This window comes from Halictus rubicundus, chromosome 14 (assembly GCF_050948215.1).
Source record: "Halictus rubicundus isolate RS-2024b chromosome 14, iyHalRubi1_principal, whole genome shotgun sequence".
Classification (NCBI taxonomy): Eukaryota; Metazoa; Arthropoda; class Insecta; order Hymenoptera; family Halictidae; genus Halictus; species Halictus rubicundus.
Genome location: NC_135162.1, coordinates 1,408,849 through 1,526,408, shown reverse-complemented (window position 1 = coordinate 1,526,408; position 117,560 = coordinate 1,408,849). Strand labels below are relative to the sequence as shown.

Genomic DNA, 117,560 nt, shown 5'->3' with positions numbered 1-117,560 from the left:
TCCCGCGGGCTTGCGCCCCTCGGGGGAGGGATTCCGGCCCGTTTGCACGGTGTCGGCTCGGACGATTTTCCCGTAGGCTTGCGCCCCTCGGGGGAGGGATTCCGGCCCGTTTGCACGGTGCCGGCTCGGACGATTTTCCCGTAGGCTTGCGCCCCTCGGGGGAGGGATTCCGGCCCGTTTGCACGGTGCCGGCTCGGATAGAGTTCCCGTAGGCTTGCGCCCCTCGGGGGAGGGATTCCTGCCCGTTTGCACGGTGCAGGCTCGGATACGGGAACGAGGGTGTTCGGCGGGAACGGTGGTTACGGCAGGAACGGGGTACGGTCGGGTTGGAGGTACAGCGGAGGGCTTACTTGGCGGTAACTCTCGGTCTCGCATGCCTGGCCTCAACTGCCCCGATTCCTACTTCTCGCGGCCTACTTATCCTTCCCACCGCTCACTTCCACTCGCGAGCAGCCGGCTCGTCGCGGCGGCCACCTCGCGGCCGCGACGGGAGGCTGTGCTCGGCCGCGGTCTCGGCGCTCTCGCTGGGAGTGGGGCGGTGGGAGGCGCGGTGTTAGGCGGGGAAGTCGCGGGCCTTCTGTATACCCGTTACATCCCCCTCCTACTTCGGGGCGCGAGACTTCCTCGCCGGTACTATTTACAGTTTTATTTCTCTTTTTTTTTTTTTTCCGGTTTCCAAGCTAACGGTTATTGGCTTATATACTAACGGCTTATATCCTAACGGTTGTCGGCTTACATACTAACGGCTTATATCCTAACGGTTGTCGGCTTACCTACTAACGGCTTATATCCTAACGGTTGTCGGCTTACCTACTAACGGCTTATATCCTACTGCTTATATTCTAATTGTACAACTTATCTCTACGGTTACGTACAACTTATACCTATCGCTATGTACAACCTATACTCTACAACTTATACCTATCGCTATGTACAACCTACGCTCTACGACTTATACCTATCGCTATGTACAACCTACGCTCTACGACTTATACCTATCGCTATGTACAACCTACGCTCTACGACTTATACCTACGGTTCCCGGTCTACGTGCGACCTATGGGGTGGGTCCGGGAGGCTGGTTGGCTGGCCATTTGAAGGTCATATTCAATATCCCTCCGCGGGATAGACGGAGGTAGACCCACCCTCCTGGGATCGGCAGGCGGTGACGCTCTCCCGGCGGTAGCTGGTCCAGGCGGATATTAAAACTATTTGGCCGGCCCGCGTCCTCCATGACCGAGGCTGGTAGTCGTCGGCCCTCTGGTCGGTCGCCTTCGGTTGGCCGCACTCCTTGTATTCCCTGCTGGGCCGTCGTTCCCCTCTGCTCGGTTGGTGGTCTGCCTGACTGCTCTCTTGCTGGCCCGGCCGGTGGGGCTGTTGTCCCCGTTGTCCCACCCGGTGGCGCTGCCGTCCCGGTCAGCGGTGGTAGTACGGTCGGAGGTTCTGGCGCGGTTACCGTGTATTGCGCCAGCAGTTCCTCCAACTCCCGGAGGGTGTCGTCTGTGTCGCTGGCCCCCGCCGGTCCTGCCACGTGGTGGCTGGCGGTACCCGTGGTGTTGGTGGCCGTTGGCGGTGCCCCTCCGGTCGCTGTCCAGGCTGCCTCCTTCGGCCCGGTTCGGCTGCTTCCTGGGGCGCCCTCGGCGGCGCTGGTGGCTTGGTGTCCTGGCCCCTTCCGCTTCTCTGTCATGGCCATCATCTCGCCCGGTGTTCTTGGCGGCGGCCTCATCCGCGGCGGTGGTCCTCGCCGTACCGGTGGCCCTGCGGCTGGTGTTCGTCGGTTTGACGGGTTCGGCCATCTTACTGTCCCGTCTCTCAGCCTTTGCCGGATTCGGGCTTCCGTTGGTCGGCTGCTCTCCTCTCTTCGCAGTTGGACTGCTCCTTCCCTGCACGCTGCTGTCGGCTTGTCCTTTTGCTTCGGCATCTCGTTGCAGACTGACTGCTCCGCTCGCTTCTCTGCGACTTAATATTTCCTCCCGGAAATCCCCCTCCAGGTCGCACGGCTTAAGATCCTGGATGTGGGCTCGGTGGCGTGTCCCTCTACCGGCTTGGACTACGACTACCGTTGGGCCGAGGATTGCGCGGACGCGATACGGGCCGGAGAATTTTGGCGCGAGTTTCGCGCAGAAGCCGTCTGCTGCTGCCGACAGAGGGTGCTCTCGTCGCATTACTGCGTCGCCGATTTGTGGCGCCCATTTCCGTCGGTGCCGGTTGTAATTTTTACGTTGTGTTTCGGTCGCCTGTGCCTGCGCAGTTCGTGCCATTTTTCGACCTTCATGTAATCGCTCTATGGTGTCGACTCGTGTTTGGAGGTCTGTGTTGGTGGTGTTTTCCCGGTACGTTTCGGTGGGAGGGCGGTCTGTTCCCTCGATCGGTAATTCCCGGCCGTACGTTAGGTACGCTGGTGTTAATCCGGTTGTTTCGTGTCGGGCCGTGTTGTATGCGAACACTGCGGTTGCTAGGCTGCGATCCCAGGCTCGGTGATTGCCGTCTGTGGTTTGGGCTATTATTGTTTTTACTACCCGGTTTGTCCGCTCTACCGGGTTACACTGTGGTGTATACGGCGGCGTTTTCTTATGTTCCACCCCATATTGTTGGAGGAGTTTACGGAACTCATGGCTTTCGAATTGCCGTCCGTTGTCCGTTATGACTACCCGGGGGCATCCATGTCTGAGGAATATGAGTTCCTCGAGTGCTCTGGTGACTGCTGGGGCGGTTGCCTGTCGGAGTGGCCTTGCTTCGGTCCACTTCGAGAATTTATCCTGTAGCATGATGATCGTGCTGTATCCCTGGCTGGTTCGGGGGAGCGGGCCTACCAGGTCAGCTGTTATAACATCCCCCGGGGCTATTGCCGGGGTGGAGAACATTTCCCCGGCTGGTGCCTGTTGCAGTGCCTTGTATTTTAGGCAGCTGAGGCAGCGACGGACGTATGCTGCTGCGTCGCGTCTCATCCCTGGCCAGAAGTATCGCTGGCCGAGTCTGGCCAGTGTTTTTGCCCTTCCGAGGTGTCCTGCCTTGGGATCGTCATGCATTTTCTTTAGTATTCCGTTCCTTTCGGTTGCCGGGATGCAGCGCTTCCACTCCCATTCGGTGCTTAGTCCCGCATTGTCCGGTATGTGGCGGTACAGGTTTTCCTGGTGTATCCTATATTCTGGGAGTTTCTTGGGATCTTCCCTTACGGTGGCTTTTACCCTTTCATACCACGGTAGTTTGGGTGGTTCGAGTGTGCTCGCCACTTCTGGTTGGCGGGAGAGGGCATCGGCCACCAAGTTCTGCTCTCCCTTGCGGTAACGGATGTCGAAATCGTATTGCTGCAGTTCAAGGCCCCAGCGGGCTAGTCTTCCTGATGGGTTATCCATCTGCTGCAGCCATTTGAGTGCCTGATGATCGGTGATGACCGTGAATTTGTACCCTTCCAGGTATGGTCTCATTTTTCGTATGCCCCATACTACGGCAAGACACTCCTGTTCGGTGACCGAGTAGTTTCTTTCGGCCTTATTTAGTGTCCTGCTTGCATACGCGATCACCCGTTCCTCTTCGTTTACCTCTTGGGTGAGGACTACTCCTAGGCCATTCTGGCTTGCGTCGGTTTGTAGGCAGAACGGTTGATTGAAGTCCGGACAAGCTAGGACCGGTGCGGTGGCTAGTTGCGTTCTCAAGGTTTCGAACGCCTGGTTCTCGGTTTCTCCCCAGTGCCATTTCTGACGCTTCTGTAGTAAACGGTGTAGTGGTTCGGCCGTGTCTGCGAAGCGTGGCACGAATCGTCGGTACCAGGAGACCATCCCCAGGAATCTCCGTAGTCCTTTGATGTTTGTTGGGGCTGGTACGCTTCGGATAGCTTCCACCTTGTCCGGATCGGTTCTGACCCCTTCTCGTGTGACCAGGTGTCCGAGGTAGCGGAGCTCAGTGCGGCAAAACCGGCATTTCTCTGCGTTTACTCGCAGGTTTGCTTGCTGTAGGCGTTGCAGTACCTCTCGTAGGTTTGCCAGGTGTTCCTCGAATGTAGCCCCGAGTACTATGATGTCATCGAGGTATGCAAACGCCCGAGGCTCGAGTTGTGGGCCGATTACTGTGTCCAGTAGCCGTTGAAATGTTGCTGGCGCTGAGTGTAGCCCGAATGGCATTACTTTAAATTGGAACAGCCCGCGCCCGGGAACGGTGAATGCGGTGACCGGTCTGCTCTGTTTTGCCAGTGGTACCTGCCAGTATCCGTTTGCTAAATCGATAGTTGACAGGTATTTTGCCCCCCTGAGTTTTTCTAGTGTCGCCTGGACTTGCGGTAGAGGGTATGCATCTTTCTCCGTTACGTTGTTTACCCGTCGGAAGTCGATGCAGAAGCGGGGTTTTCCGTTAGCTTTACGGACGATGACGATGGGTGAGCTCCAGGGGCTGGCCGATGGTTCGATAATCCCCTCTTGGAGCATTCGGTCTACTTCCTCGTTGATGATTGCCTGGGTCGCCGGGTTTCGTGGTGTGTATCGTTGTTTCACCGGTTCGGCGTTGCCTGTGCGTATGTGGTGTTCGATGAGGTGTGTTGTGCCCGTTATTCTCTCGAACCGTGGTAGCTCCTCGTCTAGGAGTTCTAGGAGTCGGTCCTCCTCCTCCTCTGTGCATTCTGTGAGGCCCTGCTTGTCCTCCAGCGTATCATTTTCCTCCCACGGTTCGAAGGTCCAGCGGTGTGGCCCGAGGGTGATTGTAACTCCTAGCGTGTGGAGTGCATCTACCCCCAGAATGACTGCCTGTGAGAGTGTCGGCAGGATCGCGCAGGCTAGTTGGATTTCTTTCTCGCAGATTATTGCCGGTATCTCCATTTCTCCTTCTAGCCTCGCGGATGAACCGTCGGCGACCCGGACTGACGGGTTCCCTTGTTTGACGTGGGCTCCTTGCTTTTGGCACCAGTCGGCTACATCCTGCCGAATGTAGGTGCGTGTGGCCCCTGTGTCTACTAGTGCCGGGAACCGCCGTCCGTAGGTTTCCAGCCTGATGAAGAGCCGGTTATCGGGGTGTGTCCCCTCGGAGGCGTTGGCCGGGTGTTCGATCGGTCGGTGCCTCTTCCGCCGATCCAGTTGGCGTTTCCCGCCACGGGATTGCATGTGCATTGGGCGGTGGTTCGTCCTTCGGTTCCGCAATATGAGCAGAAGAGCCGGGGCGAACGTTGGCATTCTTGCCGGTGGTGGCCTCGTTGCCCGCATCTCCAACAGCAGGTTTCCCTGTTGTAGGCGGCTAGGCTATTTATGCGTGGGCCCTGGTATACCTGGTTCTGGTTTTCTACCGGTGCCTTTCGGCGTTTCTCTCGTTCCAGGAGCTCTTCGTACTCGTCCGTATGGCTTAGGAGTTCTGCCATGTCCCGGACCTCGGTTTGCCTGAAGTACCGTTGGTACTCTACCCGGAGATTGACGTAGAGTCTCTCCAGTTTCTCTTCCGTCGAGAAGCCTCCATGGCGTCTCATCATCGTTTGCATCTCCGTTATGTAGTCTCTCGCCCGTTCTCCTGGTTTCTGCAGGCGATCGCGTATAGCCTCTTCGAGGTCTCTTCGACGGTTTCGCGGGAGGTATTGTGCCTCGAAGGCCTTCTGGAAGTCGTTCCATGTGCTCCAATCTTCCTGCTCGTTGTGGAGCCATTGTAGAGCAGGTCCCCGGAATATTTCCGAGAGGCACCCCAGGATTTGTTCCGGTGCGACCTTGTAGCTCCTTTCCAGGTCTCTCAGTCGGTCCAGGAAATCTTCTGCGTTTTTCCCGTCGAAGTGGGTGCCCCACCGGCGGATCTGTTCCATCGCGCTCGGTAGTTCCTCTTTGCTCGGTGGATCCTCCTTCATAGTTTTTATTTTTCCAGCTATACGTTTCCTTAATTCGTCCAACGTGCCTGTTGTTGGTAATCCTCGTTGGCTGGCTTCGTAAATCGCTTCGTTTTTTCTCAGCGCATATATCCACCCGGTCGGTTGGCTCATCTGCCTTTTCCTCTACTTGATCCTTCCTCGAGGTTCCTCCTTATTTCGACTGTTCGGGCGCCATTTGTGACGGGTATCCGTCGGTGTGGAGGGAGTGCCGACTCAGCCGGCTGCCAGGGGTCGGTAGCGCCTCGAGGAGGAATAACTTGTAGAGTTGTTTTCGGGTAAAATATTCGTTTATTGTCCGTATGTTCGTTATTTACAGTGGCTCGATGGCGGCGGTATCGCGGTGTTATCGCGGCGGAGCGGTAGCGTGGCGGATCGGTAGCGCGGCGGATCGGTAGCGCGGCGGCGCGGTATCGCGGCGGCGCGGTATCGCCTCGGCGCGGTATCGCCTCGGCGTCGGTATCGCCTCGGCGCGGTATCGCCTCGGCGTCGGGGAATCGGTCAGGGGTTTGCAGGACGGTCCCGCGGGCTTGCGCCCCTCGGGGGAGGGATTCCGGCCCGTTTGCACGGTGTCGGCTCGGACGATTTTCCCGTAGGCTTGCGCCCCTCGGGGGAGGGATTCCGGCCCGTTTGCACGGTGCCGGCTCGGACGATTTTCCCGTAGGCTTGCGCCCCTCGGGGGAGGGATTCCGGCCCGTTTGCACGGTGCCGGCTCGGATAGAGTTCCCGTAGGCTTGCGCCCCTCGGGGGAGGGATTCCTGCCCGTTTGCACGGTGCAGGCTCGGATACGGGAACGAGGGTGTTCGGTGGGAACGGTGGTTACGGCAGGAACGGGGTACGGTCGGGTTGGAGGTACAGCGGAGGGCTTACTTGGCGGTAACTCTCGGTCTCGCATGCCTGGCCTCAACTGCCCCGATTCCTACTTCTCGCGGCCTACTTATCCTTCCCACCGCTCACTTCCACTCGCGAGCAGCCGGCTCGTCGCGGCGGCCACCTCGCGGCCGCGACGGGAGGCTGTGCTCGGCCGCGGTCTCGGCGCTCTCGCTGGGAGTGGGGCGGTGGGAGGCGCGGTGTTAGGCGGGGAAGTCGCGGGCCTTCTGTATACCCGTTACAAGTATTTTCGCTTTTTCATCCCATTTCCACATCTTTCCTTCTGCCCACATCTTCATATATCCTATTTTAACCCTTCTCCCTTTTCCTCTCTCCATCTCCATTATCTGCTTTATCCTCCATTGTATATTTCTTTCTTCCCATGTGAGGTCATCCTCTATTCTTTCTCGTCTCCCTGCTAATTTCTTCTTTTCCATCATTACTCTTTTTTTCTGTTCCATTGTTGCCATCTTTACCACTACCCATTCTCCTTTTTCTTTTCCCTTTCTCCCCCTTCTCACTACTTCTTCAACCTCAAGTTTTTCTCCTATCTTTTCCAATATTTTTTGTACTTCTTCCTGCACATCGCCTCCTTCTTTTATCTCTAACCCTTTTATTATTATGTTTTTCCTCCTTATCTCTCTATCCTTTCTTTCCCACTTCCTCTCTATTTCCATCAGTCTTCTCTCCATCTCTCCTCTCTCTCTTCCTCCCTGTTCTCTTCCTCTCCTCTCTACTATTTCTTCCAGTCTTTTGTCTATTTTGTCTTCTATCTTCCCCTCCATCTCTATCTTCTTCACTCTCTCTTCTATCTCTCTTAACGCTTTCCTGTCCCTCTCCCTTTCCTTCTCCCACTCTTCTTTCATTTCCTTCATCTGCCTCATTATGCCCGTCAGCTCTTTCCACCCTTTTGCTATTTCACTCATCTGCTTTCTTGTTCCTTCTAAAGCTTCATTTATTTCATCTTTTAATATCTCCCTAATGTTCTGTAAATCTACTATTTTTCCTTGCCTGGCCTCTTCTTTCGTTTTCTCTGGCGATCTATCTGTCTTTTTGCTTTTTCTACAAGGGCTTTTTTCCTTTTCTTCTTTTTCCTCACTCTCTCTCTCCTTTCTCTTCTTATCTAGCCATTTCTCCAGTTTCTCCACTTCAGATAGGCTGTTAGACCTGACTCTTTCCTTATCTCCTGTTTTTATTAGCTTCCTTGTCTTCTCTCTTCCTTGCTCATTATCTTCCTTTCTACTCATTTCTTTTCTTCTCTTCTCGTCTACCTTCTTTACCTGCCTTCTTGTCACTGTCTCTGAGCTTCTTTCTTTTCCTGCACGATGGCGCTCGCCCCTTTTCCTCCTTTTTCTCTGTTCACCTTTTTCTTGTCTTCCTAACCTCACTTTCTTCTCCTACTCTCTTTTCTTCCACCTTTGCTCTCCTCACCTTCTTTTCTTCTTCCCACTTCTCCTCCGTTCTCCTCCACCTCCTGATCTCACTCCCTCCACTTTCCCCTTAACTTTCACTCTTTGCTATCTCCTCTTTCTCTGCTCTCACACTATTCTCACTTTCCTCTATCGAACCGGAAACGGAACTCTCCGGCCGGCAGCGAGAGGTTGTGGATGACGGTGGCCTCCTTCTCCGAAGTCGTTATGACGGAGAAGGAGGCCGCCGAGCGGGCCTGGGAAAGAGACCCGGGCTCGGCGAGGAGGGTGTGGGCGCGGGGACGTCCCCCGCGCCGACGTGTACCCTCCACGAGGGGGTTGGCGAGGGAAGGGAGGGCGCTTGGGTCTCCCCCGCGCCAACTGGTGCCCCCAGGAGAGGGGGCGGAGTGGAGTTGGCGCGGGGGGAATCCCCCGATTCGGGGGCTCGGGGTGCGAGCTGACCCGGTCCCTGTCTTAGGGGAGGGGGATCCGTGGGGTGGGGTGGGAAGGGTCGGGGCGTGCCGGATCGCTCCTCCGATGGCCCTACCTTCCGGTGGCGGCGTATTCGTGCCTCGGCCGGAGCTGGGTCCTCCGGGACGCCGGCCCCGAGCGGAGCACGAAGACTCCGGGAGCTGTGGGTGGACCGAGCCGGGGCTCGAGAAGCCCAATCCGAAGGCTCCAGGGATGGGGACACCGGGCGGGTCCCTCCGCCCGGGGTCTTGTAGCGTAGGCAATGGGGGAGGCTAACTCCCTCCCCCAGGGTATGATGTTAGCTGGGAGGTGTCCTGTTGAGTACGCGCGTGATCCAGGAACCTCCTCTTTAGCTTAAGTGGGCGTGAGGTTTTAGTGGGTAGTCTCTGGGGATCTTCCCCAGAGATAGTCCCACATAACCCCGGCTCTCCTCAGGGAGCCGGGGTATGCGAAAAGCATTGCCTCACGATAAAACAAAAGGTATATGATAAGTTCGGAGGAGATAGGGGAAGTGGGACGCTCTGTTGCCCCCCCCCCTCCTTTTTTAAAAAGTACTTTCCACATACCGACCAAAAAAAAATTAAAAAAAATAAATCTAAATAAATTTTCTTTGTAAATGTAGGATCGGGACCCCCAGATTAAAAGTATGTAGGAGATCGGGAAGAACGGGAGGGTTCCGTGGGTGAGCGCGTTGGTCGATCGGCTACCACCAGTGAGGTCGCGGGTTCGATTCCCGCGGCGGCGGTGCCCTCATTTTTCCCGAGATCCTACAATTGGTGTCAGAAGTGGGATTGGGGGAACACCGATCGCCGCACGATGGCGCTGTGAGTTTCTGAGTTGTTACGACGAGTTGTGTTGGGTGGCTTGGCCACAACACAAAATAGACGATGAGACGACGCTGTGACGGACATTCGAGGGCGAATGTCGTTGCAGGATGGCCGAGTGTGGGATCAGGACCTCCAGACCAAAAGTATGTAGGAGATCGGGAAGAACGGGAGGGTTCCGTGGGTGAGCGCGTTAGTCGATCGGCTACCACCAGTGAGGTCGCGGGTTCGATTCCCGCGGCGGCGGTGCCCTCATTTTTCCCGAGATCCTACATAAATTTTCTTACAAAGAAAAAAAAATCATTTCATTTTCTTTTTATTTTTCTAACCTGATAATACGCGAAGAAAATTTTCAGGAAATAAAGTGAAATTACTTGTTAATTATGAGGTTTGGGGCTAATGAAGGTCAACACTTTTTTACTCAGAATTCGACATTCTTCCATATTTTGGTATAAAAAATATAGTATTTCATTAAAAAAAACAAAGTCGACCTTCAAATATCCGAAACACTTCCACCTGTAAAAAACAAAATACACTAAATTGTGTACCCCTTCAGACCATGCAACTTCTGTATACAAAACTTTTTCGTGCAACGCATCCTATGGAAGTTATATAGGTGTGCAAGTTGCGTGGACCACCCTGTATAAATAGCCTCAAGTCAGTAGATATTTGAAATTTGAACACCAATTATTACTATATTTGTTAACAGTAAATAAAAGATTCGTCTTGACATCAGCTACAACAATATGTAATAAAAAATACTTAATGGCATTTAAAAAATCAAGGTGACCATAATTGTTATTAAAAAAAAATTTTTTTTTTATTTTTTCTATTGGGATTTATAGTTGACTATATCGTTACAAGTTGCGATATATCTGTTATTATCGATAATTATTATCGATAACCAATTGTTGCAAAACTGATAGCAATAATGGTGAAAGATCAACTAAATCTGAACTCCTGCATACTGTTACCATATAACGATAAGTCACATCAGCAATAAACAGAATTTTATGTAGATTTATTGTTCATAATTAATAAATTCTTGCACAACATCCAAATATTTGGAAAAAGAACTAATAATAGTATACATAATGTTAACATATAATAACAGACACGCGCAACTTATAACGAATTTTTGTTGACAATCTTTTGAATATTTTTCCGTCCTTTTGAAAATTGTGTTTGATAGTAGAAGGTTCAAAGAAGCCAACAACAGTTTATATGAATCAATTTCAAGATAAAAATAGGGCTAAACAGGTATTTCAATTTTCAACAACAATTATTATTTTGTTTACTATCAATAAATAAAAGTTAGTTACATAAATTGAAAAAGCATTTATTCAGCTTTAAAATGAGTATAGAAACAGAAAGCATTGTATTTAAACAAGGATGAAATATTCAGGTTGAATTAACCATGTAATGGCTCGCTTCGTTTACTTTTCCAGAATTCCGACTGTAACTTGGAAAGTAGCCGAGATACGCGCTGTGCATTACACGGCAGTAACAGTAAATTGGCAACTATGCGACGAATATTCTCCGATGTGGTTTGGCAACTACGCCTTCGATACCTGTGATTCAATATAATTCGTAAACTCACCACTCTAAATCGTAGAGGGCATACCAAAACCTCTGATTTTTTGAACGGTCGATATTTCAGAACATCGGACACGAAGTCCCATAAGACGATAGGTCTATCCTTATACCTCGTCTGTGTTAATACGCCTCCCTTGTAAATTCAATCTTTCAAACTTCGCGCTAGTTCCGTTAATACACCGGTGTCTAACTTGCGGCGCTTGCATGTAAAGCCAGTATCAATTCGTTTCAACCGCTGTACGGCTGGCTTATGGGAATCTCGTATCCATAGTATATACAGGGTGGCCCACATAACTCTGAACAGCTCAATATCTCGAAAACTATGCCATCGATTTTAAAGTTCTTAGTCGTAAATTGCATGGAACTGAAGGGCCTTTCTGACTACATAAACGTGAAGTGGCCTCCCTTCCCCTTTAACGGGGGAGGGGAGGTACCTTTGTAATTTTAAATGGAACCCCCTATAAAATGTTACATATTTAGATTCTACCGGAAAAACAAGTCAATTTTGTCTGAAACATTTTTTTGTCAGATACTTCCATGATGAGATATAACAGTTTGAAGTTTCGAGTTGTAGGTACTTGAAGAGCTCGGAAATAGCGTTATGGAATTATACGCGCTTCATAATTTAGAAACATTTCATAATTTAGAAAAGCGGCTTAGTAAAGCTGTCACTAATGAAAATAATAGTGCCAGTATTCTTGCTGCAATTACATTAAATCCTCATATTAGTCAACGTACACTTGCACAAACATCACATATTAGTCGTTCATCAATTCAACGAATTTTGAAACGGCAAAAGTATCATCCATATCACATGATTTTATCACAAGAGCTTTCGATAGCAGATTGCGATCACCGCGTAAGATTTTGTGAGTGGCTGCAGGGTGTTGTGGAAAACGACTTTTTGTGCAAAATACTTTTTTCCGATGAGGCCACTTTTATGAATTCAGGGCATGTAAATAGACATAATCTGCATTATTGGGCCGTGGAAAACCCAAATTGGATGCGATGTGTTCCCTTTCAACATCGATGGTCTTTAAATGTTTGGTGTGGCCTAATAGGAGATTTTGTGATTGGACCTTATTTTTTCAAGAAACTGTAACATCTGTAAGTTATTGTGATTTCTTAAAAAATCATTTGCCTGCGCTTTTGGAAGATGTGCCACTGCACGTGTTTGACGGTAGAAGACTGAGCCTCTGCTTCAATTGCCTCGGCAACCATCAAGCGCACGATTGCAAGTCTGCTAAACGCTGCCAGCGGTGCGAGGAGAAACACCACACGATGATCCACGATGCAGCTCCACCCGCTCAGGAGAATAGCTCAGCTGGAATTCACGTGCAGCAGGTGTCCACGGCCGTAAGTAGTTCCGCGGTTATTCTCGGTACCGCTCGGGTGTCAGTTCTAGGTCCGCTTGGTCACCGCAGTCTTGTCCGAGTACTCATAGACCCCGGAAGCGAAGTCTCACTAGTCTCCGAAGCACTGGCGCAGCGGCTTGGCCTCCGGAGAAATCAGGCCCGTATTCCTCTTCGCGGAGTCGGCCGCTCAAGGGCTCAGTTTACCCGGGGGAAGACGGAGCTGACCATCTCGACTCATCACGGGCAGGAGACACCGTTAAGGATTCAGGCCTACGTGATCTCCGAACTTTCGACGTATCAGCCTAGGCATCTACCATCGCCCGGCGGCTGGCCTCACATTCAGGGGCTGAAATTGGCTGACCCGGGCTTCCATCATTCCGATCCGGTCGACATTCTCCTGGGAGCCGAGTCCTACGACCTCATACTCCTCGAAGGTGTCAAGAAGGGGCCCCCACACACGCCAGTTGCTCAGGAAACCCTCTTCGGCTGGATCTTGACAGGAGGATCCCGGTCGGCGAGCTGCAGGGGTTCTGCGGATCGGGTCGAGGCCCCCGTTCACCACTGCCGAGTAGATCGAGAGCTGATGGCCTCCTTGTCTAGGTTCTGGGAGCAAGAAGAGATCGAGGTGTCGATTCCCGTCACGGAGGAGGACCGCAGAGCCGAGGACCACTTCGCCGCGTCCTACAATCGGCAGCCAGATGGACGGTTCATGGTGCGTTTGCCGTTCAAGACCCGACCGGAGTTGGGAGAATCCAGGCGCACCGCTGTGCGGACACTCGACGGCCTGAGCTCCAAGTTTCGCCGTTCCACGGAGTTCAGGGTAGCCTATCAGGACTTCCTGGCCACCTACGAGGCGCTTGGGCACATGTCCTCGACATCTCCCTCTCCTGTGAACACCTACTACCTTCTTCATCACGGGGTGCTGCGGGAGAGCAGCACTACGACCAAACTGAGGGTAGTTTTTAACGGCTCCATGCCCTCGTCGAACGGGAAGTCTATCAACGACTTCCTCCTCCGGGGCCCGAACCTGCTACCGAATCTGGCGGACGTGCTGCTGAAGTGGCGTCGGCACCGATTCGTCTTCTCTGCTGACATAGAGAAGATGTACCGGCAGATTCTCGTTCATCCCGAGGACCGACGGTGGCAGAGGACCGTGTGGAGACCTGCACAACGAGAAGGCATCGTAGATTATGAGCTGAGTACCGTAACCTACGGGCTCGCCTGTGCTCCTTACCTGGCTATTCGCTGCCTGCACCAACTCGCCCAACTGGAAGAGCATCGGTACCCTCGAGGCTCGCAGGCCGCCCAGAGGGACATCTACATGGACGACGTCCTCACCGGAGCTGACACCCTTCCCGAGGCTCGGAGCAAGCAGCAGGAAATTCGAGAGCTCCTCATGGCGGGCGGATTTCCTCTTCGGAAGTGGGCAGCCAACTCAAGGGAACTCCTGGAAGGCCTCTCCCCCGAGGAACGGAAGGGGATAGTCGAATGGGACTCTCCTACGTCTCACAGCGTCCTAGGTATCCGCTGGCTCCCTTCATTGGATTGCTTTCAGGTCTCCGCTGCCGCCTCGACCCGGAACTCAGGATACACAAAGCGATCTGTGCTCAGCGGTACTGCTCAGCTATTCGACCCGCTCGGCTGGTTAGCCCCGGTCACGATCGTCGCCAAGGTCCTGATGCAGTCCTTATGGCTCCTGAAGGTTGACTGGGACGCACCACTGCCCGACAAGGAGGAACTTCTCTGGCAGAAGTTCCAACAGCAGCTGCCGACACTCCAAACCGTCAGCGTCCCTCGATGGCTCGGAATCTGCGGGCCCAACCAGGCGCTCGAGATCCACGGGTTCGCCGACGCATCGGAGCGTGCCTACGCTGCCGTAGTATACTCCCGCACCGTCAACGAGGAGGGAGCAGCTACCGTCTCGTTGATCGTCGCCAAATCGAGGGTCGCGCCGCTCAAACGAGTCTCGCTGCCCCGACTAGAGCTCTGCGCCGCCTTCCTGCTAGCCCGACTCGTTCAGCACGTTAGCAAGGTGCTCGACCTGCAGGATGCCGACCTACACCTCTGGAGCGACTCTTCGGTGGCCCTCAGCTGGATTCAGGGTCATCCTTCCCGCTGGCCTACATACGTTGCGAACCGAGTCGCAGAAATTCAGCGGATGACGCCCTTCGCCAAGTGGCATCACGTCCGCAGCGCGGAGAACCCGGCTGACTGCGCTTCCCGAGGCCTGTATCCTTCGGAGCTTCCGAGCTTCGATCTGTGGTGGCGAGGACCCGGATGGCTCACATCACCCGGCCACCCTCCGGCCTCATCGGACCCGGAGGCTAGCGACGAGGGAGCTGAACTAGCAGTGCACCACGTGGTTTGCAGGTTGGAGAGCCCATCCGGTTCCATGATCGAGCGGTTCTCTAACCTGACTCGCCTGCTCCGAGTCCTGGCCTGGTGTCGTCGTTGGATTCCTGGAAGGAGAAACGGAGAGTCAACCCTCTCAGCCTCGGAAGTACACGCGTGCCAACTCACCCTTTTGCGGCAGGAGCAGGCTTCACATTTCGAGGAGGAGATTCGGGCGCTCAGGAAGGGCCAACCAGTCCCAGCCAAGAGCCGGTTAGCGAAACTCAGCCCGTTTATGGATGCAGACGGAGTGCTGCGTGTTGGGGGCCGCCTTCAGGTCGCCAACCTCGCCTATGACAGGACGCATCCCGCCATACTCCCCGATGACTCACCCTTGGCCAGGTTGTGGGTCGACGCTGCTCACAGGCGATGCCTCCATGGGGGGACTCGACTGACGCTCGCCACTCTGCGGCAGGAGTGCTGGATACTCAAGGGTCGGCCAATGGTCAAGTCCTGTATCAAGCGATGTATCACCTGCATACGCTGGAGAGGACAAACGACGTTAACAAAAATGGGAAACTTGCCGGTAACTCGAGTGACTCCATGTCGTCCCTTTTTCAGGTCTGGGATTGATTACGCGGGACCAATCCAGCTCCGAGCCGGTCGTGGACGTGGTCAGCGTACCTCGAAAGGATACATCGCTGTCTTCATGTGCCTCTCCACGAAGGCTGTGCATCTGGAAGCTGCGTCCGACGGGTCCACCGATGCATTCCTGGGCGCTCTACGGCGGTTCACGGCACGGCGAGGACGTTGCGCCGAATTGTACAGCGACTGCGGACGGAATTTCGTCGGTGCCAACCACGAACTCCGGGCACTTCTTCGAGAAGCAGAGAACCAGGGGCAAGGCCATTTCGCCGCAGCCTCTCGTGAGGGCATCCGCTGGAAATTCAATCCCCCATCGGCTCCACACTTCGGCGGAATCTGGGAGGCTGCCGTGAAGTCCGTGAAGCACCACCTCCGCAGGATCATCGGCGAGCAGCGACTGACCTTCGAGGAGCTGACCACGCTCCTGACTGGTATCGAGGCTTGCCTCAATTCCAGGCCCTTAATGCCCTTGTCCGACGACCCGGAGGACCCAGTGGCGCTTACACCTGGGCACTTCCTGATCGGAGAACCGCTTACGGCGATCCCGGAGCCCAGCCTCGCGGACCTTCCCGCATCTCGCTTAAACCGGTGGCAACTCGTGCAGCAGATGCAGCAGCATTTCTGGAAGCGCTGGTCTCGGGAATATCTAAACTCGCTGCAACCTCGAGTCAAATGGCTCCAGGATCAGGCTCGGATCAAGGCCGGAGCTCTTGTTTTAATTAAAAGCGAAATTCTTCCGCCTACGCAGTGGCCGCTTGCTCGCGTCGTAACCGTGCACCCAGGACCAGACGCTTCCATTCGAGTCGCGACAGTTCGCACCGGCACGTCCCAATTCCTCCGGCCGGTGCACAAACTAATTCCCTTGCTGCCACCGGACGATGGGGAAGGGGGTACGAGCGAGGCCTCCGAGACGGACCGGATGAGCGGTTCTCCCGATCCTCGCCTACAACAAAATTCACAGTAGGCACATTGTAGGTTAAGTTCACTCTAGGCTAATGGTTCACCTCATCCGCTCATTGTAATTAGAATTCACTCACCTCATTAATGCACTTCATCCTCACTGTACATTCACCTCATCTTCACTTGGTTCACTGTAAATTTCCATTTATTCACGCACTACACATTGTTCACTCTACTACGCCACTCGTTGCCGATCCATTCATGCTGCGCAGTTTCGTCAATGAATGACGAGGCGGGCGGAATGTTTGGGATTGGCTGCGCGTGGCGTCAGATCTCGAACGCGAGATCCACCGCGCCGCCCCGCTATTGGCAGGTGCTATTGTCGCCGCGAGATCGACGGTCGATCGACGACGAGTCGTGCCATAGGCTGTCACCGCCGGATCGATTATCGACGCCGCTATTAGAATTCTAATTGGCCCGGGTTCAAATTCCGCCAAATCATCATTCCGGCGGTGATAGAAAACCGCTCGCGACTCGTCGACGATCAGATCGTTCGTTCATCTCCCAACGTCAACATCGCGAAATAGTTCTCTCAAATCGTTAAATAGTAGCTCAGACGTCGCGCATCGTGGGACCGGTCTAGCTACCTCAATTCGGTTTCGGGATTCTCCTCAGCTCAGCTGAGAATAATCATAATTCTCTCGGTTTCATACATTTATTGTAACCTGAAGTCCAACCGGTGGGCTTCACATTGTACATATTCTTTGTAAAATTACTCAGTGTAAGTGACGGCCGTTCGACGGTAGAATAAAGTGCTCGTCCCGTACAGCATAATTTATTTTCCGTCCCAATCCGTAACAGCATGTTAGAAGAGAAATGTGGTTACAACAAGACGGCGCTCCTCCACATTTTGCAATCATCACCAGGCAATTTTTGAACGAAAAATTTGAGAACAAATGGATAAGTCGTGGGGGACCTCGTCAATGGTCTCCTCGATCCCTCGATCTAACACCATTAGATTTTTTCTTATGGGGATATGTAAAGGACAAAGTTATGTTTGAACCACCGACGACAAAAGAGGAAATGAAACAAAGAATACGTGACGCTTGCGCTTCAGTGACTCCCGAAATGTTAAAAAATGTTAGAACAACTTTGATGTTTCGAGTAAATAAATGTTTACAAGCCCGTGGTGGACATTTTGAACATTTAATTTAAAGTACATTTTATTTCTTGACGAATAAGCAAAGGACTCAAGCGCGTATAATTCCATAACGCTATCTCCGAGCGCTTCAAGTACCTACAACTCGAAACTTCAAACTGTTATATCTCATCATGGAAGTATCTGACAAAAAAATGTTTCAGACAAAATTGACTTGTTTTTTCCGGTAGAATCTAAGTATGTAACATTTTATAGGGGGTTCCATATAAAATTACAAAGGTACCACCCCTCCCCCGTTAAAGGGGAAGGGAGGCCACTTCACGTTTATGTAGTCAGAAAGGCCCTTCAGTTCCATGCAATTTGAGACTAAGAACTTTAAAATCGATGGCATAGTTTTCGAGATATTGAGCTGTTCAGAGTTATGTGGGCCACCCTGTATATACAGGGTGAGTCACCTAACGTTTGCACCTCAAATATCTTTGTTGTTTCTAAAGATACGTCAAAGATGGTAAGGACAAAGTTGAATGGTACAATGGGGCTGACACGATGCCATAAAAAAGTTTTGTTTTTATGTCATTTTTTAGAGATATCAAGGTCACCCTGACTTTTTTAAATGGAACCACCCTTTTTTAAACACCTACAATGATAGTCCCTTTCTTTAGGAATGCAGTGACTATATTATTCTAAGGTCATTCAAGGTCAAGGACAGAAAAAACGTATGAAACTAAAATATGGAAGCAGAATACCTGTATTTTATAAATGTATAATTGGGCCATGATTAGTGAATGTTGCTTCGTCCGTAAACAAGACATTAGAAAAAAAATAATGATTTTGAAGCAATCCCCATTGACAAAAGTTAATTCTATTTTGAAAATCATTCCCGTGCAATTCTTGGTAGAGCGATATGTGGAACGGATGAAATTTATGTCGGGCCAGAATTCGTATTACGCTACTTTGACTTATGCCTGCTCTCCGGGAAACTTTTCTCGTACTCACGTGAGGATCGACAGCTATAGCTGCTAAAATATTAATTTCATTGTCTTCATTAGTCGTGGGATTCTTCCGTTTGTGCTGTCTTGCATGTACACTTCCAGTACTTCGAAACAACCTGTACGTATTAATGAAAGTCTGTCTAGAAGGAGTGTTTCGCTCGGGGTACCCTTCTTCATAAAGTAATCGGGCCTGCACTGCATTTTGTCTACATTCACAGTAAATCGTGATCATATCACACTTTTCAGTCATTGAATAAGCGGAATCGCATTTGGAACATACTGATAGTAAATAAGAATGCTGAATAACAATAACATTGAAGGACCTTAGTATGTTTACTTTAACTACGATCATACTATGTTTACTATTTACTACAAGTCTCAACTGCGATAAACGTAATCTGCTTTCATATTCTAAATCTTATACGTTTTCTCTGTCTGTGACCTTGAGTGACATTGGAATAATTATGGTCACTGAATTCCTAATGAAAGGGACTATCATTGTAGGTGTTTAAAAAAGGGTGGTTCCATTTAAAAAAGTGAAGGTCACCTTGATATCTCTAAAAAATGACATAAAAACAAAATTTTTGGCATCGTGTCAGCCTTATTGTACCATTCATTTTTGTCCGTACCATATTTTACGTATCTTTAGAAACAACAAAGATATTTGAGGTGCAAAGGTTAGGTGACTCACCCTGTATATCAGTGCCAGCACCGCACCGCCGCCGACGTTTTGACTTTCTTCTATGTAATTTAAGGGGGCGGGCAGGTCGCCTCTGTGTAACCACACACATACATCAAATTCATATACGTATATGAACTTGCAAGGGTCAATATCTTGACAAATTGACGCTTCAATATTGCAATGAGCAGTTATAAGTGGTCACTTGTGTTTCCTAAAAGTCCAATCTAGTTCTGTTCAGAGCCCAAATTGCGAATTTCTACCTCATCGTCGAGTAATTTGTAATATTCGGCAGAAATCTCGCTTTCTGAAGCAAGGATGACGTCACAAGATGGCTGCCGCAGAGAGATTCTCTGAATTTCAATAGATTTAGTGTTCGTATCGAAAAAAGGCTCTGGACAGACATAGCAAAGACATGTACAAACACAGTGGTATGCATTTTTAATTGATTACTTACTTATTTAAGGCGTAAAATGTCTGGAAAAAAACGCACCATTTCGCGGTTCCGCTTACTAGCGCCACGGACTCCCCGCGGCAAACACTATACCTTGCGATAGAATACGGTCGATAATGCAGATCGATATTACAGGTTTACATATGTACGATATGTATGCTGCCGAATATTGCAAATTACTCGACGATGAGGTATAAATTCTCAATTTGGGCTCTGGACAGACGTAGATTGGACTTTTAGGAAACACAAGTGACCACTTTTAAACTGCTCATTGGAATATTGAAGCGTCAATTTGTCAAGATTTTCAAGATTGTCAAGACCTTCGGGTCACCGATTCTGTTGCAACTTTGCAGATCTCGTTGTCCTGTTCACGAATATACACCATTATAGGGGCAGATAATCATTTTTGAGATATTGAGGATTTTCATTACTTCCTATGTAATGCCGTATTTTTTCTACGGTACAACAAGATTCGGTTTGGTGGGACTGTAGCGTGTGAAATTTTTAGCCGGACGACCGGGGTTCAAATCCTGCCTATTAACGAATTTTTTTAATTTTATTGTTTGAAATAAAATATATATTGTGACGTTGCAAAAATTGCAACGCCCCTTTACCGCTCAGCGCAACCGAGCGAAGGGACCGGGCTGCCCTAAAACAACGCTACCGCGAAAAGAACAACGGCTCGATAGGTTAGGAAGCGCTCCCCGAGGAACTCCCGAATCGACGGGAAACTTGTATTCTTACACATTTCGCGCGCGCCGAGCCCGGCAAGTTCCAGGCAAGCTAACGGCACCCCCGTAACCAGCCGACCCGAGGAAAGGGTACAGAGCTTCGCGGGACCACCTACGTCAAACCATGGGCAACACGGAAATCCGGTGCACCGGTACTTTCGAGGGATGGGCGATGCCGCACACGGGCCAGACAACCCGGAGGTGGCGAAGCGGGACGAAGGCCCCTGTCGACCAGCCGACAACACATTTCGCGGTCCTGCCGCCACCTCACCTAGCCACTAGCAGAAGGGGCCTCGGCGAGGGCGGTGGAGGCGCCCCCCATACCAGGGGACATCGAAGATCTGCCCCTTGTTCCGATTGTGGAACGATTTTCGCGTAAGGTCTGGGGCTCAAGGACCCGACGTACACACGGTCCTGCCTGGTACGATTTTCGCGCGAGTCGCGCGCCCAATTAGAGGAAAGCCGGACTAGGGCACGGAGTGGGGATACGAGGACCCTGCCGTAACGCGAACGGGCCGGGAAGCGAGAATTTTCGAATACCGCGAGTCCGTATTAGATACCGCCGCACGACGACCTCGGTCGCACGTTTTTTTTTCGACCGACGACGATTCCGTGCCCTCGCGGCAACGCGAGCTCGCGAGTCGCACGTCGGGCGTATGATATCGCGTCTCGTTCCCCGAGTTGTCGCGTGCCGAGGCGCTTCTCGCCTCGTACAGCTTGCTCGTACCGAATCCGTCGGTACTGCGTGCCTCGACGCCGAGTTCCCGGAAAAAATATCGTACGGAAGTCTTCCTCGGAGGAGCCACCACCGGTCACGTTTACAATCGTCCGTCCGTTACGTTATTTCTCGCGTTATTCCTATCGAGCCGTCGCGTAGCGTATCGCGAAGTTTTCCGCCGAGCGTTCGCCTTCCGTCGGAACCGAAACCGCGCCGCGACAGTCATACCGTAATCGCGCCGATCACCAGCGCGCCGCGAAACTCTCGCTTCGGCGAGAGGCAATTCTCGTGCCGACCTACCGCACCCCCGCGGCTTATTTTACCGACCGACAACTGCGCGCTGCGAACCCTCCACCTTCTCGCAAATTCTGTACAAAGAGCGCGGGCTCTCGGGTGCGGCCACGTGGCCGCGGCATTGTAAAATCTGACGCCGAAATACAAGTCGTAGAGCCCAGCTCGATTGTCGTTCATTTAACCTGCGCGATCCGCCCTGCCGTGAGGGCTGTCCTCGCTCCCGTCCGTGTCCGAACCCCCGACCCTTTTCGCACCACTCGTCATTCTCGCGGTTCCCGAAGGTTCAACTCCCGCTCTCCGCTTCAGCTAAGGGCGGACTTCTTCCGCGTTTCGCGTGGCACCCTTCCGGTGCCTGGCGCCCGAGCAGCAGGCTCTTTTCGGTTTCCAAGAACCTTCGAGAATCCGTTAGTACCGGGAGGACCGCTTATCCACGGCCGTACGTGGCCCGGCCTCTGTGCCCATAAATTCCCGCCTTCCCACGCGGCGAGCAAAGATCCACGTTACAATATATATATAAAAAAAAATTAGTTATGATATAATTATAATTATAAAGGACAAAATAACGATAATAAATATACAATATACCTGAATTCTATTTTTTTATCAATATTTTACTTACAATATTTTAATTTTATTTCTGCAAACTTTTTTTTTGTTTTTATTTTTTGCACAATATTATATACAAATATTTACACAATACTTTACAGACAAAAATAAACAAACAAACAACACAAAGTAAACATCAACATGAACAAATAAGAACGAAAATAAAATATATAATAATAATAATAACACAATATAATATAAATATTATTTATAATAATAATAATTGTGGTGTATATTTATTCCTCCTCCGCCGCCTCCACGGTCGCCTCCTCGGCCCCCTCTTCCGCGGCCGCCGGGATCACCACCGCGACCTCCTGGAAATAAAATTATAAAAATAATTTATAATTTTTTTGTATATAATTATGTAATGAGAATTATATTTATTATTATTATTTATTTTTTTTTTTACCACCTCTGCTTGATGATAGCAGCCTCTTCTTATGCTTTTGGTCCCGCTTCCTTTGGCGGTATTCGAACCGCTTCATAAGCTTGACCAATTTGTTCTGAAACATAATATTATGTTTCATAATTTTCTGAATTATTAACCATTTATTTATTATTTTATTATTACTTCATTTATTCTATATTTACTTACGTAAGAATAATTGTCTAATTGATGCCTGGTGTTGGAGGTTGGCGGTGGGCCATGTTGCGATGGCCCCGGGACCGAGGGGATATGGGCTTAGTAGTGGTGACTCGGATCCACTACTAGGTATGCCACAGTGGTGGCGGTCATATCCCTAAAATCCTCTACGCTCCACCTCCTCGTGGTGGTCCCTGGGAACACACATAGTTGTGTGTTGCTAACGGAGCGAGTGATATTCCGCGGGAAGTAGTCCCAACGATGTGTGAGGCGATGCCGGCGGGATCTTCGGATCCAGGCAGGGCCTCCCTTGCCGGTAAGGCTCACACGGAGGGATGAAAACCGCGGACCAATGGGTCCTGCGATAACGACCGGGGAGGTCGCCGCAGGGCCCAATACCATAAACCGGTGGTCATGTTTTACCGGAACGGTGGTCTTGCCTTAATCGGCCGGGCCGCGAGGATGATAACCTCTATAAAAAATCCCCAACCCTAAGCTTAGGTGCGCGGTGAGAGGGTACGCCCTGGTTACAGGGCGTGGCTGGTGGGGTACACCAGTCGCGAGCGCACCAACCACCACTGGATACCTGGCGCCTCCAGTGAGTATATAGCCTTACCCGCGTAGTGGGGGCTCTGCCCGGGTGGACCTTATTTCCCGCCACACTCGTGGGATTAATTATGGAGTTTAATAAAAATAAAATTGTAGAGGGAAAGGAGGGGGTACCACACCTGAAAGTGGTAGTGGAGGGAGTTGGGGCGGTCTTGGACCTGTCCCAGGAGGAGAGGCACCGGACCCCAGCTGTTGGGGACCGGCCCTTTCTCCGGCTGGAGAGGGGAACGAGGGGACGAGGTTCGCGCGTCCGGTCGGAGGACCGACTGTCGGACGTCTCGACCCAGTCGCCCCCCCCCCAACCCCAGTGTTGCGGGCGCGAAACGCTCACTGCCGCCAACTCCGGGCAGGACATCGCCGACTCCGTCGGTCGGCAAACGGGAGCGGCTGGAGGACGCTGTTCGCCCGGAGATCAGGAGTATGCTTCCCGGGGAGCTGTCCGCATTTATTGCGGAACAGTCGGACGTTACCCGGGAGCTCGCGGAGGCCAGCCGGAACCTCAAGGGTACCCACCTTAAGGGGATCCGCGAGGCCTCCGCGGACATAAAGGCGGCAGTGAGGGAGTTGGAGCGCAGGGGCGTCCAGGTTGGACCCCCTGTCTCCCAAGCGGACGCTGCGGACGCCGCACTGCGGTTGGAAAATGCGGCGCTTAGGAGGGAGCTACTAGAGACCCGCGACACGCTTCGAGCCATCAGGGGAGAGCTGATGGCGATGAAGCGGTTGCGGGATGCTCCCCCCCTGCAGCTAATCTCCACCCCCGATGTAGGCAGGGTCACCGCGACCCCGGCGGCGCCACTGGACATGGTGGCCCAGATGCGGGCCCTGGAGGAGGGCCTCAGATCCCTCCGCGAAGAAATGCGGAGGGAACTGCGCCGGGTGACCGGGCATGGTGCCCGTGGGGACCCCGGCCGCCGCCGCCGACCCCATTGGCGCCGCCGCGGCCCGCCACTGCGCCTGCTCCGCCGACGCCTGCCCCTGCCCCTGCCCCGGCGACGGGGGCGGCAGGGAAGCAGAAAAAGAAGAAGAAGAAGGAGAAGAAGGCTGGGGGGGCTGCCCAGCCTTCGCTCGCCCGCCCGGCCCCGCCCCCTGCGCCTGCATCGGGTACCCCGGCTAAGCCGGGGACCTGGGCGGAGGTCGTCGGAAGGCGGGCCATATCCGCGGCCAAGGCCGCTGCTAAGGCGGCGGCCCAAGTAGCGGCAGCCGCCTCGGCCGGCGCGGCTAAGCCCAGGAAGGCCGCTGCCCCCGCCCCAAAGGGGGGTAAGACAGCGGCCAGAGTGAAGGCCCCGCCCCGCTCTCCGGCGGTCACACTGACCGTACCGGAGGGGAGTAGGGCCTCCTAGGAGGAGGCCATTAGGAGGGCCCGCCAGGGCATCGATTTGGATGCCCTTGGCATTGAGGCCCTCAAGTGGAAGCGGGCGGTCACTGGGGGCCTCGTAATAGAGGTCCCCGGAGCCGATGGGGGCCCCAAGGCCGACGCCCTGGCGGCGCGGATGACGGCTGTCCTCGGGGACATGGGGGTGAAGATCTCCAGGCCCGTAAAGAAGGCGGAATTCCGCCTCACGGGCCTGGAGGTGTCGGTCACCCCCCAGGAGGTAACCGAAGCGGTCGCTCGGGCCGGGGGCTGCACCGCCGAGTCCGTCCGTGTGGGGGAGATGAATGCTCCGCCCAACGGGCTCGGCACCATATGGGTGCAGTGCCCGGCTGCGGGGGCCCTAGCCGTCGAAAAGGCGGGCAAGGTACGCGTGGGGTGGTCCACCGCCCAGGTGGTGGTGTTGGCGCCGCGACCGCTGCAGTGCTTCCGCTGCCTTGCCCTGAGGCATGTTCGGCAGCGGTGCACTGCGGAGGTCGACCGCAGCGGTCACTGCTACCCCTGCGGTGACGCCACCCACCGGGCGGTGGAGTGTAAGGCGCCACCCCACTGCGTTGTGTGCGCGGCCTTGGGAAGGCCGGCGGGCCACAAGGCGGGGAGAGCAAGGCGTGCTCCCCGCCCCCAAAGGCCAAGAAGGGAAAGAAGGGGGCGGGCGGTGTGGCGCCCCCCCAGTTGCGCCCCCGGATACCCCGGTGGCGGAAGCGGCCGCTCCCCCAACCTCCAATGAGGGGGAAACTATGGAGGTGGAGGGGGCCCCCAGCGGGACGAGGGTTAACGACCCCCCGCCACCCGCACCGGCGGCTAAGGAGGGCACCAGCGCGAAGGCCAATTAATGGCCCATATTCCGCGCTGGTCCCCTCTCCCGGTACTCCAGGCCAACCTCAACCACTGCCGCCAGGCACAGGACCTAATGGTCCAGTGCCTGGAGGGGTGGGGGGTTGGCCTGGCCGTCGCCACGGAGCCGTACAGGGTCCCGGACCATCCACACTGGTCCGGGGACGTTGACGGCTCCGTGGCGATATGGTGGCGTCGCCACTCGGCGACTGTGCCCCCCTGCTCCGTGGTCGAACGGGGCAGGGGGAAGGTTATGGTTAAGTGGGGAAGATTTCTGGTCGTGTGGTGCTTCAGCTCACCCAGTTATGACTCCGCAGAATTAGGGATGTTCCTGGACCGGCTGGGGCTTATGATAGCCCCGTATATAGCCGGTCCAGTGTTGGTCCTGGGGGACCTAAATGCGAGGTCCACCACCTGGGGTAACCCCGGGACCAACGCCCGAGGCGGAGTCCTGGAAGACTGGGCGGAGGGGATGGAGCTCCGGTTTAGCTCCGTGCCTACGTGCGTGAGGTGGAATGGCTGGTCAATTGTGGGCGTGTCGTTCGCGACAGCCGCCGCCTCACGCCGTGTGTCCAATTGGCGGGTCTGGAGTGGAGAGACCTTGTCGGACCACAGCTACGTCCTGATGGACGTGGCTGTGGTCTCGGACTCGCCATTGGACACGCCCCTCCGACGTGGCACCCCGGCAGCGCCCGGATGGGCGCTGAAACGACTGGACGGGGACCTCCTGAGGGCCGTGATTATCGGCTCCGCCTGGCCTACGGCCAGGGAGCGCGAGGCAGACGAGGGGGCGGCTTGGATCCGGGGCACGTTGCAGATGATCTGTGATGTGGCGATGCCCCGGGTCCGAGCTCAGCCCCCGAGAAGGTCAGTTTACTGGTGGTCGGGGGAGCTGGCCGAACTCCGCAGTTCGGCCGGCCGAGCTCGCCGCCAGTATGCCCGCGCCCGTCGCCGCCATTTTCTGGGCGGCGACGCGGAGCTGAGGGTCGCCGAGCTGTACAGGGAGTACAGATCGGCGGCCGTGGCCCTCAAGCGTGCGATTGCCGCTGCTAAGGCCAAGGCCTGGGATGAGCTCCTGCTCACCCTCCGTGAGGATCCGTGGGGACGCCCGTATAAGGCGGTGCTTGGGAAGCTCCGCCCCTGGGCGTCCCTGGTCACGGAGCGGTTAGACCCGAAACTTCTGGGGCGTGTAGTGGATACCCTCTTCCCCCTGAGTGAGGGGGGGGAGGGAACGCGCCCCGGGTCCGACCATTGAATGGTCGGACGAATTCCGGGTCACCGAGTGGGAGCTTTACCGGGCCGTCCGGGAACTCCGGGCCAGGGGCAAGAAGGCCCCGGGCCCCGATGGGGTTCCCGGTGGTATAATGGCCTTAGCTATGGAGGTCCTCGCCCCGGCGTTCAGGAGCGTCATGGACGCGAGCCTGCGCCGGGGAGTCTTCCCCACGGTATGGAAAGAAGCGTGCCTGGTTCTCCTCCAAAAGGAGGGGAAACCCGCAGAGTCTCCCTCTGCATACCGGCCGGTTTGTTTACTCGACGAGGCGGGCAAGCTATTCAAAAGGATAATTGCCGCCCGCCTCGACGAGCATCTGTCGCGGGGTGGTCCCGACCTGAGCGACAGCCAGTATGGATTCCGGAGGGGGCGCACCACTATAGACGCCCTGGAGCGTCTGCGCCTCCTCCGTGAACAGGCTGTCGCTCGGGGCAGGGTGTTGAATGCGGTGTCGTTGGACATCTCGAACGCTTTCAACGCCCTGCACTGGTCGGGGATAATGGGGGCGCTGGAGTATTTCCAGGTGCCCCCTTATCTCCGGGAGGTGGTCGGCGACTATCTCCGCGACAGAGAGGTGGTATTTACCGGCCGGTATGGCATTGTGCACTCCAGGGAGAGGCACCGCGGCGTTCCACAGGGGTCGGTCCTCAGACCGCTCCTGTGGAACTTGGCATATGACGCGGTGCTGCGGGTTGTCCTCCCCCCGGATACGGGTGTCATCTGCATAGCAGATAAACCTCGGTTTATGCCGAGGGGGAGGACTGGAGGAGAACCAGGCACCTCTGTGAGGCTGCCCTGGACTGCGTGGTCGGGCGAATCCGGAGAATGGGGTTGACCGTGGCCGCCACAAAAACCGAGGCGATATGGTTATATTCGTCTCGGGTGTGGCGGCTACCCCGTGGTCAAGATCTCCGGATTCGCGTCGCTGAGACCTCCGTCGCGATCGGGCCCAGGATGAGGTTCCTGGGCCTGGTCATAGACGGCCGCTGGCGATACGATGGACACTTCGAGCTCCTCGCCCCCCGACTAGAGAGGACGGCAGCCGCATTGGCGCGGCTGCTGCCGAATGTCGGGGAGCCGGATTTGAAAGTACGCCGCCTCTATACGGAGGTGGTGCGGTCTATAGCCCTGTATGGGGCCCCCGTATGGCACCGCTCGCTCGAGGCCAGCACGCCCAGCCGCAAGCTCTTAGAAAGAGTGCGGCGGCGGCTGGCCTTGCGGGTCATACGGGGATACCGCACCATCTCCACCGAGGCGGCGGGACTCCTCGCCGCGATTCCACCCTTCACTGTGGTGGCGGCGGAGCGGGCGAAATTATATCAGATCGCCCGCTCCTTCCGCCGCCCGCCGGGGGTGGAACTCACGCGCGAGGAGGAGTTGGAGCTCGAGGGCCAGAATCGCCAGGCCCAGACGGAAGCTTTTTCGGAGTGGAGGGCGCTGTTGGCGCCCTCCACACGTCCGATTGTCCGGGCCCTCCTGCCCATATTTTATATATGGTGCAGGAGGCGGGGAAGGTTGACCTTCCGCCTCACGCAGGTGCTCTCCGGCCACGGTTGCTTCGGAGAGTACCTGCACAGAATGGGGCGGGAGCCGACTGCGCGGTGCCACCACTGCGGCGAAGATGTGGACACGGCGCGGCACACTCTGGAGGAGTGCCCAGCTTGGGGTGAGCCGCGCCGTGTCCTTAGAGCCGCGGTGGAAGGGTGGGACCTCTCGCTGTCGACCGTGGTCGACCACATGGTCGACAGCGTGAGGTCGTGGAAGGCGGTGGCCTCCTTCTGTGAAGTCGTAATGACCCAGAAGGAGGCCGCCGAGCGGGCCCGGGAACGGGACCCGGGCTCCGCGAGGAGGGTGTGGGCGCGGAGACGGCCCCCGCGCTGACGTGTGCCCCCAGGAGGGGGGCGGAGAGGGTAGGGACGGCGCGGGGGTCTCCCCCGCGCCAACGTGTGCCCCCGGTGGCGGGGGGCGGAGGGGGTCTGGCGCGGGGAGTTTCCCCGCGCCCTGTTATGCCCCCACCATTGGGGGCGGTGAACTTGGGGGCCCGGGGTGTGAGCTGACCTGGGCCCCCGGGGGGAGCTATGCTGTAGGAGCTAAGCTATGTGATAGGCCGACACCCCCCGGGTTAGTTTCCCGGTGTAGGGGGGTGTCGGTCTGTCCCTCCCCGTTTGGGAGGGGGATCCGTGGGGGGTTTGGGGAAAGGAAGGGTCGGGGCGTGCCGGATCGCGCCTTCGACGGCCCTTCCTTCCGGTGGCGGCGTCTTCCTGCCTCGGCCGGGGCTGGTTCCTTCGGGATACAGGCTCCGAGCGGGGCACGAAGACTCCGGGAGCTGTGGGTGGACCGAGCTGGGGCTCGGGAAGCCCAATCCGAAGGCTCCAGGGATGGGGACATCGGGCGGGTCCCTCCGCCCGGGGTCTTATAGCGTAGGCAGTGGGGGAGGTTAACCCCTCCCCCGGGGTATGATGATACCTGGGAGGTGTCCTGTTGAGTACTCGCGTGATCCAGGCTCCTCCCCTTTGGCTTAGGTGGGCATGGGTTTTTAGTGGGTACCCCTTGGGGATTTCCCCCAAGGGCAGTCCCACATAACCCCGACTCCCCCCAGAGAGTCGGGGTATGCGTAAAGCATTTTTCCCACGAAAAAAAAAAAAAAAAATGTTGGGATGGCCCCGGGTTACAGGAGGAAGGAGGCAAGTCGACCAGGTTAGGGTTAGGGACCGGGTGTACCGCAATGGGTATTCGTGATGCCCTCGGCGTTGGGGCGGATGGCCCCTGCTCCAAAGTCATCTTCTCAAATTTAACTCGATTGGGTTCCATAGTGCTGGAAAAGAAAAAAGAATTACTAAAATATCAGGTTCACATTGAATTATAGAAGGGGTAAAGTGAATATATGTAAAAAGAAACGTTTTATAGCATCCAGAAGGAAAATAATATACAAATAAAATAATAATTGATTTCATTCGTTGGAAGTGTACAGAACGGTTTTTTTTTGGGATCGTATCGGATTCTCGAACAAAAATTGTAAGTCATTGCAGGTGTGCAATAATTCGAAAGAATCGGTTACCCAATCGTTGGGACGGGTCGGAAATCCATAGGAATCCATATCCATATGAATCACTGGAGAGCAAAATTCATCACTGATTCGTCTCGACCCCATGGAATTTCCGACACGTAGAAACGATTCAGTACCCGACTCTTTCGAATTATTGCACACCGGCAGTCACTCACAATCTTTGTTCGAGAATCTGATACGATGTCGAACAAAACATTGTCGCACACTTCTAAATTGTATATATCACTACGCTATAACACTTCACAACGCGTCCAACGAATCAAGTCTATTCGCGTAATAAATAAGGAAGATATTGGGAGTATGGGTATTAAAGAAAACCACACTATTATAAAATACGAAATAAGATTTATATCAGAATAGTTACTCTAGAAGCACGTTGTGAGACACGTCTTTATCCTGCGAAAGAAACGTTATGAATGAAACACAAGAGATCGAAACAGAGGAGCAGCAGTCCAATATTAACAACTGAAGATCGAGGGTCCCATGCCGGGGACAACATACAATGTATATTAACTGTAGATACATGTATGCATATACAGATCAATAGTCGGTTCAATCGATCCTACCTTTTAAAGTAATAATAGATTGATTTTGTTCTACATTTATGAAATAAATTCCAACACGCCCCCTCAAAATAAATCTATTATTTTAGCAAAGACATGTCTTTCTTGTGCTTTGTCTGGGGCTAATTACATATGGTCCAACATTTGTTGCTTAGGATTAGGGAAACCCAGAAAAACCTAATCAGACCAGTATATACACACACATGTATGTATACACATATAAGAATAACAATTGTAATTACTTGCAAACAAAAAAAATTATCAATATTAATACAATTCATTTATTATTGCAAATCTCTCAGTTGTAGGAACCTGGCTGCTGGCAACGGCTTGGTCAAAATATCGGCCAGCATACTACCTGTGGGCATATGTAACAATCTAATTATGCCTTTTTCAACCTGCTCTCTAGAAAAGTGGTACTTTATATCTATGTATTTTGATCTTTTATGATTCGTTGGGTTGTTAGCAATACTAATGCAGCCATTGTTATCCTCATAGATTACAATTGATTGCTGAACATCTACATTTAAAACCTTTGCCAAAGATCTCAACCAAAGAGCTTCTCTAACAGCTTCAAAAAGAGCCATATATTCAGCTTCTGTAGATGAAGCCGCTACAGATGCTTGCCGTTTTGTGTTCCAGCATATTGTGCATCTTTCAAATAATTTAAACAGATATCCTGTTGTACTTCTTCTATCATTTAAATCGTTGCCTCCCCAATCTGAATCAACGTAGCCGCTCAGAAGATTAATATAATTTCTTCTTTCGTAAATTAATTTGATATTTTGCGAACCTTTCAGATATCTAAGTACTCTTTTCAAGCACTGCCAAAGTTCTTTGTTATTTTTGTTCAGATATCTGCTTAAAATATTAACAGCTGTGCTTAAGGGTGCCGGCAGGCATTTGACCTTAACTGTCACGCCAATTCTCGAACGGTCCTCGAACGGTCAGTAGGGAAAACTGATTGTGGAATGGTTAAAATTTTTTTGTGGAACTCCGTCGCGTCTACGACATATCGGTAAAAAAGAATATATGAAATGCCGACTGAGGCTGGTAAGAAGATTGAGTAGTAGCGGAAGAGGGAGACGAAAATTGAGAGAGAAAGCTAGCGACTAGACATGCCACATATCATCCTTCGCCTCACTGTTGCCATGTCATCAAATCCGTAAATGTTGTTACGTATGGAGACGTGTCTCCACGTTCATTGCGATTAGAAGTTCTAATCTCCTTTCTGAGAACGAAAAGCGTCCCAACAGGCCCCTTGTCTAATGATTGTACTCCGGCTGGACGCAGCTGGCACGAAGCATGATTCAGTAACAGCACCGTACGATTTCCTAATATGGAAATCTTCAAAACATCCCCTTCTGGAATGTTTTGTCAAGATAGTCTTTGATAGGAAACATCCTGGCTAACCCTTCGTTTTACCCCTATAAACAAAGATCCAGCTGCAAACCTTAAACTCACTAGAAACGACAAATACGAGTATGCGACCGTACAATAAAACAGATACATTCCCCTCTCATTTTTAGGGTATATAAACCCATGCATTTTCATCCTCTTTGGTTAGTCGAGAAGCGGTTCAGTCAAGATTCAGACGCGGTTCAGTACTCGTGCAGTCACGTCGCGTCAAGTCTAGTGAGATCGGGTTAAAGTCCCTTTCGAATCAATTCGTAACCTTATAGATTCCGTTAGTTCGGTATATATTCTATTTGGCATTCAACAATCGCTATCTAACCCCGCATTGCCAGTGCGTCAACACCGTGCATCATTAGGTAACATTTTCTCTAATTGTACCCTTACTACATCCACTCGCGACACAAACAATTACACTTGTAACTATTCCAAATCAGAATATATTTGTCTTGTTTGTTAACTCGCGTAATCCACAACCTTTAATTATTGCCTGATATCCTAATCTAATAATTGAACGTTCCCACATGATACAATCTTACCGCTCGGATTGTATGAATTAAATTATATATAAGTTACGAGGCTTACTAATCTTAGATTCAATTCAACGAAGATTTCTCCAACCTAGTGGCTCCCCGGTTTCGCATTGGGTGCGTCCACGAAAACTATACCATCCTAGCGGATACCTGATTTCGCATTGGGTTCTTCCGTATCCTAGCAGCTCCCTGGTCTCGCATCGGGTGCGTCTGTGAGTTATCCACCTTCCTTTTAAATCGGGTTCGCCGCGTGTCTCTCCTAGTGACTCCCCGATAACGCATTGGGTGCGTTCACGAAGTTTCATCCTCCTAGTAGCTCCCCGGTTTCGCATCGGGTGCGTCTGCGTTTGACTCCAACCTCACAGAGGTTCCCTGATTTCGCATCAGGTGCGTCCTCGACGTCAACTATCCTAGCGGCTCCCCGATTCCGCATTGGGTGCGTCCGCGTACCTAACTAACAAATTGAAACCATATTCCTGGGGTAACAACCCCTCGCCGGCCTCTCGCGTTGCTCGCAGCCCTGGCTCGTAACAATGTACAAGCGTTACGTGAAACTCATTCCTGCCTCATGAGCCCGATTCAGGCAACCAACACATGCTAACACATACATTGCCACGGGCTCGTAGATATACGCGGGACTCGTCACATTACCTCTGCAGTTTTTCGCTAATATCTCTGAAATGAAACTCGAACGGCGGTCACGTGTATGCAAAAGCTAAGGAAATCATTTGATTTATATATTCAATCAGTTTATTCTTAACATTATAATAATTAAAAAGAAAATGAGCCGGAATTAACTTCCTGTCAGAAAGAAAATTATATTTGTTTCACCGACCCTGGTTTGAATTAAGAGTCCGCGAAAAGGACAATGCACTGGATCGCGTGCAGAGAGTGGAAAGGAGACGTACGGAGTCGAACTACAACTAGGAAGCTGCACTGGCGTCAACCGGGTTTCTGCGGTTCACAAACTGTCTTTATTGCACTAACTTGATCTATAATTATTCTCGCAGAGGAGAGATGCTTTACAGAACCCGTGGTTATCTCGCAGGGGAGACAAAGCCGACCGATTACAAAGCTACTGGAACGTTAGAAAAATATTCGCGTGTACTCGCAGAGGATGTTACAACGGAACTTATTCGAATTTTTCGGGAGGCCTATTTACATGCTTGATAGACGCCCCACCACCTTCATACACGGGAGCTCGCTTCGCGGTGTCTGCTCGTTCCGAGACGACGAAAGGGGAGGGGGGTGTTCTCGGTGCTCGCCATAGGAATAGACCGTTTGAACGCGTCTAACAATATTCAAATAAATGAAATTTAAAGCAGCTTTTTTTATGCCACGAAGCGCATAAATGCAATAATATATGTATATTATTATATATTAGACTTGTTAGATATATATATATGTCGGGGCGTGATGGCAGCGATGCACCCCGTCGGCAACAACGCGTAACGCCTATAGGACTTAGTTTAATTGTAAAATAACGATTTACCGTACCCTGATAATTGCCCTGCGAAGGGGCAATAAAACAGTCCCTGCGTACCTGCCCCTCTTCGCGCGCGGGGCAAAGGGAGATGCGAGACAGGGTACCTGGAATGATGGGCTGGGACCCTGTTGAACGTGACCACGGGCGACAGAATAGTTTCCGGGACGGTAGAGCGAAGACTAGCTTTGAGGAAAGCGACTTCTCGAGAGTAAAAGAACAAAAAGACGTACGCGAACATTCTGTGCGGCCCGTGTGCTCGTTGACGTGTCTCTCGTTGCGCTACGCGATCCGGCATCGCGTGTACGTGTAGAGTCCATACGACGTTCGCGTAAGCGCGAAAGGAGCGAAACGATGGAGAACGACGACGGACAATCTCCGACGGGTCCGAGGACGGAAGAGTCCGCCCAGCCTCCGACATCAGAAGTGGGATTCTCGCGGGAAAACTCAGCTCCGCGAGTCTCCTCGCCCGAGAACGATGGAACAAATTGGAAGCTAATGTTCGAGATGCTATTAGGACGGATGCAAGGTCCAATAGTGAATCAACCAACACACGCCACCACCCGGATATTCCTGCCAGAGTTCGACCCGGATAAGGAGGACTACAGTGCGAAAGCTTGGTGTAGAACGGTGGATGTGTGTCTCGCAGAGCGACCGATACAGGGCAGCGAATTGGTCATGGCTCTAAGCAGGGCATTGAAAGGTGGCGCGTCCGCGTGGATGTCGCAAGTGAATTACGCTGGCATGAACTGGAGTGAGTTCAGAAAAATGTTTCTAGCCCAATATGATACGTTCGAAACCCCTGTGGGTGCAATGATGAGGATCAACGGGGGAAAACCAAGAGAAGGCGAGTCTATGCCTTCATACTCAAACCGTGTGCTGGCCTCATTTACTAATTTATACGCATCGATGTCGACGGAACAAATCGCTATAGCATCAACATTGGCACATTGCGTGCAGATAGATCCTCGACTGCAGCGCGTTGCGTTCACAACAAATATCGATACGCGGGCTTCATTACAAAAGGAGCTGATGGCCTTCGGGTTCCGTAAACGGCCAGTTACCACCGATGGAAGAGAACCGAAGTCAACGGACAGCAAGAAGCCGAAAAGTGTTGTTACGTGTTTTACATGCGGCAAGGAAGGACATAAAGCCACGGACTGTCATCGACGCCAAGGAGCTACCAGGTTGCCGGGACCCAAGCCTGGCACGAGCGGAAGCAACCGGGGACCACCGAAAAAGCCGGTTACCTGCTTCAAGTGCGGAGAGGACGGCCATATTGCTCCACAGTGCAAGAAGGAGGATGGAAGACCACATCCGAGGATACCCATGGAACGGCAGATCAACTTGTGCAGTATCGCCCCGGTAACAGCGGAACTAGCGGAATCGGGTGAGGTCTACGAATTTTGTTTTGATACGGGTGCGGAATGCTCTCTGATAAAAGAGTCGGTGGGAAATAAATTTTCCGGTAAGCGATCTAGAAATCTGACAAGGTTAATTGGTCTTGGCAACGCTAACGTGATGAGTAACTTACAGATCCTGTCCCGAGAGGTAATACACGATCACCGCGTTGAAATTCTCTTTCATGTCGTGCCGGACGAACATTTGAGTTATAGTATTTTGATTGGACGCGATTTGATAACGCAAGGGTTTTCTGTTGAAATTTCGGCGAATAGCTTCAGTCTAAGACGGGATAAGATAATAAAAATTTGCGAAGTTGGCAAAAAGATCGATAACTTTAATAGTGTTGACACAGATGTAGTTGGTCCCCATAGAGAAGAACTAATCGATCTGTTAAAAGGATTTTCTGAATCGTTTGTCCTCGGTACACCTACGGGTAGGATAAGTTCGGGAGAGTTACAAATAAAATTAATAGACCCTAATCGTACTGTTCAACGACGACCATATAGACTTAGCCCTGATGAGAAGCAAACTGTAAAGGACAAAATCAACGAACTCTTGTCTGCCGGGATAATTAGACCTAGTTGTTCCCCGTTTGCCAGTCCCGTAATCCTCGTTAACAAAAAGGACGGTTCTGACCGTTTATGCGTTGATTACCGGGAACTAAATAGTAACACAGTCCCCGATAGGTACCCCTTACCGCTCATAAACGACCAAATCCAGCGACTAAGCGGCGCACAATACTTTACGACGCTAGACATGGCGTCGGGTTTCCATCAAATCCCTGTCCATAAAGACTCGATAGAAAAGACTGCATTTGTTACTCCAGATGGTCAATACGAGTATTTGTCCATGCCGTTCGGGCTTCGTAATGCACCTTCGGTATTTCAGAGGGCCATAAACCAAGCCCTTTCTGGACTCGTAAACACATTTGTAGTTTGTTACCTGGACGACGTTATGATTCCGGCCAACTCTATACAAGAGTCCTTAGAGAGGCTACAAATAGTACTAGAAAAATTAAAGTCAGCGGGATTCTCACTCAATTTGAATAAATGTGCGTTTCTAAAATCACGTGTAGATTATTTGGGCTTTGAAGTGACCGCGGGGGAAATCAGGCCAAACCCACGGAAAGTAAAAGCATTAACCGAATCTTCTCCTCCATCAACGGTGACTCAGCTTAGGCAATTCATAGGCCTTGCTTCCTATTTCAGACAGTTTATACCTAAGTTTTCTCAGATCACTTCCCCACTATACAAATTGACTACGGGAAAAGGAAAGATAGAATGGAAACAGCAACACGAAAAGATCCGACAAGACATTATTGCAAATTTAATAAACGAACCCACACTAATGCTATTCAATCCGTCATACCCAATCGAATTACATACTGACGCCAGCTCGGATGGTTACGGTGCTGTCTTAATACAAAAAGTAGATAGTAAATCTCACGCGGTCGCGTATTATAGTAAGAGAACCACTGACGCCGAATCGCGATATCACTCATACGAGTTGGAGACGTTAGCGGTAGTCAATGCCATAAAACATTTCCGCCACTTCTTGCAAGGAAGACAATTCCTAGTCGTCACTGATTGCAACTCGCTTAAAGCCTCGCGTACAAAAATGGACCTTACCCCGCGAGTACACAGATGGTGGGCATTCCTACAGGCATACGATTTTGACATTGTATACCGAGAAGGAAAGCGCATGAGCCACGCGGATTTCTTCTCGCGAAACCCTTTACCGATCAAAGACAGTCATAAACGGATTGAACAGAAACGGGTTAATTTGGCCGAGATATCGGAGAACTGGTTACAAACTGAGCAACTACGAGATGATGAACTGAACAAGATCATTTCCCAATTGGAAAATAATGAAATGGATCCTGATACCGCCAAAACATATTCGTTGAAATCAGGAGTTTTGCATAGAAAAATACAACGTAAAAATCGCAGTCAACAATTACCCATAGTCCCCGTACATTTTCGATGGTCCGTAATTAATAATGTTCGCGAGTCTATTATGCATCTTGGTTGGAACAAAACCTTAGAGAAGGCCTATCAACATTACTGGTTTCCTAACATGTCGAAGTACATTCGTAAATTTGTCGAAAATTGTATCACGTGCAAATTATCAAAGTCTCACTCAGGTAAAGCGCAAGCCGAGCTGCATCCTATCCCAAAGGTAAGCGTACCGTGGCATACGATTCATGTTGACGCTACGGGAAAACTTAGCGGCAAAAATAACATAAAAGAATACGTGTTTGTGTTCGTCGACGCGTTCACCAAATTTGTAATTTTACGACATTCCATAAACATAGACGCGGCCAGTGCCATCACAGCACTGAATTACTGCGTGAATTTATTTGGGCCCCTTCCAGAATTATTGCCGATCAGGGTAGATGTTTCGCAAACAGCAATTTTCGTGAATTCTGCAAGACCCATAATATTGACCTGCATCTAATCGCTACAGGTACGCGTCGTGCCTATGGTCAGGTAGAAAGAACAATGAGTACGCTTAGAAATATGCTTACCGCGGTAGAACTAAATAATAGCAAGTCCTGGCAAGAGTCCCTTGAAAATGTCCAACTAGCGTTAAATTGTACAGCGAATCGTACCACTAAGCATAGCCCTTTGGAATTGCTGATAGGCAAAGTTGCCAGACCAATATCATTGTCAGTTGCTAATGATAACGGCGAAGAACTCGACCTTTCGGACATCAGAGAACAAGCGACCCAAGCGATCGACCAAAACGCCGCGTACGACAAAACACGATTCGATAGTAACAAAGCAAAAATTGTTAGATTTTCGGTCGGAAATTACGTTCTTATAGAAAATCACGAACGAAATCAAACGAAATTAGATGCTAAATTTCGCGGTCCGTATAAGATAATAGAAGTTTTGCCCAACGACAGATACCGTTTGAAGCCTGTAAGTGGCAATAGAGTACTTAAATATGCTCACGAGCGACTGAGATTGATGCCTGATAGTTCTGTTCCCATAGAGTTTGATATCCGTAGTAATTGGAGCGACACCGAATTAACAGAATGTGCCAGTGTCGGGGATGACAACAGTGAGGAAAGAAACACGTGAAAATCCATGCGTCGTGCTTATTAGTCGTAAGCCATTATTCCCAAACCCAGTTTAGCTGGTAAAGGAGGCGGGGCGATGTAACGGCAGACGATAGATGTATTGGGTCGTGTTGATGACTGCGAAATGTGTGACCACGTGATTGGTCAGGAGTCGTATGAGTCGACTGAAAAAGGTGTGACCACGTGGTTGGTCGGGTGCCACATGGGTGGCTTTGTTCTGTTGTGTCCAGTAGTGGACTAAAAGTTCATGTTGTTGTCTTGAGCTCACTGTGTGTCAGAACCGCTTGGCCGAACTGTTTATTCCGTGGCACCGAATTATCTGAATATGTTTTTATCCAGAATTGGTTAAGATTGCCCGCATGACATCGAACGCGTGTATAGTGCTTCGACATAGAGTACATGGCAAACATGGCATTCAGAGCTCAATCGATATTTTGTCAGAATGGACGAACGGGAAACATAGATGGTATTTCTTTTCCAGACGATGTATAAAGTCGTTGTAATTCCACACGAGGACGTGTGACAGTCAGGAGGGCCGTGTCGGGGCGTGATGGCAGCGATGCACCCCGTCGGCAACAACGCGTAACGCCTATAGGACTTAGTTTAATTGTAAAATAACGATTTACCGTACCCTGATAATTGCCCTGCGAAGGGGCAATAAAACAGTCCCTGCGTACCTGCCCCTCTTCGCGCGCGGGGCAAAGGGAGATGCGAGACAGGGTACCTGGAATGATGGGCTGGGACCCTGTTGAACGTGACCACGGGCGACAGAATAGTTTCCGGGACGGTAGAGCGAAGACTAGCTTTGAGGAAAGCGACTTCTCGAGAGTAAAAGAACAAAAAGACGTACGCGAACATTCTGTGCGGCCCGTGTGCTCGTTGACGTGTCTCTCGTTGCGCTACGCGATCCGGCATCGCGTGTACGTGTAGAGTCCATACGACGTTCGCGTAAGCGCGAAAGGAGCGAAACGATGGAGAACGACGACGGACAATCTCCGACGGGTCCGAGGACGGAAGAGTCCGCCCAGCCTCCGACATATATATATATATATGTACATTTATATATGTCTCATATTACGAAATTATAAATTTTATATATATATGTATATTTTTTCTGAAGTACAAGAGTTGTTGTGGCGCAGTCCTTGCCGAACCTTCGCACAGGCAACATCGTAAAACCCAACAGCAGACCGGCGTGGACAGCCCGAAAAAGTGCCAAAGTGCCAATACTGTGAGCGTTCCCTTAAAAGACAGTGCGCGAATTTTCCAGTTCAAAATAATTAATCGATTGTCGATTAGAAAAATACAGGAGCCTACTCCTTCCAAGCCCACTCGGACTCAAGCACGCTTGAAGAGATAATGCAAAAATTAATAAAAAAAGAACGAAAAGGAACGCTAAACAACATAGAAATGGCAGCACTCCTACACAAAAAAACTACACCGAACACCAAAAGGAAACTGGTAGTTCCCTAAAACTCCACAACAAAACTGCCAAGAACAAATAGCGATCTGCAAACGAAACCAAAATCAGAAGAACATACAGACCCACAGGATGGACGCACCCACAGCACATTAATCGAAGAATTAAAATAACAAAATATTCTGCTCCTTAAAATAAACGAGGAACAAAGAGCACAAATAACATCGTTACAGACCCGATTGAACGCGCTAGAAGCAAACTCCTCAAACACACCGACACCGAAATCGCCAGCAAAAGCCGGAAAAACCCAGAGTCAAGAGGCCATCTTACCTGGAAATAACAATGGGACAACTACCCAGGAGCCCGCCCGACAGAACCAGCCACCATCCAACACGAAACAAACGCAGCCAGAAATCAAGCCTCAACAAAATCAACGTACCAGCCTCACAGACGACGCCACAACCATACCTGCATCCCAAGGAAAAAAGCCAAGACCACCCCCAATAATAGTGCAAGACCAAAGCGCCCAGGAAACGATCAACCAGATACTATTCAGCGGCAGAAAAATAGCAGGTAACTTCGAACTAAGAAATCCACACAAACCAGCCATACTCTATACATTGACCTGCCCGAGGACTACGTAACCATATTGAGTATTTTAAAAGCAAGAAACACTTCATTCCACTCCTTCACCCCCAAATATACAAAATCCCAAACGATTCTTCTAAAAAACCTAGAAGGAGACTTCGAAAACGACTCAATATTAGAGGCATTAAACGACTAGAAAATTAACAACATTAAATTCACAAAAGTCAACAGGTTTACAACTAAAAAATCCACTCTAGAAAACAGAAAATTGCCAATCTACATAGTCCACCTCACACCCGATAGCAACATGAATAACGCCCACCAAATTAAAAAGATTCTCCACCAATCAATTTCGTGGGAGAAAATAATTTCAAAAGAAATTACCCAGTGCTGAAAATGCCAGAGACTAAGTCACTCCTCCACTAACTGCAATCTACCATTTCGATGCGTAAAATGCGCGGAATCACACGAACCAGGTAATTGTAAATTATCAAACACACAAAAAGACACAAATAATTTGAAATGCGCCCTCTGCGGAAACAACGGCCACCCAGCTTCGTACAAAGGCTGCCCAGCAATAAAGAATCACAAACAAAACATACTAACCCAACAAATCAAACAACACGAAACCAATGCTAAAAAAATCAACGCGATACAAAAACTAACAAACCCGCAACTATCATACAGCAAAATAACCGCCAGTACACCCACAAACAAATCTTTTCACCCCACACCTAACCTACCTAAAAACATTATCACATTAGAACCCCAACATATCATACCAAGCTCGCATCCTATCACTCCAATCCCCACACCACAAATAAACAAAACACACACACCCAAAGAACCAAATAGCGCACAGCTTACCCCCAACACCCACCAACCCACAAACCCCACAACCCCAAATTACAGATATATTGCTGGACATAAAAAATCAACTAAACTCCCTAAACCAATTAGTACAAAACAACACAACCAACATATACACTCTATTTCAGTTAATTCCGACTCTCTCACCACCAACATCCAATGCCTAACAGAATCCAATTACAGCACACCCCCCCCCCCCCACACTAAACATAATATCACTAAACATAAACTCCCTAATTTCCCAACAAAAAAGAGCAAGCCTCCTACAGCTACTCAACGACCACGACCCAGACATTGTACTACTAAGTGAAACAAAACTCAACCACAGACACACAATCTCCTACACTAACTACACCATCCACAGATCAGACAGAATAAACGCAACACAAGGAGGCGGTACCGCAATTCTAATTAAACGCAAAATCAAACACGAAAAAATACAGATCCCAACACTAACAAACTGTGCAGCGGTAGAAACAACAATAATCAAAATCGCACTCCCCAGACAAGAAAAATTATTCATCATAGTAGCTTATGCCCCAAGTAACAACCAAAAAGAGTTCATACCTGATCTCGAAAAAATAATATATCACCTAAATCTCGCAAATCAGAACACCTATTACATACTGGCCGGTGACCTGAACGCACGCCACGTAGACTGGAAAAATACAAACAACCACCCCAGGGGAGTCCACCTCAAGAACTGGCTAAATTCAAACGCTATAAAATACAACATGCAACTACGCAGCACTGACCTTCATTCCTACCCTAAAGGCAACTCCTACATCGACCTCTGCTTACACGACGCTAGAATACAATTCCTCGACCTAATTAACAGCAACCTAAAAACAACACCGCTCTAAAATTTTCCATCTTCATAGAAAATGTAACACACCTAGAAACAAACCCAATAAACAATAGACCTAACTTCTCCACCGCAAACTGGCAAAAATTTTAAAAATTCGCAACAATAAGCATAAAAGATTTAAAAATAGACCACAACAGGAATCTAAAAAACGACGAAATCGACAAAGGACTCGACAAACTGGAAGACGCACTCTACAAATCCATAGCAAGGACAATCCCATCACACAAAACTCCCAACTCCTCAGAAATCTACATTAACAAAAAAATAAAAAAACTCCAAAGCAGCAAAAAATACATCATCTCACAAATCCACAAGATAAAAACTTCCCACAATCCCCTCTCCACTAACTCCCTACCAGCACTATCAAAACTCCTAAACGACGTAAAAACAGAAATAGACAAAGAATTCCAAAAATCCTTCTCCGCCTACTGGGGAACTAAAATAAAACAAATATCATCAAAAGGCCCCCACAATCCGTTCACACAAATAAACAACATATTCAGAAAACAACCCCCAGCAGCAATTGAAACGCTCACAATTCACAGAAACAGCAAACAAATACTCAACAAAGCCGAAATAGACTTAGCAAACTACAAAGCAAACAAAGACAACAACATACACATAACAAATACAATAGACAAACTAAACACATTAGGAGCACATTTTGAAATCACCCACAGTCAAAACAACGAAATGGGAAACCCCCACCTAGAACGCGTAATACACTCACACACCTCTACACTAAAAAACAAATTCATACAAGAGACCGCCAACCATGTAACGCTCACAAATTTCATAACCGCCTCACCCGCATACAACCCAACACAAAGCAACATCAAAAACTACTTGACATCACAAGCCGACCTCATACGCTTACGAAAAAATCTAAACAACAAGAAATCCTCCAGCTTCGACAACATTCCAAACACAGTCCTAAAAAAACTCCCAGGCAAATACATATTCCTCTACACCATTCTTTTCAACAATTCACTCAACAACGGTTACTTCCCAAAAAAGTGGAAAACTGCAAAGACCCTAGCACTTAAAAAGAAAAACAAAAAAGGTAACAACACAGCTGACTACAGACCAATTAGCCTACTCCCAAATATCAGCAAAATATTCGAAAAAATCCTCCATAAACCAATCCTAGCACACTCCAACAACCAAAAAATCCTATCTCCTTACCAATTCGGTTTCCGCAACCAAACATCCACACTTCACGCTATAAACAAATTCACGTCAGACACATACCAAGCCCTCAATAACCGCAGCTGCGTAGGTGCATGCCTAATAGACTTAGAAAAAGCCTTCGACACGGTATGGCTAGATGGCCTTTTATTCAAACTACACAAATACGACTTCCCCGCTCACCTGATAAAAGTCATATGGAGCATGCTATATAATAGGAAATTTATAACCCACGAAGGCGAAGCCAGACCAACGAAAACATTCTCAGTAACAAACGGCCTACAACAAGGCACAGTAACATCACCGCTACTATTCAACATATACACAGCCTCACTCCTAAAACTATTTACCCTTTACACTAACAACACCCTCAATGCAATAGCTTGCGCAGACGACCTAATCATATACAGCACAGACAGAAACTCCTCAACTATACAAAACAGACTCCAATCCCTATTCGAAAAAATCAACACTTCATAAACTGGAAACTAAAAATAAACACCGACAAATGTGAAACTTTCCTATTCCGCCCTAAGTTAAAAAAAAAACAAGCTCCGACACAAACAAAAACTGGAAAACATTCCAACTAAAAGAAAACAGCAACTCTCCCACCCTCATACCACACAAAACCACAGTCAAATACCTAGGAGTAATACTTGACACCAACCTGACATTCTACAATCATATAGACACACAATTAAACAAAGCAAAGAACCTATTCCGAAGCCTCTCCAGACTGTTCTTTTCCAAATACCTAAATAATAGAATCAAAATACTCTGCTACCTCCTACTAATCAGACCCATAATAACATACGCCTGCCCAATATGGTACAGCATTCCCAACTATAAAATGGAAAATATAAGAATCTTCGAAAGACATTGCCTCGGAGTATGTCTAAACATGCACAAAACACCCGAGTCGAACTTTAAAAAAAGCTACAAAAACGTCACACTCCTGAATAAAGCTAACATCATACGAATCGACAATCACATTCTTAAATTGTGCAGAAACTTTTTCGTCAGATCTTTCGAAACACAACACACACAAATCCTGATTGAAAAACTCCATTCACAACCCCAGTACATCCTAAACTCACTAAACACAGGCTACACTCCTCCCGAACTATTCCCCTTCCTAGACCAAAACGGCTTCATATCAGACACAAACAACATCCCTCTAATTTACCACATCAAAAGGACAAGCAACACAAAATCCATTACATACACACCATTATGCATTCCAAATCCACAAAACACAACCAAATACTGTCAACAGCTCTCAGACAAAGACAAAAACAATACCCCATTTACAGTGGGAAAGTACTCGTGGTTCATTCCAAACTCTGTCCCTCGCCTAACTCTACACGAACCCAGAGTTATAACAATAGCAGACGTAAAATAACAAACCAAAAATATTACAAAGAGTCACAAGCGAGCGCTCGAAAATAATAGCAAATATACACCATGTAAATATTGTAAATACTGTACATATACCTTCATAACCCTCTGTACATCCCCCCCCCCAATCCTGTAAATAACATTAGCCCACTTACTCTTAAGTTCTTAAATTAACTTAATTATAAATTGCGCGTATAATTAAGAAATAGGATAATTAGGATAAGTAGCATATCTTAGCAAGTAAGCAAACATACCCCAAAGAACGCGCCATTTTCCTCCGACCAAATTAATACCTTTTGGGCGCTTAAACAAATTACCCAAAAACCAATTAAAACACATACCAAAGAACAAAACTGGTAGCGACCTCGCAATAATGTTAAGTGCAATGTAACCAAGTCTGTTTAAAGCACATTAGCTGTAAGATTCTAGATATTACACAACATAAGCGTTTATATTTTACACATTTTTGTATAACTTTAAAGATTGTAATTGTTGGTCACGAAATAAAAAATGTTGTCATAAAAAAAAAAGTTGTTGTGGCGCGATGGTAGCGTGCCGTCCGCAACGGACTACAACAAGGCGCGGTCAATTCCCCCATCCTGTTCAGCCTGTATATAAGCGACCTGCTAAACTTGTACGACCGAAATGACGACAACAAAAGAGGGGCAATAGCTTACGCAGACGACCTACTAATATACATTAGCGACAATAAACCCTCCATATTACAGACTAAACTACAAGACCTATTCGACAAAATACAGAACTACTTCGATTCCTGGAAATTAAAAATTAACACTAACAAATGCGAGACAATCCTTTTCAGACCGTACATTTCAACAAACTCAGACGCAAACTACAACAAAACATTAACATACAACAACAACTGCAGTATAAACGACACAAACATGCGCTTCCAACACAAACTCACAAAATACGATACAGAAGACGACCACAGAGAAGACACAGAAAAATACTGGTGGCTTGACGAACCACCATAATTAGTGCAATAGTGACGCCAAAGCCCCATAGATTAAGAAACCCAAGTAGCATTAGCAGTAACTGTAAGCGTAAGATTAAGTTAAAAGTAAGTTCGGACCTGGCTCAGGTTTAACACTAAAAAGCTTTAAACAAATTAGTAATTACACAGCAAAGTGTAATTCATTACCCTAAATTATCGAAATCCACACACACCAAAGATGTATGTACAGTCTATTCACCCGTGCCCGCTGTACATAAGCATCCCCGCTAGCTCTTAAGAAGATTTACACCTTAACAATACGCATCATTCGTGCAATAAGTGCAAAAAAAAAAAGCATGCCAACCCCGCAAACAGCGCGTGACCGGACCGCCGGTCCTTTTGTTTAGTCTTTAAGTTATTATTCCGTTATACTTTTTTTTAGCGTTTAAGTTTATTGTTCCGCACTGTAAATATGTATATATGTTTGTTTGTTTTGTTATCTGGCACAATAAACGCTTTGTTAAAAAAAAAAAAAAAGATGGTAGCGTGCCAAGTTTTCACAAGGACGACCAGGGTTCAAGTCCCGCCTACTAACGCATTTTTTAAAATTTTATAATGTTTTATCATTATGTATTTATATTTTTTTCACGCATAAAATTGCATTTTGAATTATAAATAACATGTATTTATTTACTAACAACAGGATTATATACTATTATTATATATTATTATTTCTACAATAAATATATATTAAATTTTATAAATTTCCTGTGTTTTCCGGATTTCGAACAAGTTACTATTACATTTGTGTGATGTGACATAAGTTCATCTACATTTTCTTGAACAAGCGCGGTCTTTTCTCCCGTGTATATTGTCCTTTCGAGCGTTGTTTGATACTGACATCCTGTCTGATCCGTAATTAGAATTGCGAGGTGATATATTTTACTACTTTCCGATCATTTTCGGCGGCCTGCTATATTTTATCAAAATGAAATCGTTACATATAAATATACAATGATAAAACATAATAAAAGAAAAAATGCGTTAGTCGACAGGATTTGAACACTGGTCGTCCGGCTGAAGACTTGGCACGCTGCAGTCGCGCCAAACCGAATCTTGTTGTAGAATAGAAAAAATAGGGCATTACGTAGGACATACACACATACATACATTGCCACGGGCGCGTAGATGTACGCAGGACTCGTTGTCATATTACCTCTGCAGCTTTTCGCTAATATTTCTGAAATGAAACTCGAACGGCGGTCCCGTGTATGCAAAAGCTAAGGAAATCATTTGAATTGAATCAGTTTATTCTATAATAATTTTATACATATTACCAGGACTTCTTTTAAAAAGAAAATGAGCCGGAATTCATTTCCTGTCAGAAAGAAAATTATATTCAAATATCATGAAAGCAGCTATTTATATGCCACGAAGCGCATAAAAAATTAAACAAAATTTATCATATTTTTTTACTTTAGATGTCAGATCTGAAGTCAACAAACAAACAAATACAAATTTACAACTAAAGACTAAATGTAAAATAAACTTGAATAATATCATATATTTAGATAAAAGTTTATAGAAATTTCCAAAGTTTACCGAGAAGTTTTATATACGTATACCGCATGGTTCACGAGAAACAGGCCGCCTAAATAGCTCCGTTAGGCTTAGAGATAGAAGAAAATGTTAGAGAGAAAAATTTAAAAGTGTCAAATATGGTAATATAAAGAAATGTAACCAAATACATAGTAATAAAAGAAAATATTTTATTTGGCAGAAAAGGAATACCAACATTCGCTGCTAGGATAAGGAAAACTGCCAAAACCTTATCAGTATTCATAATACAAAAATTTTATGATAAATATAATAAAATTATTACAATACGATTTGTAAAATTCGCATAAACGTCCCCTCAGTCCTCCTATTGGACTAGTCCGCATGAATCTCATCTGTAACATGACATAAGTAAAAACGAATAAACTATTGAAACATATAATACATAAATTCGTATAATTGTGTATATATACCGGGTCTGATATGCGCAGTCGGATGGTCTGGGATCCATTGCCAGCACTCTGGAATCTATCAGGGAAGACGAATCTGCCAAAATAAATAAATTCTAACCGCTGAAACAATCAGCGGTTCCGCACACTGTTTCACAGTGTGCTGCCCGACGACATCGCGTCAGGAAGCTCCAGCGATTCCAATGATCGCGAGCTGATGATAATAGGCTTTCTTCGCTCTATATCGGAGGGCTCTCGAATGGCCATACTCATATTGTGTCGGCTATCCACTATTTCCGGCAGCATGCAATGTATGTAAAATCGCGACAATTTTGACTGCATTTCTTGCTGCCAAAATTTGTCGTCTCTATATATCTTTAGCGATATCAAGCCTTTGCGTGTCCAAACACAAAACAGGCAATACTTTTTTTGCGTTATGTGCAGCTGCCCTTGCACTTGATAAAAATAACAATTGTTTTTATTCATTGCAGTACCCGCATCATCCACAAATATTTTGCGTACTGCAGGTACTGTTTTTATCGCTTCTTCTGGCGATATATTTTCTGCCGTTTTCGGGCATTTTATTTCGACGATACCGTCGTCATCATCGATCACGCCGTCCGGAGAAGCTCCCAAAAATGGGATTGAGGCATCGATGAAGAGGCCACATTTTCTTATTGTGATGCCTTCTTTCCGCGAGAGTTCTTCTTGGGCAATATCTTCGCACTGCCGCCCATGTTCAATGGAAGGCAGGTCCAAAACTTTTGGATATAACAGCGACTTTACCAAATTACCACACGGCGTTTTTTTCAAACGTCGGCACACTTTCCCGAAGTTCGATGCCGTGAGTAATTTGGATCTATACATTTGCCATTTTTGGCTCTTGGCTTGCTCTCTAGATTCCTTTTCAATCTTTTTTCTATTATTCTGCCAATCCTGCAGAATCTCCATGTGTCTTTCCTTCTCTAGGTTGAACACATGGTCCTCCATGTCCGGTTTTTCTGCGCTGGGTCCGTAATCTTTGTCTCTCGTCGTCTGTGAAAACGGCTTTCGCGCCTTCTGCGACGAGCACTTTCGCTTTTTGTTTCTTTTTTCATTTTCCTCTTTACTTCGTTTTTCCATGGCTTCTAAACATTTCGGCGGCTCCTTTCGCTTGGCTCGCATTATGCGGGACAATACCTCTTTTGTGTTATACTGTATAACAGCAGCGGCACATCTCGCGGTATACGATCCCCTCTGACTCCAATTTATCCTTTTGCCGCCAGTATATTTCGCAATAATGGAATTGAAGCTCTCCACTGAGTTGTTATTGCTATTATATAACAAACTTTCAGCGTGAGCTATCAGCGGACGGAAGATATCTTGAATCTTGTAATATATTCCGATTTCCATTAGATGCGGCACCATGTTTTCTTCGTCGTTATTTGCGATGCGGTCGCAGAAATATCCGAGTCTTCGGCACTCTTTGTGCTCTCCAAAGACGTGGCTAGGAATGTTCGTCAAATCCTTTTGCAAGTTACACTGTCCAACACCAAAAAAATTTTGCAATACCTGTTGGGTGATTCTTATACACTTTGTCATCCTAAAACCGAATCTGAAAGTAGAATTGCTCCATCACGCAACGTTTTCAAAAAATTTTGGTTTTTGTAAAAATGCCTGATTTTGATACGAAACGACGTGTTACGCAAAAACTAAACACGCGAGAAAGTTCAAATTTGAGTCAAGAGATAGAGGGGACTCTCCTCTACATATTCATATAGTCAATTATATTTTTATGTACTTCCTAATAGTTGTAAATGGTTGTTAAAGTTTGAAAATGTGCCGACGCGGGTACTTTGTACGCTCTATTTTTGTATTTACGTGAAAAATCCTTTATCTAGCAGGAATTTACTATACAGGAATGCATTCTACAGACATTTCTGGTAAAGAAACCATTCACGAAAAGTATTTGGTTCCCTTAATGTACGAGAAGGATCAGAAAATGTTAATTGACAGCGTGTGCGCGACGCGTTCGCGCCAGACGGCCATTGCAGCCTTTTCGCGACTCGCCAGGGCCGTCGCTATGCGTAGTCGACGTTGGTACCACTCAAGTATGTCTTTGCTTACTATGCTTAATTAAATACATTTTTTTTTGTCTTTTTGGGTGCCAATCATTACAAAAGATTATAAAAATACGAGTTATATTCACATTTCATTGTGGAAATGCTTAATAAAGAAAATTGACCGCAGCAATGCGGTGACTGGAAAATTTTATTTTCAGTAATTGTTGTCTTATCTTTATAATTGTAATACCAATGGACATTCAAGATTCTTCCGATTAAAATAAGTCCAAACACTATGTAAATGGGACTATTTTTATCGATTTTATTGATCGAAGTACATAATTAAGACATAGATCGCTCTATATTAAATCGATAAAATCTCGCGGAAGTGTATAAATCAGCCGGACTGTTTTTGTTATATTCATGACGAAATTATTTTAAAATCAAAACAAGGAATACAATTCCAGCATTAATCTTTCATCAAGATATTTCAACAATGAAAAACGTTACAAAGGAAAAGACTTATGTGCGGATGCTTGCTGATTACTGCTGGACACTTATTATTGAAAATCGGGATACCAGGAACAAACGTCAAGCAAGGCGGAAACATTTTTAATTTGTTTACATCAGAAATAGGTAAGTTTTTGTATTCAATTTTCTTTATTAAGCATTTCCACAATGAAATGTGAATATAACTCGTATTTTTATAATCTTTTGTAGTGATTGGCACCCAAAAAGACAAAAAAAAAATGTATTTAATTAAGCATAGTAAGCAAAGACATACTTGAGTGGTACCAACGTCGACTACGCATAGCGACGGCCCTGGCGAGTCGCGAAAAGGCTGCAATGGCCGTCTGGCGCGAACGCGTCGCGCACACGCTGTCAATTAACATTTTCTGATCCTTCTCGTACATTAAGGGAACCAAATACTTTTCGTGAATGGTTTCTTTACCAGAAATGTCTGTAGAATGCATTCCTGTATAGTAAATTCCTGCTAGATAAAGGATTTTTCACATAAATACAAAAATAGAGCGTACAAAGTACCCGCGTCGGCACATTTTCAAACTTTAACAACCATTTACAACTATTAGGAAGTACATAAAAATATAATTGACTATATGAATATGTAGAGGAGAGTCCCCTCTATCTCTTGACTCAAATTTGAACTTTCTCGCGTGTTTAGTTTTTGCGTAACACGTCGTTTCGTATCAAAATCAGGCATTTTTACAAAAACCAAAATTTTTTGAAAACGTTGCGTGATGGAGCAATTCTACTTTCAGATTCGGTTTTAGGATGACAAAGTGTATAAGAATCACCCAACAGGTATTGCAAAACTCGAAAAAAGTTTAATTTTGTTGGACAGTGTTATTTATCTTGCGATTGATCGAAACATTTTCCTTTACTCTGTTGTGACGTTGCACAAACCCCGTCGCCCTTAGGCGCCCCTAACAACCGAACGAAGGGACCGGACTGCCCGAAAACAACGTTGTCGCGAATAGAACCACGGCTCGATAGGTTAGGAAGCGCTTCCCGAGGAACTCCCGAATCGACAGGAAACTCGCACTTTCACCCTTTCGCGCGCGCCGAGCCCGGCAAGTTTCAGGTAGGCGAACGGCACCCCGGTATCCAGCCGACCTGAGGAAAGGGCACAGCGCTTCGCGGGACCACTTACGCCAAACCATGGCCAATACGCAAATCCGGTGCACCGGAAATAACGAGGAATGGGCGACGCCACACACGGGCCAGACAACCCGGAGGTGACGAAGCGGGACGAAGGCCCCTGTCGACCATCCGACAACCTATTTCGCGGTCCTGCCGTCGCCTCACCTAGCCAATTGCAAGGGGCCTCGGCGAGGGTGGTGTAGGCGCCCCCCCCCCCCTCCATACCGAGGTAGGTCACCGATCTGCCCCGCGTTTCAATTTCGGAATGATTTTCGCGTAAGGTCTGGGGCCCAAGGACCCGACGTAGGCACGATCCTGCGAGTTCCGAATTTCGCGCCACACGCGCGCCCTATTAGAGGAAAAGCCGGACTACGGCAAGGAGTGGGGATGCGAGGACCCTGCCGTAACGCGAAGGGACTAGGCCGAATTACTGTCGCGGTGACTTCCGAACTGTATCGTACAGAACCAAATCTATCGAATTAGCCCGGACCGCGGTGTTGCGTAAATTACCGAAATCCGTCCGCCTATCGTACACGCGACGTGCGTGCCGTTATAATCCCGAGCTACAGCGGGAACACAACCCTTTTTTTTTTTTTTATCGTGAGGAAATGTTTTATACATACCCCGGCTCCCTGGGGGAAGCCGGGGTTATGTGGGATTCTCTCCGGGGGGCGGAGCCCCCGGAGACTACCCACTAAAACCTCACGCCCACCTAAGCTAAAGGGGAGGTGCCTGGATCACGCGAGTACTCAACAGGACACCTCCCAGCTATCATCATGCCCCGGGGGAGGGGTTAACCTCCCCCACTGCCTACGCTATAAGACCCCGGGCGGAGGGACCCGCCCGGTGTCCCCATCCCTGGAGCCTTCGGATTGGGCTTCCCGAGCGCCAGCTCGGTCCACCCACAGCTCCCGGAGTCCTCGTGTCCCGCTCGGGGCCGGTGTCCCGAAGGAACCAGCCCCGGCCGAGACAAGAAGACGCCGCCACCGGAAGGAAGGGCCGTCGGAGGCGCGATCCGGCACGCCCCGACCCTTCCTTTCCCCACACCCCCCACGTATCCCACTCCTCAATCGGGGAGAGACGGACCGACACCCCCCTACATCGGGAAAATAACCCGGGGGTGTCGGCCTATCACGGGGGGAGCTATGCTCCCCCCCGGGGGCCCGGGTCAGCTCACACCCCGAGCCCCCAAGTTCACCGCCCCCAGTTGTGGGGGCATAACAGGGCGCGGGGAAACTCCCCGCGCCAGACCCACTCCGCCCCCCACCACCGGGGGCACACGTTGCCGCGGGGGAGACCCCCGCGCCCTCCCTACCCTCTCCGCCCCCCTCCTGGGGGGCACACGTCGGCGCGGGGGTCGTCCCCGCGCCCACACCCTCCTCACGGAGCCCGGGTCCCGTTCCCGGGCCCGCTCGGCGGCCTCCTTCTGCTGAATAACTTCATCGCAGAAGGAGGCCACCGCATTCCACGACCCCACGCTGTCGACCATGTGGTCGACCACGGTCGACAGCGCGAGGTCCCACCCGCCCACTGCGGCTCTCAGGACACGGCGCGGCCCAGCCCAAGCAGGGCACTCCTCCAGAGTGTGCCGCGCCGTGTCGACATCTTCGCCGCAGTGGTGGCACTGCGCCGTCGGCCCCCGCCCCATTCTGTGCAGGTACTCTCCGAAGCAACCGTGGCCGGAGAGCACCTGCGTGAGGCGGAAGCGGGAACACAACCCTGTTACCGTTTCGAGGCAGGAGCCGAATTACCGGAGGACCATCCCGAGCGAGACGGGCAATACCGCGACAGACGGCGGAGAAATTACCGGCAGGAACGGTGAGTCCCCTAAGGGACCGTTTTCGTTTATTTGTCGCGAGTTGGTTCGCCAGGCTCTATCGGGGAACCGACGAGGCCGGCCGACGACGATTCCGTGCCCTCGCGGCAACGCGAGCTCGCGGATCGCCCGTCGGACGCGTAATATCGCGTCTCGTTCCCCGAGTTTTCGCGCGCCGAGGCGCTTCTCGCCTCGGACATTCCGTTCGTACCGAATTCACCGGTACCTGGAGCCTCGGCAGCGAGTTCCCGGAAAAATATCGTGCGGAAGTCTTCCTCGGAGGAGCTGCCACCGTTACCGTTTGCAACCACCTGTTTGTTACGTTACATTTCGCGTTATTCCCATCGAGCCGTCGCGTAGCCTATCGCGAAGTTTTCGCCGAGCGTTCGCCGTCCGTCGGAACCGAAACCGCGCCGCGACAGTCATACCGTAATCGCGCCGACCACCTGCGTGCCGCGCACCCCTCGCTTCGGCGAGGGGCTACTCTCGTGCCGATCTACCGCACCCCCGCGGCGTATTTTACCGATCGACAACAGCGCGTTGCGTACCCTCCACCTTATCGCAAACTTTGTACGAAGAGCGCGGGCTCTCGGGTGCGGCCACGTGGCCGCGGCTTTGTAAAATCCGACGCCAATAAAATTGTAGAGCCCAGCCCGACTACCGATCTTTTCGCCTGCGCGATCCGCCCTGCCGTGAGGGCTGTCCTCGCTCCCTTCCGTGTCCCCACCCCCGACCCTTTTCGCGCCTCTCGACATTCTCGCGGTTCCCGAAGGTTCCCCTCCCGCCCCCAGCTTCAGCTAAGGGCGGACTTCGTCAGCGTTTCGCGTGGCACCCTTCCGGTGCCTGGCGCCCGAGCAGCAGGTTCGTTTCGATTTCCGAGAACCTTCGAGAATCGGTTAGTACCGGGAGGACCGCGTATTCACGGCCGTACACGGCCCGGCCTCTGAGCCCATAAATTCCCGGAGTGGACCCCGCCCCCGCCTTCCCACGCGGCGAGTGGAGGTCCACGTTACACTGTATTCCGCAGCTTTCGTAATGTCCGTACGCATTCTGCGAACGCTGCTTTCCACGGCTTTTCTATATTCCCCAGGCGGAGTCGTCTTCGCAATATCTTTTAGCTTATTGCAGAAGTTGCGTAGTATATGGTTCGTGCATTCAATCTTTTTCACACGAACCATCTCCGCTTTGTACGGATCACAATCCAAAATTTTCTTGTATACGCTGCTGTCGCCGTCAGCAATCAGTGTGGCATACACGAGACCTCTTTTTTTTTATGCTGGTCTCGAAGCCATCAGCAATTGCGTCGCTCTCCATTTTTGTTGACGTTTGATGTCGTCCCCAGTTTTTGAAGCACGAATGTTTTTTCGGCTTCTCGTTTTTTCTGGCAGCGTTGTGACAAATGACGCACATCTTGTTCTTCACTCCAGCAAATAAAACTTTTTGCGTGTGGTATCCAATTATTGCACCCACAACAGAATGGAATTCTCGATGGTAAAACGTCGCCTCTTTCAATGGCTAAGCGTTTTTCTTCTTCAGCCGCTGCTATCATTTCTGCTTCTGCAGCATTGATGGAGGTCTCCACGATGTCGTCACGACATTTTCTGTATATCCATCGAGACATGCATGGAATGTTCATTGCTGAGAACATTTCCTCCATTTGCATGTAACCACCTCCACTAGTTATTGTGCCGGCGACCGCACTGCAATTGATATCCAATCTATCGCTTTCTGCGGATTCACTATTTATTTCCGTTTTATATTTGCACATCTTGCATTCGATTAGTATTTTTGTTGCCAAGCCCAAGCGCCTCATGCCGGTTATGGATAAATTGGCCATGGAACATTTCAAAGTTTCCGAATGGTTCTCCAGTTTTTTCATCTCCTCGAAGATGTGCCGCAAATCCACAATGCTCAATTCCGCGATAGTGGATTTTTCGGAAGTTTCCTCCCGCGTTGATGACTTCGCGACGAAACAGTCTGTGTCGCTGTTCATTGTTGGTGCCACATCCATCTTCTCGGGAATATCCTCGATTGACTGTTCCTGCGTTTCTTGGTTATGGACTTCTAGCTTGGCAACCCTATTTTTTGCTGCATGCTTGCGTCTGAAAGTACAACATAACAACATGCATCAGTAATTTGTGTACTGGGGTCATTCCACGCGAAATCGGGCACAATTTTGGAGTACTGCTGTAAGATTGTTCAAATTTGAATATGTTGTAGTCTTTAGCGACCTATGAACGAATGTCAAAGGATTTCTCGATATCTTGAAACTGTTGATTTTAATAGACGTGCGAAAAAAAGGATCACCCTTTCTTCATTACATTATAAAGTCAGGACTAACAAACCGATGAAAATGACTTTTTAGGAGCTTATAGTAAAATTATAAAAGTATCTACTAAAAATGTTTCCCCTTCGTAATGAACCTTTTAGAAGGATGGAGAATTGAACATTGGCTTCACAATGAGCTGGAAAAGGACGCGGAGTATCCCCATTTTTTTCATCTTTTATCTCTGGTTTTCATTGAGCAATGACACCTTTCTTGTAGAACATATTCAATTCATATAAAAACTAACATCTATACATAATCAATCAGAATTCTCCATTCTTCTGAAGGGTTCATTTTGAAGGGGAAACTTCAGAGAATGTGACCATATTTTTCCAAAATTTGAATCACTGGCTCATCATCGAGAACAAACATTGTTTATCGACAATGTAGGCAAAAATTGCAAACTTCGAGCTACAAAAAAGAAATGATTGCTAAACCTTTTCTACTGTCACATGGACTACAACATATTCCATTCAGTAAAAAATCGCCGATAGGGACATCAGAAAGTAATCGATCTGACATGGTATGACTCCATATGATACTCTGCTGCGAATAAACGAAGTTACTGGAAGATAACGGATATTTTTCTATTCTATAAATAAATAGTAAATGATCAGATTTTATTCGAATAGATCTTCGAATAAAGGTATCATATTGTCATCAGACATCGGATTTTGCCATTTATCTGCACTGTGCGACGCTGTGCTACATTGTCGTCAGCTATGGTAACGCGCGAAAAAAAGTATGCGAGCATACCCTACACCAGAGTTCGGCAAAATATTTATCTAAATAAAAATTTCGAATAACGAATAAAAGATAAAAAAATTTTGCACTAAACCTCCTCCCGACACTTGACTCCTCCATGGTGGTAATTACTAGACTGCGGATTTTATGCATTTATGACAAGAACGAGTAGGTGCATAATGATCCGCAATCTAGTCATTACTTCAGATTCTTCCTGAACACATGCAAAAATATTATTATATTAAAATTATAAAACGTAAGATAAATACAAAATGAAAAATTAGAATTAATATACGTACGGATATTTGTGCTCATGAATCTATTAGAACAGCTCTTCATATGCGCTGTATTGCACTCGCCGGTGCAATTGCGACCTTCGATTGCAATCGTTTTTTGAACAGCTCTTCATATGCGCTGTATTGCACTCGCCGGAGCAATTGCGACCTTCGATTGCAATCGTTTTTTGAACAGCTCTTCATATGCGCTGTATTGCACTCGCCGGTGCAGTCGCAATAGGCCATAAAACAGCTCTTCATATGCGCTGTATTGCACTCGCCGGTGCAATTGCGACCTTCGATTGCAATCGTTTTTTGAACAGCTTATCGTATGCGCTGTATTGCACTCGCCGGTGCAATTGCGACCTTCGATTGCAATCGTTTTTTGAACAGCTCTTCATATGCGCTGTATTGCACTCGCCGGTGCAGTCGCAATAGGCCATAAACCGGCTCTACATATGCGCTGTATTGCACTCGCCGGTGCAATTGCGACCTTCGATTGCAATCGTTTTTTGAACAGCTCTTCATATGCGCTGTATTGCACTCGCCGGTGCAGTCGCAATAGGCCATAAAACAGATCTTCATATGCGCTGTATTGCACTCGCCGATGCAATGCGACCTTCGATTGCAATCGTTTTTTGAACAGCTCTTCATATGCGCTCTATTGCACTCGCCGGTGCAATTGCGACCTTCGATTGCAATCGTTTTTTGAACAGCTCTTCATATGCGCTCTATTGCACTCGCCGGTGCAGTCGCAATAGGCCATAAAACAGCTCTTCATATGCGCTGTATTGCACTCGCCGGTGCAATTGCGACCTTCGATTGCAATCGTTTTTTGAACAGCTTATCGTATGCGCTGTATTGCACTCGCCGGTGCAATTGCGACCTTCGATTGCAATCGTTTTTTGAACAGCTCTTCATATGCGCTGTATTGCACTCGCCGGTGCAGTCGCAATAGGCCATAAAACAGATCTTCATATGCGCTGTATTGCACTCGCCGATGCAATTGCGACCTTCGATTGCAATCGTTTTTTGAACAGCTCTTCATATGCGCTCTATTGCACTCGCCGGTGCAATTGCGACCTTCGATTGCAATCGTTTTTTGAACAGCTCTTCATATGCGCTCTATTGCACTCGCCGGTGCAGTCGCAATAGGCCATAAACCAGCTCTTCATATGCGCTGTATTGCACTCGCCGGTGCAATTGCGACCTTCGATTGCAATCGTTTTTTGAACAGCTCTTCATATGCGCTGTATTGCACTCGCCGGTGCAGTCGCAATAGGCCATAAAACAGATCTTCATATGCGCTGTATTGCACTCGCCGATGCAATTGCGACCTTCGATTGCAATCGTTTTTTGAACAGCTCTTCATATGCGCTCTATTGCACTCGCCGGTGCAATTGCGACCTTCGATTGCAATCGTTTTTTGAACAGCTCTTCATATGCGCTCTATTGCACTCGCCGGTGCAGTCGCAATAGGCCATAAACCAGCTCTTCATATACGCTGTATTGCACTCGCCGGTGCAATTGCGACCTTCGATTGCAATCGTTTTTTGAACAGCTCTTCATATGCGCTGTATTGCACTCGCCGGTGCAGTCGCAAGAGGCCATAAACCAGCTCTTCATATGCGCTGTATCGCACTCGCCGGTGCAATTGCAAACTTCGATTGCAATCGTTTTTTGAACAGCTCTTCATATGCGCTGTATTGCACTCGCCGGTGCAATTGCGACCTTCGATTGCAATCGTTTTTTGAACAGCTCTTCATATGCGCTGTATTGCACTCGCCGGTGCAGTCGCAATAGGCCATAAAACATCTCTTCATATGCGCTGTATCGCACTCGCCGGTGCAATTGCGACCTTCGATTGCAATCGTTTTTTGAACAGCTCTTCATATGCGCTGTATTGCACTCGCCGGTGCAGTCGCAATAGGCCATAAAACAGCTCTTCATATGCGCTGTATTGCACTCGCCGGTGCAGTCGCAATAGGCCATAAAACAAATCTTCATATGCGCTGTATTGCACTCGCCGGTGCAATTGCGACCTTCGATTGCAATCGTTTTTTGAACAGCTCTTCATATGCGCTGTATTGCACTCGCCGGTGCAGTCGCAATAGGCTATAAAACAGCTCTTCATATGCGCTGTATTGCACTCGCCGGTGCAGTCGCAATAGGCTATAAAACAGCTCTTCATATGCGCTGTATTGCACTCGCCGGTGCAATTGCGACCTTCGATTGCAATCGTTTTTTTAACAGCTCTTCATATGCGCTGTATTGCACTCGCCGGTGCAGTCGCAACAGGCCATAAACCAGCTCTTCATATGCGCTGTATTGCACTCGCCGGTGCAATTGCGACCTTCGATTGCAATCGTTTTTTGAACAGCTCTTCATATGCGCTGTATTGCACTCGCCGGTGCAGTCGCAATAGGCCATAAACCAGCTCTACATATGCGCTGTATTGCACTCGCCGGTGCAATTGCGACCTTCGATTGCAATCGTTTTTTGAACAGCTCTTCATATGCGCTGTATTGCACTCGCCGGTGCAGTCGCAAGAGGCCATAAACCAGCTCTTCATATGCGCTGTATCGCACTCGCCGGTGCAATTGCAAACTTCGATTGCAATCGTTTTTTGAACAGCTCTTCATATGCGCTGTATTGCACTCGCCGGTGCAATTGCGACCTTCGATTGCAATCGTTTTTTGAACAGCTCTTCATATGCGCTGTATTGCACTCGCCGGTGCAGTCGCAATAGGCCATAAAACATCTCTTCATATGCGCTGTATCGCACTCGCCGGTGCAATTGCGACCTTCGATTGCAATCGTTTTTTGAACAGCTCTTCATATGCGCTGTATTGCACTCGCCGGTGCAGTCGCAATAGGCCATAAAACAGCTCTTCATATGCGCTGTATTGCACTCGCCGGTGCAGTCGCAATAGGCCATAAAACAAATCTTCATATGCGCTGTATTGCACTCGCCGGTGCAATTGCGACCTTCGATTGCAATCGTTTTTTGAACAGCTCTTCATATGCGCTGTATTGCACTCGCCGGTGCAGTCGCAATAGGCTATAAAACAGCTCTTCATATGCGCTGTATTGCACTCGCCGGTGCAGTCGCAATAGGCTATAAAACAGCTCTTCATATGCGCTGTATTGCACTCGCCGGTGCAATTGCGACCTTCGATTGCAATCGTTTTTTTAACAGCTCTTCATATGCGCTGTATTGCACTCGCCGGTGCAGTCGCAACAGGCCATAAACCAGCTCTTCATATGCGCTGTATTGCACTCGCCGGTGCAATTGCGACCTTCGATTGCAATCGTTTTTTGAACAGCTCTTCATATGCGCTGTATTGCACTCGCCGGTGCAGTCGCAATAGGCCATAAACCAGCTCTACATATGCGCTGTATTGCACTCGCCGGTGCAATTGCGACCTTCGATTGCAATCGTTTTTTGAACAGCTCTTCATATGCGCTGTATTGCACTCGCCGGTGCAGTCGCAATAGGCCATAAAACAGCTCTTCATATGCGCTGTATTGCACTCGCCGGTGCAATTGCGACCTTCGATTGCAATCGTTTTTTTGAACAGCTATTCATATGCGCTGTATTGTACTCGCCGGTGCAGTCGCAATAGGCCATAAAACAGCTCTTCATATGCGCTGTATTGCACTCGCCGGTGCAATTGCGACCTTCGATTGCAATCGTTTTTCGAACAGCTCTTCATATGCGCTGTATTGCACTCGACGGTGCAGTCGCAATAGGCCATAAAACAGCTCTTCATATGCGCTGTATTGCACTCGCCGGTGCAAATGCGACCTTCGATTGCAATCGCTTTTTCAACAGCTCTTCATATGCGCTGTATTGCACTCGCCGGTGCAATTGCGACCTTCGATTGCAATCGTTTTTTGAACAGCTCTTCATATGCGCTGTATTGCACTCGCCGGTGCAGCCGCAATAGGCCATAAACCAGCTCTACATATGCGCTGTATTGCACTCACCGGTGCAATTGCGACCTTCGATTGCAATCGTTTTTGGAACAGCTCTTCATATGCGCTGTATTGCACTCGCCGGAGCAGTCGCAATAGGCCATAAAACAGATCTTCATATGCGCTGTATTGCACTCGCCGGTGCAGTTGCGACCTTCGATTGCAATCGTTTTTTGAACAGCTCTTCATATGCGCTGTATTGCACTCGCCGGTGCAGTCGCAATAGGCTATAAAACAGCTCTTCATATGCGCTGTATTGCACTCGCCGGTGCAATTGCGACCTTCGATTGCAATCGTTTTTTGAACAGCTCTCCATATGCGCTGTATTGCACTCGCCGGTGCAGTCGCAATAGGCCATAAACCAGCTCTTCATATGCGCTGTATTGCACTCGCCGGTGCAATTGCGACCTTCGATTGCAATCGTTTTTTGAACAGCTCTTCATATGCGCTGTATTGTACTCGCCGGTGCAGTCGCAATAGGCCATAAAACAGCTCTTCATATGCGCTGTATTGCACTCGCCGGTGCAATTGCGACCTTCGATTGCAATCGTTTTTCGAACAGCTCTTCATATGCGCTGTATTGCACTCGCCGGTGCAGTCGCAATAGGCCATAAAACAGCTCTTCATATGCGCTGTATTGCACTCGCCGGTGCAAATGCGACCTTCGATTGCAATCGTTTTTTCAACAGCTCTTCATATGCGCTGTATTGCACTCGCCGGTGCAATTGCGACCTTCGATTGCAATCGTTTTTTGAACAGCTCTTCATATGCGCTGTATTGCACTCGCCGGTGCAGTCGCAATAGGCCATAAAACAGCTCTTCACATGCGCTGCATTGCACTCGCCGGTGCAATTGCGACCTTCGATTGCAATCGTTTTTTGAACAGCTCTTCATATGCGCTGTATTGCACTCGCCGGTGCAGTCGCAATAGGCCATAAACCAGCTCTTCATATGCGCTTTATTGCACTCGCCGGTGCAGTCGCAATAGGCCATAAAACAGCTCTTCATATGCGCTGTATCGCACTCGCCGGTGCAATTGCGACCTTCGATTGCAATCGTTTTTTCAACAGCTCTTCGTATGCGCTGTATTGCACTCGCCGGTGCAGTCGCAATAGGCCATAAACCAGCTCTTCATATGCGCTGTATTGCACTCGCCGGTGCAATTGCAACCTTCGATTGCAATCGTTTTTTGAACAGCTCTTCATATGCGCTGTATTGCACTCGCCGGTGCAATTGCGACCTTCGATTGCAATCGTTTTTTGAACAGCTCTTCATATGCGCTGTATTGCACTCGCCGGTGCAGTCGCAATAGGCCATAAAACAGCTCTTCATATACGCTGTATCGCACTCGCCGGTGCAATTGCGACCTTCGATTGCAATCGTTTTTTGAACAGCTCTTCATATGCGCTGTATTGCACTCGCCGGTGCAGTCGCAATAGGCCATAAAACAGCTCTTCATATGCGCTGTATTGCACTCGCCGGTGCAATTGCGACCTTCGATTGCAATCGTTTTTTCAACAGCTCTTCGTATGCGCTGTGTTGCACTCGCCGGTGCAATTGCGACCTTCGTTTGCAATCGTTTTTTGAACAGCTCTTCATATGCGCTGTATTGCACTCGCCGGTGCAGTCGCAATAGGCCATAAAACAGCTCTTCATATGCGCTGTATTGCACTCGCCGATGCAATTGCGACCTTCGATTGCAATCGTTTTTTGAACAGCTCTTCATATGCGCTGTATTGTACTCGCCGGTGCAGTCGCAATAGGCCATAAAACAGCTCTTCATATGCGCTGTATTGCACTCGTCGGTGCAGTCGCAATAGGCCATAAAACAGCTCTTCATATGCGCTGTATTGCACTCGCCGGTGCAATCGCGACCTTCGATTGCAATCGTTTTTTGAACAGCTATTCATATGCGCTGTATTGCACTCGCCGGTGCAGTCGCAATAGGCCATAAACCAGCTCTTCATATGCGCTGTATTGCACTCGCCGGTGCAATTGCGACCTTCGATTGCAATTGTTTTTTGAACAGCTCTTCATATGCGCTGTATTGCACTCGCCGGTGCAGTCGCAATAGGCCATAAAACAGCTCTTCATATGCGCTGTATCGCACTCGCCGGTGCAATTGCAACCTTCGATTGCAATCGTTTTTTGAACAGCTCTTCATATGCGCTGTATCGCACTCGCCGGTGCAATTGCGACCTTCGATTGCAATCGTTTTTTGAACAGCTCTTCATATGCGCTGTATTGCACTCGCCGGTGCAGTCGCAATAGGCCATAAAACAGCTCTTCATATGCGCTGTATTGCACTCGCCGGTGCAATTGCGACCTTCGATTGCAATCGTTTTTTCAACAGCTCTTCGTATGCGCTGTGTTGCACTCGCCGGTGCACTTGCGACCTTCGTTTGCAATCGTTTTTTGAACAGCTCTTCATATGCGCTGTATTGCACTCGCCGGTGCAATTGCGACCTTCGATTGCAATCGTTTTTTCAACAGCTCTTCGTATGCGCTGTGTTGCACTCGCCGGTGCAGTCGCAATAGGCCATAAAACAGCTCTTCATATGCGCTGTATTGCACTCGTCGGTGCAGTCGCAATAGGCCATAAAACAGCTCTTCATATGCGCTGTATTGCACTCGCCGGTGCAATCGCGACCTTCGATTGCAATCGTTTTTTGAACAGGTCTTCATATGCGCTGTATTGCACTCGCCGGTGCAGTCGCAATAGGCCATAAACCAGCTCTACATATGCGCTGTATTGCACTCGCCGGTGCAATTGCGACCTTCGATTGCAATCGTTTTTTGAACAGCTCTTCATATGCGCTGTATTGCACTCGCCGGTGCAGTCGCAATAGGCCATAAAACAGCTCTTCATATGCGCTGTATTGCACTCGCCGGTGCAATTGCGACCTTCGATTGCAATCGTTTTTTTGAACAGCTATTCATATGCGCTGTATTGTACTCGCCGGTGCAGTCGCAATAGGCCATAAAACAGCTCTTCATATGCGCTGTATTGCACTCGCCGGTGCAATTGCGACCTTCGATTGCAATCGTTTTTCGAACAGCTCTTCATATGCGCTGTATTGCACTCGCCGGTGCAGTCGCAATAGGCCATAAAACAGCTCTTCATATGCGCTGTATTGCACTTGCCGGTGCAAATGCGACCTTCGATTGCAATCGTTTTTTCAACAGCTCTTCATATGCGCTGTATTGCACTCGCCGGTGCAATTGCGACCTTCGATTGCAATCGTTTTTTGAACAGCTCTTCATATGCGCTGTATTGCACTCGCCGGTGCAGTCGCAATAGGCCATAAAACAGATCTTCATATGCGCTGTATTGCACTCGCCGGTGCAATTGCGACCTTCGATTGCAATCGTTTTTTGAACAGCTCTTCATATGCGCTGTATTGCACTCGCCGGTGCAGTCGCAATAGGCTATAAAACAGCTCTTCATATGCGCTGTATTGCACTCGCCGGTGCAATTGCGACCTTCGATTGCAATCGTTTTTCGAACAGCTCTTCATATGCGCTGTATTGCACTCGCCGGTGCAGTCGCAATAGGCCATAAACCAGCTCTTCATATGCGCTGTATTGCACTCGCCGGTGCAATTGCGACCTTCGATTGCAATCGTTTTTTCAACGGCTCTTCATATGCGCTGTATTGCACTCGCCGGTGCAATTGCGACCTTCGATTGCAATCGTTTTTTGAACAGCTCTTCATATGCGCTGTATTGCACTCGCCGGTGCAGTCGCAATAGGCCATAAAACAGCTCTTCATATGCGCTGTATTGCACTCGCCGGTGCAATTGCGACCTTCGATTGCAATCGTTTTTTTGAACAGCTATTCATATGCGCTGTATTGTACTCGCCGGTGCAGTCGCAATAGGCCATAAAACAGCTCTTCATATGCGCTGTATTGCACTCGCCGGTGCAATTGCGACCTTCGATTGCAATCGTTTTTCGAACAGCTCTTCATATGCGCTGTATTGCACTCGCCGGTGCAGTCGCAATAGGCCATAAAACAGCTCTTCATATGCGCTGTATTGCACTCGCCGGTGCAAATGCGACCTTCGATTGCAATCGTTTTTTCAACAGCTCTTCATATGCGCTGTATTGCACTCGCCGGTGCAATTGCGACCTTCGATTGCAATCGTTTTTTGAACAGCTCTTCATATGCGCTGTATTGCACTCGCCGGTGCAGTCGCAATAGGCCATAAAACAGCTCTTCATATGCGCTGCATTGCACTCGCCGGTGCAATTGCGACCTTCGATTGCAATCGTTTTTTGAACAGCTCTTCATATGCGCTGTATTGCACTCGCCGGTGCAGTCGCAATAGGCCATAAACCAGCTCTTCATATGCGCTTTATTGCACTCGCCGGTGCAGTCGCAATAGGCCATAAAACAGCTCTTCATATGCGCTGTATCGCACTCGCCGGTGCAATTGCGACCTTCGATTGCAATCGTTTTTTCAACAGCTCTTCGTATGCGCTGTATTGCACTCGCCGGTGCAGTCGCAATAGGCCATAAACCAGCTCTTCATATGCGCTGTATTGCACTCGCCGGTGCAATTGCAACCTTCGATTGCAATCGTTTTTTGAACAGCTCTTCATATGCGCTGTATTGCACTCGCCGGTGCAATTGCGACCTTCGATTGCAATCGTTTTTTGAACAGCTCTTCATATGCGCTGTATTGCACTCGCCGGTGCAGTCGCAATAGGCCATAAAACAGCTCTTCATATACGCTGTATCGCACTCGCCGGTGCAATTGCGACCTTCGATTGCAATCGTTTTTTGAACAGCTCTTCATATGCGCTGTATTGCACTCGCCGGTGCAGTCGCAATAGGCCATAAAACAGCTCTTCATATGCGCTGTATTGCACTCGCCGGTGCAATTGCGACCTTCGATTGCAATCGTTTTTTCAACAGCTCTTCGTATGCGCTGTGTTGCACTCGCCGGTGCAATTGCGACCTTCGTTTGCAATCGTTTTTTGAACAGCTCTTCATATGCGCTGTATTGCACTCGCCGGTGCAGTCGCAATAGGCCATAAAACAGCTCTTCATATGCGCTGTATTGCACTCGCCGATGCAATTGCGACCTTCGATTGCAATCGTTTTTTGAACAGCTCTTCATATGCGCTGTATTGTACTCGCCGGTGCAGTCGCAATAGGCCATAAAACAGCTCTTCATATGCGCTGTATTGCACTCGTCGGTGCAGTCGCAATAGGCCATAAAACAGCTCTTCATATGCGCTGTATTGCACTCGCCGGTGCAATCGCGACCTTCGATTGCAATCGTTTTTTGAACAGCTATTCATATGCGCTGTATTGCACTCGCCGGTGCAGTCGCAATAGGCCATAAACCAGCTCTTCATATGCGCTGTATTGCACTCGCCGGTGCAATTGCGACCTTCGATTGCAATTGTTTTTTGAACAGCTCTTCATATGCGCTGTATTGCACTCGCCGGTGCAGTCGCAATAGGCCATAAAACAGCTCTTCATATGCGCTGTATCGCACTCGCCGGTGCAATTGCAACCTTCGATTGCAATCGTTTTTTGAACAGCTCTTCATATGCGCCGTATCGCACTCGCCGGTGCAATTGCGACCTTCGATTGCAATCGTTTTTTTAACAGCTCTTCATATGCGCTGTATTGCACTCGCCGGTGCAGTCGCAATAGGCCATAAAACAGCTCTTCATATGCGCTGTATTGCACTCGCCGGTGCAATTGCGACCTTCGATTGCAATCGTTTTTTCAACAGCTCTTCGTATGCGCTGTGTTGCACTCGCCGGTGCACTTGCGACCTTCGTTTGCAATCGTTTTTTGAACAGCTCTTCATATGCGCTGTATTGCACTCGCCGGTGCAATTGCGACCTTCGATTGCAATCGTTTTTTCAACAGCTCTTCGTATGCGCTGTGTTGCACTCGCCGGTGCACTTGCGACCTTCGTTTGCAATCGTTTTTTGAACAGCTCTTCATATGCGCTGTATTGCACTCGCCGGTGCAGTCGCAATAGGCCATAAAACAGCTCTTCATATGCGCTGTATTGCACTCGCCGATGCAATTGCGACTTTCGATTGCAATCGTTTTTTGAACAGCTCTTCATATGCGCTGTATTGTACTCGCCGGTGCAGTCGCAATAGGCCATAAAACAGCTCTTCATATGCGCTGTATTGCACTCGTCGGTGCAGTCGCAATAGGCCATAAAACAGCTCTTCATATGCGCTGTATTGCACTCGCCGGTGCAATTGCGACCTTCGATTGCAATCGTTTTTTCAACAGCTCTTCGTATGCGCTGTGTTGCACTCGCCGGTGCACTTGCGACCTTCGTTTGCAATCGTTTTTTGAACAGCTCTTCATATGCGCTGTATTGCACTCGCCGGTGCAGTCGCAATAGGCCATAAAACAGCTCTTCATATGCGCTGTATTGCACTCGCCGATGCAATTGCGACTTTCGATTGCAATCGTTTTTTGAACAGCTCTTCATATGCGCTGTATTGTACTCGCCGGTGCAGTCGCAATAGGCCATAAAACAGCTCTTCATATGCGCTGTATTGCACTCGTCGGTGCAGTCGCAATAGGCCATAAAACAGCTCTTCATATGCGCTGTATTGCACTCGCCGGTGCAATCGCGACCTTCGATTGCAATCGTTTTTTGAACAGGTCTTCATATGCGCTGTATTGCACTCGCCGGTGCAGTCGCAATAGGCCATAAACCAGCTCTTCATATGCGCTGTATTGCACTCGCCGGTGCAATTGCGACCTTCGATTGCAATCGTTTTTTGAACAGCTCTTCATATGCGCTGTATTGCACTCGCCGGTGCAGTCGCAATAGGCCATAAAACAGCTCTTCATATGCGCTGTATCGCACTCGCCGGTGCAATTGCGACCTTCGATTGCAATCGTTTTTTCAACAGCTCTTCGTATGCGCTGTATTGCACTCGCCGGTGCAGTCGCAATAGGCCATAAACCAGCTCTTCATATGCGCTGTATTGCACTCGCCGGTGCAATTGCAACCTTCGATTGCAATCGTTTTTTGAACAGCTCTTCATATGCGCTGTATTGCACTCGCCGGTGCAATTGCGACCTTCGATTGCAATCGTTTTTTGAACAGCTCTTCATATGCACTGTATTGCACTCGCCGGTGCAGTCGCAATAGGCCATAAAACAGCTCTTCATATGCGCTGTATCGCACTCGCCGGTGCAATTGCGACCTTCGATTGCAATCGTTTTTTGAACAGCTCTTCATATGCGCTGTATTGCACTCGCCGGTGCAGTCGCAATAGGCCATAAAACAGCTCTTCATATGCGCTGTATTGCACTCGCCGGTGCAATTGCGACCTTCGATTGCAATCGTTTTTTCAACAGCTCTTCGTATGCGCTGTGTTGCACTCGCCGGTGCAATTGCGACCTTCGTTTGCAATCGTTTTTTGAACAGCTCTTCATATGCGCTGTATTGCACTCGCCGGTGCAGTCGCAATAGGCCATAAAACAGCTCTTCATATGCGCTGTATTGCACTCGCCGATGCAATTGCGACCTTCGATTGCAATCGTTTTTTGAACAGCTCTTCATATGCGCTGTATTGTACTCGCCGGTGCAGTCGCAATAGGCCATAAAACAGCTCTTCATATGCGCTGTATTGCACTCGTCGGTGCAGTCGCAATAGGCCATAAAACAGCTCTTAATATGCGCTGTATTGCACTCGCCGGTGCAATCGCGACCTTCGATTGCAATCGTTTTTTGAACAGCTCTTCATATGCGCTGTATTGCACTCGCCGGTGCAGTCGCAATAGGCCATAAACCAGCTCTTCATATGCGCTGTATTGCACTCGCCGGTGCAATTGCGACCTTCGATTGCAATCGTTTTTTGAACAGCTCTTCATATGCGCTGTATTGCACTCGCCGGTGCAGTCGCAATAGGCCATAAACCAGCTCTTCATATGCGCTTTATTGCACTCGCCGGTGCAGTCGCAATAGGCCATAAAACAGCTCTTCATATGCGCTGTATCGCACTCGCCGGTGCAATTGCGACCTTCGATTGCAATCGTTTTTTCAACAGCTCTTCGTATGCGCTGTATTGCACTCGCCGGTGCAGTCGCAATAGGCCATAAAACAGCTCTTCATATGCGCTGTATTGCACTCGACGATGCAATTGCGACCTTCGATTGCAATCGTTTTTTGAACAGCTCTTCATATGCGCTGTATTGTACTCGCCGGTGCAGTCGCAATAGGCCATAAAACAGCTCTTCATATGCGCTGTATTGCACTCGCCGGTGCAGTCGCAATAGGCCATAAAACAGCGCTTCATATGCGCTGTATTGCACTCGCCGGTGCAATCGCGACCTTCGATTGCAATCGTTTTTTGAACAGCTCTTCATATGCGCTGTATTGCACTCGCCGGTGCAGTCGCAATAGGCCATAAACCAGCTCTTCATATGCGCTGTATTGCACTCGCCGGTGCAATTGCGACCTTCGATTGCAATCGTTTTTTGAACAGCTCTTCATATGCGCTATATTGCACTCGCCGGTGCAGTCGCAATAGGCCATAAAACAGCTCTTCATATGCGCTGTATTGCACTCGCCGGTGCAATTGCGACCTTCGATGGCAATCATTTTTGAACAGCCCTTCATATGCGCTGTATTGCACTCGCCGGTGCAGTCGCAATAGGCCATAAACCAGCTCTTCATATGCGCTTTATTGCACTCGCCGGTGCAATTGCAACATTCGATTGCAATCGTTTTTTGAACAGCTCTTCATATGCGCTGTATTGCACTCGCCGGTGCAATTGCGACCTTCGATTGCAATCGTTTTTTTAACAGCTCTTCATATGCGCTGTATTGCACTCGCCGGTGCAGTCGCAATAGGCCATAAACCAGCTCTTCATATGCGCTGTATTGCACTCGCCGGTGCAATTGCGACCTTCGATTGCAATCGTTTTTTGAACAGCTCTTCATATGCGCTATATTGCACTCGCCGGTGCAGTCGGAATAGGCCATAAAACAGCTCTTCATATGCGCTGTATTGCACTCGCCGGTGCAATTGCGACCTTCGATTGCAATCGTTTTTTGAACAGCTCTTCATATGCGCTGTATTGCACTCGCCGGTGCAGTCGCAATAGGCCATAAAACAGCTCTTCATATACGCTGTATCGCACTCGCCGGTGCAATTGCGACCTTCGATTGCAATCGTTTTTTGAACAGCTCTTCATATGCGCTGTATTGCACTCGCCGGTGCAGTCGCAATAGGCCATAAAACAGCTCTTCATATGCGCTGTATTGCACTCGCCGGTGCAATTGCGACCTTCGATTGCAATCGTTTTTTCAACAGCTCTTCGTATGCGCTGTGTTGCACTCGCCGGTGCAATTGCGACCTTCGTTTGCAATCGTTTTTTGAACAGCTCTTCATATGCGCTGTATTGCACTCGCCGGTGCAGTCGCAATAGGCCATAAAACAGCTCTTCATATGCGCTGTATTGCACTCGCCGATGCAATTGCGACCTTCGATTGCAATCGTTTTTTGAACAGCTCTTCATATGCGCTGTATTGTACTCGCCGGTGCAGTCGCAATAGGCCATAAAACAGCTCTTCATATGCGCTGTATTGCACTCGTCGGTGCAGTCGCAATAGGCCATAAAACAGCTCTTCATATGCGCTGTATTGCACTCGCCGGTGCAATCGCGACCTTCGATTGCAATCGTTTTTTGAACAGCTATTCATATGCGCTGTATTGCACTCGCCGGTGCAGTCGCAATAGGCCATAAACCAGCTCTTCATATGCGCTGTATTGCACTCGCCGGTGCAATTGCGACCTTCGATTGCAATTGTTTTTTGAACAGCTCTTCATATGCGCTGTATTGCACTCGCCGGTGCAGTCGCAATAGGCCATAAAACAGCTCTTCATATGCGCTGTATCGCACTCGCCGGTGCAATTGCAACCTTCGATTGCAATCGTTTTTTGAACAGCTCTTCATATGCGCTGTATCGCACTCGCCGGTGCAATTGCGACCTTCGATTGCAATCGTTTTTTGAACAGCTCTTCATATGCGCTGTATTGCACTCGCCGGTGCAGTCGCAATAGGCCATAAAACAGCTCTTCATATGCGCTGTATTGCACTCGCCGGTGCAATTGCGACCTTCGATTGCAATCGTTTTTTCAACAGCTCTTCGTATGCGCTGTGTTGCACTCGCCGGTGCACTTGCGACCTTCGTTTGCAATCGTTTTTTGAACAGCTCTTCATATGCGCTGTATTGCACTCGCCGGTGCAATTGCGACCTTCGATTGCAATCGTTTTTTCAACAGCTCTTCGTATGCGCTGTGTTGCACTCGCCGGTGCAGTCGCAATAGGCCATAAAACAGCTCTTCATATGCGCTGTATTGCACTCGTCGGTGCAGTCGCAATAGGCCATAAAACAGCTCTTCATATGCGCTGTATTGCACTCGCCGGTGCAATCGCGACCTTCGATTGCAATCGTTTTTTGAACAGGTCTTCATATGCGCTGTATTGCACTCGCCGGTGCAGTCGCAATAGGCCATAAACCAGCTCTACATATGCGCTGTATTGCACTCGCCGGTGCAATTGCGACCTTCGATTGCAATCGTTTTTTGAACAGCTCTTCATATGCGCTGTATTGCACTCGCCGGTGCAGTCGCAATAGGCCATAAAACAGCTCTTCATATGCGCTGTATTGCACTCGCCGGTGCAATTGCGACCTTCGATTGCAATCGTTTTTTTGAACAGCTATTCATATGCGCTGTATTGTACTCGCCGGTGCAGTCGCAATAGGCCATAAAACAGCTCTTCATATGCGCTGTATTGCACTCGCCGGTGCAATTGCGACCTTCGATTGCAATCGTTTTTCGAACAGCTCTTCATATGCGCTGTATTGCACTCGCCGGTGCAGTCGCAATAGGCCATAAAACAGCTCTTCATATGCGCTGTATTGCACTTGCCGGTGCAAATGCGACCTTCGATTGCAATCGTTTTTTCAACAGCTCTTCATATGCGCTGTATTGCACTCGCCGGTGCAATTGCGACCTTCGATTGCAATCGTTTTTTGAACAGCTCTTCATATGCGCTGTATTGCACTCGCCGGTGCAGTCGCAATAGGCCATAAAACAGATCTTCATATGCGCTGTATTGCACTCGCCGGTGCAATTGCGACCTTCGATTGCAATCGTTTTTTGAACAGCTCTTCATATGCGCTGTATTGCACTCGCCGGTGCAGTCGCAATAGGCTATAAAACAGCTCTTCATATGCGCTGTATTGCACTCGCCGGTGCAATTGCGACCTTCGATTGCAATCGTTTTTCGAACAGCTCTTCATATGCGCTGTATTGCACTCGCCGGTGCAGTCGCAATAGGCCATAAACCAGCTCTTCATATGCGCTGTATTGCACTCGCCGGTGCAATTGCGACCTTCGATTGCAATCGTTTTTTCAACGGCTCTTCATATGCGCTGTATTGCACTCGCCGGTGCAATTGCGACCTTCGATTGCAATCGTTTTTTGAACAGCTCTTCATATGCGCTGTATTGCACTCGCCGGTGCAGTCGCAATAGGCCATAAAACAGCTCTTCATATGCGCTGTATTGCACTCGCCGGTGCAATTGCGACCTTCGATTGCAATCGTTTTTTTGAACAGCTATTCATATGCGCTGTATTGTACTCGCCGGTGCAGTCGCAATAGGCCATAAAACAGCTCTTCATATGCGCTGTATTGCACTCGCCGGTGCAATTGCGACCTTCGATTGCAATCGTTTTTCGAACAGCTCTTCATATGCGCTGTATTGCACTCGCCGGTGCAGTCGCAATAGGCCATAAAACAGCTCTTCATATGCGCTGTATTGCACTCGCCGGTGCAAATGCGACCTTCGATTGCAATCGTTTTTTCAACAGCTCTTCATATGCGCTGTATTGCACTCGCCGGTGCAATTGCGACCTTCGATTGCAATCGTTTTTTGAACAGCTCTTCATATGCGCTGTATTGCACTCGCCGGTGCAGTCGCAATAGGCCATAAAACAGCTCTTCATATGCGCTGCATTGCACTCGCCGGTGCAATTGCGACCTTCGATTGCAATCGTTTTTTGAACAGCTCTTCATATGCGCTGTATTGCACTCGCCGGTGCAGTCGCAATAGGCCATAAACCAGCTCTTCATATGCGCTTTATTGCACTCGCCGGTGCAGTCGCAATAGGCCATAAAACAGCTCTTCATATGCGCTGTATCGCACTCGCCGGTGCAATTGCGACCTTCGATTGCAATCGTTTTTTCAACAGCTCTTCGTATGCGCTGTATTGCACTCGCCGGTGCAGTCGCAATAGGCCATAAACCAGCTCTTCATATGCGCTGTATTGCACTCGCCGGTGCAATTGCAACCTTCGATTGCAATCGTTTTTTGAACAGCTCTTCATATGCGCTGTATTGCACTCGCCGGTGCAATTGCGACCTTCGATTGCAATCGTTTTTTGAACAGCTCTTCATATGCGCTGTATTGCACTCGCCGGTGCAGTCGCAATAGGCCATAAAACAGCTCTTCATATACGCTGTATCGCACTCGCCGGTGCAATTGCGACCTTCGATTGCAATCGTTTTTTGAACAGCTCTTCATATGCGCTGTATTGCACTCGCCGGTGCAGTCGCAATAGGCCATAAAACAGCTCTTCATATGCGCTGTATTGCACTCGCCGGTGCAATTGCGACCTTCGATTGCAATCGTTTTTTCAACAGCTCTTCGTATGCGCTGTGTTGCACTCGCCGGTGCAATTGCGACCTTCGTTTGCAATCGTTTTTTGAACAGCTCTTCATATGCGCTGTATTGCACTCGCCGGTGCAGTCGCAATAGGCCATAAAACAGCTCTTCATATGCGCTGTATTGCACTCGCCGATGCAATTGCGACCTTCGATTGCAATCGTTTTTTGAACAGCTCTTCATATGCGCTGTATTGTACTCGCCGGTGCAGTCGCAATAGGCCATAAAACAGCTCTTCATATGCGCTGTATTGCACTCGTCGGTGCAGTCGCAATAGGCCATAAAACAGCTCTTCATATGCGCTGTATTGCACTCGCCGGTGCAATCGCGACCTTCGATTGCAATCGTTTTTTGAACAGCTATTCATATGCGCTGTATTGCACTCGCCGGTGCAGTCGCAATAGGCCATAAACCAGCTCTTCATATGCGCTGTATTGCACTCGCCGGTGCAATTGCGACCTTCGATTGCAATTGTTTTTTGAACAGCTCTTCATATGCGCTGTATTGCACTCGCCGGTGCAGTCGCAATAGGCCATAAAACAGCTCTTCATATGCGCTGTATCGCACTCGCCGGTGCAATTGCAACCTTCGATTGCAATCGTTTTTTGAACAGCTCTTCATATGCGCCGTATCGCACTCGCCGGTGCAATTGCGACCTTCGATTGCAATCGTTTTTTTAACAGCTCTTCATATGCGCTGTATTGCACTCGCCGGTGCAGTCGCAATAGGCCATAAAACAGCTCTTCATATGCGCTGTATTGCACTCGCCGGTGCAATTGCGACCTTCGATTGCAATCGTTTTTTCAACAGCTCTTCGTATGCGCTGTGTTGCACTCGCCGGTGCACTTGCGACCTTCGTTTGCAATCGTTTTTTGAACAGCTCTTCATATGCGCTGTATTGCACTCGCCGGTGCAATTGCGACCTTCGATTGCAATCGTTTTTTCAACAGCTCTTCGTATGCGCTGTGTTGCACTCGCCGGTGCACTTGCGACCTTCGTTTGCAATCGTTTTTTGAACAGCTCTTCATATGCGCTGTATTGCACTCGCCGGTGCAGTCGCAATAGGCCATAAAACAGCTCTTCATATGCGCTGTATTGCACTCGCCGATGCAATTGCGACTTTCGATTGCAATCGTTTTTTGAACAGCTCTTCATATGCGCTGTATTGTACTCGCCGGTGCAGTCGCAATAGGCCATAAAACAGCTCTTCATATGCGCTGTATTGCACTCGTCGGTGCAGTCGCAATAGGCCATAAAACAGCTCTTCATATGCGCTGTATTGCACTCGCCGGTGCAATTGCGACCTTCGATTGCAATCGTTTTTTCAACAGCTCTTCGTATGCGCTGTGTTGCACTCGCCGGTGCACTTGCGACCTTCGTTTGCAATCGTTTTTTGAACAGCTCTTCATATGCGCTGTATTGCACTCGCCGGTGCAGTCGCAATAGGCCATAAAACAGCTCTTCATATGCGCTGTATTGCACTCGCCGATGCAATTGCGACTTTCGATTGCAATCGTTTTTTGAACAGCTCTTCATATGCGCTGTATTGTACTCGCCGGTGCAGTCGCAATAGGCCATAAAACAGCTCTTCATATGCGCTGTATTGCACTCGTCGGTGCAGTCGCAATAGGCCATAAAACAGCTCTTCATATGCGCTGTATTGCACTCGCCGGTGCAATCGCGACCTTCGATTGCAATCGTTTTTTGAACAGGTCTTCATATGCGCTGTATTGCACTCGCCGGTGCAGTCGCAATAGGCCATAAACCAGCTCTTCATATGCGCTGTATTGCACTCGCCGGTGCAATTGCGACCTTCGATTGCAATCGTTTTTTGAACAGCTCTTCATATGCGCTGTATTGCACTCGCCGGTGCAGTCGCAATAGGCCATAAAACAGCTCTTCATATGCGCTGTATCGCACTCGCCGGTGCAATTGCGACCTTCGATTGCAATCGTTTTTTCAACAGCTCTTCGTATGCGCTGTATTGCACTCGCCGGTGCAGTCGCAATAGGCCATAAACCAGCTCTTCATATGCGCTGTATTGCACTCGCCGGTGCAATTGCAACCTTCGATTGCAATCGTTTTTTGAACAGCTCTTCATATGCGCTGTATTGCACTCGCCGGTGCAATTGCGACCTTCGATTGCAATCGTTTTTTGAACAGCTCTTCATATGCACTGTATTGCACTCGCCGGTGCAGTCGCAATAGGCCATAAAACAGCTCTTCATATGCGCTGTATCGCACTCGCCGGTGCAATTGCGACCTTCGATTGCAATCGTTTTTTGAACAGCTCTTCATATGCGCTGTATTGCACTCGCCGGTGCAGTCGCAATAGGCCATAAAACAGCTCTTCATATGCGCTGTATTGCACTCGCCGGTGCAATTGCGACCTTCGATTGCAATCGTTTTTTCAACAGCTCTTCGTATGCGCTGTGTTGCACTCGCCGGTGCAATTGCGACCTTCGTTTGCAATCGTTTTTTGAACAGCTCTTCATATGCGCTGTATTGCACTCGCCGGTGCAGTCGCAATAGGCCATAAAACAGCTCTTCATATGCGCTGTATTGCACTCGCCGATGCAATTGCGACCTTCGATTGCAATCGTTTTTTGAACAGCTCTTCATATGCGCTGTATTGTACTCGCCGGTGCAGTCGCAATAGGCCATAAAACAGCTCTTCATATGCGCTGTATTGCACTCGTCGGTGCAGTCGCAATAGGCCATAAAACAGCTCTTAATATGCGCTGTATTGCACTCGCCGGTGCAATCGCGACCTTCGATTGCAATCGTTTTTTGAACAGCTCTTCATATGCGCTGTATTGCACTCGCCGGTGCAGTCGCAATAGGCCATAAACCAGCTCTTCATATGCGCTGTATTGCACTCGCCGGTGCAATTGCGACCTTCGATTGCAATCGTTTTTTGAACAGCTCTTCATATGCGCTGTATTGCACTCGCCGGTGCAGTCGCAATAGGCCATAAACCAGCTCTTCATATGCGCTTTATTGCACTCGCCGGTGCAGTCGCAATAGGCCATAAAACAGCTCTTCATATGCGCTGTATCGCACTCGCCGGTGCAATTGCGACCTTCGATTGCAATCGTTTTTTCAACAGCTCTTCGTATGCGCTGTATTGCACTCGCCGGTGCAGTCGCAATAGGCCATAAAACAGCTCTTCATATGCGCTGTATTGCACTCGACGATGCAATTGCGACCTTCGATTGCAATCGTTTTTTGAACAGCTCTTCATATGCGCTGTATTGTACTCGCCGGTGCAGTCGCAATAGGCCATAAAACAGCTCTTCATATGCGCTGTATTGCACTCGCCGGTGCAGTCGCAATAGGCCATAAAACAGCGCTTCATATGCGCTGTATTGCACTCGCCGGTGCAATCGCGACCTTCGATTGCAATCGTTTTTTGAACAGCTCTTCATATGCGCTGTATTGCACTCGCCGGTGCAGTCGCAATAGGCCATAAACCAGCTCTTCATATGCGCTGTATTGCACTCGCCGGTGCAATTGCGACCTTCGATTGCAATCGTTTTTTGAACAGCTCTTCATATGCGCTATATTGCACTCGCCGGTGCAGTCGCAATAGGCCATAAAACAGCTCTTCATATGCGCTGTATTGCACTCGCCGGTGCAATTGCGACCTTCGATGGCAATCATTTTTGAACAGCCCTTCATATGCGCTGTATTGCACTCGCCGGTGCAGTCGCAATAGGCCATAAACCAGCTCTTCATATGCGCTTTATTGCACTCGCCGGTGCAATTGCAACATTCGATTGCAATCGTTTTTTGAACAGCTCTTCATATGCGCTGTATTGCACTCGCCGGTGCAATTGCGACCTTCGATTGCAATCGTTTTTTTAACAGCTCTTCATATGCGCTGTATTGCACTCGCCGGTGCAGTCGCAATAGGCCATAAACCAGCTCTTCATATGCGCTGTATTGCACTCGCCGGTGCAATTGCGACCTTCGATTGCAATCGTTTTTTGAACAGCTCTTCATATGCGCTATATTGCACTCGCCGGTGCAGTCGGAATAGGCCATAAAACAGCTCTTCATATGCGCTGTATTGCACTCGCCGGTGCAATTGCGACCTTCGATTGCAATCGTTTTTTGAACAGCTCTTCATATGCGCTGTATTGCACTCGCCGGTGCAGTCGCAATAGGCCATAAACCAGCTCTTCATATGCGCTTTATTGCACTCGCCGGTGCAATTGCAACCTTCGATTGCAATCGTTTTTTGAACAGCTCTTCATATGCGCTGTATTGCACTCGCCGGTGCAATTGCGACCTTCGATTGCAATCGTTTTTTGAACAGCTCTTCATATGCGCTGTATTGCACTCGCCGGTGCAGTCGCAATAGGCCATAAAACAGCTCTTCATATGCGCTGTATTGCACTCGCCGGTGCAATTGCGACCTTCGATTGCAATCGTTTTTTCAACAGCTCTTCGTATGCGCTGTGTTGCACTCGCCGGTGCAATTGCGACCTTCGTTTGCAATCGTTTTTTGAACAGCTCTTCATATGCGCTGTATTGCACTCGCCGGTGCAGTCGCAATAGGCCATAAACCAGCTCTTCATATGCGCTGTATTGCACTCGCCGGTGCAATTGCGACCTTCGATTGCAATTGTTTTTTGAACAGCTCTTCATATGCGCAGTATTGCACTCGCCGGTGCAGTCGCAATAGGCCATAAAACAGCTCTTCATATGCGCTGTATCGCACTCGCCGGTGCAATTGCAACCTTCGATTGCAATCGTTTTTTGAACAGCTCTTCATATGCGCTGTATCGCACTCGCCGGTGCAATTGCGACCTTCGATTGCAATCGTTTTTTGAACAGCTCTTCATATGCGCTGTATTGCACTCGCCGGTGCAGTCGCAATAGGCCATAAAACAGCTCTTCATATGCGCTGTATTGCACTCGCCGGTGCAATTGCGACCTTCGATTGCAATCGTTTTTTCAACAGCTCTTCGTATGCGCTGTGTTGCACTCGCCGGTGCACTTGCGACCTTCGTTTGCAATCGTTTTTTGAACAGCTCTTCATATGCGCTGTATTGCACTCGCCGGTGCAATTGCGACCTTCGATTGCAATCGTTTTTTCAACAGCTCTTCGTATGCGCTGTGTTGCACTCGCCGGTGCAGTCGCAATAGGCCATAAAACAGCTCTTCATATGCGCTGTATTGCACTCGTCGGTGCAGTCGCAATAGGCCATAAAACAGCTCTTCATATGCGCTGTATTGCACTCGCCGGTGCAATCGCGACCTTCGATTGCAATCGTTTTTTGAACAGGTCTTCATATGCGCTGTATTGCACTCGCCGGTGCAGTCGCAATAGGCCATAAACCAGCTCTACATATGCGCTGTATTGCACTCGCCGGTGCAATTGCGACCTTCGATTGCAATCGTTTTTTGAACAGCTCTTCATATGCGCTGTATTGCACTCGCCGGTGCAGTCGCAATAGGCCATAAAACAGCTCTTCATATGCGCTGTATTGCACTCGCCGGTGCAATTGCGACCTTCGATTGCAATCGTTTTTTTGAACAGCTATTCATATGCGCTGTATTGTACTCGCCGGTGCAGTCGCAATAGGCCATAAAACAGCTCTTCATATGCGCTGTATTGCACTCGCCGGTGCAATTGCGACCTTCGATTGCAATCGTTTTTCGAACAGCTCTTCATATGCGCTGTATTGCACTCGCCGGTGCAGTCGCAATAGGCCATAAAACAGCTCTTCATATGCGCTGTATTGCACTTGCCGGTGCAAATGCGACCTTCGATTGCAATCGTTTTTTCAACAGCTCTTCATATGCGCTGTATTGCACTCGCCGGTGCAATTGCGACCTTCGATTGCAATCGTTTTTTGAACAGCTCTTCATATGCGCTGTATTGCACTCGCCGGTGCAGTCGCAATAGGCCATAAAACAGATCTTCATATGCGCTGTATTGCACTCGCCGGTGCAATTGCGACCTTCGATTGCAATCGTTTTTTGAACAGCTCTTCATATGCGCTGTATTGCACTCGCCGGTGCAGTCGCAATAGGCTATAAAACAGCTCTTCATATGCGCTGTATTGCACTCGCCGGTGCAATTGCGACCTTCGATTGCAATCGTTTTTCGAACAGCTCTTCATATGCGCTGTATTGCACTCGCCGGTGCAGTCGCAATAGGCCATAAACCAGCTCTTCATATGCGCTGTATTGCACTCGCCGGTGCAATTGCGACCTTCGATTGCAATCGTTTTTTCAACGGCTCTTCATATGCGCTGTATTGCACTCGCCGGTGCAATTGCGACCTTCGATTGCAATCGTTTTTTGAACAGCTCTTCATATGCGCTGTATTGCACTCGCCGGTGCAGTCGCAATAGGCCATAAAACAGCTCTTCATATGCGCTGTATTGCACTCGCCGGTGCAATTGCGACCTTCGATTGCAATCGTTTTTTTGAACAGCTATTCATATGCGCTGTATTGTACTCGCCGGTGCAGTCGCAATAGGCCATAAAACAGCTCTTCATATGCGCTGTATTGCACTCGCCGGTGCAATTGCGACCTTCGATTGCAATCGTTTTTCGAACAGCTCTTCATATGCGCTGTATTGCACTCGCCGGTGCAGTCGCAATAGGCCATAAAACAGCTCTTCATATGCGCTGTATTGCACTCGCCGGTGCAAATGCGACCTTCGATTGCAATCGTTTTTTCAACAGCTCTTCATATGCGCTGTATTGCACTCGCCGGTGCAATTGCGACCTTCGATTGCAATCGTTTTTTGAACAGCTCCTCATATGCGCTGTATTGCACTCGCCGGTGCAGTCGCAATAGGCCATAAAACAGCTCTTCATATGCGCTGCATTGCACTCGCCGGTGCAATTGCGACCTTCGATTGCAATCGTTTTTTGAACAGCTCTTCATATGCGCTGTATTGCACTCGCCGGTGCAGTCGCAATAGGCCATAAACCAGCTCTTCATATGCGCTTTATTGCACTCGCCGGTGCAGTCGCAATAGGCCATAAAACAGCTCTTCATATGCGCTGTATCGCACTCGCCGGTGCAATTGCGACCTTCGATTGCAATCGTTTTTTCAACAGCTCTTCGTATGCGCTGTATTGCACTCGCCGGTGCAGTCGCAATAGGCCATAAACCAGCTCTTCATATGCGCTGTATTGCACTCGCCGGTGCAATTGCAACCTTCGATTGCAATCGTTTTTTGAACAGCTCTTCATATGCGCTGTATTGCACTCGCCGGTGCAATTGCGACCTTCGATTGCAATCGTTTTTTGAACAGCTCTTCATATGCGCTGTATTGCACTCGCCGGTGCAGTCGCAATAGGCCATAAAACAGCTCTTCATATACGCTGTATCGCACTCGCCGGTGCAATTGCGACCTTCGATTGCAATCGTTTTTTGAACAGCTCTTCATATGCGCTGTATTGCACTCGCCGGTGCAGTCGCAATAGGCCATAAAACAGCTCTTCATATGCGCTGTATTGCACTCGTCGGTGCAGTCGCAATAGGCCATAAAACAGCTCTTCATATGCGCTGTATTGCACTCGCCGGTGCAATCGCGACCTTCGATTGCAATCGTTTTTTGAACAGCTATTCATATGCGCTGTATTGCACTCGCCGGTGCAGTCGCAATAGGCCATAAACCAGCTCTTCATATGCGCTGTATTGCACTCGCCGGTGCAATTGCGACCTTCGATTGCAATTGTTTTTTGAACAGCTCTTCATATGCGCTGTATTGCACTCGCCGGTGCAGTCGCAATAGGCCATAAAACAGCTCTTCATATGCGCTGTATCGCACTCGCCGGTGCAATTGCAACCTTCGATTGCAATCGTTTTTTGAACAGCTCTTCATATGCGCCGTATCGCACTCGCCGGTGCAATTGCGACCTTCGATTGCAATCGTTTTTTGAACAGCTCTTCATATGCGCTGTATTGCACTCGCCGGTGCAGTCGCAATAGGCCATAAAACAGCTCTTCATATGCGCTGTATTGCACTCGCCGGTGCAATTGCGACCTTCGATTGCAATCGTTTTTTCAACAGCTCTTCGTATGCGCTGTGTTGCACTCGCCGGTGCACTTGCGACCTTCGTTTGCAATCGTTTTTTGAACAGCTCTTCATATGCGCTGTATTGCACTCGCCGGTGCAGTCGCAATAGGCCATAAAACAGCTCTTCATATGCGCTGTATTGCACTCGCCGATGCAATTGCGACTTTCGATTGCAATCGTTTTTTGAACAGCTCTTCATATGCGCTGTATTGTACTCGCCGGTGCAGTCGCAATAGGCCATAAAACAGCTCTTCATATGCGCTGTATTGCACTCGTCGGTGCAGTCGCAATAGGCCATAAAACAGCTCTTCATATGCGCTGTATTGCACTCGCCGGTGCAATTGCGACCTTCGATTGCAATCGTTTTTTCAACAGCTCTTCGTATGCGCTGTGTTGCACTCGCCGGTGCACTTGCGACCTTCGTTTGCAATCGTTTTTTGAACAGCTCTTCATATGCGCTGTATTGCACTCGCCGGTGCAGTCGCAATAGGCCATAAAACAGCTCTTCATATGCGCTGTATTGCACTCGCCGATGCAATTGCGACTTTCGATTGCAATCGTTTTTTGAACAGCTCTTCATATGCGCTGTATTGTACTCGCCGGTGCAGTCGCAATAGGCCATAAAACAGCTCTTCATATGCGCTGTATTGCACTCGTCGGTGCAGTCGCAATAGGCCATAAAACAGCTCTTCATATGCGCTGTATTGCACTCGCCGGTGCAATCGCGACCTTCGATTGCAATCGTTTTTTGAACAGGTCTTCATATGCGCTGTATTGCACTCGCCGGTGCAGTCGCAATAGGCCATAAACCAGCTCTTCATATGCGCTGTATTGCACTCGCCGGTGCAATTGCGACCTTCGATTGCAATCGTTTTTTGAACAGCTCTTCATATGCGCTGTATTGCACTCGCCGGTGCAGTCGCAATAGGCCATAAAACAGCTCTTCATATGCGCTGTATCGCACTCGCCGGTGCAATTGCGACCTTCGATTGCAATCGTTTTTTCAACAGCTCTTCGTATGCGCTGTATTGCACTCGCCGGTGCAGTCGCAATAGGCCATAAACCAGCTCTTCATATGCGCTGTATTGCACTCGCCGGTGCAATTGCAACCTTCGATTGCAATCGTTTTTTGAACAGCTCTTCATATGCGCTGTATTGCACTCGCCGGTGCAATTGCGACCTTCGATTGCAATCGTTTTTTGAACAGCTCTTCATATGCACTGTATTGCACTCGCCGGTGCAGTCGCAATAGGCCATAAAACAGCTCTTCATATGCGCTGTATCGCACTCGCCGGTGCAATTGCGACCTTCGATTGCAATCGTTTTTTGAACAGCTCTTCATATGCGCTGTATTGCACTCGCCGGTGCAGTCGCAATAGGCCATAAAACAGCTCTTCATATGCGCTGTATTGCACTCGCCGGTGCAATTGCGACCTTCGATTGCAATCGTTTTTTCAACAGCTCTTCGTATGCGCTGTGTTGCACTCGCCGGTGCAATTGCGACCTTCGTTTGCAATCGTTTTTTGAACAGCTCTTCATATGCGCTGTATTGCACTCGCCGGTGCAGTCGCAATAGGCCATAAAACAGCTCTTCATATGCGCTGTATTGCACTCGCCGATGCAATTGCGACCTTCGATTGCAATCGTTTTTTGAACAGCTCTTCATATGCGCTGTATTGTACTCGCCGGTGCAGTCGCAATAGGCCATAAAACAGCTCTTCATATGCGCTGTATTGCACTCGTCGGTGCAGTCGCAATAGGCCATAAAACAGCTCTTAATATGCGCTGTATTGCACTCGCCGGTGCAATCGCGACCTTCGATTGCAATCGTTTTTTGAACAGCTCTTCATATGCGCTGTATTGCACTCGCCGGTGCAGTCGCAATAGGCCATAAACCAGCTCTTCATATGCGCTGTATTGCACTCGCCGGTGCAATTGCGACCTTCGATTGCAATCGTTTTTTGAACAGCTCTTCATATGCGCTGTATTGCACTCGCCGGTGCAGTCGCAATAGGCCATAAACCAGCTCTTCATATGCGCTTTATTGCACTCGCCGGTGCAGTCGCAATAGGCCATAAAACAGCTCTTCATATGCGCTGTATCGCACTCGCCGGTGCAATTGCGACCTTCGATTGCAATCGTTTTTTCAACAGCTCTTCGTATGCGCTGTATTGCACTCGCCGGTGCAGTCGCAATAGGCCATAAAACAGCTCTTCATATGCGCTGTATTGCACTCGACGATGCAATTGCGACCTTCGATTGCAATCGTTTTTTGAACAGCTCTTCATATGCGCTGTATTGTACTCGCCGGTGCAGTCGCAATAGGCCATAAAACAGCTCTTCATATGCGCTGTATTGCACTCGCCGGTGCAGTCGCAATAGGCCATAAAACAGCGCTTCATATGCGCTGTATTGCACTCGCCGGTGCAATCGCGACCTTCGATTGCAATCGTTTTTTGAACAGCTCTTCATATGCGCTGTATTGCACTCGCCGGTGCAGTCGCAATAGGCCATAAACCAGCTCTTCATATGCGCTGTATTGCACTCGCCGGTGCAATTGCGACCTTCGATTGCAATCGTTTTTTGAACAGCTCTTCATATGCGCTATATTGCACTCGCCGGTGCAGTCGCAATAGGCCATAAAACAGCTCTTCATATGCGCTGTATTGCACTCGCCGGTGCAATTGCGACCTTCGATGGCAATCATTTTTGAACAGCCCTTCATATGCGCTGTATTGCACTCGCCGGTGCAGTCGCAATAGGCCATAAACCAGCTCTTCATATGCGCTTTATTGCACTCGCCGGTGCAATTGCAACATTCGATTGCAATCGTTTTTTGAACAGCTCTTCATATGCGCTGTATTGCACTCGCCGGTGCAATTGCGACCTTCGATTGCAATCGTTTTTTTAACAGCTCTTCATATGCGCTGTATTGCACTCGCCGGTGCAGTCGCAATAGGCCATAAACCAGCTCTTCATATGCGCTGTATTGCACTCGCCGGTGCAATTGCGACCTTCGATTGCAATCGTTTTTTGAACAGCTCTTCATATGCGCTATATTGCACTCGCCGGTGCAGTCGGAATAGGCCATAAAACAGCTCTTCATATGCGCTGTATTGCACTCGCCGGTGCAATTGCGACCTTCGATTGCAATCGTTTTTTGAACAGCTCTTCATATGCGCTGTATTGCACTCGCCGGTGCAGTCGCAATAGGCCATAAACCAGCTCTTCATATGCGCTTTATTGCACTCGCCGGTGCAATTGCAACCTTCGATTGCAATCGTTTTTTGAACAGCTCTTCATATGCGCTGTATTGCACTCGCCGGTGCAATTGCGACCTTCGATTGCAATCGTTTTTTGAACAGCTCTTCATATGCGCTGTATTGCACTCGCCGGTGCAGTCGCAATAGGCCATAAAACAGCTCTTCATATGCGCTGTATTGCACTCGCCGGTGCAATTGCGACCTTCGATTGCAATCGTTTTTTCAACAGCTCTTCGTATGCGCTGTGTTGCACTCGCCGGTGCAATTGCGACCTTCGTTTGCAATCGTTTTTTGAACAGCTCTTCATATGCGCTGTATTGCACTCGCCGGTGCAGTCGCAATAGGCCATAAAACAGCTCTTCATATGCGCTGTATTGCACTCGCCGATGCAATTGCGACCTTCGATTGCAATCGTTTTTTGAACAGCTCTTCATATGCGCTGTATTGTACTCGCCGGTGCAGTCGCAATAGGCCATAAAACAGCTCTTCATATGCGCTGTATTGCACTCGTCGGTGCAGTCGCAATAGGCCATAAAACAGCTCTTCATATGCGCTGTATTGCACTCGCCGGTGCAATCGCGACCTTCGATTGCAATCGTTTTTTCAACAGCTCTTCATATGCGCTGTATTGCACTCGCCGGTGCAGTCGCAATAGGCCATAAACCAGCTCTTCATATGCGCTGTATGCACTCGCCGGTGCAGTCGCAATAGGCCATAAAACAGCTCTTCATATGCGCTGTATTGCACTCGCCGGTGCAATTGCGACCTTCGATTGCAATCGTTTTTTGAATAGCTCTTCATATGCGCTGTATTGCACTCGCCGGTGCAGTCGCAATAGGCCATAAACCAGCTCTTCATATGCGCTTTATTGCACTCGCCGGTGCAGTCGCAATAGGCCATAAAACAGCTCTTCGTATGCGCTGTATTGCACTCGCCGGTGCAGTCGCAATAGGCCATAAACCAGCTCTTCATATGCGCTGTATCGCACTCGCCGGTGCAATTGCAACCTTCGATTGCAATCGTTTTTTGAACAGCTCTTCATATGCGCTGTATTGCACTCGCCGGTGCAATTGCGACCTTCGATTGCAATCGTTTTTTCAACAGCTCTTCATATGCGCTGTATTGCACTCGCCGGTGCAGTCGCAATAGGCCATAAAACAGCTCTTCATATGCGCTGTATCGCACTCGCCGGTGCAATTGCGACCTTCGATTGCAATCGTTTTTTGAACAGCTCTTCATATGCGCTGTATTGTACTCGCCGGTGCAGTCGCAATAGGCCATAAAACAGCTCTTCATATGCGCTGTATTGCACTCGTCGGTGCAGTCGCAATAGGCCATAAAACAGCTCTTCATATGCGCTGTATTGCACTCGCCGGTGCAATCGCGACCTTCGATTGCAATCGTTTTTTGAACAGCTCTTCATATGCGCTGTATTGCACTCGCCGGTGCAGTCGCAATAGGCCATAAAACAGCTCTTCATATGCGCTGTATCGCACTCGCCGGTGCAATTGCGACCTTCGATTGCAATCGTTTTTTGAACAGCTCTTCATATGCGCTGTATTGTACTCGCCGGTGCAGTCGCAATAGGCCATAAAACAGCTCTTCATATGCGCTGTATTGCACTCGTCGGTGCAGTCGCAATAGGCCATAAAACAGCTCTTCATATGCGCTGTATTGCACTCGCCGGTGCAATCGCGACCTTCGATTGCAATCGTTTTTTGAACAGCTCTTCATATGCGCTGTATTGCACTCGCCGGTGCAGTCGCAATAGGCCATAAAACAGCTCTTCATATGCGCTGTATTGCACTCGCCGGTGCAATTGCGACCTTCGATTGCAATCGTTTTTTGAACAGCTCTTCATATGCGCTTTATTGCACTCGCCGGTGCAGTCGCAATAGGCCATAAAACAGCTCTTCATATGCGCTGTATTGCACTCGCCGGTGCAATTGCGACCTTCGATTGCAATCGTTTTTTGAACAGCTCTTCATATGCGCTGTATTGCACTCGCCGGTGCAGTCGCAATAGGCCATAAACCAGCTCTTCATATGCGCTTTATTGCACTCGCCGGTGCAATTGCAACATTCGATTGCAATCGTTTTTTGAACAGCTCTTCATATGCGCTGTATTGCACTCGCCGGTGCAATTGCGACCTTCGATTGCAATCGTTTTTTGAACAGCTCTTCATATGCGCTGTATTGCACTCGCCGGTGCAGTCGCAATAGGCCATAAACCAGCTCTTCATATGCGCTGTATTGCACTCGCCGGTGCAATTGCGACCTTCGATTGCAATCGTTTTTTGAACAGCTCTTCATATGCGCTATATTGCACTCGCCGGTGCAGTCGCAATAGGCCATAAAACAGCTCTTCATATGCGCTGTATTGCACTCGCCGGTGCAATTGCGACCTTCGATTGCAATCGTTTTTTGAACAGCTCTTCATATGCGCTGTATTGCACTCGCCGGTGCAGTCGCAATAGGCCATAAACCAGCTCATCATATGCGCTTTATTGCACTCGCCGGTGCAATTGCAACCTTCGATTGCAATCGTTTTTTGAACAGCTCTTCATATGCGCTGTATTGCACTCGCCGGTGCAATTGCGACCTTCGATTGCAATCGTTTTTTCAACAGCTCTTCGTATGCGCTGTGTTGCACTCGCCGGTGCAATTGCGACCTTCGTTTGCAATCGTTTTTTGAACAGCTCTTCATATGCGCTGTATTGCACTCGCCGGTGCAGTCGCAATAGGCCATAAAACAGCTCTTCATATGCGCTGTATTGCACTCGCCGATGCAATTGCGACCTTCGATTGCAATCGTTTTTTGAACAGCTCTTCATATGCGCTGTATTGTACTCGCCGGTGCAGTCGCAATAGGCCATAAAACAGCTCTTCATATGCGCTGTATTGCACTCGTCGGTGCAGTCGCAATAGGCCATAAAACAGCTCTTCATATGCGCTGTATTGCACTCGCCGGTGCAATCGCGACCTTCGATTGCAATCGTTTTTTCAACAGCTCTTCATATGCGCTGTATTGCACTCGCCGGTGCAGTCGCAATAGGCCATAAACCAGCTCTTCATATGCGCTGTATTGCACTCGCCGGTGCAATTGCGACCTTCGATTGCAATCGTTTTTTGAACAGCTCTTCATATGCGCTGTATGCACTCGCCGGTGCAGTCGCAATAGGCCATAAACCAGCTCTTCATATGCGCTTTATTGCACTCGCCGGTGCAGTCGCAATAGGCCATAAAACAGCTCTTCATATGCGCTGTATTGCACTCGCCGGTGCAATTGCGACCTTCGATTGCAATCGTTTTTTGAACAGCTCTTCATATGCGCTGTATTGCACTCGCCGGTGCAGTCGCAATAGGCCATAAACCAGCTCTTCATATGCGCTTTATTGCACTCGCCGGTGCAGTCGCAATAGGCCATAAAACAGCTCTTCGTATGCGCTGTATTGCACTCGCCGGTGCAGTCGCAATAGGCCATAAACCAGCTCTTCATATGCGCTGTATCGCACTCGCCGGTGCAATTGCAACCTTCGATTGCAATCGTTTTTTGAACAGCTCTTCATATGCGCTGTATTGCACTCGCCGGGGCAATTGCGACCTTCGATTGCAATCGTTTTTTCAACAGCTCTTCATATGCGCTGTATTGCACTCGCCGGTGCAGTCGCAATAGGCCATAAAACAGCTCTTCATATGCGCTGTATCGCACTCGCCGGTGCAATTGCGACCTTCGATTGCAATCGTTTTTTGAACAGCTCTTCATATGCGCTGTATTGTACTCGCCGGTGCAGTCGCAATAGGCCATAAAACAGCTCTTCATATGCGCTGTATTGCACTCGTCGGTGCAGTCGCAATAGGCCATAAAACAGCTCTTCATATGCGCTGTATTGCACTCGCCGGTGCAATCGCGACCTTCGATTGCAATCGTTTTTTGAACAGCTCTTCATATGCGCTGTATTGCACTCGCCGGTGCAGTCGCAATAGGCCATAAAACAGCTCTTCATATGCGCTGTATTGCACTCGCCGGTGCAATTGCAACCTTCGATTGCAATCGTTTTTTGAACAGCTCTTCATATGCGCTGTATTGCACTCGCCGGTGCAATTGCGACCTTCGATTGCAATCGTTTTTTGAACAGCTCTTCATATGCACTGTATTGCACTCGCCGGTGCAGTCGCAATAGGCCATAAAACAGCTCTTCATATGCGCTGTATCGCACTCGCCGGTGCAATTGCGACCTTCGATTGCAATCGTTTTTTGAACAGCTCTTCATATGCGCTGTATTGCACTCGCCGGTGCAGTCGCAATAGGCCATAAAACAGCTCTTCATATGCGCTGTATTGCACTCGCCGGTGCAATTGCAACCTTCGATTGCAATCGTTTTTTGAACAGCTCTTCATATGCGCTGTATTGCACTCGCCGGTGCAGTCGCAATAGGCCATAAACCAGCTCTTCATATGCGCTGTATTGCACTCGCCGGTGCAATTGCGACCTTCGATTGCAATCGTTTTTTGAACAGCTCTTCATATGCGCTATATTGCACTCGCCGGTGCAGTCGCAATAGGCCATAAAACAGCTCTTCATATGCGCTGTATTGCACTCGCCGGTGCAATTGCGACCTTCGATTGCAATCGTTTTTTGAACAGCTCTTCATATGCGCTGTATTGCACTCGCCGGTGCAGTCGCAATAGGCCATAAACCAGCTCTTCATATGCGCTTTATTGCACTCGCCGGTGCAGTCGCAATAGGCCATAAAACAGCTCTTCATATGCGCTGTATTGCACTCGCCGGTGCAATCGCGACCTTCGATTGCAATCGTTTTTTGAACAGCTCTTCATATGCGCTGTATTGCACTCGCCGGTGCAGTCGCAATAGGCCATAAAACAGCTCTTCATATGCGCTGTATTGCACTCGCCGGTGCAATTGCGACCTTCGATTGCAATCGTTTTTTGAACAGCTCTTCATATGCGCTTTATTGCACTCGCCGGTGCAGTCGCAATAGGCCATAAAACAGCTCTTCATATGCGCTGTATTGCACTCGCCGGTGCAATTGCGACCTTCGATTGCAATCGTTTTTTGAACAGCTCTTCATATGCGCTGTATTGCACTCGCCGGTGCAGTCGCAATAGGCCATAAACCAGCTCTTCATATGCGCTTTATTGCACTCGCCGGTGCAATTGCAACATTCGATTGCAATCGTTTTTTGAACAGCTCTTCATATGCGCTGTATTGCACTCGCCGGTGCAATTGCGACCTTCGATTGCAATCGTTTTTTGAACAGCTCTTCATATGCGCTGTATTGCACTCGCCGGTGCAGTCGCAATAGGCCATAAACCAGCTCTTCATATGCGCTGTATTGCACTCGCCGGTGCAATTGCGACCTTCGATTGCAATCGTTTTTTGAACAGCTCTTCATATGCGCTATATTGCACTCGCCGGTGCAGTCGCAATAGGCCATAAAACAGCTCTTCATATGCGCTGTATTGCACTCGCCGGTGCAATTGCGACCTTCGATTGCAATCGTTTTTTGAACAGCTCTTCATATGCGCTGTATTGCACTCGCCGGTGCAGTCGCAATAGGCCATAAACCAGCTCATCATATGCGCTTTATTGCACTCGCCGGTGCAATTGCAACCTTCGATTGCAATCGTTTTTTGAACAGCTCTTCATATGCGCTGTATTGCACTCGCCGGTGCAATTGCGACCTTCGATTGCAATCGTTTTTTCAACAGCTCTTCGTATGCGCTGTGTTGCACTCGCCGGTGCAATTGCGACCTTCGTTTGCAATCGTTTTTTGAACAGCTCTTCATATGCGCTGTATTGCACTCGCCGGTGCAGTCGCAATAGGCCATAAAACAGCTCTTCATATGCGCTGTATTGCACTCGCCGATGCAATTGCGACCTTCGATTGCAATCGTTTTTTGAACAGCTCTTCATATGCGCTGTATTGTACTCGCCGGTGCAGTCGCAATAGGCCATAAAACAGCTCTTCATATGCGCTGTATTGCACTCGTCGGTGCAGTCGCAATAGGCCATAAAACAGCTCTTCATATGCGCTGTATTGCACTCGCCGGTGCAATCGCGACCTTCGATTGCAATCGTTTTTTCAACAGCTCTTCATATGCGCTGTATTGCACTCGCCGGTGCAGTCGCAATAGGCCATAAACCAGCTCTTCATATGCGCTGTATTGCACTCGCCGGTGCAATTGCGACCTTCGATTGCAATCGTTTTTTGAACAGCTCTTCATATGCGCTGTATGCACTCGCCGGTGCAGTCGCAATAGGCCATAAACCAGCTCTTCATATGCGCTTTATTGCACTCGCCGGTGCAGTCGCAATAGGCCATAAAACAGCTCTTCATATGCGCTGTATTGCACTCGCCGGTGCAATTGCGACCTTCGATTGCAATCGTTTTTTGAACAGCTCTTCATATGCGCTGTATTGCACTCGCCGGTGCAGTCGCAATAGGCCATAAACCAGCTCTTCATATGCGCTTTATTGCACTCGCCGGTGCAGTCGCAATAGGCCATAAAACAGCTCTTCGTATGCGCTGTATTGCACTCGCCGGTGCAGTCGCAATAGGCCATAAACCAGCTCTTCATATGCGCTGTATCGCACTCGCCGGTGCAATTGCAACCTTCGATTGCAATCGTTTTTTGAACAGCTCTTCATATGCGCTGTATTGCACTCGCCGGGGCAATTGCGACCTTCGATTGCAATCGTTTTTTCAACAGCTCTTCATATGCGCTGTATTGCACTCGCCGGTGCAGTCGCAATAGGCCATAAAACAGCTCTTCATATGCGCTGTATCGCACTCGCCGGTGCAATTGCGACCTTCGATTGCAATCGTTTTTTGAACAGCTCTTCATATGCGCTGTATTGTACTCGCCGGTGCAGTCGCAATAGGCCATAAAACAGCTCTTCATATGCGCTGTATTGCACTCGTCGGTGCAGTCGCAATAGGCCATAAAACAGCTCTTCATATGCGCTGTATTGCACTCGCCGGTGCAATCGCGACCTTCGATTGCAATCGTTTTTTGAACAGCTCTTCATATGCGCTGTATTGCACTCGCCGGTGCAGTCGCAATAGGCCATAAAACAGCTCTTCATATGCGCTGTATTGCACTCGCCGGTGCAATTGCAACCTTCGATTGCAATCGTTTTTTGAACAGCTCTTCATATGCGCTGTATTGCACTCGCCGGTGCAATTGCGACCTTCGATTGCAATCGTTTTTTGAACAGCTCTTCATATGCACTGTATTGCACTCGCCGGTGCAGTCGCAATAGGCCATAAAACAGCTCTTCATATGCGCTGTATCGCACTCGCCGGTGCAATTGCGACCTTCGATTGCAATCGTTTTTTGAACAGCTCTTCATATGCGCTGTATTGCACTCGCCGGTGCAGTCGCAATAGGCCATAAAACAGCTCTTCATATGCGCTGTATTGCACTCGCCGGTGCAATTGCAACCTTCGATTGCAATCGTTTTTTGAACAGCTCTTCATATGCGCTGTATTGCACTCGCCGGTGCAGTCGCAATAGGCCATAAACCAGCTCTTCATATGCGCTGTATTGCACTCGCCGGTGCAATTGCGACCTTCGATTGCAATCGTTTTTTGAACAGCTCTTCATATGCGCTATATTGCACTCGCCGGTGCAGTCGCAATAGGCCATAAAACAGCTCTTCATATGCGCTGTATTGCACTCGCCGGTGCAATTGCGACCTTCGATTGCAATCGTTTTTTGAACAGCTCTTCATATGCGCTGTATTGCACTCGCCGGTGCAGTCGCAATAGGCCATAAACCAGCTCTTCATATGCGCTTTATTGCACTCGCCGGTGCAATTGCAACATTCGATTGCAATCGTTTTTTGAACAGCTCTTCATATGCGCTGTATTGCACTCGCCGGTGCAATTGCGACCTTCGATTGCAATCGTTTTTTGAACAGCTCTTCATATGCGCTGTATTGCACTCGCCGGTGCAATTGCGACCTTCGATTGCAATCGTTTTTTGAACAGCTCTTCATATGCGCTGTATTGCACTCGCCGGTGCAGTCGCAATAGGCCATAAAACAGCTCTTCATATGCGCTGTATCGCACTCGCCGGTGCAATTGCAACCTTCGATTGCAATCGTTTTTTGAACAGCTCTTCATATGCGCTGTATTGCACTCGCCGGTGCAGCCGCAATAGGCCATAAAACAGCTCTTCATATGCGCTGTATTGCACTCGCCGGTGCAATTGCGACCTTCGATTGCAATCGTTTTTTCAACAGCTCTTCGTATGCGCTGTGTTGCACTCGCCGGTGCAATTGCGACCTTCGATTGCAATCGTTTTTTGAACAGCTCTTCATATGCGCTGTATTGCACTCGCCGGTGCAGTCGCAATAGGCCATAAAACAGCTCTTCATATGCGCTGTATTGCACTCGCCGGTGCAGTCGCAATAGGCCATAAAACAGCTGTTCATATGCGCTGTATTTCACTCGCCGGTGCAATCGCGACCTTCGATTGCAATCGTTTTTTCAACAGCTCTTCGTATGCGCTGTGTTGCACTCGCCGGTGCAATTGCGACCTTCGATTGCAATCGTTTTTTGAACAGCTCTTCATATGCGCTGTATTGTACTCGCCGGTGCAGTCGCAATAGGCCATAAAACAGCTCTTCATATGCGCTGTATTGCACTCGCCGGTGCAGTCGCAATAGGCCATAAACCAGCTCTTCATATGCGCTGTATCGCACTCGCCGGTGCAATTGCGACCTTCGATTGCAATCGTTTTTTGAACAGCTCTTCATATGCGCTGTATTGCACTCGCCGGTGCAATTGCGACCTTCGATTGCAATCGTTTTTTGAACAGCTCTTCATATGCGATGTATTGCACTCGCCGGTGCAGTCGCAATAGGCCATAAACCAGCTCTTCATATGCGCTGTATTGCACTCGCCGGTGCAATTGCGACCTTCGATTGCAATCGTTTTTTGAACAGCTCTTCATATGCGCTGTATTGTACTCGCCGGTGCAGTCGCAATAGGCCATAAAACAGCTCTTCATATGCGCTGTATTGCACTCGCCGGTGCAATTGCGACCTTCGATGGCAATCGTTTTTTGAACAGCTCTTCATATGCGCTGTATCGCACTCGCCGGTGCAATTGCGACCTTCGATTGCAATCGTTTTTTGAACAGCTCTTCATATGCGCTGTATTGCACTCGCCGGTGCAATTGCGACCTTCGATTGCAATCGTTTTTTGAACAGCTCTTCATATGCACTGTATTGCACTCGCCGGTGCAGTCGCAATAGGCCATAAAACAGCTCTTCATATGCGCTGTATCGCACTCGCCGGTGCAATATAGGCCTTTTATCTTTGACTAGATGTACCTGGTTCTACTGCACATGCATTTTCTTTCTGTGCGTACAATGGTTCCCTAAACGGCTGGCCTCTATTGAATCTACTGTCTATTATTTCAGGCAGCATGTAGTCCTCGTAGAATCTTTTTAATTTTTCTTCCATCTCTGCTGCCCAGTATGCATCGTCTCTTTTCACTTGTATTATCTTCATTCCTTTTGGCGTCCATAAACAGAATATAGCATTTTGTCTATTTGTTATGTGCAATTGTCCTTGCACTTGATGATAGTAATGGTCAGTTTTATTCATTTTATCACCCTGAAAAATGCGTCGTATCGCATAAATCTTCTCCACTGCTTCATCGGGATTTAAATCCCTCGCCGAATGTGGACACTTTATCTCGACGATTGTATCGTCCTGTACAAGTCCATCTGGTGTCGCACCTAAGTAAGGCACGACAGAATCGATGAACAGCCCACACGGTAGAATAGAGATTCCTAATTCTACTTCCATTTGTCTTAGATCGTTCATCTCGTTTTCCCTTCCGTATTATACGGCTGGCAGACTTTCGATTTGTGGGTACATCACAGCTTTCAAACAACTTGCTCGTGATGTAGTCTTTCGTAATCGGCATACTGGGCCGAAATTGTATGCTGTTAATAATTTCTTCCTATAGGCCATCCATCTTTCGCTGTTCCCTTGATTACGAGTTTCAGCCTCGATCGTGTGTCGAATCGATTGCCACTCGAGGAGCGTTGTCATGTGTCTCTCACATTCAGAAACATATACTGTCTCCTCCATGTCTGGTTTTGCCGCACTGGGACCATAATCCTTGTCGCATTGTTGTTTCTCCTGTCGGAAGGAGGATGCTTTCTTTCGTGCTCTATATTCAATTTCCTTTTCCGCTTCACGCTTGCGTCGATTTTCCAACTGTTTTACGATGGTTGTCGGTTCTTTGTTCATTACAGCACTCAATCGACTAAACGTTTCTTTTGTGTTGAATTGGACAACAGCAGCAGAGGCTCTACCTTGATAAGAACCTCTTTGTCCATAGTTTACTCGTTTCCCTGCGATGAATTTCGCAATTATATTATTAAAGCACTCTACGGCGTTATTATTCAATGTATATAATAAACTTTCAGCATGAACGAAGAGCGGCTGCATTGCCTCTTCGATGTTTTGATAAATACCCGTTTCTTTTAATTGCGGGACATAATTGATTTGTTCGGGGTCAGAGTATTTGCTACAAAAGTGAGCCAATTTCTGACACTCTTTGTGTTCACCGAACACGTGACTTGGCACGTTTCTCAGATCTATTTTCAAATTTTTTATTTGGTCTGATAATCTCAGCTTTTCTTTGAAGCGGTGTTCTGCAGCTTTCTTTACACCAGTGCGCAGACGGAGGGCATTTTGCTTCACGATACCTCTTAGATTTTTGTAGCGGCCTTTTGCAACGATCTCATTTATCTTTCTGCTGAAATTCCGCAAAAGATGGTTGGTGCATTCAATTTTCCGCACTTGTAGCATGTACTCTTTATACAGATCGTTATCCAAGATCTTTTTATAGACGCTGCTATCACCGTCGGCAACCAAAATATTGTATGTGTATATTAGGCCGTGCATTTCTACGCTACATTGGAATTCTTCCACAATAGCAGCACTTTCCATGCCCGTCGAACTCTGATCGCGACCCCAGTTTTTGTAGCAGCGATGCTCGCGTGCCACTTCCTTCTTTTTAGCTGCTGCGTGGCAAATAAAGCAGAATTTATTTTTTACATTGATGTATAGAACCTTCTTCGTGTAATATCCAACGATGGCTCCTACACCAGAAAGGGAATTATAATCGCCGCCACGATATGATCTCTTCATCCAGCTGCCATCTGCAACTACCGGAATGAACGGTATATTACATCCTGGATGTACGTCGCCTCTTGCTATGGCCAATTCCCTCTCCTGTCTTCGTGGCCGCGGGCTTCGAGGCAGTGCCCTTAGCGGCGCTCTCCGCACCACCACCGCCGCCCGTCTCTCCACTGCCCAGAACGCCGCCGCTGACCATACCGGGGCAGGCAGGAGCCGCGCCGCACCCGGTGCACACACCAAGCACGGTCCAGACAGCACCGCCTCCCCCTGCGAATCGGGAACCCATCCCGATCGAAAGCAGCATGGCCAGCCGGCCACGCCGGCTGAACTACCTGCCAGACGGCACTCCACTGTGGTGCCCGGTCGGGGTCACCAGGTACCGGGTGACCCACAATGGATGGCGCCGCAGCCTCCGGCTCGATCAACGAACCGGGGAAATCCGCCACGTCGGAGCCCAGCGACCGCATGTAAGGCTCACTACAATAATGTCGCTAGTTTTCCCGTTTGTACTATGTACGCGCCGACTTTCGCGAAACCGAACCGCTCCGCTCTCCGAAGAAAGGGGGGGATGCGACGAAACGGCGAAATCCGCGTTCCGTCGCGAGCTCGCACAGCGGACCTTAGTGCGAGCCAATCCGCAACCGTCCCGAGCGCGAACCAATCGGAGCACGCCGCCGCTTCGCGAACATTTCGTAGTCCGCGCTTTCTACATAAATACCGGAGCAAACCGCGTTTAGACCGGAGTTGGCTTGGAGCTGCTCAGCGGGGATCATCCCAAGCTCTTGGCCACTCGCAGCCGCGTGTGAACACGCATACTACGGCTTCTTCCGTGTGTGTGTGCGAACACGCTGGTGCTAGGTGGGACCCGTACTACGGCTTCTTCCGTGTGCGTGCGATACCAGTACCGCGAGGAGGTCTCGAGTGAGCAGACGGACGAGAGCAGTGTCTCCGGGCGCTACTGCTCGTCGCGCGCTCCAGCTCTCTCCCCCCTCCCCGATTCCTTTCCGCCGATCCTGCGAAATTCGCTCACCGGTCCGCGACCGGGCGTCTCGTCACATTCGTGACAGTCCTCGTCGGATCGCAGCCGCGTCCGGAACTCGTCCTGCACGAGCTACGACGTTGGTGACGGGAAGCTCGTTCTCTGGGAACGTCTGGGTGCGAGCGACCCCCACCGCGATCCGATTTGGGGACGACGGGTGGGGCGTCCCGTCGGTCCGGAGTCGGAGTAGATTCGCGGCCACCGTGCGCTCGGCCGTCAGCGAGGAAACACCAGTTCACTATTATCTCGCCGAGCCGCGGTGGTTCCCACCGACCAGCCGTAGATCCGGAATCCCGGGAATCCACCGAATCGGAGAAACGCCGTATTCCGATACCGCTCCGTATTCCCGTCGTAAGAGCGAGTCCCGATCGCTCCGCGTTCCCGCCGTAACAGCGAATCCTGATCGCTCCGCGTTCCCGCCGTAACAGCGAATCCTGATCGCTCCGCGTTCCTGCCGTGACAGCGAATCCCGATCGCTTCGCGTTCCCGCCGTCATAGCGAATCCTGCTCGCTCGCGTTCCGTCGTAAAAGCGAATCCTGCTCGCTTCGCGTTCGCGCCGTAACAGCGAATCCTGCTCGCTCGCGTTCCCGCCGTAAAAGCGAATCCTGCTCGCTCCGCGTTACCGCCGTATTAGCGAATCCTGCTCGCTCCGCGTTACCGTCGTTTTAGCGAACCCTGCTCGCTCCGCGTTCCGCCGTATTTTCCGCGTGTATTAGGTTTAAGTTAATTTAAGACTAGAGTAACGTGCCGTTTTCTCGTGCTAATTACAGCCAGCCGTCGTACCGGAGCCCGCCAGCCGGGAACCGTCAGCGCTACCCGGGGCAAGTCGCCGCCGGCAATAAAACGTATCTTTAATTAAAACAGCCTCCGTTTATTTCACCTGCTGTCCTCTCCGCCGACCCTGACCGCTGAGCGAATCCAGGAGAGGACAGGACTCCTTCCTTTCGCGGTTAAACGCTCGCGTAGGAAAACGCAACCGTTACAAGATCTTCGAATTGCAATGGAGTACAATTACAAAATACTTTGTAATTAAATTACATCAATTACGAATTACGATGTAATCAAATTATAATTAAAAATTAAAAAATAATAATGTAATAAGTAATAAGACGTTGAACAATCCATGCGAAGGTTTCAAACAGAAGGAATTTATTATTTATAAATTTATAATATCTGAACAGAAATAACTTCTGCGTTACAAATTTTTCAAAATTTTCAAATTCAAAGGAAAAAATAACGACAATTATCTAATGAGACTCATATACTATATGTAAGTAAAATGATATACATTATCTAATAACAAAAAACTGAAAAAAGGAACGTTTTTAGCTTGCCACTAACCAATAATAGGATCAATTTGACGTATTACGTATATATAAAGCTTATATTGTAGTTCAATTACACATCTGATTACAATAATTAGTAAGTAATTGAAAGGTTTGAATTATGTAATTCAGTTAGAACGTAGAGTTGAATTACTATATAATTGAAATACAATGTAATTCAAATGTGCAATTGAATTGGCGCAACTATGCCTACATAATTCATACGGGCGATTCTACGTCAAATCGATTACTTTTTTGGCCTCGATGTCAGGAATTTTGATGAAATTGAAATATGCTGTAGTTCATATGTAATTGAAGGGGGGCGGTCATTATTTTTCTTATTTAAAAATTATTTAAAAGATAAAATATAAAATACATATTTAGAAAGTAAAAAATGGTTTAGAAGATTATAATTCAACGGAATTATAATTCAAATTTAAGGAAAAATTACCAATTTTCATCCTAATATCCATTTTTTGCAAAAGGAATGTATTTCGTATCGTGATATACACGAACATTGAATTTCACAAAGTACATTCTGAACAGTAAATTCCGCACTGTGACTGAGGCGAACAAATGGCAAAATTTTGTACAAAAATCCAAATTTGTTTACGAATGTATACGTATTGTTAATTAGTCACAAAAAATTGAAATTTAACAATAAAATTAAAAAATTTTTAAAAATTCACAATATTTATGCATAAAAATAATTGTTATATGCAGTTTTAATATGCTCCTAATATGCAGTTTTGCCAATAGAATTTTTCGTACATCCTGATTTTGGGTCTCTTCAAACTTGCCGGAGGCGACGTTAGTATGAATACTACCGCGTTTTCCTGCTTCATTTTTGCCGGGACCGTCGCTGGCAACCTGAGAAGGCGCTCGAGATGCTCGCAACAAAAGCTAAGACCCGCACACAGCGGGGGTTCGCTACCTAACTCCCGAACAGTTTACTCCCCTCTACACCCCGGGGATGCCTATGCATCCGCTGAGAGCTGGGCAAGCCGTTGGGCATCCGTTTTCGGCCGCCCGACACAGGTCGCCCGGCACCGGCGGCCGCCAACTGGCAGAGGCCGCGTGGCATCGGCCGCCGGTGCCACCACAGCATCCGCACACAATCCATGTTCGAAGTAGAGAAAAGAATATTGTTCATCTGAGTTGTAATGTTAAGAAGTAATGGTTCAAACTATAATCTAATTTAACGATGGAACGATGAAAATCAGCTTCACAAATCAATTTTAGCATAGTTAAATTATATCTTATATCTTATAAGTGATTATATAAGTCAAAACTCCGGAGAACAAGTTTAAAATGATTAGAATTCATTGGTTTGCAAGGTGTGTTCGAAAGCTGGTGGAAATAGTGGAAAATTGGAAAAGTGGAAATATACGTATAACATTTGGTTCGCAAGCATCTACGGTTGTAAATCTTAGTACGCTAACGGTGTACAAGGTTCCGCATGTGCTGCATTCGGCTGGCTTAAAAATTACGAAAGTGCTGGGTACAATCGGAAGGATTTTTGATTTATGACGTCCATGGTCGGTAGGTCGTCGACAGGGATTGTTCGAGCAATCAGCTGATCGGTGCCGCTGTGCGTCCGCACGCACACACGGAAAATTAGCGACTGCCGAACTTTGTTTGTATTGAGGACTCGGCCGTCGTCGCGGTTCGTCTCTCTCTCTCCCCGCACACTTCGGGCGGACCGAGTAGTTCGGGGTGCGCGGCGAGGGAAGAGAGCCCCGTCAATATACACGGCAATCCGTCGAGCCCTCGCTCTCTTTTCCGAGAACCGCAGTGATAACACGAATAAACCAGTTAGCTCTCCCACAAATCACATTTTTATTTCTCGCAATCGTTCGGATCGTAAGTTAAAGGTTCCTCGCTACGGAACCCAACGAAGATCCAAAACAGGGATTTTTATACCTGGCCTTGGTCGCGTGCTTGTCGCGTCGTACGTAAGGTCTTACGACGCAACCCAAAAAAAAACCATTTTAATGTCGCCATTCTTTCAGTGCCACCATTTTTGGGGAGTCTATCGTTAGATCTGCCTATGCTCATCTCCGCCGCGCCCGCAGACCCAGTAGCTTGGCTTCGACGTCACACGCTACATAGTATATGTGACCGCTGTAGCCAATATCTCGACTATAGCCGAAAGTACGTGTGAAACGAGGACTGTCCCTTGCACTCTGATCCAATCGGCCGCGCATTCGTACCTATGCTCTGACCAACGAAACCGAGGCAATGAAGCACCCAGCGTGCGTCCTTTGCTAATTGTCTTGCAAGGGTAACTTCAACTCTGTCGCACTCGAGCGCTTATGTTTACGTCTACTGTCTCGTCTCATTGGACAAGATATAGATACGCCATCGCATTCCTGCCCGGGAACCGTGCATCTAATCATCTTTAAGTCATTATGGACAAGAATTCAGAAGTTTTCCATGTACATTTTTTCGGGTCGTAAGACAAAACGATGCAATTTATGTGGAATTAATTCTTCTTATTCTACAAATTATCATGTGATTGAGTCCTGAGGATTTCTTCCACTTTCACTTGGACCACAACATATTTCAATGTCATCAAAATTCGAGACATAGTCCCCCAAAAATGATCGAATTCACAAGGCATGATCCCCTTCCTAACGTGGATACTTCCTTAAAAAAAACAACTATTCTCGTTTTTACAATATATGTACAATTTAGGTTAATATATAAGGATGTGTGATGCTGTTTCACGAAGAGGCAGGTACGGTTCCTATTTCCATAATGTTGTAGAGGAGGGATACCGATAGTTTACCTAAGGAGCTGTAGAGCCCCGAGAAACCTTTTTTTTTTTTGTGCCACGCACAGCAGGGAACTGTCAACGCGGTCTCGAAAGGCCATCTGGTAATGATCAGCCGCTTGCTCGGCCGACGGGCAACGGCGGCCGGTGGGATTGCTCTAACGCCGGGACGACGGCGCCCGTTTTACGACAGATAATCGGTAACACGGCATTTGGACCTATAGTCCTTACGTAAAACCCTCCGGTCCCGGCAAGTTTGAAGAGACCCATAAACGTCTAGTGTGCGGCGCACAGTGCAGACAAGTGGGGCGCATCTCACTACATTTTTATTTGACGATGCACGAAAATTTCCTTTGGCAGAACTCTTTATTAGCAGGGAATGCATATTATTATTCATTTAAAAATCATTTAACAATTTTTTTTTATGCATAAAAATATTTTTTTTTTCAACTTATTAATTTTATTATAAGTATACATTTGTAAACAAATTTGGTTGTAAAAAATTATGCCATTTGTTCGCCACAGTTACAGTGGGGAATTTACTGGGAAAGTTCAATATTCGTGTATATCACGATATGAAATACATTTATTTTGCAAAACATGCGTATTAGGATGGAAATTGTTAATAATAATCCTATACTAACCATTTTTATGCATAATACAATTTTGCAATAATTATATATCAATCATTTTTGTCTTTTTAATTTGTTTTTAATATATGCTTTATAACTATTGAAAAAGTAATAAGAATGTAAGGATAGATCGAAATGTGCAAGATCACGAGAGTCAATGATTTTGAGTCGCAATCAAAGTACTGAGAATGACTCGGATAGCAAAGCAGCAGCAGCAGCATGCTCGGATAGCATTTTGTTGAGTTTATTCATTTTATTCACTAATATTATAATTTGTTTAAGTTTATTATTGTTAATTTTACATATGGTTCATTTATTATTAATTTTGTTATACATTTGTTAGTTTTTAAAAATAAATTTGTTAATTTTTAATAATAATTTTTTTTTCTAAAAATTTTTTTTTTTTTGTTAAAATTATAAACTATATTGGTAAGTATAATTGTCTGTAAAAAATGTCCTCTAACCGAACTACGAGAAGTGCCGAAAACAGGCGATTTGTCCGCACTGTGCGCCGGCGGGTATTATGAATCAAAGGCTATAGCCGGGTTTGAGGGTCTAATCTGCCCTGGAAGGTATTTTATTCTAATTTGCGATTTCAAAGTTTATTCCAAGTTTTAGCCCGATAGCTCATCTGCAAGAGTAGTTATAGAGGAAAATCGAAAATCCAGTTTTTGGCCCATTTTCCCCATTGACAATTTAAAATTCTGAAGAAAATCTGACACATTTCGGATACCAAACCACATACTTTGAATCGTTTTCAGATTTTTCCGTTGCAAACTCTGGTTGTAAAAATCGAAAAACGTAGATGACTAAAGGCCGAAAGTACTCCAAAAATATTTTTCCGAAAAATTATTAAAAAATAGTTCAAACATAGTTAAAAAATGTTTTTACAACAGCGTAACAACAATCATACGGTTAGAAATCGAAAAGACATCTGATTAACGAAAAAAAAAATATTGGCCCGGGGCGGGATTCGCACCTGGTCCAAAAAGTCTTCAGCGGTTCCGCAGTCGGAGACTATAATACTTTCGAAATATTCAGATATATCCTGCATAGTATAATTTTTGTTTTTGTACTACGCAATTTTTAAAGTCTAGATGATGTTTCCCTGAACTTAGGAATGTTTAATATTACATAATATATTTTTACGATAATTATAACTTAGTTTTTCACGGAAAAAACGCCGAAAAAAGTGGTTTTTATTTTTTCCGACTATGATACACCAACGCAGGAATTTGAAAAAAATTGAATATAATACTAAGACAATATGTTATTGCTAAATTAATTCTGTTCTAGTGTCTCTTCGATTTCTATATGAAATCTGCATTTTTTCGATTTTTTTCGAGTTTTTCGATTTCTACAACCAGAGTTTGCAACGGAAAAATCTGAAAACGATTCAAAGTATGTGATTTGGTATCCGAAATGTGTCAAATTTTTTTCGATTTTCCTCTATCATTAGATGAGCATATGAGCTATCGGGCTAAAGCTTGGCTGAAAGGTATCTTTTTTGGTAGGCTATCGAATGGCGCAAATTAGAATAAAATACCTTCCAGGGCAGATTAGACCTCCAAACACGGCTTTTAGAAAGAAATATATACACGGTGTCCCAGCTAACTTGATCATTCGCTTAGTGTTAGTAATACAAAAAAACGTTATAGCACAATATTATCCTGACCGAAGGGGCAATATAATGATTCGGAAAAAACTTTTTTCAAGGTAATTTTTTTCTATATATCAAGGTCATAAATTTTTTTTAATGGAACTATATATTTTCCTTATCGTGATTTAACAGTAGGGGTAAAGACCTCTTCAATGACATATTATACAATGACCTTCGTATGACCTTGGTATGAAACATCCAAAAAGCATTATAGGTATTATCAGTGATTTCTACACTAATTGGTTTGATTGAACTACTCTGCATCAAACTAACAAACTACTCTGCATCTCTCCGCGTATAAACGGATATATACAGGGTGATCCATTATTATTGCATTTACGAAAAAATGATAAAGGAGAAAGATAAATGGTTCGAAGAGCACTACATCTGTAGGCCTTTAAATTTTTTTTAGATGCAGCAGTGCATGTGCAATTAACAATTGCATCATTTCTTTAAATAGAAATGCATATTTTTTTTGCACATATCGATTCTTCCGTTCATTCTACGTAAAAAATGATTAGGATACCATGGCAAAAAAATTATTAGATCTCGAGATATTTTCAAAAAATGTCTTTCATTCTTGGAAGAAGCATTCTTGGAAAAATAGGTATCTGAAATAATTAAAAATATTTGTGAGTACTATATAAAGTTTAGAGTACTAAAATAATACTATACAATACGGCATGGAAGATATTATTGATTATAACATAAAGTTATTTGTTTTCCATGCGTATCTATATATAATAACAATATAATTTATCATAACACGAGAAATATGTAATGTACGATGTGCAACTTGGAATAAATTATACTGTTTCAAAATGAACCAGCACAGCGATAACCTACTGGGACATTCACAATATCTTACCGTCTTCTTCATCCATCGACAATTCGCTGGTGCATCAGCAATAAAACACCTTAATACGACTGGAATTTTTTTCTCGTGGAACGTAATGCCTCCATTTGACATTATCAAGTTTATGTCAGAGACAAATTTTTGAAGATAATTATTACAATCCTCGGTTTTTTGAGTGCCTTTATAAATCCCTACTACAATGGGTTTAATATTTAAGATGTTTACAATTCTGACTTAAATAGGCCAAATTTGAATTGTATTGGAACTATCTAAACTACATCCATCCACATGAAAATATAATTGCAACTCTCCAGGAATTACTGGAGAACATTGAGATAACTGTTTAACTATTTCCAACTCTACATCAAAATGAACATACTCTCCTGGTTCTACCACAGTGGTGATGACACTGGTACATGGTATACTAATGAGCGTTCTTATATCTTTTGGCAAACTAGAAAAACACGAATGGGTACGTAGAAGAGATAAGGTGTTGTTCCCCTGAGTGTGCGTTAAATTATTGTCCACAAAGCAAGATGCTAAACCATCACGAAATGATACTTCTGAAACAGTACCAGCAGATTCCCAAACCACATCATCGCATGAAAAGGTAGAAGACGAATCATGCGTGAATGAAGATGTGGTGGGAATATTAAGAAGACTTTCATTACTATTATTACTGACAGGCACGGATAAAGAAGACGTGCTGGGAATGTTCTGCAGATTATCAAGAGTAGGGGAACTTTGTAATTTATTGTCACGTTAAAACTTCCTCAAATTTGAGGTTATTTCGCGCCGAATATTTCGTTTCTGCCTAGCGCTTAATTTATTATACGGTTTTCGCGAAACCGACTTCTTCAAAACTCTACGATCCATGGGGGTAAAAGAAAACTGAATAAAGAATATACAAAATATATAATAATTTGTTACGTGTATTGGTAACAATACCACGTGGCAATACTTATCTGGCGTCTTCTCTGCTTCTATCCTTCCTTCCTTCGAATCCACTGCTCATCCAGTCTTCACCGCTTCAGAGTTAATTCACGAACTTAATAATTAGTAATTAACTAACAAAGGAATCACTAATCAAACAAGACGGAATCAGTGCGCGTGTCGAAACACCGACATCTTCGTCGTGAGAGCTGTTATTCCCAGTCTGATGTTGCAAACTGCACTGCGCATGATCGCGTAACGCGCAACACCTAACATACGCGCATCATTAATTAAAAATTATACATATTATGGCTTTAAAAGAAATTAATGAATTAAAAATATTCCGTCATCCCTTTCCATATACTTCTTTCAATCTTCTTCGAATCCACTTCCTCTCGCACGCACACTCTTCGCGCTCTTTTCTCTCTCTCTCGCACACTCGTGCTCTCTCTGTCTCGCACGCACACTCTTCGCCCTCTTTTCTTTCTCTCTCGCACGCACACTCTTCACGCTCGTTCTCTCTCTCTCTCTTTCTCGCACGTACGCTCTTCGAATTACACAACACGGCGCTTTGTCTTTCACGACACATTGTGGTGTTTACACATCACTTTATCTTTATTACGCATTGAAAGTTAAATAAAATACCTTTTCCCACCCTACACAGGAAGATTTACTTCAATTTTTACCGATATTTACTGTTAGAACAAGGTTACGTCCGTTCTTAATGCGACGGACCTGCCCTCTATATCGAAGGCACAGTTTGGCTCGAAAAGACCACATGATTCCGCATGGAATTTTACGTGGAGACTTCGCATGGATTGTGAAATCCATCTGTATCCGCATTCGACTAGGAATTTGGCGACAAATTTCAATGCCAAAATCATAGCACATGAGAACCAAATTCAGCTTCGAGCAGGGTTTGGTACAAAATACATAAGTTCTATGCTCGCAATGTGTGCAGCACACATTCCACTTGATTTGGTCGAGTGGGCATTTGGCTAACTGGGTATGTATCTTGATGATTTTTCCTTTGTTTGGTTTAAAATAAATAGGGACAGTCAACTTTTTTGTATGACCTTTGGATCTTGGTTTTTTTGACATGGGGCACGCCGTGGAGACTGAATGAAATAACTTCGAATAAAAAAAAGTGTTAGGGGTGAAAGTTGTTCCATTTGGGGTCCTCTATAGCTGGTTGACGTTTGGCCGTTTAAAAACGGATGACCCTGTAGATCTCGTTCTCCTGTTCACGAATATATACCATTATAGGTGCAGATATCCAATAGGTCGTGGTCTCTCCTTGTTAGTATTTTTATCCGTAGATTTATTCGAAGGCTTTTTATTCGAAATTTTTATTTAGATAAATATTTTGTCCAACTCTGAAAATCGAAAATCCATTCTGAAAAAAATCTGACACATTTCGGATACCAAACCACATACTTTGAATCGTTTTATTATACTCGTTGTCAGTAATTTAGAATTCATATATCAATAATATCGTTAAAAATTGGATAATAAAGTATTATAATAATGAAAAAAATTGTCGGAACGACAAGCTTCTAGAAGTTTCGCGAAGGGAGTTTGTAGGCAATCACGCGGGGAAGCGACGCGAGGGGAGCGCTCGAAAAGTCGAATCACGCTTAACGACCGGGTGTTGATTTCACGTTCGCGGATAGCAACGAATTTATATAAATAGAGGGATCACGGAGGGACTCGGCCTATTTGCTATTCCGAGAGAGAGGACGAGGTAAGGACCACGGCCGCTCTTGGTTAGCATTAGCACCCCGGCAGGAGAGTACGGCGACAATACCTGGACGCCTGCCGAGAGGGAACGGAAGAGTGTTCCTGGCCGCTCGTCTCGACAAGGAGAGTACGGCGATAATACCTGGACGCCTTGTCGAGCGAGAGAGGACAGAGCATCTTCGGATCGGTTGCGAAAATACCACGGAACCTAGCTAGAGTATACGTGTGATGAGAGAAAGTTTGCATGATTGTGATTTATAATGCGAGCAATTGAATGAATTTATACATATACCTCACTTTCCTGTACCCCTGTTCCTAACCCAAAAATAAATTCTTTTATCCAGCATATCCTGATTAAATCCTTACTCATGGCTACAAATATGGCGCCCAACGAGCAGGCCTCGGACCACGACCTATCCCAACCTGACGACCTGTCATCATCCACGTTCCAGCTATCCGGTTCCCAGTTCTGCCAGGTCCTGGAAACCATCCAGCGAACGAAGTCTATAAAGGAAGGAAGCTTCGCAAAATGCACAGCGCGTTTCGACGGGTGTCACAATTATGCAAAAGTCGTTGACTTTGTATCAACGGCTTCCATCTTTAAAGACATCGAACACATCACAGATGAAAATGCGATTCGAGGACTACCCCTTCTCCTCGAAGGACATGCAGCCACATGGTGGAGAGGTGTCAAAACCACCGTGACTACCTGGAAGGAGACAACCGACCTCATCCGTGCTACATTTGCCCCCCGGAAACCTGCGTACCAAGTATATCGAGAAATATTCCGCGAACCACAGGACTCTAAGACGGCAACTGACATATTTATCAGCAAAAAACGGGCAATCCTTGCTGAACTACCGACGCTACCAACAGAGGAGGTTCAAATAGACATGTTGTATGGGCTCCTGCGCTTTCATCTACGTGATCGAATTTCCCGAGATTCTGTGCAGACATTCACGGATCTCGTGAAGCGAGCACGAAGAGTCGAGGCATTGGAGAAAAAAGCCCAAAAACAAGAGCCGCAAAAGTATCCGGAAGACCGATCGTTGAAGAGAGGACCCGATCCACGATGGAAAGAACGGCCACGCTGCGGGGTCTGTCGTAAATTCGGGCATAACAGCCAAGAATGCAAACACAGGACGTTCTTGGCACCTGCGAGACAGAACTATACGGAGACAGCACATACGACTACGAGACCACCTCTGAAGTGCTACGGCTGCGGAAAGCCAGGAGCCGTACGCGCAAAATGTCCTGAATGCAACAAAACGACTACAACAACATCAGCCCAAGCCGCTTTCTGCTCCATCAACATTACAACACAGCCTCGACCGCGACCGACGGTAACGGTAACTATTGAAGGCGAAAAGGGACTCGCTTATCTAGACACCGGAGCGAAATGCTGTGTAGCCAGCCAAAGTCTGGTGACAATATTAAAAGGGAAGGGGTTGAAATTTGAAAAGAAGTTCATGCAAGTCGCCCTGGCAGATGGAAATCCACGAGTGCGTGAAGTCATGATCACTAAAGTTGACGTCCACCTGAAAGGACGGAAAATCACGACTCAGTTTATCGTCCTCTCCGGCAGCAAGGACGACCGCACACTGTTAGGCATGGATTTCCTGGAAGACGCGGGAATTGTCATCAACACCCCGCAACGAAGTTGGCATTTCGTAGAAAATCCGGACGAAGGATTCGATTTTCAGGACGAAACCGGAGGATTGGAGAACAGAGCAACTTCAGAAATTGCACCATCAACCGCGAAGAAGCCGAAACGGTCAGAAGAGTATCTGGAAGAAATAGATGAGGAATTCCTGACACCACCACCACCCTTGCTGAGTCCGATAAAACGCCTACCGAAACACAATCGAACAGAGACCAAAACCGAATGGTCTGGCATCGAAAGACTGTTTGAACGGTGTCTACGACACTGCCAGCCGACTCGAACAGATATTGCCGGCGTCGAGGTAAATGATTTAAGGGAGGATGAAGCAGTAAGTATAACGCCACAAGAGAAAGATATGCTCCGAACTTTGCTTGAGTTAAACCACGATCTCTTCCAAGGTTCAGGTCCCCCGACAGCTGAGGCAATCCACCGAATAGACACCGGTGACCATTCTCCGATCGCAGTTCCACCCTACCGCCTACCACCTGCAAAAAGGGAGCTGCTACAGGAAGAACTGAATAAGATGCTAGCCGGCGACATCGTTGAGGAATGTGAATCACCCTGGGCCGCACCAGTCGTCTTGGTACCTAAGAAGAACGGAGGTATTCGAGTATGCGTCGACTATCGACGCCTAAACGCCATAACAGTCGGCGATTCGTACCCACTACCAAGAATCGACGATCTACTACATGCGGCCAAGAAAACAGCCTATATGTCCGCCCTGGATTTACAGTCAGGGTACTGGCAGATCGGCGTACGGACCGAGGATCGGGATAAAACAGCATTCACCACCCCGTTCGGAATCTACCGATTCAAACGCATGCCTTTCGGATTGAAGAATGCCCCAGCAACGTTCCAGCGTCTGATGGATCGTTTGAAGTCGGGTCTCGGACTTCGAAACATACTAGTATACCTGGATGATTTACTGGTTCTCTCGTCAACTTTCGCAGAACACATAGAGGATCTGAAAGCTGTATGCTCCAGGCTTAGGAAATTCGGACTTCGGATGAACCGTGAGAAGTGTCGATTCTGTTGCCAAAATATCAAATATTTGGGCCACGTTCTTACATCACGAGGAATACAACCGGACCCCGACAAAACGAAAGCCATACTGGATATGAAGGCGCCGGCGAATCTAAAACAACTAATATCCTTTTTGCAGACCTGTTCCTGGTATCGTCGGTTTGTACCGAATTTCGCCAGTATCGCAGAGCCACTTACACGATTAACACGGAAAAAGGTTACCTGGGAATGGGCTTCACCACAGCAGCAGGCGTTCGAAGGTTTGAAGAGGGCCCTGACGAACGCACCAATTCTGCAGACGGCCAATGAGACTAAACCATACGTACTTCGAACTGATGCCAGCAGCTACGCTATCGGAGCAGTTCTCCTCCAGGGGGAGAAGGACACCGAGCATCCAGTAGAGTATGCCAGTCGCTTGCTGTCGCCAGCAGAAAAGAACTATTCGACCACGGAACGAGAAGCACTCGCCGTAGTTTGGGCAGTAGACAAGTTCCGTGGCTACATCGAGGGAACCAACGTCACGATCGCCTCCGATCATCAGCCCTTGAAATGGTTGATGACACTGAAGTCGCCAACCGGACGATTGGCGCGGTGGGCACTACTACTGCAACCCTACTGTCCGAAAATCGAGTACATTCCCGGGCGCTGCAATGTGGTGGCAGATATGCTCTCGAGACTTCCAACAGAACCATGGGATGATCAGGAAAGGACGGATCTCGCCGGCCTCGTCGTCGACATGCCAATGCGTAGTCCTACCGAAACCAGGAATCAGCAGCTCAAGGATGACAACCTGAAGGAAATCATCGAGGCCCTGGAATCTACAGACAACGACGACGAAATGAGGAAATGGTCCACTCGAGGCTATCTCCTACACGATGGTGTGTTATATCGACATGCCCCGAACGTGGATTCAGAAGAAGCACAACTGGTCATACCAGCACACGAAAGACAAGACATCCTACGATCCTACCATGATGATCCCACTGCTGGACATTATGGAATCCAACACACTCTACACCGAATTATAAATCGATACTTCTGGCCAAGGATGTCCAAGGAAATTGCAGAGTACGTCCGGTCCTGCATCGAATGTCAACGGTATAAGGCCAGTAACGTTAAACCAGCCGGCTTGATTCAAACACCTGTGATGCAACGTCGATTTGAGGTACTGGCCTTGGACCTTTTCGGACCTCTACCAACTACGAAGAAGGGCAACCACTGGATACTGATCATCGAAGACACCGCTTCCCGATGGGTGGAGATATTTCCGTTGCAGCAAGCAACAGCGGAGACATGTGCAGACGCCCTAATTAACGAGGTGTTCTTACGATTTGGTCTACCCCGCCGAATTATTAGCGATAATGGCACGCAGTTTATAAGCGGCGTCATGCAGCAAGTTTCCCATTGTTTGGGGATTCAACAATCATTCATCCCTGTTTATCATCCGGAGGCAAATCCAGTGGAGAGGAAAAACCGAGACCTCAAAGCTCAGCTCGGAATCTATGTGCGGAACGACCACACAACCTGGGACGACAGACTTCCCGCAATACGTTTCGCCATGAATTCGGTGAAATGCGAGACACCGGGATACACGGCAGCCTATCTCACCTTTGGACGAGAGTTGCGGACTCCAGATGACACGGGTCGTGACCTGAGGGCGATCGTTCACGAAGAAAACTTCTTGCCAGAAGTCACTCCGAAACTGCTCGCCTTGGCGGACACCTTACGAGTAGCGTAGCTGACGCAGGAGGATCGACAGGATCGTCGAAAACAGTATGCGGATCAACGGCGACGCGAAGGTCCAGACTACCAGCCCGGTGACCTTGTCTGGGTAACCACCCACACGCTGAGCAACCGACACCGTCATTACTCGTCTAAGTTGGCGCCGAGACGAGACGGACCATATGCTGTGAAGCGGCGTATCGGAGCAAGCAGTTACGAGATGCAGACCAGAGACGTCACACCGGTGATAATTGGAGTTTATCACACCTCAGCACTCCACCCTTACACTGGAGAACGAGACCAGTTACCTGCACCCGTAGTACCCATCCGCAGACGCGGACGACCACGAAAGCGGAGAAGGTTGGAGGAAGCCGGTCCCAGTTCCAACGACGGCACCTGTTAAGATCCTGGACTACTCATCGGGGCGATTTCGTGTCCAGAAGGGGAGATTGTAGCATGTATAGAAAATTCGAGACGGAAAAGTAAAACAAAACGCGGAACGACAAGCTTCTAGAAGTTTCGCGAAGGGAGTTTGTAGGCAATCACGCGGGGAAGCGACGCGAGGGGAGCGCTCGAAAAGTCGAATCACGCTTAACGACCGGGTGTTGATTTCACGTTCGCGGATAGCAACGAATTTATATAAATAGAGGGATCACGGAGGGACTCGGCCTATTTGCTATTCCGAGAGAGAGGACGAGGTAAGGACCACGGCCGCTCTTGGTTAGCATTAGCACCCCGGCAGGAGAGTACGGCGATAATACCTGGACGCCTTGTCGAGCGAGAGAGGACAGAGCATCTTCGGAACGGGAGAGGACGGGAGTCTGTTCCTGGTCGCTCGTTCGACATGGAGAGTACGGCGATAATACCTGGACGCCTGTCGAACGAGAGAGAACGGGTCAACTCCTGGCCGCCCAGGGCTCGGCAGGAGAGTACGGCGACAATACCTGGACGCCTGCCGAGAGGGAACGGAAGAGTGTTCCTGGCCGCTCGTCTCGACAAGGAGAGTACGGCGATAATACCTGGACGCCTTGTCGAGCGAGAGAGGACAGAGCATCTTCGGATCGGTTGCGAAAATACCACGGAACCTAGCTAGAGTATACGTGTGATGAGAGAAAGTTTGCATGATTGTGATTTATAATGCGGTCAATTGAATGAATTTATACATATACCTCACTTTCCTGTACCCCTGTTCCTAACCCAAAAATAAATTCTTTTATCCAGCATATCCTGATTAAATCCTTACTCATGGCTACAAAGGTAAATAAAAATAAAAACAGTGGTTCCGACTTTTTCAGATTTTTACGGGGTTGGAACAATTACCCAATACAAGCTAGACATAGTAATACAAATATACACTTACCTTTCCTTCATTATTTGTTTTACACTGTATCTTCTACTGGAAAGACGAAGCCTGCTTGTTGGACCCTCCCTCGCATATCGAATCGACGCGGACGATACACAATCTTGGTCACTTTCTCTCACAATTTTTGTCATATTTGAATAATAAGAAATAAATGTCGCGTTTTGTACAATTACAGCACTGAACGCGTCTCTCTTCGTCAGTAAACAACATCTTTCAGTTTTTTCTTTCGTGCCGCGGCCAGCGGTCGCGGGAAATTCGAAAGACGAAGGGGAGGTTCGAGCTTTCGTGACCAACCGACGTATTGATGACATTCAAAAACCTTGAAAACGACTACTATTGGAACATTTCTTTATATTACCATATTCCTAACATTCTCTTCTATCTCTAAGCCTAACGGAGCTATTTAGGAGTTTTTTGGTTTTCTTTATTAATAATAAAGAAGTTAAATTTTTCAGTGCTCACGCGGGCTTTGATCTGTGCCGGCGGCCGCCGAGGAGTGTGCCATACATTGTCGGCTATATCGGTGTGAGAACACAAGACCACCACTAATCCAATTACAAAACTTCTTTATTTTTCGAAATTTTTTTATGAAACTTTTACCAACATATTCATGGCATTTTTCTGATATCAAATATGATACAATTCCGATGATATTTACTTGTGTAACAAGCGATAAAAGTTTCAAACACAGAGAAGGACAGCGTATGGGAAGGAAAGAGCCGCGGAGAGACACGGCCGCCGGCACAGATCAAAGCCCGCGTGAGCGCAGGCGAATACTCCTTTATTATTGAGACTTTCACCAATATATTTGTGGCATTATAAATGATATCAAACGCGATATAATTCGGATCACATTTACACTAATTTTTAATGTAATTGTAATGGGAAGTAACTTTCATCGTCCGGTCTATTTCAACCGTACTCTCCCCCTGGGGATACGACGACGACTCGGTTTCGCCGGTTTTCTCATATCCGTTCGGCGGCCGGCCTTCATGGCCGTCCTCTCCGAAACGTACAGAGGAACCAGGCGTCCCTACTCTCAGGCGGCCACAAAGCTATCCCTCTTGGTATCGCGATTCGTTTCGTAAATAATTCGTTGCTAACTTTATCAATAATACGTTACTAGCAGTTTAGAAGATTCCAGACCCCACGGTCCCCTCGAACCGCCGGCCGCGGTGCCTCGGGGCGCAATTCATCTATTACATCAGGGGGGGGGGGGGGTGTCGAAGGATCACGACGCTTTCTTGTTCCTCGTCGCGTTACACAATTCTTTTATCTGTGCTCATTCCAAGTATGACTTCGAAAGTGGAAATAACGTAAGTACAGTAAAGTCTATCGCGAATAGATGGAAAAAAAAACGTTTGTGAGTGCAACTATTTGAAAGCAGTGAATAAAATCGATTTTCTTCCTTATTTATTACGCGAATAGACTTGATTCGTTGGACGCGTGGTGAAGTGTTATAGCGTAGTGATATATACAATTTAGAAGTGTGCGAGAATGTTTTGTTCGACATCGTATCAGATTCTCGAACAATGATTGTGAGTGACTGCCGGTGTGCAATAATTCGAAAGAGTCGGGTACTGAATCGTTTGGACGCGTCGGAAATCCATGGGGTCGAGACGAATCAGTGATGAATTTTGCTCTTCAGTGATTCATATGGATATGGATTCCTATGGATTTCTGACACGTCCCAACGATTGGGTAACCGATTCTTTCGAATTATTGCACACCTGCAATGGCTTACAATTTTTGTTCGAGAACCCGATACGATCCCAAAAAAACCGTTCTCGCACACTTCCAAATTCCACACAACACTATAACACGCGTCCAACGAATGAAATCAATTATTATTTTATTTGTATATTGTTTTCCTTCTGGATGCTATAAAACGTTTATTTTTACATATATTCACTTTACCCCTTCTATAATTCAATGTGAACCTGATATTTTAGTCATTCCTTTTTCTTTTCCAGCACCATGGAACCCAACAGGATAAAATTTGAAAAAATGACGTTGGATCAAGGGACATCCGCCCCAACGAATGGAGCATCAGGAACACCGAACTCCCGAGTCCCGAACCCTAACCCGGTCGACGGGCCACCTCCCTCCTGTAACCCGGGGCCATCACAAGATGGCCCACCACCAACCTCCAGCACCTCCATCAATCCGAAATCACTCCTCCAAGAACTAGAGAATTATTCTTACGTAAGTAAATATAGAATAAATGAAGTAATAATAAAATATTAAATAAATGGTAACTAATTAAGAAAATGATCAAAAATATAATATTATGTTTCAGAATAAATTGGCGAAACTTATGAAACGGTTTCAATACCGCCAAAGGAAGCGGGGCCAAAGGAAGAGGCTATCAGCAAGCAGAGGTAGTAAAATAAAAAAAAAATAATAATAAATATAATTCTTATTATATAATCATATACAAAAAAATTATAAATTATTTTTATAATTTTATTTCCAGGAGGTCGCGGAGGTGGTCGCAGAGGCCGCAGAGGAGGTCGCGGCAACCGCGGTAGAGGGGGGCCGAGGAGGCGACCGTGATGGCAGCCAAGGAGGAATAAATGTCCATCACAATTATTATTATTACAAATAACATTTATATTATTTTATTGTGTTATTATTATTATTATTTGTTTTATTTTCGTTCTTATTTGTTCGTCGTATGTTTACTTTGTGTTGTTTGTTTGTAATGTATTATGTAAATATTTGTAAATATTGTGCAAAAAATAAACACACATAAAAAAAAGTTTGCAGAAATAAAATAAAATATTGTAAATAAAATATTAATAAAAAAAATAGAATTCAGGTATATTGTATATTTATTATCGTTATTTCGTCCTTTATAATTATAATTATATCATAATTAATTTTTTTTATATATATATATGTCGGGGCGAGGCGCAGCGACGTAGCCCGATGGCAACGACGTGTAATGCTCGTTGTAATATTCTCTTATAACATTTGTTTTATTGTTTTATTTCTTTGCGGATTGCGGAAAGAGAGATGCGAGATAGGGTTCCGTGGAAATATGGCCCGGAGCCCTGTTGAACGTGACCACGGGTGGCGGAATAGCGTCTTTGTATTTTTGAGAATAGTTTCTGTATTTTTGTTGTCGTGTACATCTCTGTACACGCTCCTGATAGCCTGAGCGAATTTGAGTCGTAACAGGCCATGCTCGGTTTCCAGAGCAATATCAAGAAGCGATCGACGTTGCGTTGTTTGTTTGAATGCTCGTGGCATTCTTCTCGTAACCTCGTACGGAGTCGCATCGCATTTTTGGAGTCAGATACGCATCGGAGAAACATAAAAGTAAAGACTTAGATATTCTGAGTGACCCGTGGACTCGTTAACGTGTCTCTCAGTCCTTTGCGAGATTTTATATTGTTCAAAGTGTGATCGAGTTGTGCTTCCGCGGTGGAATTTGTTCGTGTGATTGTGAACCGCTCGTGTGAACAGAGCCATGAGCGCACCGTTTGGAAGTACTGCCGACCAGCCTCCGACATATATATATTTTATTTCAAACAATAAAATTAAAAAAAGAATTCGTTAGTAGGCAGGATTTGAACCCCGGCCATCCAGCTAAAAACTTCACACGCTACAGTCCCACCAAACCGAATCTTGTTGTACCGCAGTAAAAATACGGTATTACATAGGAAATAATGAAAATCCTCAATATCTCAAAAATTATTCAGTATCTGCCCCTATAATGGTGTATATTCGTGAACAGGACAACGAGATCTGAAAAAGTTTCAACAGAATCGGTGACCCGAACGTCTTGACAATCTTGAAAATATTGACAAATTTACGCTTCAATATTGCAATGAGCAGTTTAAAAGTGGTCACTTGTGTTTCCTAAAAGTCCAATCTACAGTGAAGATTCGACTTATGACACTCCCGACGTTCCCAGCTATTGTCACCCGGACACCTCACACCACTCGAGAACCGGCGCGACGCGGCCACAACATTGTCGCGTATATCGGTGTGAGGCTAGAAGACCACTACTAATCCAATTACAAAACTTCTTTATTTTTCATTATTTTTTTATGAAACTTTTACCAACATATTCGTGGCATTTTTCCGATTAAAATGACACCAAATATGATATAATTCCGATGATATTTACTTGTGTAACAAGCATTAAAAGTTTCGAACACAGAGAAGGACAGCGTATGAGGAAGAAAGAGACGCGACGAGTCGAAGCGTTCGGAAAAGATCAAAGCTCGCGTGAGCGCAGGCCTTTAAATGAAAAATGTAACTTCTTTATTATTAATTATTTTTTTATGAGACTTTCACCAATGTATTCGTGGCATTATTCTGATTAAAATGATACCAAACGCGTTATAATTCGGATCACATTTACACTAATTTTTCGTTAATGTAATTGTTATGGGAAGTAACTTTCATCGTTCATTATACAGGTAAATATCATAGGAATTATGTCATATTTGGTATCATTTTCATTACAAAAATGCCACGAACATCTTGGTGTGAGTCACATAAAAAAAATTAATGATAAAAATAAAGTTAAATAAAGTTTTAATTTGAAGGCCTGAGCTCACGCAGGTCTTTAATAACTTTACGGGAAACAGAAATTGTCCAAATTGTCCAAACAGAAATTGTGCATCAAAACACTAAACCACTTCACTCTTGTCACCAAGACCCAAAACACTCTTTATTTACACTTCCAAACACAAACATGTGGCGTGTCATCTTTCTGAAACAGTTGAATGCGTATCGACGGTTGCATGCTTGTGTTTTGTTATAAAATCAGTCAGTTTCACGACTTCTCGCAGTGACGACGTACATTTCGCTCTCGAGTTTTTTTCCAAAGTTCTTATTATCGTTAACGTGGTTGTTATTGTGGTAGTGATTGACGTGTTATATTATCTACATAATGTCAGGTATCAAACACACTTTTTTATCCATGAATCAACGCATGGATGTAGTCAAGGATTTGGAGACAGCATCAATTAAACAAGTGGCTGTAGCGCACAAAATAAGTACAAGAACAGTTTTGCGGATAAAAAAGGAGACCGCTAACATAGTAGCGAGTGCGAACAGCAGTAATGTAAAAAGGAAAAGCAAACCGAAATTTCCACGGTTAGAGGAACAATTATATTCTTGGTTCGTAGAAAGAAGAACCTTGGGAGACGTGCTATCTGATGCACTACTGTTAGAAAAAGCTCGTGAGCTACATGCTGGCAATGTAAGCTATGGATGGCTTCAAAAATTTGAAAGACGTAATAATATCCGTTTAGTCCATCTGTATGGAGAAAAAGCAAGCGCCGATGAAGCTGCAGCTCAAAGTTTTATAAAAGAATTAAAGAAACAAATTGAGGAAGAAG

General features: G+C 47.8%; 2 protein-coding genes across 2 annotated transcripts; one reads left to right on the top strand and one right to left on the bottom strand.

Annotated features, from left to right (window-relative positions):
* Window positions 1-34,095: 34,095 nt before the first annotated feature.
* Window positions 34,096-45,407, top strand: LOC143361022 (uncharacterized). The gene is made up of 7 exons (XM_076800262.1): window positions 34,096-37,135; window positions 37,459-38,058; window positions 39,220-39,308; window positions 39,377-39,538; window positions 39,731-40,070; window positions 41,990-42,540; window positions 45,138-45,407. The coding sequence occupies exons 1-7, from the start codon at window positions 34,096-34,098 to the stop codon at window positions 45,405-45,407; spliced, it is 5,052 nt and encodes a 1,683-aa protein (XP_076656377.1).
* Window positions 45,408-47,117: 1,710 nt separating this feature from the next.
* LOC143361021 (uncharacterized) lies at window positions 47,118-94,138 on the bottom strand. Its single transcript, XM_076800261.1, has 4 exons — window positions 93,678-94,138; window positions 54,302-54,995; window positions 47,398-48,894; window positions 47,118-47,319 (listed from the first exon to the last, which is right to left on the bottom strand). Exons 1-3 carry the CDS (start codon window positions 94,136-94,138, stop codon window positions 47,527-47,529), a joined length of 2,523 nt encoding a protein of 840 aa, XP_076656376.1. The 3' UTR covers window positions 47,118-47,319; window positions 47,398-47,526.
* Window positions 94,139-117,560: the final 23,422 nt, after the last annotated feature.

Bases quoted from the DNA above. Each gene is read 5' to 3' on its own strand.
- LOC143361022 (XM_076800262.1), top strand. From the start codon at position 34,096: ATGCTATTAGGACGGATGCAAGGTCCAATAGTGAATCAACCAACACAC. The intron at 37,136-37,458 runs GTAAAGCGCAAG...TAATCGCTACAG, and splicing joins ATTATCAAAGTCTCACTCAG to GTACGCGTCGTGCCTATGGT. The intron at 38,059-39,219 runs GTGAGGAAAGAA...GTTGTGGCGCAG, and splicing joins CAGTGTCGGGGATGACAACA to TCCTTGCCGAACCTTCGCAC.
- LOC143361021 (XM_076800261.1), bottom strand. From the start codon at position 94,138: ATGAACGATCTAAGACAAATGGAAGTAGAATTAGGAATCTCTATTCTA. The intron at 54,996-93,677 runs GTACGCACAGAA...TTGTACTTTCAG, and splicing joins CAGCCGTTTAGGGAACCATT to ACGCAAGCATGCAGCAAAAA. The intron at 48,895-54,301 runs GTGCGTCATTTG...GGTGTTGGACAG, and splicing joins GCTGGAGTGAAGAACAAGAT to TGTAACTTGCAAAAGGATTT.